The sequence below is a fragment of the Cryptomeria japonica genome, chromosome 10 (genome assembly GCF_030272615.1).
Source record: "Cryptomeria japonica chromosome 10, Sugi_1.0, whole genome shotgun sequence".
Classification (NCBI taxonomy): domain Eukaryota; kingdom Viridiplantae; phylum Streptophyta; class Pinopsida; order Cupressales; family Cupressaceae; genus Cryptomeria; species Cryptomeria japonica.
The window spans coordinates 217242376-217386554 of record NC_081414.1 but is presented as its reverse complement, the minus strand read 5'-3'; positions in this window follow the sequence as shown (position 1 = coordinate 217386554).

Sequence of the window (144179 nt, the reverse complement as noted above, 5' to 3'; positions counted from 1 at the left end):
TCCACCATCCCAAATTCATCTTCCCCTCACTAATACATTTGGCCTAAAATTTCGATGGAGGTTTTCGACGGAGAAGGTATATTGTGATCAAATTTGAATTTTTTTTGAAAAATTTGCCCGCATTCGTCGGAACTCCGATGATAATTCAACATCTGGTTTCGACAAAGAAGGGATTGGTAATGAAATTTGTTTTTTTTTATAAAAAGTGCTCACGTTCGTCGAAATTCCGACGACCACGGGCATTACTTAAAAAAAAAAAAAGACCAATACATTTCAAACATTATTCCCGCCTCTTCCCTTTCTCACATTGCCGCCCCCAATAGTGTAATAATGGGTGGGTTTGGCTTAAACATACATTTCCAGCATACTCCCCGCCTGTAACAATATGGGAGCTTTTGGACATGTAGACATCCATCAAACCATAACAGAAGGGATTATTAACATCAAAGCTGCTTTGGAAATTTTTATGTTGCAGTTGGAAATGCTCTGATAAACATAATGTGCGGATGGAAATAATAGCCATCTTGTCCAGGTTCAACCGAAAGTAAACGTCGATTGGATCCTCTTTCATTTTATTTATTTCTTGCCCTCAACTGGGTAATTCCATGCATTTGATTTCCATCCATTTGATTTTCTATTGTCGAACAGAGCCCTACAATTCTATGGGGCCACAGTTGGAGGAGCAACGATAGGAACCATCAATGAGGCACGTGAACAGTTTGACCGATTAATGCCTCCAAGCAATGTCAGCTCATGGAATAGGGTTTGCAAAAATGGGAGCAATTTCGGCTCATGTAATAGGGTGTGCAATTAGCAGGTGTAAATCTCTGTCAACATCCCCCGGCCTGTGCGAAAATGGGAGCTTTGAAATAGGGTGTGGATGTCCATCACAAGATAAACAATAGAGGAATTGTATTAGTTGGTGTAGCTACAATTGCCTTGACAATCATGTATGCAAAATGTGTGAGATGAGATAAGGCACGCCGATTGTTTGACAGAATGCCTCAGAGAAATTTCTCCCACTGAACACCTGATTACAAGATATGAACATAATGGGTTTGTGGGAAAGGCTTTAGAGACTTTCAATTAAATGCGATTGTCAGGTATAAAGCTTTGCTAGTATCCTCCTAGCCTATGCCAAATTGGAAGTTTTGGAACAAGGTATGAACACCTATCATAGGATAAATAATAGAGGAATTTTGTCACATGTTGTAGCTGCGATTGCTAGGGTACATATTTTAAAGATGTTTTATATCATATATAATTGTAGTTAAAATTCAATGTGCCAACTATTGAAGAATATCTGAGATTAAGAAGGTTTATCATAAATGATGAAATGCTTAGGTTGAAATTGATGAAATTTTTATTTTGTCAATGTTTATTATGTGTGAGATTTGTCATGTTATTAAATTGTAATCATCTATGTTCAAGCTAAAGTTATCATTCTAAAGGTAGATAATTTTTATTCATTTAAGTATGTTTATAATGATTTCTTATATCATTTCTCTTGTCATCATATGGAAACTCTTCATTTTTAGTGTGATTTTTCCTTCCACTACCATTCCATTCTATTCCCTCTTACTTCTCACCCTCTTTAGACATCCTCTATTCTTCCCATGTTTCTCATACCACATCCAAACCTTCAATACACTAATGAAGTAGTTTGATCAGCTTAAGAAAAGAATGGATACTATGCTTGTAGCTCTAATTCTATTATATTAAATATGTGTTTCTTATGGACATAGAGATTGAATTTAATAATTAAATCAAAATAATATATGGAAAAGAACCAATAAAAAATTAATAAACAAATAAAATAAGGAGCAAATGAAACCCTCTTCAACACCTCTTGATGCTCTTAAGCGCAAAAATCCAACTTCTAACTCTTGTTATCTACCAATAATGTAAGAGAAATAGGATTTTCCCTCCATATATATGAAATCAAGGAAGCTTTCATCTTTATACTCCAAAAATGAATAAGAGAGCAACTTTCAAGAATCCTAATGCCATCGTATTTGAAGACGGTACTTTCACACTGGTTGCAAAGAAAAATCAAAATATTTTTTAGTTGAGGTATTAGAAATAGTTAATTAATCTTGGTCTAGTAAAATAGTATTGTAATAATCTATTACATATTAAAGCATCTTTCTACATTTATGTAGTATGCATGGAACATTGTTGAATTCACATAATGTGATGGTTTTTAACTCTTCTATCTTATTATTGGTAATAATTAGTGATGTGGTATTTTGGTGCAATTTATATTTTCATTCTTTGGGTGGTATATAGTGTAATAATCACCATGAAAATCAAGCATCATTATTAGAAGGGATCTCTTAAGAATAAATCAACTCACGGATACAAGATTGATTTAAACCTTCACTTCTAATGAAATAGTTGCCTCAAGGTTCCTTAAGTTAGTTTTGGGTAATAGTAATTTTGTTAATCATGTCCCCTACATTAGAAGGCTTGCATATGTGAGGCTTTCATATTGGTTGGCAATATTTATCCCCATTGTAGCTTAGAGTGTAGAGATTATATGTTTTTTATATCCTACACATTTAAAGATATGAATATATTGAAATTTAAGGAAGAAGTGGTGATAAATATGGAAGAAAATTATTAGTGACATCTGATGTTAAGAGCCATTCAAATCCTTAGGGATTTTTAACTATAAACAATGAATAATTGAAACTAGTGCATTGTAAGTTTCTATTTCTTCATATTTTTTAGATGTCAATGGTAGGTGTTGACTATTTTCATGGTGATTCATAATAAGTGGTAAGTAGATGTCTCTAGCATCTCCACAATTCTATTACTTTTTAGATATAAGATCCATAGAGCTTGGCATAGGAAGGATTTATTTCATGAAATAGGTTCCATTACTTGATCCCATAGTTGGTAGTGTCTTGACAAATGTAATGTAGAACCCTAATGCAATAGAGGTTGAATACCTAGTGGATTGTAATGTAGTATAGTGAATTCAAGATTTTGGAATTATTGAGTTTTTATTTATCCCTTGCTATTTATGATTTTTTTGGTTATGGTTGTGGTGTTTGTAGGGAGACATTTACAAATTTATATCTATTTTTACTATTTTATGGTTTATGGGTTTGTAATGGTAATTTAATGTTCTTTCATATTTTTGTATAGATACTTTACAATAGCCTATTATGGTGATTTGTTCTATTATGGATGTAATCTTTATATTATATTCAATTCATGGGAAATGTTCCTAATATAATCCGTAATTAATTAATCTAGAGAAAGATAACACTAAAGAAAGAAATCTAATCATTGCCTTTCTTTTTAATTAAAACATTGAGATAAAAGACCAATTAGAGAGAATTAAGACATAATATTATATCATGCAATGTAGGATACATTAATGATAGCAAATAACAACTAAATTAGTTAGAGATCTTGAATAAACATTCTAATTAGAAGGCCCTTATCTTCAAATCCATCACTATATGAAGAAACTAATAAAGGATTTATGATCAAGTAAAATTCTATTTTCTATCACACTTTATGATAGTTTAAAAAAAAAAATAAAAAAAATTCATCATTGTAACATATCGATTGTGTGACTTAACTAGTTCCAATTCAAAAAGGTCACACTAGAATGTTTTGAATTAGTCTAAAGACTAGGTAATTGGGACAGGGTCCAAACCCTTATGTAACAACCAACTAATTATTATTTTGTCATTGATGTCAAGAAATTGATTTTCTAATTCAGTATGATGTTGCCATATCTTAAGAAATATGATATGAAGATTATAAAGAAGTCGGTAAAGACACAGGAAAGAATATGATGAATAAAGGGATAAGTTATTCAATGGGCAACTCTACCGAGTCAGACAATGATGAGATCTTGATGTTTTAGATTGTTTTAACATCATACATATGTTGTAAAATGTAAAGATTAATACTACACTATGTTATCAGCCAAAGAACCTAGTCGGTAAACCCTAAGGTTATTGCAGTCGGTTAATGAAGACAGAATGTCTACCAAGTAAAGTTTAGTATTCACCGAGTTGTAACCGAGCTATAACAGAATGCATTAAATGGTTACATGTGATATTTAATGAAAGAAGCTGATGAGCTGGAGCGGATCAATGATTGGCAAGCCGTGGAAGAAGTTTGTTAACAAATCTAAGGCAATGGAAAGTCGGCAAGAAGATCTACAGCTCAGATTGAACCGCATTACCCTAACACAAGTTCCAAGATGATTGTGCAAGTTCCGAGGCAGGGAAAAATGTTTTTCAGATCGTAAGATACAATGAACCTGGACAAGATTGAAGATCTGATGGCTATGATTGATCATGGGAAATGTGATCAAGGAGATTAAGCGGTTAGATGATTGTTTATAAATAGGAAACTGTTGATAAACAATGTATGCGGGCAAGTGTATGCACAGGGATGCTACATAATGATCACCGAGCACAGAAGCTTGAAAACCTGTTGGAATAACAGAGTATTGATGCCCAACAGATAGACCAGAATAGTTCTATGTCTAGATTGTGTTGAACAAATAAGAATCTGCTTTAGCATTTTAGATGTAAAGTTGCAGATAGATTGTATTACTGTTAGCTTATGAAAGTAACAGGAAATCTCTTAACCGAGTGGACTTAATAGTCTTATAAGTAAAACCTCTACATTCTAAATGAGTGTTTGAAATCCTTTGACAAGGTTACTTCTAACAAAGTGAAGATCCTAACAGATTTGAGGGAAATCCTTTAACCGAGTCACATCTAGCAATGTGTTTTGTAATCTTTAACAGGATTGGCTTTTAACCGAGCATACTCTAGAAGAGTATATTTCTTAGTGGGTCCGAAATCCCACAGTGGTTTTTCCCTATTTGGGTTTCCACATTAAATCTGGTGTTATGAGGTTTATATTGCTCATATGGTTTTGAGTTTGCATGTTTGACAATTTTTATTCTATGACTGATATATGTTATCGAGGTTGACTCTGATGTTTACATTAATGATTAAGTTTGTATGATTCACTCCCCCCTCTCATCTTGTTGGCTATCAGATCTGTACTTATATTAAGTATCAAAACTATCACAAAGAATCTCTCATATAAGGAGAGGGATCACCAAGATTTAAAAATAAATTAGGTTTAGCAGGCACCTAGAATCCATGAAACAATACAATCACCTAGCCATTCCCAAAAAACATTAAGCACAATGGAATGTATAGTTAAGGAAGGAACTAGAACATGAATTACCAATGCATTTTGAAAGGCACCCCTAAACCTATTAGTAGCATAAACCCCTACAAACACAACAATTGGGTACATAGGAGCAAGGCAAACCCCACAACCCACCTCACTAGGACCAGGATCACCATAATTGGTAGATGCCACCATAATAGTATCTTCAAAACTAGCCTCTAACAAGATAATTGCAGCTACACCAACTAAAAAAATTCCTCTACTATCTATCTTGTGATGGATATCCACAACCTATTCCAAAGCTCCCTTTTTCGCACTGGCTGGAGGAGCATTTAGTTGAAAGCATCTAAACCTTTCCATTAAAATCATTTTGTGCATACCCTGCAATCATACCATTCCATAAACCGACATTTCTTGGAGGCATTCAGTCAAACAATTCACATACCTCATTGATGCTTCCACATTTTGCATAAATGTCTATCAGAGCATTTTCGACTAATAAAAAATCCTAGAGAATTTGTGATTATACGATTACACTCAATAAGAACCCTCCCTTTACCTTGGAACACATTCTCATTCCTTCTCTTCCAAAGAAACCAAAGAATTTCAATAGACAATAAAATCCAAAAATAGTTAGACTTTTTACTTAGATTGCAGACATACCTGAGAATAATTTCAAACCATGAGAAATTATCAACAATATTCCCGCCTAAAATGTTATAACGATTGAAAATCATGAATTTTCTCCTAATTAATATCTTCCAAGGTTCATTCCCTTCTAAAGCCTTGACAATCCATTTGATTTCTAAGGCAATACCTTGTTGCCTGAGGTCTTTGATCCCCAATCCACCTAAGTCCTTACTCAAGCAACACCATTTCCATTTAACAACATGCATCCTTTTCTTACCTCTTCCATCTAAGCACAAAATTGCACTGACGATAATCTTGTGGGTCTGACGGTTTGGCCGTCGGTGCATGAAAGCATTGCATGAGTTCTACTTTTAAAAATTACATAAAACATTTTTAATTTATTTGATTGAGTCTTATTTGAAAGAAACATTATCAATGATGCTTCCTTTCTCCAAGAATTGGATCTAGGATCTTTCTGTCAAATAATATGTAACATCCAATGACTAAATATTTTCTTTACAAATGCTTATTTTATTTAATCATCTCAGCGTGAATTATAATTTATATCTTGTGGAAGTAGAAGATAGAAGCTAAAGAGTCGTGTGCAAGTAAATTTCGTAAAAGAAAGCAAGCAGGCATTATCTTGAATGGCATGGAAACAAACTCATCAGCTGCCTAGAAGAGAGAAATTGGAGAAAAGTAGAGGAAAGTGTTAAAGGGTGATAAATACATAGAGAGTATGCAATACAAACAAACAATGTCTAGAGTGTGTGATGTGACGTCTCTAATTTATGTCCGGAGGGACTAACTAGTTTTGGAGTTCCTGGGAAACCTATTGGGCCACACTTGGAGGAAATAAATGTGTTCATGCAAGGGCCACTTTTTTTCTATTATGAGAATGATGATTTTTCACCGAAGGATATTTGGAAGAAAATATCCAAAAAATTCTGTAGTGTGGAACCAGGGTTGGTGGAATCGAAGTACTTTTCAGCTTCCAGAAGACCAAGAGGTTATGTGCACAATCTCCCAATAGAAGGGCGATTTCAAGCATTACCTCTCCCCCCCATGACTATTCAGGAAGCACTTCCTCAGACAAAGGACTATTGGCCTCCATGGGATCAAAGAAAAAAATTGAATTGCATAGACTCTAGACGATGTGGTGGTGTCCTTCATGAAGAACTTTGTACTATAATTGAAAATTGACGAGGGAAACTACAAGATAGTGAACATAAATACATTCTTGAAAAGTGCAAAGAATGGAACTTGGTTTGGGTGGGGCCAGGTTAGGTGGCTCATTTAGAGCTTGACGAGAAAGAAATTATATTAGGATTTGAAAAAGATCACACTAATGGAACTTCTTGTGCGACTGATCAATTGCACTATTTCGGTAATGCATTCCAAATAGATACAGTTGCATACCATTTATCTATCTTGAAAACATTTTATCCTGATGGCATTAAAGTTCTTTCTCTATTTTCTAGTATTGGTGGAGAAGAGGTTGCTTTGCAACGACCTAGGATACATTTAAGTTGTGATGTATCTGCGGAAATATGTGAAAAGAATAGGCTTATCCTTAATAGTTGGTGGACAAAAACCCAATAGACAGGTAGGTTGATTCAGAGGGAAGATGTTCAAGATTCAAATACAGAAGTATTGGAGTTTTTTATTAGAGTTTTTGAAGCCGTCTTGAACTAGAGTTGCCATTGTTGCATTTGAACTCTAGTAAAAAACTCCAATACTTCTGTATTCAAATCTTGGACATCTTCCCTCTGAATCAACCTACCTGTCTGTTGGGTTTTTGTCCATCAACTATTAAGGACAAGCCTGTTCTTTTCACATATTTCCATAGATACAACACAACTTAAATGTATCCCAAGTCGATGCAAAGCAACCTCTACTCCACCAATACCAAAAAATAGAGAAAGAACTTTAATGCCATCAGGATAAAATGCTTTCAAGATAGATAAATGGTATGCAACTGTATCTATTTGGAATGCATTACCAAATAGTGCAATCGATCAGTTACGCAAGAAGTTCCACGAGTGTGATCTTTTTCAAATCCTAATATAATTTCTATCTCATCAACCTATAGAGGAGCCACCTGACCTAGCCCCACCCAAACCAAGTTCCATTCTTTGCAATTTTCAAGAATGTATTTCTGTTCACTATCTTGTAGTTTCCCTCATCAATTTTCAATTATAGTACAAAGTTCTTCACGAAGGACACCACCACATCATCTAGAGTCTATGCAATTCAATTTTTTTCTTTGATCCCATGGAGGGGAATAGTCCTTTGTCTGAGGAAGTGCTTCCTGAATAGTCATGGGGGGAGAGGTAATGCTTGAAATCGCCCTTCTACTAGGAGATTGTGTACATAACCTCTTGGTCTTCTGGAAGCTGAAAAGTACTTTGAGTCCACCAACTCTGGTTCCACACTATATAAATTTTTGGATACTGTCTTCCAAATATCCTTCAGTGTAAAAGCATCATTCTCATAATGTAAAAGCATCATTCTCATAATAGAAAAAAACTAGCCCTTGCATGAACACATTGATTTCCTCCAAGCGTGGCACAATAGGTTTCCCAGGAACTCCAAAACTAGTTAGTCCCTCTAGATATAAATTACAGACGTCACATCACACACTCTAGACATTGTTTGTTTGTATTGCATACTCTCTATGTATTTATCACCCTTTAACACTTTCCTCTGCTTTTCTCCAATTGCTCTCTTCTAGGCAGCTGATGAGCTTGTTTCCATGTCATTCAAGATAATGCCTGCTTGCTTTCTTTTATGAAATTTACTTGCACACAACTCTTCAGCTTGTATCTTCTGCTTCCGCACAGATATAAATTATAATTCACGCTCAGATTATTAAATAAAATAAGCATTTGTAAAGAAATGATTTAGTCATTGACTGTTACAAATTATTTGACGGAAAGATCCTAGATAATTCTTGGAGAAAGGAAACATCATTGATAATCTTTTTTTCAAATAAGACTAAATCAAATAAATTAAAAATATTTTATGTAATTTTTAAAAGTAGAACTCATTCAATGCTTTCATGCATCGATGACCAAGCTGTCAGACCCACAACATCTGATAGCGTCAGAATTCCAATGACAACTAAATAAACCACTGACAAGGATGATGTATGTCCGACATTGTATTATCCCAGGTATTTTTTTAATTTATTTTAAGGCCAACAATAGTCATCAACAAGAAGATAACCCATCAAGGTTAGAAATTATAAACCGAAACATGCTAGAAAAGCAACCCTTCTACTTTCTAATCACCAAGTGCCCAATGTGGGAAGGTGAGAGCATATGGTGTTGAGGGGATCATTAGCTCAATTAATTGAAAATAATACAATGCTTGGGCGGTAAGCCATCCCCTTCCGCTTATCCAGCGGGAAAGCAAGAAAACTTGGCGGTGAACTAGTCAAGTGATATACGCAAAGATACAAATCACTCAACTGCAATATTTCAGCAGGAGGATTGAAATTAAATAACAATCTCAAATCAACCGCTTATGCACCGGGAGGACCATTACACTCAGACATCACTCGACCACTTATGTAGTGGGAGGACTGAAATTACAATTTGCTTGATAATAGGCGGCAAGCTAACCTCTTCCACTTTTCAGCGGGATGAGAATTACAAAACAGAATTGGTTAGTAGTAATACTACTTAACCTTACAAAAATAGATGATATGAGAAGAGAGTAATGCTGAATATCCAATTAAGAACATGAAATTTTGCTAATATCAAATCTACAGGCTGGAATTGCAAAACCAATAGCCTATGGATTCACTAAAATGCTCATAACTCTCTCATTACTCACCCAATTCACCCAAAATTTGTTCTAAACAATTTCTATACCCGCTACAATGAAAAAAAACCCAAGGAAAGCCATCAAAACACCCATATTTATTTTGCACACTTCCCAATGCATTCACAAAACCCAACGCCTAACCTCGAAAGTTCGATTTTCAATATAAAAATCCACACTCAAAATAAGATGCTAAAAACTTACAATATGCATCGCCAATGGTAGGAAGGAAGGATGAGCCGGTACCCAGAATGATGGAATCGCCTGGCCAAGTGGTGTGAGCAAAATACACTTTCAGCAGTCCCATGACCAACAACTAGAAAACACTCCAATCTCAAATAAAACACTCCACAATCTACAACTCACTCACCAACAGCACTGGGAATACATGGACACAGCTAGGTACTACTTGCAAGTACGAAACTAAGACTTAGCTAGGAAGCCACACTTTGAAGCTTAGATTTTCAATCGCCAATTCGACAGCATAACGATGCAAATTCTTTTGATACCAAATGAGAGGCCAAGCACTCGTATTTATAGATTTTTCCCTCTGAAATTCAATTTTATTTCATGTCATAGCCTCCCCTAGACATGGCGTTAATTTTCCCAAACTCCCTAGGCAAAGTTCGAACTTTTTCCTTGGTGACAACTTTGTGAAATAAAATAATATAAACATGAAATATTTCATCTTTCTCAACGCCACCTTTTTAATGCCACTGACTTAGGAAAATAACAATATTGCTAGCAGATAGATATTTTTCCTAAGTTGCCCCATAACATAATTAATCAATAATAAAAATAATTAAATATCAAACCTTAGGATAAGGAATTAATATTTAATTAAATAAATTATAACTCCAATACTGGTTAATACCAAAATCAAGGATGAAGCTGTGCGATGAAGACCACTGAACTGTGCTGAGTCGGGACCCTGTCTGAGACTGCTAAAAAAAGAAATGCTCAACTCAACCACTTACTAAAAATAGTAAGTCAAGAAATACTGCTCCAAAAAACATAATCTTCGCACCCAGAGAAAGAGCTTGGAAAGCTCAACAAAACTGCATTAACCAAATAGCCAAACCCTAACTTACTAAATATAGTAAGTTCTGACTTCACCAAAGAATCAAATGCATGTTATGCCACCCTGAAGTTCATGGAAAACCCAGAAGGAAACCATAAGCAGAACTGAAGAATTCCCTCCTGACAAACCCTAAAAAGCTCGTGTAGAACTCCACAAAAGTTGGAAACCCTAATTCTCCTTTCCAAATAGCCTACAAGTCTCCAGAATAGGCCAATAGACCATAGAATGTACATCAATAAGAAGGGGACATTATAGACGTCACTTCCTTGTTGGACAGTCGTCGATGCATGGTAGTGGGGGTGTGTCGGAATTCCTATCGTAATCCGTCGACATTTTTTGGCCGGAGGAGCAAACATAGCAGCCATTGGAAGAGTTCATGGTGTAGTCGGAATTCCGACATTCAATGGCATCGTCGGGAAGCCCGACGATGAGTTTTCAATGACTACATTTGTCGGCAAACCAACGAAAAGTAGTCAGACTTCCGACGATGGGCCATTGGAAATTAGCCCTGAATGTACTAGTGCCTTCATCTATTTTGGGTCCTCATGCCCCAAAATCCACATTTGATCCTCCATCTAATTCAAAAACCCCTCCTCTCTAACTCCACCACCCCTCAAGGTGTGTGCCAATGTTGATCTTCCCAACATCCCCATCCATTTATCCACAAGCATTCCAATATCCCATCCATTATCCAACATCCACTTTACATAATATCATTCCTTTAATTCAAGCTTTGCATAAGTCCTTATCCCCCTCCATCTTCCATACATTTCATCTCCCCATCTATTTCTACCAACATCTATGAGCATATCTCCAATTATCTTGGTTCAATATAGAAAAATATTTAAGGGATACTATCTATGGAACAAGATAATTGAGTCCTTCCTCCATCTCCCTATCACCTATCCACTACCCTCCAAATCCACTTATCCATATCCTTATCCTCATTCTTATCTATCCAAACCATTTCAAAAAATCCAAAAAAAAAAGTCCATCCAATGGTGAAAACCACTTCTTGTGATGCCTTGGGTAAGTACCATGATGAAACATGGTAAACAAGCATCATGCGTAATTCCCACATCCTCTTGCACTCTACACTTGGGGGCAAGCTTCATCCCAGTCATCCACCCATCCATATCTTCCATATTCCTTCTCTTCTGTTCATATCATTTCTATATCCATTCTCCTTTCCTATCTTTGATCTTGACTATCCTATCCATATCCCCCATCTCATATCCCACATCCTATCCAAATCCATCCTCCATTCCTACCTTTTGTCTTGATCATGCTAGAGGAACAATAATTTTTATGCATTCTTTGGAAAATACAAGCCTAAATTCCTCCTCCATCCATATCCATTGCACACTATCCTTCCATCCTTAATTGTACTACCTTTAGTGGAGCATTTTCCTCCTCTGCAAAATAGTTCTTGAATCCCCATTCCACCTATATTTCATCCTTTACTCCTCCATATCCTAGTACTATCCATCTACTTAATCCCTCCATCTCCTATTCCAACAATCTATTCCTCCATTCCATCCTTTTACCAAGCCTTGGTCCTCCCTTGTCATTGATTTCAATCCGTTATCCTATATCCACAATCCAATCCTATTGTACTCAATCATATTACCCATCTCATCCAATCCAATCCAATCAAATCCAACCCAATCCAATCAAATAATATTGCCCATCCCATCCAATCCTATTCAATAATTAACCCCCCTTTCGTATTATCCAATCCATTTATGATCCCCATCACACTGAGTTTTTCCCATCAATCTGAGCTTATATTGACTTGCATGTTATCCAAACACCCATCCATACTATGCTAATCAAATCCAAGTGATAATCCTCCCATCTGCAAACCCTACACAACCAACTTATATGTTGCCTTCCATCAATCTATCCACACCCTGCCCATCGGGATGCATCCTTCCCATGTCTGGCAGTTTATCCAAATCCATCACTTTCACATCGAGATGTATCCTTCCCATGTTCGATAGTCTATCCAAATCCATGTCCTACTCTTGGCAAGAGATATCAGTTGGTCATGTGCATGTTGTTTGCATGATTGATCTTTTTGCTTTGATTTTTATCTCGTGTCCCAAGACTATACCTATTTAGTGATGCCTTGATCATCCTATATCTCAGTATGTCTTGGTTGGTGTATAATGGGGCATATTTTTTGTGGTATGGTGTGTTTGATGGTTTCTCTTGTGCAATCCTATAGACTTGCATCTACACCATCATCAATGTTTGCAAACCTGTTTGCATTTAGATACCTATTGTCTGAGAGTCTAGTCTATCCATCAGATATTCACAACATCCCGACTTCTATAGTTAGTGGTGTAGATAGTCTGTTGCAAAATCAAAACTAGATTTTCTCTCCACATATACACAACAAGAAATCCCATCCAATTACTTCATTTCATTAATTCATCTCATTTTCATCCATTTATGTTGAATACTCCAATTCATTCATTCCCCCTTCATTATCTTTATCCTTTTTACATTCTTTCATTCTCAATCCTCTAGTCCTCTAATCCATTTCGAGAGCACACCCATGTTCTTAGAACCCACATGTCCTCTCAAGGGGGCATACCACTACCTCTTTGTCATCCTTCCTCATCTCGGTTATGACTAGGGCATCATGCTACTAGTCCTTATCCTTTCCATTTACTATATTTTATTCTTCTTTTATATAACATCACTTCATGACACTATATCAAAGAGGGGCAAAATGTAGACACCTCAAATTAGTTAAATTGACATTTAATTAATTTAAGCATTTCGACATAATTAATTCAATTAATTGTGTTAGTCCTCTTCCTCTTAAAATTAATTAAATCTTATTTAATTAATTTTATCATTATAACCTTATAATTAATTTATCAATAAATTAATTATTTCCCATTCTTCTAAAAATGATTTCAAATGATATTTCTTGTAAACCCTTCTTAGTTAATTAATTTTAATTAACTAAGCTAATCATGTGATTCCTACAAATCACTTCTTCTTCTAATCCTCACTTAGCCTAATTAATTCTTCCAGAAGCATCATTATCATTATTCCTCAATTTTAAATTCCACAACTCATTATCTCTCCTCATGTCACATCCTCCTAACTTTCCCACTTTCCCTCTAATCACTCATTAAGCCACCTAATCAATCTCCTTAATCATTTGCACATCCCTAATCACCTTGATTAGGGATGAGTCAACACTTTTCCATAATGACTACCCAGTTTGATCCTTTCAAAGAAATTCAAATTCTTTGAATCTCCCCATGCCATCTCTTCCCAAGGAATTTTTAATTCCTTTTCTCATTTAGTCTTCCCACACATCCTCTTATTTTGGAATATTTAATTCCTCCTCTCTTCCCCCAAGGAATTTTATATTCTTTTTCTCTTCCCAATGAACTTGGGAGCTCTTCCCCATATACCTTGAGAGGTGTGGAGACAACAAATTCTTTTATGGCACATCTCTTGGTTCCCACACCTTGTCCTCTCAATCCTCTCCCACTCTTTCTTTAAATACCATCCCTTCATTCTAAAATCAATCTTGGCCTCCTCAAATCTATAAATTGGAGTTTGATTTCCTCACAAATAATCCACCTCCATTGCATTCTTATGCTGTCCATTTGATCCCATATTCACTTCCATCATATTCTCATGCTGCTCATTTGAGTCTTGCAATCCATCAATCACAACCTCATAATGCCAAAATATTGCCTCACCTAAGCCATATCCATCATCATAATTCAAATCCAATCCATATAAGGACTAATCCAATCAAGTGAGGAAGGGGTGCATTCTTCACTTCACCGAAGGTCTAATCCAAGGAGAAAGAGATCATCTTCATGAAGGTATAATGGTTTTTTATATATTTAGTTATGTGTTTTATGTTCATTTTGATTGAATCTAACCATTAACGCTCTTGTGGATTTTCTCATCTCCAACTAGATATAGTTGGAAAAACCCTCAAATGGAATAGAACTCAAAGAAGAATATATTTTCATGTCTTATGTTATTATATCTAAGGTTGATTTAAGGATTGCATCGCCTCACAAGATTCATTGGAACATACAAACATATACATGTATCCCCTTCACACATGCTCCACTTTCAACTTTGAGAAAACCCTTTCAACCTCCAACTCAATCCATTTCAAGAGTAATGATATATGTTTCTTCAAAGATCCAACTATTGCATGTGTGAAACATTTCCTTATAAATCCCTCTCAACCTTCCATGAATATTGAGATTCCAAAAGGCATTCATATAACCTACTTAAAATTTAAACTCTTTGAATTTAGCCTCTACCTTTTATCATAATTATTTCATATTTTGTGTTGGATTTGTTTGGGAGAATGCATAGTTCACCTCAAAAAACATTGAGTTTATTCCTTATATTGTAGCCTTTGAGAATGTTTTAGACCACCCCTCACACTTTTCTGAATAACTTTGCCAAATGTTATACATTCTATTGCACTTAATTTTGTGATGAATTTGTTCTCCCTAAACCAATTATTGACTAACTAGCTTCATATTAACCTCATTAGATTTATAAATCAAAATGTGAGTTGGAATATCTAATTTATAAAAAAGGTCAAAACCTTACCATTCACTAATCTTTAAAAAAATTATATTCAAATATAGGTGAAATGCCCTTAATCTCGTGGCAATGATCAATTAAGAATTGGAATATTGTTTCATATGTTCAATCAAGATTATACTTTTTTTCATTATAGAGGGGTGTGAGCTGCTCTTAAGGTAAATGTGTATAACATTGCCCTTGAAATTTTGGTGCTTTGAATATAGGTAGATCTAGTTGTTAATAAAACACCATATCTATAAATTCCTTTTTTATGTGAATAGATGTGTTGGTTTATATTAATTATAGCATATACACATTGATGAGGTCCATTTTATGATCTTTTATTTCAGAGTTTTTATGTTGTTTTAAGACTTTGTTTTGTATTTTAAATACATGAGCCTTGTGGCTAATACCTTTATCAAGTCATACTACCGAAGAAACCTGTTATGTCTTAAGACCTTTATAATACCATGGATGCCATATGAATGCAATTTTTAAATTTTTTTTTTGTCTATAAATGGTGCTGAGTGTTGTATTTTAAATAATTATGAATGTGTTAGGATCTTTTCATGTTAACTTTGGTGGATTTAGTTGATTGAAGATATCTGAAGTTGTTAGGATGGAGTAAATGCAGTTATTGAGATGTGATAGAGCTTTAAAGGGGTCAAGGACAACAAAGCAGAGAGGATTCAAAACTATTACAAGATAGTTACCCTTTCATTTACTCACCATGTTTGTTGGTAGAGCAGATATAGGAGAATGTTGTTGTTGAAGCAGTGCAGCAGTAGAGTCCTACTTTGTTTTGATCTTGTTGTTCCGAGATTTTATGCTTTCAATTAAAACCCTCCTCCTATTTTTTAGGAGTGGGACGTTTGTTTTAGTTAATAAGTTGTAGCCTTTGTTTTCTATAAATTTTTCTAGCCTTTCTTAAAAAGGTGGTTTGAGAAAATTGTGTACTTTCTACTTTTGTTGTTCAAGCATTTGAAATAAAGACCGAGTTTAGTTCTATCTGTTACCAACATGAATGGATGATGTTATTATGAATGTGTAGTATTTGAGATTATAGTTAACAATTAAGGAGACTCATCCTGGTCTTTTTTGGGAGTTAGAGAAGTTTGTGTTGCATTTTTATAGTAGCAAAATATTTTATTTTCACAAGTAGTAGGATTAGATAGGAACAAATTAGATCACTGTATTAACCTTCAACAAACATAGTGGAATTGAGTTAAAAATTGCATACATAGGAGGATGAGAAGGGATAGTTATGGAATATTCCTTCAAAATGAACCTAATCCTAAAGATCACCCAAATGACCAAGAATTTGACCTTTTTTATGTATATGAAATAAACCCTTTTGTTGACCTTTTTTAGGATTTGGGACATATTGAACCATGTCCTCAAGAGAAACCACTTGAAAATCCTTGGCCTCTTGTTGTACACCAAGCAAATATGGCTTCCCAATCTAATAATGCTCAACCCACTTTTGAGTTTCCTATACTTGATCAGAATTAGCTTCCTAATCTCAAGAATATTCCACCTACAACCCTTCCCAAATTCTATGGTTTGGTGACAAAATACCTAGGCACCATTCTGTTTGATTTTTATATCCTATGTAGGAGCTATGATTACACAACTGATTCTCATAAGCTCAAGTTGTTCTTTATTACATTGAAGGAATCTGCTCTAAGATGGTTTATGAGTCTAGGTGTTGATACCATGACCAGTTGGGATGTGATGAAGGAGAAATTCCTTGAGAAGTATAAGGACTATTGTAGAGACAATGGTATGTGTGGAGATGATATTTTTAGGATGTCATAGAAGGAATATGAGAGTTTGGAAAACTATGTTGAAAGATTCTTGTTCAACTTCAAGAAATCTAAGCATAATGCATTGAGTGAAGAATCTTAGAAGTTGATCTTTTTAAAAGGAATTAATGATGAATGCATGGATGCATTGGACCTTATGGGAGGAGGAGATATTACCCAAGATGATTGGGGTGATATAAAGAAGCTTTGTCAAAATTATTCTAGCGTTGCTCTCAAGAAGACTAGAGGTTACACACCTGGCATAAAGAAGTCAACTTCGAGAGTTTCAAGAATGGAAATAACACATTTTATCAAAGATTTTAAACAATACATCATCAATAACATGGTGACAATTAGATACATTTCAAGGCAAGCAGAAACATGATGAGGTAGAGGCAATGTTGGTAGAGTTTTGCCCCATTACAAACAAAAGAAAAGAGATTGTAGATGTAAGAAGATAGCCAGTATAGAAAGCAAACAAGTGCAGCTAGAATTTCAAACAATTAAATATGATGAGGGATAGATCTTATACATCGTACAAAGGAGGACATGGCCTCCAAGACAAGGTATGTCTTCAGACCCTCTATCTTTTAGTGGTCCTTATAAAAACCCTTATGCACCTAATAGTCAATGGCAATCCTCATACCCTCCAAAATTTGGTAATTATGGACTAGAACCTTGGAATTTTCAACAAAATCCTTGGACAAATTATCAAAACCCTAATCCACCTCCTTAGTGGCAACCACCAGTAGAAAATTGGCAACAACCACCACAATGGAGAGCAAGACAATAATGGTCCAATCAGATAACTGGTTACCTACAACCACAAGCACCACCTAATAAATGAGCTATTATGCATCCTAAAAATGCAAATGCAAATACCAATGCACCCAAGCCCACTCAATTACCAGCTTAGCCTACACCCAATGCCAATAACAAACCATAGCAGCAATAGGTGTATTCCACAAACTATCCAATATCTTTCATATGTTGTGAACATAAGTGATATACACTTGCGTTCAAGAACAACCTTTCCATCACCTACTCCTATTATAATTGAGCTACCTATGGAAGAAGGAGAGAAGAAAAATACCAATCTACCCTCACATGACCCCCTTCTTCAAGAAAATCAGTCAAGGACTCCTAAGCCAATCCAAGAAAAAGATCCACTACCACAATTTCCTCAAAGTTTGGTAACCATAGAGACTAAGATAGAACTAGCCTTTGATTTTGTGATGGTGAAAAATGGGATCAGGTAGTTTAGGACCGAACCCCACTTTCCTCCATACATTGGAATATGAAAGAGCTTAAGGAAGTAATTCACTTTGACTAACTCTTATGAAGGAGAGTCAAGGAATACTCTTAGGGTTTCTATTCCTTTGTTTCTATGAAAGGGAAGTGAGATAAATGTGCAATAATGATGAGCTAAGCTAGGGAGATGAATGAAAGTAATGATATAAACTGAAATAATAGTTTAATGTAGAACTAAACCTAAGAAATAAACTATAGAACTGGAAATGAAATTTAGGTGTGAACCTGGTATCAAAAATTGAGCCGGAATGAGCCAGACCAATGCTTTGGGCACCTTGGTCCCTGTTACCAAATTGCACAATACTTCTGGAAACTGCAAATTGAGATCCTGGGCTGCAAAACTGCCACATAAAACCTGCAAACTCAAAGGACCAAGGTGTTGGGCATGATGGTCCTAGACCAGGGAACTATAAGATGCCTTGGTATCAACAAACTAAGATCTATCTCTAGCTCTGGATCTCCACCTGTTAATTCTGTCTTCTCGAAAGTCTGCTGCTCCGTTGGAATTCTGCAAATGTGCCTGCAAACTGGAAAATGGTGTATGGGTGGCTATATAGGGTTTTGCCTTAGTAAAACCCCTTGTTTTGATGATTTCAACCTCCATAAATATCCAATAATATATTGAAAATGTGTGTGCAAAAACCTTATGTGTGTATAAGATCCTAAATGTGCTAAAATGTAAGAATTAGAGTTCTATCCTACAATATGAGCATAAAACCCTAAATGAACATAATATAAATGAAAATGCTTCAAATCAAAAATGTAATAATGGATCTAAAGCAATAATGTAGCTCTAAAAATAAGTGTTGTGAAACTCATATAAAGATATGAAAATAACATGAAACTATACCAAACCCTAAGGGAGAGGTACAAGCCAATCAATAGTTGGTGATCTCCTATTATTCTTCAATATATTCAAAGCTTCAATTGATGATGAAAATGGTTGATGAAGACTTGATGAATGTTTTATTTTATAATTGAATACTTCATATAACCCATACTTTTACTTCATAAGAGGCTCCTTCAATTGCTAGTAGATGGATCCCTCAAATGAGGAAAGGAAAGGCTATATGTATGAAACCCTAACTTTTTTTGATCATAGGTCGACCTAGAAATGATATAATTTTGAACGAAGTTGGATTTAAACATTATAATACCACCGAAACATGATCCCCAAATTTGGGGAGAAAAAGTTGGGACCATGGTAAATCACCATGGTCCAATCAATTTTTTTCCAAATTTTTAGGGACGTCATGTATCGTGATTATAAAGTCAACCCCAGGTGGATGTGACATTTCAAGGTGTTTAGATATGTGAAATCGAGCCTTGAGGGTCAAAATAGGACATAATTAGGGCTTTTGATGAATTAATTAATTGAAAGAGTAAAATAAAAAGGGGCATACTTAGGATTAAGGGCCCAATTTTATGATGTGTAGAGGGATGAAAGAGGACTTTAGATTTAATTAAATTAATTAATTAAATTCTTAAAGGAAAATTACAATGCAAGATGCAACACACTAAGGTAGGTGCTAACCTAAGCATAGAATTGTACCACCCAATTAAGGGTGTACAATTTACGATGATACATTTAGCCCCCACTTTAGTGGTCATATGACACTACATGCATATGCAAGCTAAAGTACACAAAAGTAAACATTTCATGAAAAAGGATATATCCATAAGGTGTCGAATGAAGCCCCCAATGGTATTTGCAATACACTGTTAGGAATCACAGCCTACAGAACTACATTGTTGGATAAAATCACAAAATCACCTTATTGCTTACTAAGGAAATGATGAAATTCATGGGTACTTATATGACCTCCTTGTTTCGGCTTGCTAATTAATGAGTTGAAACAGGGTATCATGTTTACCACATCGAATTGTGAAGAAAAATTGATGACAAATGCTCACAACAAGGTTTGATACAAAATCAAAACTAATGGAGAATCATTTGGTAAGAAGGAGAATTAAGCCACAATTCTAACACAACCAAGATTGTAATAATTGGAGCTCTCTAACACAAAATGAAATATTAAGTGAAAAAGGAGGAGATCATTTTCCAAAGACATCCACCTTTGAGAATAGAGGGAAGCTTTGATAAAGATAACATCTTTAGTAAGAGGAGAAGGAAAAGAAGAATACACACTTTCTCCAATACTTAGGAAAAAGTGGATTCTTAGTGAAGTATTACATACTTTTACTAAGTAGAGATTATTCATAAAAGATGTATTATTTCAAACAAAGAATAGTTCCTAACAAGGAACACACATATTGTACACAATAAATGACATCAAATAAAAATTGCAACTCAACAAAGGAAAGGTGAATCTTTGGAGAAAACAATAGAAGATTGAAATATCATCCTTGCCCCCCCCAAAGTATAACGGCAAGGACACCAAATAGAGACCATTTATAAAAGAAACACTCTTCTAAAAGAAGAGAAGAGATCCTCATCAGGGATATGCACGACCACAACATAAAAGGGTTCATTATAAAAGATACCACTCAATAAAGAAGAGAATTTGATGAATGATTATAGACTTCCCCACCAAGGAAGAGGTCCCAATTAAAGATATGTACTCATGATCCTTGTTAGGGATACTTGTTCCAATATGAGAGAGGGAATTCCCAATAGGGATATACACCTCTAAAATCGATAAGAGATCCTTATAGAAGACACAACTTCACAAAGGGGAAAGTTTTAATCCGAAGGAGAGATGTTTGAAATAATTCTTGCACCCATAGAGACAAGAGATGTGACAAACATAGGCTATTATGTTGCTTCCAAAGTATGATTGCACGTGAAATTGTACTATCATGAATGACAATGAGCCCCCAATAGGTAACCTACTAATGTCACATAGTAATGAGAAACAGAATAGCCACTAATGTTATTTAAATATATGACAGATTGGATGAATAATTTGAATACGACATGTTGAATACTCTACCATCAATGAGAGAAAAAACATGTATAAGATGATAAATATTGAAATGTTTTGATGAAGAAAGTAGTTTGTAGAGGAAAAATAGGCCTCTAAGTCATGTTCCTCTTGCACACAAATTTCATCATACATAAAAGAAACCTTAGGAGAGGGAGAAGTATAATTTATTAGAGCATTATTTCTATATGAGAGGGTATGAATAGAAGGTAAAGCCTCATAAGTGGGATTGTCAATCTCTTAAGAAGATTCATAAAGAGACTTGTCAATCACCATAATTTCCTTACGAGTGGGATGAGTGTTGAGAGATGTAGAGGATGATCTAATTGAGGTGAAGTCATCATCACTACTAAGTATAGAATTTACATTGAGAGATGGTCTTTTAGATGATATGGTAGGATTTGAAGGATTATATCCAAGTCCAAATGAAGCATCACGTATGTTATTTTATAAAGGAACTTTAATCCCTTGTTCATTTGTGCCACAACCATTGCAACTATGTCCACTCTTAGCTAAGATGTGAAAAATAGGACTATAAAGGGATGCCAAATATGAAAGATATGGTGAGGCCTCATAGGTCTCAATGCCATAATTAGATGAATTAGAAGAAAATTGTGAAGAATTGTTTGAATTAGAAGGCACCACAAAATTGTTAATTAGTTGCTTAGACAAGGTTGATTTTTAGGTTCATCCATATATTTATCCTTTTTTTTATCTTAGGTTCTCTTTGGGGGGGGGGGAGATAAATTCTCCTACAAAGGCAGGCATAAAATCTAAGGACCCCAAATCATCCTCCAAGAGAACTTGTTTTGGTGAAAGAGTATCTTTAGGAGGAGATGGTGATTCAGTGTGAGTGGAAGAAGAATCAGAAGTACTCAAAGAAGTGGGAGTGCTTGAAGAACTAGGAGAACTTGGAGAGGAATTAGAAGTGGTTGAAGAAGATTTAGAAGAAGAAGTTTATAAACAAGCTTGTAAATTGGTATAAATGTACAAAGTATACATCTTATTGTTATAAATGAACTTGACGCTACAATGAAGAGTAGAAGGTACAACTTGCATACAATGAATCCAAGGTCGTCCTAATACAAGATTATAAGTAAGCTTATTGGGTATGACATGAATAGGTATAGGTAAGATAACAGGTCCCACCTTAATAGGTAGGGTTATAATACCTAAAGATTGTTTAGAAATATTATCAAAGCCACAAATAGTAAGATAATTAGGTTGAATAAGAGAACGATCCACTTTAAATTTATACAATAAATCAATGCTGCAAATATTAAGGCCAGAGCCATTCTCAACAAGGGTTCTTCTTATAGCATTATTATTGATAAGGACAACAATCGTAAGAGGATCATATTGGTGTTGAATCTCATGGGAGGGTAACTCATCTTGCATGAGAGGGTAACTCATCTTGCATGAACACAATTTGAGCTTTAGATTATTTCATAGGATCAATCGAAGAATCCATATAATTAGATGTCACTGTAAGTGGGACATTTAAGTTCTTTAGAGCATCTTGTAGCATTCCATGTGATGTGTTGATGAAATCTGAATCAAATCCCAAAGAGATATCTTGGCGAGAGTAGATTTAAGTTGTTCAATAAGATCATACTCCTTACCAATAGTTTGTGAGATGTGAGGTGCTAGTGGAAGAAAAGGTTGAGAAGTAGGAAGTGAAGAAGGGATAACTTGAGGAGGATTAGGTTGCCTATTGTTCCTCATATTATATGTGTGGGCAACTAAATTGTAACTCTCTTGGGTAATCTATTTAGCATACTCATAAAGACTCTTAGTGGGATATCCTCCTTGCATAATAATAACTAGTTTGTTAGGACTGCAAAAGGCATCATTACTATAACCACCTTGAACCACAAAGAGAGGCTTGTTAAGAGGTGCAAAATTTTGAGCAGGACTAGCACCTTGAACTGTGAAAAGGGGTTTATTAGGTGTTTCATAACCATTCATAGTTATCATATTGATCAAAGATGGTTTGGGAACATGTGAGGAAGGTTTATTAGAGTTGAAATCATCAAGTGGTCTGTAAAGAGGATTATCAACTTTAAACATTTCTTCATAAATATGATTTTATTTAGATTGAATAAAAGGGACATCCTCATAGAGGGGATTGTTAATAATATTGAACCCTTGTAACCTATTAACATTCTCTTGTTCCCAAGTATCCTTACAAGGTGTATGAAATTTAGGAGAAGGATCAACATCATTTGTATGATAAAGATTATTAAAAGAAGTGTTGATAGTCTCTTCTTACACAAAAATGTTATCATGAATAGGATCAATGTTAAGAGAGGGATTACCACTAGTAATTAATGTTGAACATCCCTAAAAGGAAGAGTATTTAAAGAAGGTGTAATGTTAGTAGGAAAGATAGGCATCATATCATCCTCTATGACCAAAGGATATACATGGGAGAGGTACTCTCTAGGAGAAGGATCAACATTACTCTTCAAGGATTCATCCTTGGGAGGGAGATCTTTGCAAGAAATATTAACAATCTCTTCTTGAACTAGGGTATCCTCATGAGTAGAGCCAAGTAAGGGAGAGGGAAATGCTTCATATTTAGAGGGAAGATTATTGAAATGAATAGAAGGCGAGTTTTTATTAAGGGAATTGTAAATCATATCACCCTCTTTTACAATAATATCATCTTCTTTAACCAAGGAACCCTCATAGGAGAAGGAAAAATTAAAAGAATAATCAACACCATCATCTAATGGTTCATCCCAAATAGGAAGATCATTGAGAGAAGTGTTAGAAATGTCTCATTGCGCTATGATGTTCAATGAGTTTTAGAAATTGAGTATGAACTAGAAGAAATGGTAGATAATTGCCTAGCATGTTCATCATGTTCACTGTAGACATTATTGCCCTTGAATATGCTACCCCTATATACCTTGTAACATCATACCTATTACATACATTTTTGCCGCATGCAATTAAGGTGCCAATTATTAATGAGGCATCTATGATTGAAATAAAAAATAGATATAGGTCTCACCAGGGAACCATTTGATCATCAATAAGAAGGTTACCTTGGATCAACAACAGTCCTTAATTGCACTATTGCGGTCACATAAAGATGCCTTTTATTGGGACTATACATATATGAAGGGTTTGGATCTATAACTTTGTACACATAGGATCTACATCAAGGAAGATAACAAACCAATTAGGAAACTCCAAAGGAGAGTCAACCCTGTAGTAAGGGAAATAGTGAAAGCCGAACTACAAAAATTGTTGGATGCACGTTTTATCTACCCCATTTTAGACAGTAAGTGGGTATCTCCCTTGGTCATTGTTCCTAAAAATGGAGGGAAATGGAGAGTTTTTTTAGCCTATAGGGAACTAAATTCAACAACTAAGAAGACCCACTTCCCATTACCCTTCATCGACCAAGTCTTAGATTCTCTGGTAGGGAAGAAATACTTTGCATTGGGTATAATTGTAGGATTTTTCCAAGATCAAGGGCACAATGAAAAGCATAAAAAGAGAGACAATAGAATGATAAGAAAAAACTGTATTCTCATCAATATGCAAATGATCAACTGGATTAACCAATACAATGAATATAGGCCTGCTTATATAGGCAAGGCCATATGGATGTACGAGCACACAATTATGACATGTGGCTCAATGAGAAACAAGGGTAGGTAAGAAATACTAGGGGTAGGTAGGAGAAATAATATAATATTCCACAAGAGGTGGATGACCCACCGAATGTGGAGTGTAACAGCAAAATAAGACCACAAAAGGTGGAATTTCTCCTACAAGCTCTATCCCTATGTGCACACTTCCCTAAGTGTCTCAAATCCAAACTACGAAGAGATGCATTATCCTAATTTAACTTAAGTAAAGTGTAATAATATCCAAAATGAATATTTATTTACACCAACACCCCCCCTTAAGTGCAACTTAGGGGAATGAAGACCCAAGTCAACAATGGAAGATGGGTCCCGACTACTAGGCCATGATAGGTACCCATGTACAATATGAAAATGCAAGAAAAACTATGCAATGCAATCTCTCACAAACTGAGAAAGGGAGAAAACCCAGTGGGAAAAAACTCCCCCCCAAAAGAGAGATGAAAGTACAAAAGACTGTCAAAGAAGGACAAAACCTCAAAGAGGAAAAAGTCCCCCCCATAAGAGAGGAAGGAGAAGTCAGTTGACCCCCCCTAATGACACATCCTGCACCCCCAAGAGAGCTCGCAACTGCTAGAACTTGCTCTCGGTGAAAGGTTTGGTGAATATGTCAGCAACCTGCTCCGCTATAGAACAATACTGCAAATCAATGACTTGCTCCTGAATGAGCTCTCAGATATAGTGCATATGAATCTTGATGTGTTTGGTCCGCTGGTGCTGGACTGGGTTCTCCGAGATTGCAATAACACTCTGATTGTCGTAATGTAGAACTATCAAGCGTGGAGTGGTGAATCCAAACTCTATGAGAATCTACTGAAGCCAAATGGTCTCAGTCGCTGCATTAACAACGCCTTGATACTCAGCCTTAGTCGAAGAGAGAGAAATAGCATGTTGCTTCTTGCTCTACCAACAAATGGGGCCTGAACCAAGGTGAAAACTATAACCGGAAGTAGAATTTCGATCATCAAGATCACCAGCCCAATCGGAGTCTGTGTAACCAACCAAGCGAAGTCCTATGCCTGCTGCATAGTGAATCCCATAGTGATGTGTACCTTGGATGTAATGAAGGATGTGTTTGGCAGCTTTCCAATGAAGCTCATGTGGTTCCTGCATAAAGCGAGAAACCATGCCAATTGCAAATGAAATATTAGGGTGTGTATGGGTCAAGTATATGAGACTACCCACAAGATGACAATACAAAGTGGCATCAACTGGTGGAGAAGAACACTGAGCCTCAAGCTTGACTCTTGAAAGAAAGGGAGTCGGGGCAGGCTTACAATTAGTCATATGAAAGCATGCAAGTAGATCAAGAGCATACTTGGGCTGCGATAGTGTAATCCCGGAAGGTGACTGTGAAATCTCTATCCCGAGAAAGTAGTGTAGAAGACCCAAGTCAGTCATAGCAAATCTGTCATGCAAAGCAGATTTGACCCTGCTAATGATGGATATAGTACTCCCTATAATGATCAAGTCATCAACATAGAGCACAAGTATCAAGTGAGAGTCATCCTATCACAAAATGTAGACATTTGGATCAGAATGACACCTGGTGAACCCTGCGGAGAGAAGAAAGGAATCCATCTTGGTGTACCAAGCCTTGTGGGCTTGCTTAAGACCATAGAGAGATTTCCTTAGTCTGCAAACCAAGGAAGTATCCTGGATGAAACCCTATGGCTGCTCCATATAAATCTCCTCATCAAGATCACCATGAAGAAAAGCACTCTTCAAATCCATCTGATGTACAACCCAACCATGAGCTGCAGTAATAGCAAGTGTCAAACGAATGGAGTTCATCTTGGCTACGGGTGCAAAGGTCTTAGTATAGTCAACACTTGCAACCTGAGAGAAGCCTTTCATAATAAGCCGAGCCTTATACTTATCCACACTACCATCCACTGCAAACTTGGTCCAATAGATCCACTTACATCAAACCATCTTTCTCCCCTTAGGGAGATGGACTAAATCCCATGTGTTGTTCCTCATCAAGGAACTATACTCTTCCTCCATAGCTTGGTCCCACTCAGGAACCCCAGATGCTTCCCGAAATGTCTGTGGATCAGAAGAGGTAGCAATGAATGCATATGAAAGATCTTGATGTTGTGATCGAGTTCTCCGTGTATCTAAAGGATCCCCAACAAGAGAACCCACAGACTCAAGTGTCTGTCCAGCCCAACAAGGTCTAGGTGGAGGTGGAGAATGAGGCTCCTCAACTGCAAGTGGACCCTGTGGAGGTGTAACCCTGTGAGTCGGAGTTGAAGGAGTCTCATCATCTGAATTACTAACATCAATATCCACAATGGAGGAAGGTGGAGGAGGTAGAGAGGCTAAGCTAGGAGAGCTTTCCTCAAAGTGAACACTCCTCTCAATGAATACCTCATGTGTCTCTGGATCCATCAATCTATATGCCTTAACACCCTCAGGATATCCAACAAATATGCAAGGTTGACTCTGTGGTTCCAATGCCTTGCATTTTTGTGGAGGTATGCGAGCCCATGCTGGACATTTAAAGACTTTGAAATGTCTCACAATCAGTTTCCTACCTGCCCAAGCTTCAAAAGGAGTAATACCTTGCAAAGCTTTGTGAGGAACCCAATTCTAGATGTGTGTGGCACAACTGATAGCCTCTGCCCAAAAGGCAGGATCAAGAGAACGTGCATGTATCATACAGCTAGCCATTTCTTTGAGAGTTCTATTCTTGCGTTCTGCAACCCCGTTCTGCTGTGGAGTGTATGCAATAGAATGATGAAGATCAATCCCCTCAAATGTACAAAAATCCTCAAGTCTTTTGTTCACATATTCCCTTCCATTATCTGTGCGAAGAATCTTGACCACCTTTCCTGATTGCTTCTCTACACGAGTCTTGAAGTCCTAAAATCTGTCAAATACTTCACTCTTATGAATGAGAAAGTAGACCCAAGTGAAGCAGGAGTAGTCATCAATGAAGGTGAGAACATAACGGGCCTTACTAAATGAAGGTGCTGGAAATGGACCTGCTACATCGCTGTGAACAAGTTGAAGAACTTCCAAAGCTCTCCAAGTTTTCCCTTTATCAAACTTCTCTTCGGGATGCTTGCCCATGGAACAACCTGAAAATACACCCTTTGAAAAATTGATTCGAGGTAGACCTGTGACCATGTCTTTAGTGCTGAGCTACTGAAGATAGTGGTAGTTGAGGTGACCAAACCACTCATGCCATAGCTTACTTTCTAAATTTGAATGAGTAAGAAAGACCCTAGAAGGTGAACTTGGCACAAAGTGGGAGAATGAATAAAGCCTTGAGTTGTCATTGACTTGTCCCATTGCTACCAAGGCATCATCATCAAGTTCCTTTACCACAACTGAATCTGGTGTAAACTCAACCTTTTTCCCATTTCCATAGTAAGTGATTTGGTAGATAGAGAGAAGGTTGGTAGACAAGTTAGGAACATAGAGAACATTCTCAAATGTTCCATCATCCATGTCAATTGAACCTTTCCCTTCAACCTCTACTTGTGTATCATCACCCATGTAAATGTGAGGTACCTTTGATGGCTCCAATGAAGAAAACTGCTCCTTTGTAGAACCGATGTGATATGAGGCACCCGAGTCAAGTATCCATTGCTATGAAGAACCCGTTGTAGCCACAAATGCTTGCCCTTTTCCCTTAGAATGTGAGGAAGAGGAAGGAGATGAATCCTTCTTTGTGTAGGCAGATGGCAAGTTGATGTTGTTTTTCTTAAGAAGATTAGTTAACTCATCAACTTGTTTTGTGTGGCATTGATGCTCATCATGACCATACTTCTTGCAATATGCACAAATTGGTTTATCCTTCTTAGGTGGTGTCCCCTTCTTGGAAGAGGATGAAAAATAGCCTTGTGATGGAGAGGATGATTGCCCTTTTTCCTATTGTGGCTTAGACTTAGAGTGCTTCTTCTTTTTGTTGGAATCTTTGCCTTGACTTCCTTGATTCCCTTGATTAGCCACCAAAGCCTTGGACTTTGAAGACTTGAGAAGGCCCATGTTCAACAACTTAGATTGTTCCAATATCAACATTTCTGTGAATGCATTAAATGAAGGCATAACATAGGAACTCCCCACTGTCAAATGATGAGTTTGGAAGTTAGACACAAATGCTGCATATTCTAGTGCAAGCTTGTCCAACAAGTTGAATATCAACTGAGCATCCTTTTTGTCAATTCCACAATCCTTAAGCTTTGCTCTTAGCTCATTTGCTTTGGTGACATAATCTTGGATTGTATCAAAACTCTTGGGATCCAAGTTGGTGAGTTCATTGTCAATCTTATATCCACTGATTTCATCAACTTGACCATACAATTTCTGAAACATATCCCAAGCATCTTTGATTGTACTACACTTTTCAATATGAAAGATGAGGTCATCTGATACATACTTGCACAAAGTTCCAAGAGCCATGCAATTCTTAGTGAGCCATTCTAATTGAGAATTAGGATCAGCCTTAGGATCAGGTGGTGCTGCTATTGTTCCATCTATGTAATGAGTGAGACCCTTTTCCATTAATTTACTCCATACTTTAATTTTCCATGATGCATAATTATGTGGAGTTAAAGGTGGAAATTTATGAGGACTCATTGCTACAAAAATGAAAGAGCACAAAGAGAGGCACAATCACACAAGACACCCCCCCAAATTCACTCAATCAAAGAACCCCCCCCAAAAGTGATGATTTGGCACTTTATACTTAGTGCGTATACAATGGGCCACTTGCAAAAAATGGCAAAGTGGGCTTTTGATTTCAATTTTACAACTACCTCAATAAGGCCAAAATAGACTCAAACTAATAATGCAAGAGATCTAAACTAAGATCCAAGCACTTTACAAGTCCCTAATAGGCCAAATAAGACCAATATCTGAAAGTACATCTTCCACTCAAAATATCTGAAATCTGATCATAGATTATGAAAGTAGACAAAAAAATATGCACTTTAAAAAAAAAATGACACCTGAAAAGGAGGTTGTACGAGCTCAAATGAGGCCTTTGAAGTTGCAGAATTGAGGATTGGACAAGTACAGCTGAGAGAATCTGAAAATTCTGAAAAACCTATGCACCAAAATCAGAAAATAACCACACCACTACAAAGAGCACGAAATTTTAGCCCATTTCAAAAAAAAAAGCACCAAAAAAGGAGCAAAAATGAGCAAGATATGGCCTTTCAAAGTTGAACTGCAAAATTGAAAAGCTCAATGAAGAGGGGGTCAAAAATTTCAAAAATCTACTGATGAGGCGCTGACATCAAAAAATTATGGGCTTAAATTTGATGCCCGTATGACCGTCACAAATATGTCATCTCCCCATGCGTGGCATCCGTACTGTATAGACAGGTTGATGTGGCAAAAAATAGGTGACGTGGCGGTCTGAATCTGCTTTGCGTGGCGGGTGACATGGCTACTGATGTGGCAGATGCCACTAACTAGGTGAGGTGGCCTGGTTACTAGACTATGATGGGGCAGGGTGTCGAGGTCCGCGTGGGAGTCGGCGGCCGGTGCCAGAGGAGCCGCCGGTGCCGGATGTGCCGCCGATGCCGGTGACGGAGGCCAGTCATCGTGGGGAGCCACCGGTGCCTAGAGGAGAACCTGTAGCAGTGGCAGGAGGCTCCAGAGCTATAGATGGTGGTGGCTAAGGAGAGTATGGGGCCGTAGTGGCGGTACAGTCGATGGTGGCGGACCTGCAGACAACGCAGGGTACAAAGAGCATGGGGGGGTCAAAATAGGTCGACTTTATAGTTGAAATTCATGGAAATGACCTCCCAGATTCAACCGTGATGTCCAAATCACTGTACGACGCCCCCAAAAAATGAAGATCTCCAAATCCAAAAATTGAAGCCTCCAAAATGTCTCCAAAAGACTAATCAATGAAGCCCTATAGGCTCTGATACCATGTAGGATTTTGCCAAGATCAAGGGCACAATGAAAAGCATAAAAAGAGAGACAATAGAATGATAAGAACAAACTGTATTCTCATCAATATGCAAATGATCAACTGGATTAACCAATACAATGAATATAGGCCTGCTTATATAGGCAAGGCCATATGGATGTACGAGCACACAATTATGACATGTGGCTCAATGAGAAACAAGGGTAGGTAAGAAATACTAGCGGTAGGTAGGAGAAATAATATAATATTCCACAAGAGGTGGATGACCCACCGAATGTGGAGTGTAACAACAAAATAAGACCACAAAAGGTGGAATTTCTCCTACAAGCTCTATCCCTATGTGCACACTTCCCTAAGTGTCTCAAATCCAAACTACGAAGAGATGCATTATCCTAAGTTAACTTAAGTAAAGTGTAATAATATCCAAAATGAATATTTATTTACACCAACAATAATCAGATCAAGACAGCCCTAGAGGATCACGAGAAAACCGCATTCACTTTCCCATGGGGGACTTATGCATATTTCGTCTTTCCATTTGGCCTATGTAATGCACCAAAAACTTTTAAAAGGGAAATGATTCATATTTTTTAGACATCTCTCATAACTTCATGGAAATCTATATGGATGACTTTACTATTGTGAGATTTTTCCAAGACCAAGGGCACAATGAAAAGCACAAAAAAGAGACAAAAGTATGAGAAGAACAAACTGTATTCTCATCAATATGCAAAAATCAACTAGATTAACCAATACAATGAATATGGGTCTGCTTATATAGGCAAGGCCATATGGATATGTGAGCACACAATCATGATATGTGGCTCAATGAGAAACAAGGGTAGGTAAGAAAAAGTAGGGGTAGGTAGGAGAAATAATATAATATTCTATAAGAGGTGGAGGACGCACTGAATGTGGAGTGTAACAACAAGATAAGACCACAAAAGGTGGAATTTCTCGTACAAGCTACATCCCTATGTGCACACTTCCCTAAGTGTCTCATATCCAAACTATGATGAGTTGCATTATCCTAAGTTAACTTAAGTAAAGTGTAATAATATTTATGATGAATAATTATTTACACCAACACCCCCCCTTAAGTGCAACTTAGGGGAATGAAGACTCAAGTCAACAATGCAAGATGGGTCCCAGCTACTAGGCCATGATAGGTACCCATGTACAATATACAAATGCAAGCAAAACTATGCAATGCAATCTCTCACAAACGGAGAAAGGGAGAAAACCCAGTGGGAAAAAACTCCCCCCCAAAAGAGAGATGAATGTACAAAAGACTCTCAAAGAAGAAGGACAAAACCTCAAAGAGGAAAAAGTCCCCCCCATAAGAGAGGAAGGAGAAGAAAGCTGACCCCCCCTAGTGAGACATCTCACACCCCCAAGAGAGCTCGCAACTGCTAGAACTTACTCTCAGTGAAAGGTTTGGTGAATATGTCTGCAACCTGCTCCGCTGTAGGACAATACTGCAAATCAATGACCTGCTCCCGAATCAACTCTCGGATGTAGTGCATATGGATCTCAATTTGTTTGGTCTACTGATGCTGGACCGGATTCTTTGAGATTGTAATAGCACTCTAATTGTCACAATGTAGGACTGTTGGTCGTGGAGTGGTGAACCCAAACTCTATGAGAATCTACTAAAGCCAAATGGTCTCACTCGCTGCGTTAACAACCCCTCGATACTCAGCCTCAGTCGAAGAGAGAGAAATAGCTTGCTACTTCTTGCTTTGCCAACAAATGGGGCCCGAACCAAGGTGGAAGCTGTAACTTGAAGTAGACTTATGATCATCAAGATCACCAGCCCAATAGGAGTCTGTGTAACCAACCAAGCGAAGTCATGTGCCTACTGCATAGTGAATCCCATAATGATGTGTACCCTGGATGTAATGAAGGATACATTTGGCAGCTTTCCAATGAAGCTCATGTGGTTCCTGCATGAAGCGAGAAACCATGCCAACTGCAAATGAAATATTAGGGCATGTTTGAGTCAAGTAGATGAGACTACCCACAAGCTGACAATACAATGTGGCATCAACTAGTGGAGAAGAGCACCTAGCCTCAAGCTTGACTCCTGAAAGAAAGGGAGTCGGTGCAAGCTTACAATCAGCCATATGAAAGCATGCAACTAGATCAAGAGCATACTTGGGCTGCAATAGTGTAATCCCGGAAGGTGGCTGTGAAATCTCTATCCTGAGAAAGTAGTGCAAAAGACCCAAGTCAGTCATAGCAAATTTGTCATGCAAAGTAGATTTGACCCTACTAATGATGGATGTGGTGCTCCCTATAATGATCAAATCATCAACATAGAGCACAAGTATCAAGTGTGAGTCATCTTGTCACAAAATGTAGACATTCAGATTAGAATGACACCTAGTGAACCTTGCTAAGAGAAGAAAGGAATCCATCTTGGCGTACCAAGCCCTGGGGGCCTGCTTAAGGCCATAGAGAGATTTCCTTAGTCTGCAAACCAAGGAAGAATCCTAGATGAAACCCTGTGGCTACTCCATATAAATCTCCTCATCAAGATCCCCATGAAGAAAAGCACTCTTCACATCCATCTGATGTACAACCTAACCATGAGTTGCGGCAATAGCTAGTATCAAGCGAATGGATTTCATCTTGGCTACAGGTACAAAGGTCTCAGTATAGTCAACACTTGGAACCTGAGAGAAACCTTTTGCAACAAGCTGAGCCTTATACTTATCCACACTACCATCTGCTAAAAACTTGGTCCGATAGATCCACTTACATCGAACCATCTTTCTCCCCTTAGAGAGAGGGACTAACTCCCATGTGTTGTTCCTCATCAAGGAACTATACTCTTCTTCCATAGCTTGGTCCCACTTAGGAACCCCTAATGCTTCCCAAAATTTCCGTGGATCGGAAGCAGTAGAAATCTATGCATGTAGAAGGTCCTGATGTTGTGATCAAGTCCTCCATGCATCTAAAGGATCCCCAACAAGATAAACTACTGACTCAAGTGTCTGTCAAGCCCAATGAGGTCTAGGTGGAGGTGGAGAATGAGGCTCCTCAATGACAAGTGGACCCTGCGAGTCGGAGTTGAAGGAGTCTCATCATCTGAATCACTGGCATCACTATCCACAAAGGAGGAAGGTGGAGGAGGTAGAGAGGCTAAGCTAGGAGAGCTTTCCTCAAAATTAACACTTTGCTCAATGAACACCTATGTATCTCAGGATCCATCAATCAATATGCCTTAACACCCTCAGGATATCCAACAAAAGGCCTACTCTCAGGTTCCAATGCCTTGTGTTTCTGCAGAGGAATGCGAGCCCATGCTGGACACCCAAAGACTCTGAAATGTCTCACAATCAGTTTCCTACCAACCCAAGCCTCAAAAGGAGTAATACCTGTCAAAGCTTTGTGAGGAACCTGATTTTGGATGTGTGTGGCACAACTGAAAGCCTTTGCCCAAAAGGAGTGATCAAGAGAACGTGCATGTATCATACATCTAGCCATTTCTTTGAGAGTTCTATTCTTGTGCTCTTCAATTCCATTCTGCCATGGAGTGTAAGCAACAAAATGTTGAAGATCAATCCTCTGAAATGTACAAAAATCCTCAAGTCTTTTGTTCACATATTCCCTTCCTTTATCTGTGTGAAGAATCTTGACCACTTTCCCTGATTGCTTCTCCACATGAGCCTTGAAGTCTTGAAATTTGTCAAATACTTCACTCTTATGAATAAGAAAGTAGACCCAAATGAAGCGGGAGTAGTCATCAATGAAGGTGAGGACATAGCAGGCCTTATTGATGGAAATGGACCTGCTACATCATTGTGAACAAGTTGAAGAACTTCCAAAGCTCTCTAAGCTTTCCCCTTATCAAAATTCTCCTCAGGATTCTTGCCCATGGAACATCTTGAACATACACCCTTTGAAAAAATGATCTGAGGTAGACCTGTGACCATGTCTTTAGTGCTGATCTGCTGAAGACAGCGATAGTTGAGGTGACCAAACAACTCATGCCATAGCTTACTTTCTAAATTTGAATGAGTAAGCAAGGCCCTATAAGGAGAAGTTGACACAAAGTGAGAGAATTAATAAATCCTTGAGTTATCATTGACTTGTCCCATTGCTATCAAGGCATCATTATCAAGTTCCTTTACCACAACTGAATTAGGTGTAAACTCAACCTTTTTCCCATTCCCATAGTGAGTGATTTGGTAGATAGAGAGAAGATTGGTGGACAAGTTAGGAACATAAAGAACATTCTCAAATGTTCCATCATCCATGTCAATTGAACCTTTCCCTTCAACCTCAACATGTGTATCATCACCCATGTAAATGTGAGGTACCTTTGATGGCTCCAATGAAGAAAACTTCTCCTTTGTAGAACCCATGTGATAAGAGGCAACCAAGTCAAGTATCCATTGCTGTGAAGAACCTGTTGTAGCCACAGATGCTTGCCCTTTTCCCTTAAACTGTAAGGAAGAGGAAGGAGATGAATCCTTCTTGTTGTAGGTGGATGGCAAGTTGATGTTGTTTTTCTTAAGAAGATTTTTCAACTCATCAACTTGCTTGGCGTGGCATCGATTCTCATCATGACTATACTTCTTGCAATAAGCACAAGTTGGTTTATCCTTCTTAGGTGGAGTCCCCTTCTTGGAAGAGGATGGAAAATCACCTTGTGATGGAGAGGATGATTGTCCTTTTTCCTGTTGTGGCTTTGAATTAGATTGCTTCTTCTTCTTGTTGGAATCTTTGCCTTGACTCCCTTGACTCCCTTGATTAGCCACCAAAGCCTTGGACTTTGAAGACTTGAGAAGCCCCATGTTCAACAACTTAGATTGTTCCAATATCAACATTTCTATGAAAGCATCAAATGAAGGCATAGTGTAGGAACTCCCCACTGTCAAACGATGAGTTTGGAAGCTAGAAACAAATGCTGCATATTCAGATGCAAGCTTGCCCAACAAGTTGAATATCAACTGAGCATCCTTTTTGTCAATTCCACAATCCTTAAGCTTAGCTCTTAGCTCATTTGCTTTGGTGACATAATCTTGGATTGTATCAAAACTCTTGGGATCCAAGTTGGTGAGCTCATTGTCAATCTTGTAACCTCTGATTTCATCAACTTGACCATACAACTTTTGAAACATTTCCAAAGCCTCTTTGACTGTAGAACACTTCTCAATGTGAAAAATGAGGGGATTCTGATACATACTTATGCAAAGTTCCAAGAGCCATGCAATTTTTAGTAAGCCATTCTAACTGAGCATTAGGATCAACCTTCAGATCAGGTGGTGTTGCTATTGTTCCATCTATGTAATGTGTGAGTCCTTTTTCCATTAATTTGCTCCATGTTTTAATTTTTCAAGATGCATAATTATGTGGAGTTAAAGGTGGAAATTTATGAGGACTCATAGCAACAAAAATGAAAGAGCACAAGGAAAGAGAGGGACAATCACACAAGACACCCCCCCCAAATTCACTCAATCAAAGAACCCCCCCCCCAAAAAAAAAAATAAAAAAAATAAAATGATGATTTGACACTTTATAGTTAGTGCGTGTACAATGGGCCACTTGCAAAAAATGACAAAGTGGACTTCTGATTTCAACTTTACAACTGCCTCAATGAGGTCAAAGGAGACTCAAACTGATAATGAAAGAGATCTAAACTAAGATCCAAGCAAATTACAAGTACCAAGTAGGCCATGGAAGACCAATATCTAAAAGTACAATATCCACTCAAAATATTTGAAAAAACTGATCATAGATTATGAAAGTAGACAAAAGCATATGCACTTAAAAAAAATAACACCTGAAAAGGAGGTCGTATGAGCTCAAATGAAGCCTTTGAAGTTGCAAAATCGAGGATTGGACAGGTACAGCTGAGAGAATATGAAAATTCTGAAAAATTGTGAACCAAAATAAGAAAATAACTACACCACTGCGGAGAGCACAAAAAAAAAAGCCCAAATAAAAAAAAATTTCACCCAAAAAGGAGCAAAATTGAGCAAGTTATGAGCCTCCAAAGTTGACCCAAAAAACCAAATTGCTCAACAGAGAGGGGTCTAAAATTTTCAAAAAGATGCTGACACAAGCTGATGTTAGCCAATCATTGTGTTAAATTGGACGGTCGTATATGACCGTCGTACCCTCGGCTGACTGCATGGACAAGGCTGATGTGGCATAGTTTGATTGGGTGGATGATGTGGCAGAAAGTTTTCCATGGGCTAGTGGTGGGCGTGGTACGTCGGGGAAAAATGCTGATTGGGCCCCATGGTGGGTGGTGGGTTGTGGGGTTCCTGGAGCTGGTGGCCGGTGCCAGAGCCGGTTGCCGGTGAGAGGCAGCTGCGGCGAGGTCGGTGGTGGGATTTGCAGGGGCTGTCGGGGCCAGAGCCATTGGGAGGGGGCGGTGGTGGCCGGAGGTGCTGGGGTTGCCAGGGCTGGAGGATGGTGGGAGGCAGCTACGGTGGGAGACAACATGGTGTTGGGGAGATCGCTGGGGAGCAGGGTCAGGGAAGCGGTCAACGCCGTTGAGGATGCCGTCGGGAAGAGGATGCCACTGCAGAGTAAGCCTACAAGTGGTACGGCCCTGCGTGCTGTGTAGGGTATGAATTTTGCAAAAATCTCCTTTGCCCCCCCTTTTTTTTTTTTTTTCAAAAAATACTTTTTTTTTTGCAAAAAAAATCCGAAAAAATCCGTACCGTATCGCTTGAATTGGGCAAAATTTTTCTCCACACCCAAAATCCAACTTTTGCCAAAATAGGTCGAGTTTATACTCGATTTTTATGGAAACGGCCTCTCAGACGCAATGGTGAGGTCGAAAATTCTCTAGGATGTCTACAAAACACGCAGTACCTCACATCCGAAAATAGAATCCTTCCAAAAATGTCTCCCAAAACCAATCAATGAAGCCCAAATGGCTCTGATAACATGTGAGATTTTGCCAAGACCAAGGGCACAATGAAAAGCACAAAAGAGAGACAAAAGTATGACAAGAACAAATTGTATTCTCATCAATATGCAAAAATCAACTAGATTAACCAATACAATGAATATGGGCTTGCTTATATAGGCAAGGCCATATGGATATGTGAGCACAAAATCCTAACATGTGACTCAATGAGAAACAAGGGTAGGTAAGAAAAAGTGGGGGTAGGTAGGAGAAATAATATAATATTCCACAAGAGGTGGAGGACCCACCAAATGTGGAGTGTAACATCAAGATAAAACCACAAAAGGTGGAATTTCTCCTACAAGCTACATCCCTATGTGCACACTTCTCTAAGTGTCTCATATCCAAACTACGATGAGATGCATTATCCTAAGTTAAGTAAAGTGTAATAATATCCATGATGAATAATTATTTACACCAACAACTACTTATGGGGATACCTTTCAAGAAGCATTGGATAATTTGAATAAGGTTCTACAAAGATGCAAAGGTCACAACCTCTCATTGAATAGTGAGAAATGATTGATCATGATGCAAGAGGGAGTATTCCTAGGACACTATGTCTCTACTAAAGGTATTTAGGTAGATCCTGCTAAAATTGAAGTAATCCAAAATCTACCAACTCCTACTAAGTAGAATGATGTCAAAAGTTTTCTAGGCCATGCTAGTTATTATAAGAGATTTTGTTGGATATTGTTGATCATTGCTATTGCTAGGATATGTTGTAGTCATTGATGTCAACATATTCCTGTTACTTGCTCTGATGATTGCTGATTGGGAAGATCTCATGGTCTGGTTTGCAGTGTTGTTTTACTGATCACTGTTTTGCAGAGCTTGGTATTTCCTCCGGTATATTCTGGTGTGATCATATCTTGTGCTGAGATTTTGGGATATTGTTTGGGATGGTCTTGTTTATCTTCTTTCTAGATGGTTCATGATTTGGTGCTCCACTAGTTATCTTTCTTTGTGACAGTTGCTAATTAGTTGTATTCCAGAGTTTCAAATGTTGATCAATGAAGATTTGATAAGTGGTGTTGGTACAATTGTTATTGATGATTCTAATGTGCTTGCTGGTGTTTCCTAGTCATATCCTATTTGTTCTATTGATCCACTTTGATCGTTGTGCGAGTTTTTGATGGTTTCTATGAACTGACGATGATTTTTGTCTTATGCGATATTTCTAGTGGTGTAGCTTGTTGTGGCTGATCTTGCTGAGATTTTCCGTGGAGTTGAGAATTTGGGAATTTGAATTAGGTCCATGTTATGTCATGTAAATCATTATATTGGTCTGGTGGTCGATCTTTGTATTATGTGATGTAATTTTTTAATTGAGGGTTGAGAGTTTGGCCGACCTTGTTGTCAAGGTTGATGAATTGTATATATGGGTGATATATTTATGTAATTTAGGGTGTCAATGTTGTGTCTGCATTATTAGAGAGTGGTATATGTGCGAAAAAGTGATTTATCCTTTGGTGTTGTGATTGTGTGGAGACTGGTGTTGCTGAGAAAACAACTATGCTTAATTGAAATTGTAATTAGGCATTTGGAGATGCTATTCCTTCAATTCATTTGCTCTGGCTTGTAGTTTGAATCTTGTTGTAAGTCAGTGAGACTTTTCTGAGGGTTGTAGCCTTCCAGGCCATTACCTTTTGAGCAGTGAGCTCTAGGTAATGTGTCTGAATGCATGTGCATTCCCCATTGTAATATTTCACATACTACTGTAGAGTACCATCTTACTGTGGGTAGGTTCCCACCGTGGTTTTCCCCATAACCAGGTTTTCCATGTCAAAATCTTGGTGTTGTGTATTGTGTTGTTAATTTGCTTATCTTTATTATTGTTGCAGTTTATCAGATCTATTTTTGTGATTAAGTTGGTTTTTCCAGTGAAGACTGATTCACCCCCCTCCTCTCAGTCTTCCTCCTCTTTGCTGCTAACAATTGGTATTAGAGATAGCTCCTCTAGAAGAAGCTTAACCACTTGAGGAGATCCGAGATGATAGCTCAAGGTGTTATCTTTAAGAAGGACAGTCCGAGGTTTGATGGAAGTAGCTATTTTATATGGAAGAACTAGATGGAAGTGTACCTAAAATGTCTTGGTGAGGATTATTGGAAGATTACAAAGAATGCCTATTTTGTTTCTCTGAATAAACCGACTACTCCTAATGAGATCAAGGAAGCTGAACATAACATTAGAGTGAAGGAAGAATTGCTTAGTGCCCTGACTGATTCTGAAATGATAAATGTAATGGGACTTTAGATCGCACATGAGATCTAGGAGAAGATTGAAATCCTATATGAAGGTGATAAACAAGTGAAAGTTGATAAGTTACAGAGTTTGAAAGGAAAGTATGACATGTTGAAGATGGGAGATAATGAGAACATACACTCTTTCATGGCTAAGGTGAATGACCTTGTCCTAGGTATCAGATGTGCCGGTGGAACCATTGAGGAAGATGAAATTCTTGTTAAAGTGTTGAGATTTTTGCCTCCTACCTATAAACATAAGGTTGATGCTATTGATGAGATCCAGAGTGTGACTACAGTGACAAGAGATATGCTAGTTGGAAAGATTTCTGCATTTGAGCTGAGCGAATTTGGAGAATCACATGGAAAGTCTAAGACAACATTTAGAGCATCAACATTTGTATCCAATAAGTAGAAGTATGATCCTGACGAGTGCATAATATCTAGATATGAAAGAGAGAGAAGAGAGATGGAAGAACAAGAAAAAGAGTTGGATGAGCTTGAAGCATTGATTTCCGGGAGATTGCCCAAAGGAGCCAGTAAGTATGATGGAAATCTGCCTTTGAAATGTTTCTCTTGTAATAAGATAGGAAATTTTGCTTCTAGATACCCGGAGATAATGGCTAAGTATGACATGCATGATAAGTTTGATAAGCATGAGAAGTATGATAAGCCCTACAAGCCTAACCGAAAGTATAGAAATCAGAAGAACTACTATTATGCTGTTGATGAAGGTATTACAGATGAAGAACCAAAAGGAGATAAAGTTGTGTTTATTTCCATTAAGGAAGATAGACCTATACATGTTGATTCCACAAGCTTCTCTATTGAGGAGAAAGCTTTAGTTGCTAAAGCTGAAGAGAAAGATGAATGGGTGATTGACAGTGGTTGTTCACATCATATGACTGGTGATAAAAGAAAATTTGTGAATATGGAAAGGTATGATGGTGGAATAGTAAGATTTGGAGATGACAAAGCATGTGTGATCCGTAGAAGAGGCTCTATTTCTTTTGATGGTAAGCATAAAACTGATGATGTCTTGTATGTTGAAGATTTGAAGCATAATCTTTTGAGTGTTGGACAGATGGTTGATAAAGGTTATGATCTACAATTAAAGAATGGAAAATGCAAGATCCTAAATGCCTCCGGTATAGAGATTGCATTTGGAACTAAGACTGAAAGTAATATTTTTCATTTGAATGCTGATGAGAAAAGTTGTTTGATTGCTCAGATTGATGAAAGCTGGTTGTGGCATAGGAGAATGTGTCATGTGAATTTTGATTCAATGATTAAGATAAGTTCTACACAAGCTGTTAGAGATCTACCTAAGATTGTTAATCCTTCTAATATGGTATGTAAGGAATGTCAGTTGAGTAAGAAAACAAAGATTTTTTTCAAGAGCAAGCAGTATACATTTCATAGATTGCTAGATCTTATGCATATTGACCTATGTGGACCTACAAATGTTAGAAGTGTGTAGGGTGATAGATACTTTATGCTACTAATTGATGATTATTCCAAGATGATGTGGGTTGTATTTTTGAAGGAAAAATTAGAAGCATTGGAAAAATTCAAGATAATCAAAGATAAGGTGGAGACTGAGTTTGGTTTTAAGGTAAATTGTCTGAGATTTGATAGAGGTGGATAATTTTGTTCAAGTGAGTTCCTCATTCTATGAGAAGCATGAAATCAGAAGACAATTATTTACTCCTAGAACCCCTCAGCAAAATGGAGTTGTCAAAAGGAAGAAAAAAATAGTCTTGGATGTTGCAAGGACTATGCTGATTGAAGGGAATGTTTTGAAGGTCTACTAGAGAGAATCTATTAGCACTGCTATTTACACATTCAATAGAGTTCACATCATAGGTGATACCGGTAAGACCCCTTATGAGTTATGGTTTGGTCATGTTCCTACTGTGATATATTTTAGAGTATTTGGTAGCAAATGTTATATCAAAAGAGATGAGGATATAGGAAAGTTTGATGCTAGAAGTGATGAAGGTATTTTCTTGGGAAATTCTACAAAGAGAAAAGCCTACCGATGCTACAATAAGAGACTGAGAAAGATAGTGGAAAGTGAAAATGTGAAGGTGGATGAGAACCTTGGGAAAGAGATCAAAACATGTGGTTATGATGATGGACAACATGTTGTTTTTGCCCCTATTTAGACTGAAGAACTTAAGCAAAATAATCTGGTAGAGACAATTAACTTGGATGTTGCTGTTGTTGGTGAAGAAGTGCAGGAACTTGATAATTAGAACAATCAAAAGACTCAGAGGTATGTAAGATTGAACCATTCTAAAAAATTAGATTATTGGTGATAAGAATAAAGGTGTAATGACTAGAAGAAGATTAGCTGTCGAAGAAGTGTGCTTGATTTCTAAAGTTGAACCTAAAGTTGTTGCTGAAGCTTGTAAAGATGAAAATTGGATGAGAGATATGGAAGAAGAATTGGATCATATTGAAAAGAATAACACATGGGAACTTGTGCCTAGACCTAAGGATAATAATGTTATTGGTACTAAATGGGTATTAAGGAACAAATTGAATTAAGCTTGTGAAGTTGTCAGAAATAAAGCTAGACTAGTTTGCAAAGGGTATTCACAAAAAGAAGGAATTTATTATGAGACTTTTTCTCTGGTGGCTAGACTTGAAGTTGTTAGGTTGTTGCTTGCATATGCTGCTTATAAATATTTTAAGGTATATCAGATGGATGTCAAATCTACCTTTTTGAATGGTGAGCTAGAGGAAGAATTCTACATTGAGCAACCTATTTTCATTATCAGATGATGGAGACATGGTATGTAAACTAAAGAAAACCCTTTATGGACTGAAACAAGCTCCTAGAGCCTGATATGCTAGACTAGATAAGTATTTATTAAAATTAGGATTTAGTAAAGGCGTTGCTGACAATAATCTATACTTTAAGATAGAGAATGATAATATCTTGATTGTTGAAGTCTTTGTTGATGATATTATCTTTGGAGGTGATGATTACTTGTGTATGAAGTTTGCTGGTGATATGCAAAAATAATTTGAGATGTCTATGATTAATGAGATGAAATTTTTCTCAGGTTTCCAGATTTCACAGACTGGAAAAGGAATATTTATATCTCAAACTAAGTATGTGAAGGAATTGTTGAAGAAGTTTGGGTGAGATGAATCCAAACCGGTTGGAAATCCTATGGTGATTGGTTGTAAATTCTCTAAGAATGATGAATATCCAAAAGCTAATTAAAGTTTGTATAGATCTATGGTTGGTGGACTGCTATATCTTACTCAGACTAGGCCAGACATTATGCATGGTGTGTGCATGGTTGTTAGATATCAAGCTAATCTGAAAGAGTGTCATGTCACTGTTGTTAAAAGGACATTCAAATACCTAAAAGGAATTGTAGATTATGGTCTGTGGTGCTGGTGCCCAAAACTACAGATTGGAAAACCCAAAGACTTGCCAAATCCTCAAGCAATCCAATCAGCCTTGGCCAATGAACATGGATAGTCAAAGACTAAATCCCTCTGCACTTTAGGCTCCACTAAACCTAGGCGGGTGTACCTCACATTCTCAAGCACAAAAGATATTATTTAAAGTGGATTTAAGCCTTTTAGCAAATTACAAACTGGCAAATTGTTGTTTGCAATTATGCTTTATTATGCGCTTTAACTGAATGCTTTGAAAATAAATGATTGTGAATGTATATTGAAAATGAGATTTATTTCAGGACCTAAAAGACATATGCATAGATCAGTTCATATAGGATTTGGGAAGAATGTTTTTCTGTCAAGGACCTTGAATGTATACAGATCAAAACTTTGAAAAATCAATAACAGACCAGTGCCTCTATCCAGGGATATATATGACACTTTGTGGACAAAATATCTTATCAACTCAAGAGACAATTTCTCATCAACTATGAAGGTTCAGTGTGTGTTACACAAACAATAAGAACTCAATCTTTCACCTAATGCAATAGCATGTGATTCACATCATAGCAAATCTATAAACAAATTTATCAAGATGACAAAGATAACTCATCAACACAAAAGTGTACACAATATTTGGAAAAAGAGATAGTGAACCTTGGATATTAATCTTCAGAAAATAATTGCATACATAAGCTGCACTTGTAAATACTTCATTACAGATTGCTTGCACAAAATGACACTTCTTCTTCCTATAGACTTCTCTAATACAAAATGATATTCAATCCTTACAACATTATGTTGTTCTTATGACTCCCCCCTCATATCTACATTTTTTAACCACTTATATATGTGGTTGAATGGGCACCATACCCTTTTTGGGGTGAAAAGACACAATTTTACATTAAAATTAACAAAACCCTTTGAAATTAATATGGAAACTAGTTAGTCAATAACCTTACTTTAAGCTATATTTCGGGTTTTTGTTTGGTCGGATACCTCAAACTTCAGATACAAATCTGAATTTTTTTTTGGTGGTAGGAAACAGCCACTTCTAAAATGGGTCTTCATCAGATTTTATATTTGCATACATTTTCATTCTAAGTCGACATCTTTTTTCATGCAGGTTAAAATAACAGGCTTTTCAGCCTTCTTACGGTCTTCTGTATGGTCTATAGCCAAAAACACATTCTACAACTCTAATATTTTTACTGGAGCTTGGACACTTGATTTTATGAAATGGGTATTTCTTATATTTTCATCTTTCATTCAATTTAAATTCTTTGTTCATATCATCATTTTTACAGATAAAAAACACTAGTCTTTCATGGGGTCCATTGGAATTAATTTATTCATATCCTCCTTTACTCTAGTTGTTCAAATAATTAATAATCCATTATGTGTCATTTTCATGAAGTGACCACCATTTTTAATAGTAGGGTGCTTGAAATTATTTGAAAATTTGAAGCCCCAACATGTGGTATCCAAGGAATGATGATGTCATGCTATGTGCCTACATTGATGTAGATTAGGCTGGTGATGTTGATGATTAGAAGAGCACTATCGATAGAGAATTATTTTTGGGAAAAAAATTGGTTTCATGGGCTAGTGAGAAACAAGATTCAGTGTCCTTATCTACTGCTCAAGCTGAGTACATTGTTGTTGCTAGTAATTGCACACAGGTAGTCTGGATGAAGCAAATGTTGAAGGATATTAGAGTTATTTATGTTGAGCCTACTGTCATATACTGTGATAATTCTAACGCTACTAACATGTCAAAGAATCCAGTACAACATTCAAATACTAAGCATGTGTCAATCAAATATCATTACTTGAGAGATCAAATCAGCGAAGAGAAGGTAAAGTTGGAGTGTATCTACAAAGGAACAAATAGATGACATTTTCACTAAGCCTTTGCTAGCAGATACATTTGTCTTTTTGAGAGACAAGTTAGGGGTATCTACCCCTCATGATAAGAACTAGATGCATTGAGTTGCATCAATCTAGTGGACTGCAAAGCTATATCTTTTTATCCAGATTCGTTAGTTGGTGTTGCTCCTTTGGTGGAGTAGTCTGTTGTCATGGAGCTATGTTTTAGGGGGAGAGGTTCCTGAAATTCATGTTTTTTTATTTTGGGAGAAATGTTTGGTTTTTTTTTTTGAGATCTTTGGCATTGATGTTAAAGGGGGAGAGAGATCATGTGAAAAAATGCTTTATCTATCTTGATATTAGGGAGAGTTTGCTGGAGTTTGCTAGAGATATCTTCTTTCTTTGCATTGACAGTTTTTCACGATCATATGTTGCCAACAATGCCAAAGGGGGATATTTTTGGATATTGTTGGTTATTGCTGCTGCCAGGATATGTTATTGTCATTGATGTCAACATATTCATGTGATTCTCCAGTGATTGCTGATTGGGAAGATCTTATGATTCGGTTTGCAGTATTGTTTTGCTAATCACTGTTTTGCAGGGCTCGGTATTTCCTCCAATATATTCTGGTGTGATCAGATCTTGTGCTGAGATTTTGTGATATTTTTTGGGATGGTCTTGTTTATCTTGATTTTAGATGGTTCATGATTTGGTGCTCTGCTAGTTATCTTTCTTCGTGACAATTGTTGATTAGTTGTATTCCCGAGTTTCAGATGTTGATCGATGAAGATTTGATAAGTGGTGTTGGTACAACTATTATTGATGATTCTAATTTTCTTGCTGGTGTTTCCTAGTTGTGTCCTATTTGTTTTGATGATCCACATTGATCATTGTGCAAGTTTTTGATGGTTTCTATGAACCGGTGATGATTTTCATGTTATGCGGTGTTTCTAGTGGTGTAGCGTGTTGCAGTTGATCTTGGCAAGATTTCCGGTGGAGTTGAGCATTTGGGAATTTGAATTAGGTCCATGCTATGCCATGTAAATCATTATATTGGTCTGGTGGTTGATCTTTGTATCATGTGATGTAATTTTATAATTGAGGGTTGAGGGTTTGGCTGACCTTGTTGTCAAGGTTGATGAATTGTATATATGGGTGATATATTCATGTAATTTAGGGTGTCGATGTTGTGTCTGCATTATCAGAGAGTGGTATATGTGTGAACAAGTGATTTATCCTTTGGTATTGCTGAGCAGACAACTGTGCTTAATTGGAACTGTAATAAGTAATTTGCAGATGATATTCCTTCAGTTCCTTTCATCCGGATTGTAGTCCCAATTATTAGGTCCCGGAGACAATTGAGAGGGGGGGGGGGGGGTGAATCAGTTGTCTAATAAATTCAACCAAAATTAACTTAACCAAAACTTAATGCTTAATTTCAGTAAACCAAACTTTATGCCAGTAAACAATTTTATTAGTTAATTGTAGTACCGGTAAAGATTAATGCATGAAATAGAAAGACAACAACATCCACAACACATAACACAAATATTTGTACGTGGAAACCTTGTAAGGGGAAAAACCATGGCAGGAAGCCTTACCCATAATCAAATGATACTACTACAGATAGTATGTGTGTACAATATGGATTCTGCACATGCATAAAGGCCAGCTGCCTAGAGCTCATTGCTCAATCACAAAATGAGAGTCACACTGACTACAATTGGATGGTTAAATCCAATGATAATGTACTGCATAAAATAGCATCTTCATATAATGGATTCAGTACCGGTTAAGTTCTAATTGCCTTCACAAAAACCTTCCTTCAACCTTGAAATGATGTCTACATGTATAGCTCTACTTATTTTCGCATATACCTTATTACAATTCTTTTTCCAATCGCATATCAATCTCACAAATGAAATCTTACATTTATACCATAACCTAAGACCAATTGAATAGGTCGGCTCACTAAAAGATATTACAATAAAATCAATTACAAACAAATCAATATCTGATGCATGATGTTGGCTCAATGCATTTACAATAATAATAAATCATCTCCATAACGTGTTGTGCTGATCTGGAATAGATATGCCTGCCGGTGCATAACCTGGACCTATTTGTCGGTAACAACAAATATGCAAACCTGAATAAACCAATAACCAAATCGCCAAAACCAAGTGATCAAATACTATCTTCGACATAACCAAGTAGTCTCCAAGTCATTCCAAGTGCCGGTGAACAATATAATCTGCCAGTGAACCAAATATCGGTGACTCTGCATAAGTCTCTGACTTGCTGGTGAACATAATCAAAGATCTCCAAGTGCTGATAAGTGTTGACAAGTGATGATAGGTGTTGACATCAATGACAAAACCATATCAACATATCCAAAATACCAACAATCTCCCCCTTTGGCATTGATGACAACACAAGATGGAAAAACCATCAAAGTGTCAAAATAGAAATGCCAAAAACCAGAAACCAACAATCTCCCAAAGAGATCATTAACCAGAAATCAAAATACATAATTTCTCATCCCTAGGAATAATTTCTCCCAAAAGATATCTCTCCCCAAAGTGTTTTTCAAATGTTTTTCCATAATATCTCTCTCCCTTTGACATCAAATGCCAAAGCATTACAAAAACCAGTTTCAAATACAAAATACCAACTTATTATACCAACTACTCCCCCTAAGAAGTAGCTCTCCTCATCAAAGTCATAATAAAAGATTTCTCTGTTAATTCTGTCAGTTGATGACAAACATCAACTGTTTAAGTCTCTACCGGTGGGGGTAGGACTCCAAGTTGCTCTCTGAGATATTCAAAAGTTTCCTTAGGCAAAGGCTTTGCAAAAATATCTGCAATCTGCTCTTTAGTATTCACATAAATCAATTTCACTTCTTTTGCTTCAACTTTCTCTTTTAGAAAATTGAATTTGATAGAAACATGTTTAGTCTTAGAGTGAAATAACTGGTTCTTTGATATATCAATTGCTGCCATATTATCACAGTAAATAGTTATAGGTTCCTTGCATTTTACCTTTATGTCCTTCGACATTTGTTTGATCCATAATACTGTTAGGCACAATATGGAAAGCTAATGTACTAAGAGGGGAGGGGTGAATCAGTACTTCAAAACTTTTCTTCAACAATAACTTTACTATTAAGCATAAATTGAATAGTGTAGTAACATAATATAATGCTAAAACAAATAAATAACAATCATACATGATTCACTCCATAACACATATATTTTGGTTACGCAAAAACTCTTGGTTAGAGAGAAAAACTGCGGTGGGGATGACACCCACAACTTCACTACTGCAATAATAAAGGTTGCTCGGTTAGAGCTACATGTTTAGCTATTTCTGATAGCTTACCCTGTTAGGAGTATCAAGATCTGTTAGATCTACCTTGCTAAAGGATTTTACAACACTTATTCTAAATGCTGCACCTGGTTAGAGGCTTTACAATTTATAGACTTAGTTAGAGTCTTTTACCTTGTTAGAGGTTTTTCTTACAACTCAAAATATTACAATCAAATCTTTACAAATTATCTACAACTTTACATCTGAAATGTTATAGCAGATTCTATGTGCTCAAAATGATATTACCTTGCTTATAGCATACCTCAGTAATCCATATATTAACTCAGTAAACCCTTCTGTTTACTCTGTTCCTTGACAGTTCTCTGAAATCCTTCTCGGTGACCTCTGTGTTTCTCTGTCAACTGTAATAGTCATAACACTCTGTGATATCTCATGATTTTCCTTTTTGTATATGTCTTGCTTCACACACACATGCACCTATATCTAATCCTGAATTCATGCTGTATAAATAGATCTCTTATGTCGGTGATCTGGTCCATGTTTTGCTCTTACAAACATGATTTCTTGAATGAATAACCATGCAAAATATTTCATTGGTTAGATGACCTCAAAATCATACACAATCTTTAAGTGCAATTTCCAATGTGATAACGGTTACTTGTTCCTCGATCTTTGTAACACGTTTCCCATATATGTCCAGGTTCAGTGAATCTGGTAACATGTTTCACTCGGTGTGTGTTCACTCGGTATATCATTCTTGCTGCTCGGTAGACATAGAGTGTTACTCGGTAGAGTGTTCGGTGTATACTACGCTCTGAAACTACTTTCTTCTATAACCAACTGCACTGTGCTTACTGACTGAAAGATTCGGTAGTAGTAACCGACTAGAATATATAGAATAACTTTGAACATAAGACTAATGACAATCTTAGTAAGTAGTAACAAATACCTGTGTACAATTTGTTGCTTCTGCAACACATTTTGATTATGCTGTTGATAGACTTGTACAACTCTGTTTCTTGCTCAACCATGAAATTAGTCTGCTACTAAGAAAAAATGCTTCGCCGGTGGTGCTTTTTTTGTCATCCACATCTCCTACCCAATTAGCATCTGTGTATGCACATATGTCAAAATTTTCATCTCTAGGATACCATAAACCAAGATTTGTAGTGCCTTGTAGGTACCGGAAAATCCTTTTGTTGTTGATTCATGATTTTATTTAGGATTACTCTGAAATCTTGAAACAATACATACTGCATTCATAATGTTAGGTCTTGTTTGTGTCAAATACAATAAACCTCCTATCATAGACTTGTATCTAGTCGGATTAACAGGTGTTGATTCATCCCTCAAAGATAATTTATCAGTTGTAGTCATAGGTGTGCTTATCGGTTTACAGTTTTCCATGCAAAATTTCTTTAGTAATTCCTTCAAGTACTTAGATTGACATAGGAATATACCTTTATCAGTATGTGAAATCTGTAATCCTAAAAAGAATTTTATCTCTCCAATCATAGACATTTCAAATTCTTGCTGCATTTTCTTAGAAAAGTCTTTACACAACCCATCATCTCCTCCAAAGATTATATCATAAACAAAAACTTCAATAACCAAGATGTCATCATTAGTCAATTTGTAGTATAGATCACTGTTAGCATTACCTTTAGTGTATCCAAGCTTTAAGAGATATTTGTCCAATCTAGCATACCAAGCTCTAGGAGCTTTTTTTAGACCATATAAAACTTTCCTTAACCTGCAAACCATGTCTTTGTTATCTGTCAAATAAAATCCATCAGGATGTTCAATATAAACTTCTTCTTCAAGATCTCCATTCAGAAATGCACATTTAACATCCATTTGATATACTTTATAGTTCTTGTGTATTGCAAAAGCCAATAAAAGTCTGATTGCCTCAATTCTAGCTACCAGTGCAAAGGTTTCATTGTAATCAATTCCTTCTTTCTATGAATATCCCTTACACACTAATCTTTATTTGTTTCTAATTACCTTACCATCTTCATTAAGTTTATTTCTGAAAACCCATTTAGTTCCAATTACATTTTTATCTTTAGGCCGGGGAACTAATGACCAAGTGTTATTCCTTTCAATTTGTTCCAATTCATCTTCCATATCTTTAATCCAATATTTATCTTCACATGCCTCATTAATTGATGTAGGTTCAATTTGAGAAATAAGACATACCTCTTCATTTGCCAATCTTCCTCTAGTCATAACTCCTTGAAATTTGTTTCCAATTATTTGATCTTCAGAATGATTTAATCTTACATACCGGGGTGTTTTTACTTGCTGCTGTTCTTCAGTGATTGTTGAATCCTCAGATGATGTCGATGTAACTGGATCACCATTCTGTACTGGTGTATTCATAGTAGGTTCATTTGTGATTATCTCTATTGCCGGTTCAGAGTTTGTGTACCTTGAATTTCCTCTAAACTGTTCATCAATCTTCACATTTGCACTCTCAACAATTTTCTACAATCTCTTATTAAAACATCTATATGCCTTGCTCTTAGATGAATAACCAAGAAATATTCCTTCATCACTTCTAGGATCAAATTTGCCAATATACTCATCTCTTCTAATATAGAATTTACTTCCAAATATTCTAAAATATTTAAGAGTAGGAGTATTACTAAACCATAGTTCTTGAGGGGTCTTACCGGTTTCATCTCTGATGTGAACTCTGTTGAATGTATAAACTATTGTATTGATCGCTTCTCTCCAGTATATATGAGGTAGATTTGCTTATGATATCATACTTCTGGCTACATCCAAGATAGTTCTATTTTTCCTTTCCATAACTCCATTCTACTGGGGTGTCCAGGGTGCTGATAACTGTCTTCTGATCCCATTCACTTCACATAATGTATTAAATTCCTTAGATGTGAATTCACCTCCTTGATCTGATCTCAAACATTTGATTTTCTTTCCGGTTTCATTTTCTACCATCACCTCGAATAGTTTGAATTTCCCAAATGCTTCAGATTTTTCCCTGAGAAAAGTAACCCAACACATTCTAGAATAGTCATTAATGATTAGCATAAAATACCTATATCCTTGTATACTTCTAGTTCTTGCTGGACCACATAAATCAGTATGAATTAATTCACTTCTCTGGAATACTCTTGAAAGTTGCTCTAACTTTCTTTCCAAATTGACATTCCTTACATACCGGATTGTGAGGTTTAACAATCTTAGGTAAATCTCTTACTGCCTTAGTTGTACTAATTTTCATAATGCAATCAAAATTTACATGACAAAGTCTCTTATGCCATAACCAACTTTCATCAATATGTGCAATCAAACATGCTTTCTCATTGTTGTTCAAATGAAAGATATTACCTCTAGTCTGATTACTGGTGGCAATTTCCAAACCAGTTCTGTTTAAGATTTTGCATTTACCATTCTTGAATTGTAACTGAAATCCTTTCTCAACTAATTGACCAACACTCAAAATATTATGCTTCAAACCTTCAACATAGTAAACATTATCAGTATTGTGCTTACCATCAAAGGATATAATGCCTTTTCCTTTGATCAAACAAGCTTTATCATCTCCAAATATTACTAAACCTCCATTGTAATCCTGAAAGGTTAAGAATTTGCTCTTATCACCAGTCATATGATGTGAACATCCTAAATCAATAATCCATTCATCCTTATCTTCAATTTTAGCTGGAAGGGCCTGCTCTACCGGTTGAATAGTAGGTGCCGGTTGATCTTCTGTTATAGCAACAAAAGCCCACCCATTGTCTGTTGGATCCTCATCAGAATCATCAGTAACTCCTTCATCAGCATAATAACAAGATTTGTCTCTATTCTTCTTAAACTTGTATTTTTGATAATCAAGGTTAGGCTTATATGTTCTTTTAGCTTCTTCTCTTAATCTTGCATGTCTATGAGGACATCTAGAAGCCATATGACCAATCTTATTATAGTTAAAACATTTAAAGGGTGCTTTACCTTCATACTTACTTCCAATTGGACCTTTAGGCATTTTCCTTGCAAATAGTTCTTCAAGTTCTTCAAGTTCTTCATTTTCTCTCCTACTTTCTTCAAGTTCTCTTGCATAAAAGGATTTCCAATAAGATTTCTTAGATGATGCTGTAGTTGATGATGATGCCTTGAAAGCTAGATTTGCCTTAATAGTAGTAACATTGTTCTTAATTCATTTATAGCAGTAATTTTCATTTTATATGCCGGTGGCAAAGCTCTTAAAACTTTAGAAACAATCTCATCTTCACTTAAGGTTCCTCCACAACATTGTATACCCAAAATAATTTCATTTACTCTTTCCATAACCTCCTCATCTATACTCATCATCTGAGACCCGACCAAAATTTTGCCATTTTTCCAGTTCTTGATAAAATATTTGGTAACTGTAGGATCTTTCCCACTTAGCCTTTCCATAAACACACACAGATTCCCCTCCTATAGGATATCCCACACTTCCCTATTCTTCCTCCATTCTGAGCAAGAGGTAGGTTCGAATCTTTTCTTATTTCCTCCAATTTTTCCAACGCTATCCCTGAAATTCCTTCTCTCAGCTCCAAATCCTCTTCTCTGGTTTCTGTGGAAGCCCTGAAAAAATGCCCAGAATCCATGCCAGACAATTATGAAAAGACACATAAATGCACATTACCTCTGTAATAACCCTGCTTCAAAATAAGTGGAAGAGGCATTTAGAAATTATAGTTGAATGTACCACGTTGCCTCGTCTGGATACGGTCCAGATCAAGTAGGGACTTCACTTCACGTGTGAGCTCACTCTCACCATAACTAGTAATGATGTCTTCCATTTGGCAAGCCAGGTTGGCTACCCAATCAGCACATGAATTTGCTTCCCTATACACATGTGTAAAAACACACATTTCAAATTCCTCACTAATTTTCTTAGTCGCTTTGATAGCGTTGCTAATTGACCAAGAAGGCAGGAACTTATTATTCAAACAATTGATTATATTCAATGAATCTCCTTCACACCATACTCTAGTGCAGTTGGCCTCCTTAGCAAGGACCATCCCATGGTAAGATGCCATTGCCTTAGCTACATGGTTTTTCTGATTTCCTAAAGGAATGCTTTTTATAATTTTGCATTTTCCCCATTCGTTCGTAAGGACCACCTCACATCCTGCAATACCCGGATTACCCTTTGAAGCACCATCAAAATTAATTTTCATCCAACCGTTGGGCAGACTAACCCAAATCACACCTTCTCTAGGATTGATCTGAAAGTGATCTTGACCTTTTAATCTCCACTTCTTGAAGATTGTTTGATCATCCTTGTCTTGAGGATTAGCAATACCTCCTATGATTTTCATATTTTCCACTATATTTCTTTTAATTTTCTCAAACACAATTTGAGCCTTAGACACCTTCTCTTTGAAAACTCTATCTTTTCTCTCTTTCAAAAAACCCTAGCACATATGGGGTAAAGCTAATTTCCACAACAAAATAGTAGACTTGTTCCATGAAGGATGATGCCAAGAGTTGAAAACCTCTTGAATAGACTCTGGGAAGCCCCAACTGATTTTAAAGTGATCCAAACATCTTCCCCAAACATCAGCAGAGAAAGTGCAGTGAAAGAGCAGATGGTTGATGGTCTCCTCGTTTTGCTTGCACATAATACAAACACTAGGTATACTCATACCTCTTTTTCTGATGTTCTCAATTGTTAGAATTTTATTTTGGAGGGCTGTCCAGAAAAAAATATTAATCTTAGGGATATGGCCCTTCACCCAGGCCTTAGCCCAACATGGGCTCTCCATTTTAGAAAACTGTTGATAATAAAGAGAAACCACAGTGAATGTACCATTTGTTGTGAGTTTCCAAATTAATTGATCTTCATCTTCCACCACCACCATAGAGTTCATTATTTTGTTCAGACTTCCCAAGGACTGGTCCACCTGAGATAAATCCTTCCACTGTCCATCTTGCCAGTAATCACCCACCATAGATCCAAATCTTTCCTTGCACTGGTTCTAAAATCTGCTCCACTCAAGATTTTCAGTCAAAGGGGACTCAAGCAACCAAGGGTCTTCCCAGAATTGGATAAGATTCCCTTTCCCCATCTTCCATTTTGCACCTCTGACAATTAAATCTCTTGTTCTAGATACATTCTTCCAGATATTGGAACCAATTGGAATATTTTCCGCTTTGAGGAAGCTTATAAGAGTTGGACATTACCTTTTATACTTGTTGTCCCATATCAGTTTCCATTCTCCTTAGTTTTTATACCCTTTCCAAATCTACTTGGCCATAAGGTATTCGTTCATGTCTCTTATTCTTCTAAGACCTAGACCTCCCTTTCTTATAGGCTTGCAGACCTTGTCCCATGCAATCAGATTCATTCTCTTCTTCTCCTCAACCCCTGTCCACAAAAAAGTTTTTTGGATCTTTTCAATAGCCTCCACATACTTGGCAAGAATTCTGAAAAGGCTAATGGCATAAAGAGGAATACTTTGAAGAGTTGATTTCAGCAACTGAACCTTACCAGCTTGGCTGAGAAGAGAGCCATTCTAGCCAGCTAGCTTCTTGTGGAATTTATCCACCAAAGCTCCCCAAAAAGTGTCAGGTGGATCATGACATAAGGGAAGCCCCAAGTAGACAACAAGGAGACTCCCCAATTGACAACCCAGGATATTGCTTATTTTAATCTTCCTTCTCTCCGGGTTGTTGATGAAGTAAACAAAACTTTTAGACCAATTAATAAGTTGCCCAGTAGTTGAACCATAACTATCCAAAGCTTTCTTTAAACTTCTAGAGTCCTGCACGGTTGCCCTTCCCATTATTATAGAATCATCCACAAACTACTGATGGGAACAAACTTGATCCGCTGAAGATGGATTCAAACCACAAAACTCCCCCTTCTCAACCAACTTCCCTATACATCTCCCTAGACATTTCACCATGATAATAAAGATAACTGGGGAAAGAGGATCTCCTTGTCTGAGTCCCCTTGAGGACTTGAAGAAAGGGGAAGGAGATCCATTAATTAAAATAGAGAAAGAAGCTGAAGAGACTAATTTCCTAATAAGATTAATACTTCTAGAGCAGAAGCCAAAAGCAAAGAGAACTTCCATCATAAAATCCCAATCCACTCTATCATAGGCTTTAGATAGGTCAAGGTTCAGAATAAAGCCTTCTTTTTTAGAATTAGACAAAGAATGGATATTTTCATGGACTAAGATTATCGAGTCCAAGATTTGTCTACCAAGGACAAAACCACTTTGCTGAGGAGAAATGATAGAGGGAAACAACTTCAGGATTCTAGAGGTTAGAACCTTGGAGATGATCTTGTAAAGAGAGTTGCATAGACTTATAGGTCTGAAGAGATCCATGGAGTCGACTCCCATATTTTTGGGGGATAAGAGCAATAAAAGTGCCATTTATCTCTTTCAAAATTCTTCTAGCCCCAAAAAACTCTTTCCCAGCTCTGGATACATCTTCTCCAATAATATGCCAATACATTTGAAAAAAGAACATGGGAAAACCATCTGGGCCTGGCACCTTGTTGCCTTTGAAGGAGTTGATAGCTTTCAGAATCTCATCATTGGAAGGGATAGCAATCAGGTAAGAATTCTAATCATCCCCTAGGATTGTAGGGATACAATCCAAAAGGTTCTTTTGGGCCTGCATATCCAAATTCTGGTCCTTAGCAAGAAGGGTGGAGAAAAAATCCATAGCAACCCTGCTCTTAGGTTCTTCCTCATTAATACTTCTGCCATTCACTTTAATCTGTGATATTCTATTGATGGCCTTATGGTTTAGGGTGGACATATGGAAGTATTTAGTATTTATGTCCCCTTCCTTCAACCATACATTTCTTGACCTTTGTTTCCAAAAGGTTTCTTCTTTAGCTATTATGTCATGATATCTCATAAGGATAACATCTTCAGCATCTCTTGAAGTATTAGTATAACCATTATTCTGTATCTCATCCTGAATATCCTTTAGCTCTGAGAGAATTGTGGCTTTTAAAGCAAAGATATTCCCAAAGCATTCCTTATTCCATCTCTTAACATTTTCTTTTACAAACTTCAACTTTTTGACCACTCTGTACATAGCATTCCCTTCAATACTGACCTGCCACCATTCCTTTATCTTGTTTTCCATATCCGGGTGTTTAGTCCACATTCTCTCAAATCTATAAGGGAAGTGTCTCCTTCTATTCTTGGTCTTCGTCGTAAAGGATATAGGATAGTGATCCGATCCTGCCCTTATGTGAGCAAATAAAGAACAAAAATGAAGATTAAACCAATCTAGGGAGATAAGAGCTCTATCAAGTCTAACCTGAATTGAATCCTCGCCACTCTGTCTATTAGTCCAAGTAAATTTAACTCCTTGCAACTCCAAGTCATGGAGAGCATTATTGTTGATAAAGTCCATCAAGTCCAATCTACTGTCTAGATTAGTTTGGCTCCCTCCCTTTTTTTCATTTTCCTTCAAAGGGGTATTGAAGTCCCCCATAATCACCCAACTATCTTCAACAAACCTACTTCTTAACAAGGTTAGTTTTCTCCAAAAATCTCTTCTTTTTGTCTTAGTGTTAGGAGCATACAAATTAGTTAAGACCCATGAAGTGCTATTTTTCAGATGCTTAAATCTGATACATGCCAGGTTGTTGTCTTGAATCAACACTTCTCCTTCTACATTGTTTTTGTTCCAGAAAGTAATAATACCTCCCGAGGCACCTTCTGAACTACCTCCACTAACACCTCCATTATTGAACATCTTCAAACTTTCTACCTTGTCTTTTGACATCTTGGTTTCTTGAATCAAAAAAATATCTGGGTTTTTGTCTCTAATCATACTTGTAACTAAATCATGTTTGTGAGGATTGTTTAATCCTCGGATATTCCAAGAGATGATCTTCATGGTTTTTTAGAAATACCTGCCTCAAAGATAGTTCTTTGAGTCCCATCTGCAATATTCTTGCTTGTTTCCATTGTCCTCCCACATCCCCAAGCCTACTTCTGGTATTTCTGGTTGTTGTGCTATTATTGGTATTGTTGTTATTTTTTTTTTGCTTGATCTTTCTTTTATCCTTCGCTATTTCTTCTTCCTCCTTCTTTGATTCACTCTTTCCTAATGCCTTTTTGATGTCTTCCTCATCTCCCCATTATGGATTTTTTTCCTTCGGAAAAGTCAGCTTTACCTTAACTGGAGAGGCTAAAGATATCTCCGATATCCCTTGATCCAAAATATTATCAGGTTGAGCATCTTGAATCTAGTCTGTTTCTTTATCTAATTCCTATGAATTAGATACTAAGTTAACATTGTCTCCTTCCTCTTTATTGTCTTTGGATTGATTATCTCCATTATTCTCATAATTATCTGAGTTTAGCTTTGTCTTATCCTCTTTTGTTTCCTCATTTTGGCTGCTAACTTGAGATTTTCTTTCTCCATGATTTGAATCCTTGCCACTCTACTCCTTCTCCTGATGATCTATTTTTTCATTATCTCCTTTCTTCGATTCATTTCCCAAATCTCTGATGATCTCTTCCTCCGTCCTTCCAGTCTGGGACTATTTTTCCCGATCTTGATTATTAGAATCCAAAGCTTTCAAAGAGTTGTCTACTTTTTTCCAAACTTTAGCTTGGGGTTGAGATTTGACCACATTACTTGGACATTTTTTAGCCCAATGTCCAACTTTTTTACAATGAAAGAAAGCAAAAGGGATTGTTTCATAAACAATATTCTGCGTCCATTTCCTGAGTTTAGATTCTATCTTTATCTCCTCTGGCATGTCCGTTTCAGGCCTGACTCCTACACATATCCTGACATAAATAAGCCTTCTTCTAGATTCCGTGACAGGATCAATAACTATAAGCTCCCCGAAGGCATTGGCAATTCCTGCAAGCACATCTTCCTCCCAATATTCCATTGGGAGCCCAGGTAGCTTTATCCAGACAGAAACCTAGACCAAATTTTTTTTTTCTCTTCCCGCATAAGGGTACCACTTCTGAATGTATATGATATATTTTTCTATCGCCCAGGAACCAATGCTGAGAATGTTTCTTCAATCCTCCTCACAAGAGAAGGAGAAGGATAGACACCCTTTGTTCATTGTGACCACATCTACCTGGCCTTTCAAGTTCCACTTTCTTTTAACGAAACCATGAACGACCTCAATATTTGGTCTCGTTTCAAAAAATTCACCAATCAAAGTATTTTTCATTCTAGCAATATTATGGTCTATGATTTGATCAGGAACAAAAATGGCAAACTTACCCTGAGACACATTCGAGGTATTTTTGACCAGAGGCAGGGACGACTTACCTTTGGGTTTGACCCCAAACAATCAATTTATTTCGATGACTTATTGAGTTTTGCCGATGCCTGGACCGTTGCACATACAACATCCTCATCGGTGTGGATGCCCTCATAGTCGTCGGATGTTCGATGACTAAACCATGATGGGGCCATCTGGATTCAGACGCTCGAACCATCGCACATACATCATCCTCGTTGGTGCGGATTCTCTCATTGTTGTAGAAATTCCGACAGATACATAGTGATGGGGCCATTTGAATTTAGACACCCAAACCATTGCACATACAACATCCTCATTGGTGTGGATGCCCTAGTTGTCATTGGAATTCTGAGAACTTATAGAGTTTTACCAACGGCTAAGTAGTGAGGGGGCCCTCAGAATTCCAATTTCTTCTAACGCCTTAGCCATTAGAACATTACCTGCAAGGTGTTGGAATTCCAATGACGTATCAAATTTTACCGATGGCTAAGCACAGTCATGGCCATCGTCGGAAGAGTCTTCGACTCCGTCAAAATTTCGACGGTCTTGAGCATCATCGGAATGTCCGACTACAAGTTTTCGACGACGTTGCTCATCGACAGTCCGATGAATTGTAGTTGGAATACTTGACGAACTGCCATTGGAATTTGAGGCCAAATGTACTAGTGGAAGGAGAAGAGTAGAGAAGATCCTATGCATCAGTCATAACTGTTAGAGTGCTATGTATGGTGAGCATTTCAGTTTTGCATGATGAGTTTTTGGTATTGCCATTTTGGTGTTGCCATCAATGCCAAAGGGGATATTGTTGGTATAATTGATGAAGACAATAATAAGAAGGTTATTGGCATATGGAGATGATGATGAGATGAGAAGATGACCGATAAAGTTATTGTTGGTAAAGTTGATGGAGATTGTTGGCTAGATGATAATGATATATTTGTAAGTTTTTTGATGACTTTATTTGTGTTGTCACTGATGGAAAACATGTTTTTTGAGTCATCTAGGTCATCTAGGCCTATTGGTAAAGCTTGACTGGTAGAAGAATGTGTTAGACAAAAAAAATGCTAAGTTGTAGTATACTGGTAAGCAGGAACAGTGCAACGATCAAGACACTGGTATGGTCGATCGATGAAGAGTTAGATGTTGCGGTATGAAATATATGTTTATGACATTGGCTTGAGTTTGTAATTGCAACCGCATCAACAAATTCAATATATTGAGTGAGTTATAATTTACTGTCATGAACTCTGTGAAGAAGAATGTATACCGGTAACAAATCATTAATGAGTAATGATTTATGGTTTGGTGGTGGATCTTATCATATTCATAACTTAGTGATGGCGTGTTAGAAACCATGTGTAATGATAAGATGGTGTTTGAGCACGTACAAGGATCAAATTTTTTGGGAAACAACAAAGTGCTTAGCAAAATGTGACAAGGGTTTGATTGCTTATCAAATCGATGTGTGGTGATCATTCAACGGTGTAAATTGTCTTGAAATTTGTTTTAATGATTTGTAATGTGTTTTAGTGGACTGATTTGTTGCGCTTGATGTAAATTCAATGTATTTTGAATTTTGCTAGGGTTTTGTAACCGACCTAGTTGAAAAGAGTATTTAGGTCGAGTTTGAGAATAGATTTTGCGTCGGTGGTTTTGAGAAGAAGAGTATGCCGAACCAGATTGAAGAGTCTGCATGTGAGAAGCAAAATTGAACTGAAAAGGATCTATACTATCAAGCAAGGAAGTTTCGTGATCAGATCATTTGCCCTATTATTCCCTAGTAGTTAAAATAGTTTGAAATCCATTAACCGGGTAGATCCTAACAGGTCTTATTTGTAAATCCCTTGACCGAGTGGCTCATTAACTTGAGTTCTAAATCCTCTAGCAAGGTTACTCCTAACAGGGTAGAGCTCCTAACAAGGCTGATATTGTAAACCCCTTCAACGGGTGACTCCTAATAGGGTCTTCTATTAACCAGGCATATTGTAAAGCTCCTAACCAGGCTAGGCCTTTAACCGGGCGCATTCCAAAAGAGTGCAAATATTTTGTGGGTGCTAATTCCCACCGTGATTTTTCCCATTTGGGTTTCCACATGAAAGATCTCTGTGTTCATGTGTGGATTTTGATATCATTACTTTATTTGCATGTTGATGAAAACTTATGTGAGTGGTTGAGAAATCAGTTTAATGGATTGTTTGAGTAGTTACCGGTATTGGTTTTTGAAGTGTTTTTAAAGTATTGCAGATTTGTTTCACTATTGATTCACCCCCACTCTCAGTAGTTACCAGATCCTCATAATAATAGTCATTCTCATCCATAACACTTACCCTTCTCAGGGACACATGTCTCATTCTCATTCCTCTCCATCTCTCATTCAATCCTATTTAAACCCCTCATTTTCCTTCCAAATACATCCACTTTTATTTTCATACCCTCATAATGTAGAAATGCTTACTTACCTTTTGCACATTCACATCCATTTAGCAACCATCTTTGCATTTCATTTTAGCTTAATCCATCTTGCATTCACTATCACGGAGCATAATCAAGTATCTACCATATAGAAAGTGTGATGCTAAAAATGTGGTTAGTATAAGAGGCATACACATATAATGAGACAATATAATATAATTGAAAAGCTTAATTGAAAACTAGATCAAAGATGCAAACCATAAGCCTTCCTCAAAATGTCCCATTTTCCTCTATTCTTGAGGACCTTGAAGGTGTTGGATTGATGGGCTCTCAATGGAGCAATGACCTCCAAAGTGACAACTCAAGAGTTGAGTAGCTATTTGATCATGATTGACTATGGAGATGATATGAAATGCATGATTTAAGAAACTAGATTAATATGCTATGATAAATCCAAAAGCTAATTACTAGATAATTGAAATGCAAATTGCCTATAGTAATGATGCCTGAATTGTTATGAGATGGGATCTGCATATAGTAACAATGCATAAGATGAAATGAGATTGAATCCTTATTGCTCCAAAATGAGGGGTATTTATAGGAATTCCAAGGCCAAAGCCGAGGTGGCAGGAATCGACGGTCCAGATTTGATCTGAAGATATCAAGGGCCAAGATTGAAGAAGTTGGAGAAGAGGTTGGAGGAAGGGACACTTGTCATCTCTGTGGTGACAAGTGTCAATGAGCCTTTCTCATGAGAGGGCAAGTGTCCAAGGAAGGAGACATGTGGCAAAAGTGCCATGTGTCTCAAGGAGAGAATATCCACACCATGAGAGGTTAGGATAAGGAGGTTAGAATGTGCAATATAGGATAGGTTTAGTTAGACCCAAGATTAGATAGAATGGGTTAAGTTAGGGGATGGTTAGGTTGGGTGGTTAAAGTTAGGAGCCATGTGCTCATTTGAATTTAGAAATTCAAATAATTGGAAAATGACAATTAATCTCAACAAACTCGAGTTTGTTAATCTTAATTAGGGATTAGAAGAATTGATTAATATGGAGAGACATTAATTAATTTAGAATTAATTAATCAAAGGGGGATGTGAGATGAACTATATAAATAAATCATTTAGATTTATTTATTAGTAGATGAATAGAGAAATTAATTAAATTGCTTGTGAATTCAATTAATTAGGAAGGGGAATTAATCAAATATCTACGTATTTAATTAACTATCTTTAGACCATTTTTAGGTGTATACAGAAAGCATACATCAAATCAGGGGACTATCAAATTGAAGGAGGAATATAGAGTTTGCAATTTAATTGCTTTTATGTTGTTTATCTATTTTTCTTCCTTCTTAGCGTCCCAATATTGAGTGTGGTTGAAATATGTGTTTGTTGATTGTTTAGTTCATCTTTTTTGTCTCTTTAGTTTACATTCACAAATTTTTGCATACAATCAAGAAGTCATGTGTACACTAATATAAATTTAGCTGACTATTTCTTAAATTACTGTTGTAACAAATCACTAGACATGATTCATCTATCATGTTCACCTTCCAAATTATCCAAAGAATATCATATGACCACATAAATATACAAGTATCCTTATGTAATCTAGGCCACCATATTCCTACAAATATTTGTCTAGTTACCCAGCCTACATAATATCTTCTAGCAACTCCTTCATGGTATTTGTAAAGCGGAAAAATCGAACCCTAGTTGTTCTCCCCCCCCCTAACTCCAAGGAGAGAGAAGGGAGGTCACTAGGGTTGATGGTTTTCACTTAGGAGAGACTTTACATTCAAAAGAGGGGTTGAAACCCACAAGATCCAATCCCACACAATGCAAGACTGGATTCTAAATGAGTTTCAAGGGTTAAGACATCAAGGATACCCTCTTTTGTAAAGAATGTAGATAGAATGATTGAACTAGGAATGCATGTAAAGTAAGAAATATTTACTTATAAATAGAGATAGGGATACGGGATGAAGCTGCGGACCTGGAATTAGCAGTAAAATGTCGAGACGGTGCTGCCCTGCAAATTTGAGTGAAAGTTGACAGGACGATGGCGCCCAGAGTGCACACGGTCCTCCGAAAAATCCGCGAAATGAAGGGGGATCTGTTCATCTCTGCACAAGGATTCCAGATCTTCAATTATAGCCGCATACCTGTAACCTACACACAAAAAAGAGAGGACGATTGGGGGGTTAGGGATTAGGGGTTTGCCTTTAGGTCAAACCCCGGTTTTGGAATTAACCAAGAAATGAGAATGCTCTAAATGTAAATGTTTGTAATGTAAACAAATACTGATACCTTGTTGTAAGAATGTTTGTATTCTTACATGCGAAGGTGTAATGTATGTGGTATGTTGTATGTTGTATGTGATCTCCTCTTCAATGGTTGAATCCTTGTCTTGAATGCAACACTTAGCCTTGAATGGAGACTTAGAATGCTCAATTGCTTGAAGGAATACTTGAATGCTTGAATGTTTGAATGTTTGAATATCGCTTCCGCCTTTTGCTCTTGCTTATTTCCTTCCCCTCTTTCTAGGAGAGGAAAAGTAGTTTATATACTTGTCAATTAGGGTTGAGAGACTGATTTTTCTGACCTTAGGCCGACCTAGAAACAATATTTTCCAATTTGCAAACTTCAAGATCCAATGCCCAACAAGAGACCGGGCCCAAAATAGGACTAGGGACTAGGGCGCTGGGCGCCATGGTCCTGGGGGACTAGGGCGCTGGGTGCCCTAGTCCTGAAGGACCAGGGCACTGGGCGCCATGGTCCCACCTCCTGGGACAGCAGGGTGCAAGGAGGGATCATGCCAAGGTTCAAAAAGATGCAGTTTTTGGTGTCACAAACAGGTTTCGGGGTCTCCATTCAGGTTCAATGTTGCGCCACCATCGTGAAGACCCAAATGTAGTTGAAATTGCAAGTGTCGCAATTTTAGGATGCTACATCTAGCCCCCACTTTAGCAGGAGTATAAGCATATGCCCATACTTCCGGTAAAGTACAAGGAAACAACATTTGAAAGACTTTCACCACGTCAAGGAGGCAAGATACACCAAGCCCCCAGTGGACTAAGGACCTTACGACTTTGATTGACAAAGTAAAAGGGAAGATCATGAGGGAGAACCATGATTGTCAGTAGTAAGGTTCCCTCACTATGAGTCATGCAAGAAAAATATAAAAAATTTTCAAGGCAAAGCTAAGTTCGCCAAGAAATTTTCAAGTATCTCGAAGAGATATGAACGGGGTGTATGCCCCCCTACGTTAAAGCAATCGTACATGCCTCATCGGGGGTGATTGCTTTAAGGTAGTGATACATATAAGAAATGAGAAGGGAAAGGAGCACGTTATCACAAGGATTTAGCCCCCAAGTGTGAAATAAGCCCAAGGATAATAGACACAAAACACAAATCATGAGGTGACTTCGCTTTCCTTGGGGTCAGTATGCTGTATGATAATTCATGTATATCACATGTATGTATGCATAATTGTTCTTCATTCCCCAATCAAGGAAGGTCACCTAGAAGAAGGGAACACATGTGTCTTTTGAGTCAACATGAGAGAGACCAAAAGAGATCTCAATGCTTTGCATCGTCCTCAAGTAGACAACACTAAGGACAACAAATAGAAGAATGAGAATAACACATAGAAGAGGTAACAAAAGAGATCAAGAGAGGAGGAGAGAATATGCTATGCTAATGAAACTAGTCTAGCACGTCATCTACCCCCCAATCTTGCTGATTAATATTTCGGGAAGGCAAGAAACACGCTAGAGGAGGAACATCCAACACAGCAGATGGAGCTATCACAAGATCCAAACAAGGGCTATGTTCATGTTCCAAGCCACGTTGTTCTTGTCTAGGAGCTAGGATAAGTGCTTTAGAAAATTCGTTAGACAAATGGTTATCAACATCAACATATTCATATTCACTATCAGAATGAATAGGAGTAGTATTTTCATCATGAATAATATTTTCATCATGAATAAAATTTTCATCTATATCATCATCACGATTTATAAAAATAGCATCTTTAACTCGCACAGGATCAAGACCATCATGCACCTTATGTTTAGGAGATTTTGGCTCAATTTTTGGCTGAGGAGAAAACAGAATAATACTGGTTGAAGGTGTTTTTGGAGATTGCAAGGTTTGAGAAGCAGCTACCTGAGCTCTAAGATGACGCTTTCGTCGGCGTTCACGTGCAGAACGATTCCGTCTAGTCTTAGTAGGAAGTTGAGAAGATTGAGGAGGAGGAATGTTCTCATCCTTATCACTTGGGTGTGTAGGTTGTGGTCTCTTAGGTTGAATAATAGGAGAAGAGGAAGGTCTCTTCTCTCCATAAGAGGAAGGAGGAGGAACTGCTCCATATAAAGGAGGAATATTTGGTTTAGGAAGGAGACCAAGTCCATCATGACGAGGAGGTATAGGTCTACTTTTAGGAAGTTTATTAGTCATAGGCATAGTCACATTCATAGGGATAGGTTGGGAATCTTCTTGAGGAAAGACATTAGTTTTATCTTTCAAAGGAAGAACTTCCTTCTCAAGAATGATAGGAATATCAAGTTTGGGTGTTCTAGGTTCACTTAGAGATAGGATCATATCTTTTTTCCACTTTTGATAAGATTTGAAAAGATGATCACTCCGCGGTGGAAGAGATTGGAATTGTTTAGGCCAAAAATAATCAATAGGAACACTAGAAGTTCTTTCAACTGGTTTAAAGAGACTATGATTATAGTAACAACTTCACCATTATGGGGAAATTTCAAACACTTGTGGATAGGAGAAGCAATAGCTTTCATGGAAGATAACCAAGGATAGCCTAGCTTCACACGAAATTGTTCGGACGATGGAATAATAGCAAAGTCCACATCAAGGGGTTTGTTATGGACCTCAATAGGTAATGTAATAGAACTAATTGCAGGAGAAGAAAATGCATCAAATAATTTCACAACCACATTTGTTTCGTCATAGATCACTTGATTCAATTGCAAAGTAAAAAGAAATTCTTCAGTAATGATATTAACCATACAAGAAGGATCAATAAACACTCCACGACAAGGTGTATTCTTGACTTTTGCAACTATATATAAAGGACTATCAGGTGCCCTGACAGTTTCACTAGAATCAAATGTGATAGAAGGTTCTTTAGGGATTTTCTGCTATTCCACAAAGTTAATCACATTTAGAGACATAGACCCAAGACTATCAGGTGAGAAAGAGGAATCATTAGTCTCAACCACATTAGAGGTATGAGAAGGTAATGGATCAGTAAAAATCTAAAGATTTTGGTTAGGAGGAGCTACAAATGTGTTGCCTTTATCATTCACACCAGAAACAGAGATAGTATTATTATCAATCAAATCTTGAATTTTACCCTTTAAAGAAAAACATTTTTCAGTATCATGCCCAGGATGACGATGAAATTGACAAAAAGATTTGTTATCAAAATAGGGTGAGTTAATCTTTGCAGGATCTATTTGCTTTATAGGAGGAAGGGTAAGCACATTTTGTTCCAATAACTTATTCATAATACTATGCAATGATTCATTCAAAGGAGTAAACTTTCTTTCTTTCTTGAAAAACTTAGAAATAGGAGGCACACTTGATGCTGCATTCACATTGTTGTTGATGATGTTTTCATTGAATTTAATAGACTCTTTGTTTGGTTTAAACTTCCCAAATGGTTGTTGACTACTATCACCCTTATCACTCGGAGCCATAGGATTTGCTTGTTCCATTTGACTCACCGTCAGTTGATAATTGTGAAGAGTTGCGCACAACTGTTGGAAAGAAGTAAACTTAGAAAACAGAAGTTTTTCTCTAATATCTTTTTGTAAATTAGAAATAAAGATTCTTTGAATATCATTGTCAGGTACTGGAAAGGAAATTTGAGCATACAAATGCTTATATCTACCAATGAAATCAGTCACTTTTTCTTTAACACCTTGTTTACAATGCATTAAATCAATCAAAGTAACTTTAGGACTTATATTGTTTTGAAATTGTTGAATGAAAGCATTTGCAAGTTGTTTGAAAGAAGTAATAGAATAAGAAGGCAACGAGCAATACCATTGTAGGGCTTTATCTCTTAATGTTCTAGTAAACAGTTTTGCAAGCAACCTTTGGTCATAAGCAAAATCGGTACATATTGTTTGAAAGGTCTTAACATGTGTTAGAGGATCACCCTTACCATTATAAAGCTCCAAATGCGGAATTTCAACATGTTTAGGGGGGATAGCTCGAACAATGTCAAGAGAAAGTGGGCTCGCAACATCAAATGTGGGCACACTAAACTTAGATTGATTCATAGAAGCAATTTGTTGCTGTAAAGAAGAGACAGTTTGTGCAAGATTGTTAATGGTCGCTTTAGTCGAAGAGTTCATATTAGACATGTTAGATTGTGATGGAGGTATTATGTTATTGAAAGAAGGTATTGATTGAGAATAAGGTGGTGGGACACTATGATAGTTAGTCATAGGAGATGATTGGAAAGGAGGAACACTACAAGGAGGAATGGAATGGTTAAATGAATTGCCCCCTTGCGTCATGTTCATTTGTGGAGATGTAATAGGAACACTTATTGAAGGAATGAATGAAGAAGTTGGATTGAATGAAGGAAGAGGGTTGATTGAAGAAGAAGGATTGCCCCCATGACTGGTGATCATAGGTGGAATGTCTTGTATTGAAGTAGTCATTATGTTTGATGTAAAAGTAGGTATACTAGCAATAGGATTTGTCAAAGGAATACATGATTAACTTGAGTAGGAGGTTGTGTATAACCCAAAGTTTCAGCACAACTCTTCATAGGCATCACATTTGAATCCACAATGTGTGCAATACCACGCAAAATATCAATTCCATTCTTATCACTTTGAACCATACATTTTAGACCCTCAATTAATGAAAGAGCTTCACTATCAGGGTATTCTTGAGACATCCATTGTTGAAAATCATCAAATTGGTTATCCAATTTTGAAAGTTGTTCTACAGAAACCTCATGGAGAGCTTCTTCATCATTAAGAGGATTAGAGGAATTACCCATGTCCTCGTTAAAAAGGCCATTCAAATTAGGTTCCATCTCCTCAGTAATTAAACCTTGGAAAGACTTAATTCTAAGGCTTCGTCTAACAGGAATAGTGTAAGTAGGGCTTATTGTTGTAAAACTCATGCACTAAAGAGAGAGAGAAGATTTTGAATTTTATAGGTAGCAAATTTCAATAAAATCAGCCAATCTCCTAGATTTAAGCTGTTAAATACAATCAGGACAATCTCCCGAAATTTCAAAAAAAATGTCAGGGACCGTGGCGAACGGAGTACACACGGTCCTCGCAACTTTTTTCAAAATTTTTAGGGATGAAAGTTATGATGATTTTAAAGCTAATCTGAAAAAATAGAGTGATTTTAAGATCTGTAGATAGGCCAAATTAAAGATGCAATCTCAAAATTGAACCCTACCAAGATTGTTGAAAAATGCAAAATTTGAATTTTGAAAAAGAGAGGGAAACTGAAATTTTGAATTTTATGATTTTAGAGGGAATACTGAAAGCAATGCAGGCTTTGAAATTTAAAAGTTGACTCAATTTCATGCAAAATTTAAATTTGAAAGTGGAAATCAAAGTTGTCGCAATTAAACACTTAATTTCAAAAGTCACAAATTGTAAAAATTTGAATAAAGCACTGAAATTTCGAATGAATGCTAACACACTTTTCAGATTTAGGATAGTAAGGAACACAATTTTGATATGAATTTTAATTTCAACAATTTTTGAATGATTAGAAGCCTTTATCCAAGCAATCACTAGACCAACTTTGACTTTAATTTTGAAAGTGTTAGAATTGATAAAATCAGCCAAAATTCTGGATTTTAGCAGAAAAATACAGTAAGATCTAGCTCCCGAAATTTCAGAAAAAATGTCGGGGACGATGGTGCTCGGGGTGCACACGGTCCTCGCAACTCTTTTCCAAATTTTTAGAGATGAAAGATATTGTGATTTTGTTGCGGAATCCAAAGTTACAGCCGATTTGGAGGTGTTTTGATCAGTGAAATCATCAGTCAAAGGCTGAATCAAGAGGGTTATAAAAATTAGGGTTTTGACACTTAACAACTTAATTTTCAGAATTAAAGCACAAATATGAATTGACAATTTGCAATAGAAGGGTAGATCTGAAAGAAGCATTAACAATTAAACATTTCACAAGCTTAATTACTAAAAAGAAAATTTTAGGGTTTTTATGCAATTAACCTCTAAAATTTGCAAAAGATCAAACATGGAAATGTAATTAAGGAAGAAAATTTTTCAGATCTAACCACAAATAATAAGAATTAGGATGTTCACGTCGGGTTCACCAAAATGTAAAGTGGAAAAATTGAACCCTAGTTGTTCTCCCCCCCCTAACTCCAAGGAGAGAGAAGGGAGGTCACTAGTGTTGATGGTTTTCACTTAGGAGAGACTTTACATTCAAAAGAGGGGTTGAAACCCACAAGATCCAATCCCACACAATGCAAGACTGGATTCTAAATGAGTTTCAAGGGTTAAGACATCAAGGATACCCTCTTTTGTAAAGAATGTAGATAGAACGATTGAACTAGGAATGCATGTAAAGTAAGAAAGATTCACTTATAAACAGAGATAGGGATACGGGATGAAGCTGCGGACCTGGAATTAGTAGTAAAATGTCGAGATGGTGCTGCCCTGCAAATTTGAGCGAAATTTGACAGGACGATGGCGCCCGGAGTGCACACGGTCCTCCGAAAAATCCGCGAAACAAAGGGGGATCTGTTCGTCTCTGCACAAGGATTCCAGATCTTCAATTACAGCCGCGTACCTGCAACCTAAACATAGAAAAGAGAGGACGATTGGGGGGTTAGGGATTAGGGGTTTGCCTTTAGGTCAAACCTCGATTTTGGAATTAACCAAGAAATGAGAATGCTCTAAATGTAAATGTTTGTAATGTAAACAAATACTGATACCTTGTTGTAAGAATGTTTGTATTCTTACATGCGAAGGTGTAATGTATGTGGTATGTTGTATGTTTTATGTGATCTCCTCTTCAATGGTTGAATCCTTGTCTTGAATGCAACACTTAGCCTTGAATGGAGACTTAGAATGCTCAATTGCTTGAAGGAATACTTGAATGCTTGAATGTTTGAATGTTTGAATATCACTTCCGCCTTTTGCTCTTGCTTATTTCCTTCCCCTCTTTCTAGGAGAGGAAAAGTAGTTTATATACTTGTCAATTAGGGTTGAGAGACTGATTTTTCTGACCTTAGGCCGACCTAGAAACAATATTTTCCAATTTGCAAACTTCAAGACCCGATGCCCAACAAGAGACCGGGCCCAAAATAGGACCAGGGACCAGGGCGCTGGGCGCCATGGTCCTGGGGGACCAGGGCGCTGGGTGCCCTAGTCCTGAAGGACCAGGGCACTGGGCGCCATGGTCCCACCTCCCGGGACAACAGGGTGCAAGGAGGGATCATGCCAAGGTGCAAAAAGATGCAGTTTTTGGTGTCGCAAACAGGTTTCGGGGTCTCCATTCAGGTTCAACGTTGCGCCGCCATCGTGAAGACCCAAATACAGTCAAAATTGCAAGTGTCACAATTTTAGGACGCTGCAGTATTATAATATGATATCTTCCTTGTCATGATAAAAATAATATCTATGCAAAATATAATTAGGCCTCATCTTATATAGATGTCCATTAGTAAACATAAATAGGTTGTGTAGACAATAATTTTTTTTTCTTCAACTAGACTTCAACTAATAGGTGTACATCTAGATTTTAAGAAACTTGAAACTTCTTTTAGACCTTCTAGTATAGCCTAGACATTAATAGGTAGATTGTCCACTGGTGTTATATTTAATATAGTTCATGGGATGAGGCCATCTATGATATTTTCTTTTCTTAGTAACTCAATGCTGAAAATCTCCTAAAACATGATTACCCATTAGTAGACATTTACATGTAATATTAGTTTGCTAATTGGGTACTTTTGACTTGTAAATCAATCAAGACACTCTTAATCAATTCAATAATTTTATGTTTTCTTAAATGATGTATCTACTCAAGGAAATTAGAAAACAAGCAAAAGAGTGTGGTAACACTCATTAATCTATAAGAAAGACATCCCACTGGCAATCCCCTTAGCAATTATAATAACAACTCTAATATATTTTATTGTATCCTCCATAATGTCTATTTGTTAAGTACATTGATATAATGAGAGGGGGTGAATCAATATATGCCAATTTCAACTTGATTAAACATAAATTATCATTAATAACTTCTCCAAGAATGAACCTCAAATCATTAAAGTAGCATTTAATAATTTTTCTTTAATGATAAAGTATCTTATCAACACAAACACACACACACAGAGATTTACACAATTGAACACCAGATTTATGAGGAAACCCAAAAGGGAAAAATTATGGTGAGAATAGCTACTTGGATCTACTATCCAAATCCAGCCTCACAAAAATAATAGAGAACTTACAATATGAAGTAGGCATAAACCTACCAGAGATACCAATCCCTAATTACATTTGCAAGCTCCAACCTTTAAGAGACACCAATACTCTAATCCAAGATATGAGTACCAACTCAACATGTGAGACAACAATCTTACCAAAATACAAGATACATGATCTATTAATTTTAAAGGTTGAACAATTAGCTTCTTTATGATATAATCAACATCAAAACACTCTAACATAGTGCATATGATCTTCAAATGAAATCACACACAATGATTGAGATGCTGCTCACAAAATCACTCACATACTCACACATCAATTATACCTTTGAATATTCACATTAAAGAACCACTCCAGGAATAAACCTATATATATATATATATATATATATATATATATATATATATATATATATATATATATATATATATATATATATATATATATATATATAAGGAATTTCAACAACAAATCGTAAGTATGCAAAGACCAACAAATAATTACATGATTCGTGACATATGTCCCTATTTGTTTAATATAAGCATACTAATGCTTCTTTTTCCTCTGCATTTTGTGGTACTAAGTTTGATAAGTACAAAGGAAAAGGAGATCCCAAGGCACACGTTAGAAAGTTTTGTATGGCTTGCATAGAGTCAACAAGAGAAGACTCTTACTTAATGAGATTATTTCCACAAAGTCTAGGTGGACAAGTCATGGAATGGTTTTCACAATTACCCCCTGGGATCAAGTCATGGGGCAAATTGGCAAAAGCCTTTATACAACATTTCTCGTACAACATTGAATGTGAAGTATCAGTGACCACTTTATGCAACACAAAGCGAAAAAATGGAGAATCTTTTGTATCATTTTTACAACGATGGAGAAGTTTGGCCAGTCTATCTTTAGTCATCAAATTAGCAAAGAAATACACAACCTCATCTTGGATTTTAGTTTCTTTCATCAGAATGTTATTGTAAATGTCTTTAATTTCGAAAATCTTGTTGCAATACTTTCTTATTTTAGCAGAGGAGTGGAAATGCTTTGTATTCTTATTTTCATGTTTTAGCCATAGCCCTCTATATTTATGCCACCAATATATTTCCTCTCTTGACAATATCTCTTAAAATTCCATTTGTAAAGACATTTGCTATCATATAATGTTGGAGTGATACAGTGCTAAATAATTTGATCATCAATGGATGACAAATTTTGTTGCATGTCAGCCTTGGAAACAAATATGTTTTCGAAGTTATTTTTATTCCATTGAGAAATTTGGGTCTTCATGTAACTCAATTTCTTGCAAAGTTGAAACATTATTGAGCCTAGAATAAAGGGGGCATTTGACCACAAATATTTTAGAAGTAGTAAGAATGTTAGATCTCTTAGCCACATCTGTTCAAATTTGAAATGGGGTTTGGAAGGAGATTTAACTGATGAAATTGGTAAAAGGAATTGAATCGAGTAATGATCTGACCTGTGAGAGGAATAGTATTTGTTGCACTCAAATCAAAATGTAGAATCCATGAAGGATTAACACATAACTTATCAAGTTTTCCTAATATTTGAAGATAGTTCCTTCACCTATTTGTCCAATTAATGTTACCATTTAGGGGGACACAATCATATAACCCATTTTTATTGACAAATCATTAAAGTTTTGAATAGTTTTGGTAGGTGGGATTATACCCTCACCCACTAACATTTTTTCATCTTGAAGTGTTACAAAAGCTAAGGAGAAAGAATCACACAATAGCTTTTTCCCAAATGTAAATGAGAGGCCATATACATTAAAAATCATGAATGAATGATGGAAATGTTGTACTTGAATTACCATCCATTTAGAATTTGAAAGTAGTAGGTCTACCTTTAGTTTAAGGGGATTCCACAAAATTGTTAAACCCCTAGAAGCTCATACTGAAGGAACCATACAAGCATGCCAAGATTTCCATCCTTTGAATAATTGTTGGCCTTGAGTTTTAAACAGTTTGGTTTCTTGTAGTAATATCAATTCAGCCTCACACAAATTAATTTGTGATTTTATGAGGCGTCTCTTGTTAGGGTCATTTAATCCCCTAACATTCCAAGTTATTATCATCATTCTACCTTTGGAGGGTGACTGAGCCTCCTTAACTTTAAGTTGTTGTCCAAAATTGTTGCTAGTGTTGCATCTTTATATTTTCTAGCTTTGAATTTTCCATCCAAGGTGGTTTGTATACCTACTCTAATCTCTATCTTGGTCAATCTTCTCTTAAGGGGTCTATCTCTTTCTCTTTTCAATGGGGAGATGAAAGTAGGAGAAAGAATTGACATATTTTTCTATTGAATAGTCAAATTTGTATCAAAATCAAAATGAATTGTGTCCACCATGTTTTGCATTTTCCTAAATATCAAAATCTTCAGATTGCAAGATATTTGTTGTAGTTGACTCATCATGAGGGTCCTCCACTATAAACTCATCTACTAATTCTATTATTATTTTTGAAGCTATTTTAATGAAAATATTTTCAACCATATCTTCAAAATCTTCATGTTTTACCAAATGGTTGAAGTCCCTAGGAAGAAACTAAGAATAATGAAACCTTGAATGTGGAGAATTTTCTATTTTGGAATTATATGAGGTATGAAAATAACCCGAGTCTATAGATCTGCTAATAAATTTCCTTACCACTTTAGTGTCAAAGTCATATTCCCTGGGATCTTTTTTCTCTAGGAGATGATGAGGGTAATCTATGCGTGAACTGTACCCTTGAATTCTTGGCAAAAATTTGGCCTAATACCAAGGGAAGTATCCTTAGGAACCTCTGGAATTCTTGGAACTATTTTAGGGATAACTTCAAATTCTTGCAAATATAGATTTAATTTTGGGGAGTCCCTATCTTGATACTCCATAGGGAATTCTTTGAGAAGCTCCATATTTTTGAAGGGACTTTGAAGGGATGCAACATTTTCTAAAGCATATTTAGGAGTCTTTATTGCTACAAAAGGATTATGTTTTTTCTTCTGCCACCTTGGGAAGAGAAAGATGTGATAATCTTATGGTAAATGTTTATGATCTAGGGAAAAGTTTAACAAGGAATGCTCATTTAAGGCCTGATCCAGTTGGGAGAAAGAATTTGAGGGGTTCCTTGACTAGATTATCATATACTCGTTGCACTGAGTATTTTGAATTAAAAAATCTGTATCTAAAGAGGGGGGTTTCATTAACCTCACCTGTCAGGAGATTGGTAATGCACCCTGAAATAGACCATCCTCCATTTGAACTAGAAGATTCCAATAAAAGTTTGGAGTTGTTTCTTCCTCCTCTTGAATAAAAATTAAAGTATAGGTTGATGGGGAGTGTTAATCCCATGTTGGAAGAAGACTTGGTGATCTTGTTGATTTTTTTGATTCATATTTTGAGGAAAGCATATGAGATGATAAAGAATGCAACTCAAGATGAAAGGGGGAGAAAGAAACTAGGGGAAAGAGGCACATATGATATTTTTGTCCTTTTCCATTGATGTGAAAGGGGGAGAAAAAAACCTAGAATTCTATGTTTGCCAAGAGGATTAATGTGTTAAGTTTAAGTTTATCATTTTTCCACAATCCATCATGATTCTTCTTGTTGTTTCTAGATTTGATTATGTGTGATTTTTTCATAAATATTTTAGATCATACTCTACGATCTATCATCAATATATTAGAGAGCTCAAGGAGTATAAGGATTAATGTGTTCAAATGTTCAGGAGCTTCTTATAAAATTAGGTATACATCACATGTGGAGTCTCTAAATGATTTGGTTTGTTTGCAATCGATGAAAAAGGGAGATAATTTTTAACGTTGTGTTGTCATTGATGTCAAAGGAGTCCACAAACCAGTGATAATTAAATGTAATTGCTTCTAACATGACATGACTAATAATTTGAGTTCTGAATTAGCAAGCTATGTTTGATAGCTCTCATAATATTATCATTATGCTCCGGTTTGACTTGTTCCTAACTATCTATCACATATGGTGTTGTCTAGGAGTATCTATGATATGCATTTGAATTTAGTTGCTTAGGGAAAAAATGTGCATTCAGTTGCCTCCAATGGTCTTGGGTTGGAGCACATTTTGGTGCAATTGAGTATCATGGCTTGTGGTTTGTAAGATAAGTAATAATACATATGATATGTTCATATTCCAAAGTTTCAATGGTTGAGCTTCAACAAATAAAAAGTTAATAGTGACAAAGTGCTCACTATGTTTGTTGGCCAACCTTGTTGATAGTCCAATGTGATGCACGAGAGGATTAAACATGAACTAGCCAACAATAGTGTGTTAATGTACATTGGGGCTAGCCGAGCATGTGTTAAGTAACAATAGAATGTCCTTTCTTATAGAGTAAAATGTGGGATTTTGGGCCAAGCTTATGGAACTAGATGATTTAGAGGGAGAGAATGACATGCTAGGACGTATACCACAACTTATCTCTACAAAGGATAATCTTCAGATTTTCAAGCCTTTTAGCATGGAGAAAATCCAAAATATAGTCTTTTATCTTCAAGCAGATAAAGCTTTGGGCCCAGATGGTTTCATAGCTATGTTTTTTTTTTAAATGTTGGAATTTTATGGGCCTAGACATTTGGTTCACTTTAGAAGAGTCCCCAAAAAATGGTAATATGTTAAAGCAATTCAAGACTACTTTCATAGATTTAATCCCTAAAGGTTCCAACCCTCCATCGTTTGCTAAATATATACCTATTTCACTTTGCAACATAATTTACAAAATCTTCATGAAAGATATCTCTCTTAGACTTGCCTCTATTACCCCTAGAATTATTTTAGAAGAACAAGGTGGTTTTGTTTCAGGTAGGGAGATACCAAAAAGAGCTTTCATAGCCCATGAGGTTTTACATTCTATTCACACAAACAACTTATCTTCAATGATCATTAAATTAGATATGTTGAAGGCTTATGATTGAGTCCATGAGGGTTTTCTTCATAAATTTATTGATGGTTTTGGTTTTTGGAAAAAATGTTGCAAATGGATTCTATCATGTATCCCAAGAGCTAGTTTTTCAGTACTAGTAAATGGTTATTCATGTGGTTTCTTTACTTCCTCACAAGGTGTCCATCAAGGTGATCCTCTATCATCTTTTCTTTCATTATTCTAGTAGAGGGTTTAAGTTGACTCATTAAACATCATCATGCATCTTTGTCATGTAAAGGAATCTCAATCCCAAATTCCTAAGTGACAACAACTCATATATTATTTGTGGATGATACTCTACTATTTAGGTTAGCAACCATGTTGGATTCCAAGGCCATCAAGTCCTGTCTTGACAAATACTGTTCAACATCAGGAGAAAAATTTCATCCAAACAAGTCTAAGGTATTCTTCTTGAACACTCACCCATTAGCTGCAAGTGAATTACAAATTGTTTTGGGCTTCAAGAAAAATTTTCTACCCTGCAAATATCTTGGAATTCCATTCTTTTTTGGGGAAAATAAGACATCTTATTAGCCTTCATTATTCTCCCCCATTTAGAACAAGTTAACCTCTTGGAAAAGTAAGTGGATCTATTTTGCTGGTCTAGTTTTGATGATTAAATATATTCTTTCCACCATCCCAAATTATATCATGTCATTCTTTCAAGTGCCTAAGGGAATTACAACAACATTGGAGCAAAAATTAAGGTCTTTCCTTTGGAGAGGTAATTTGGAAAGTAAGAACAAAATCCCCTTGATTTCTTGGGATAAAATTTGTAGATCAAAACTATTAGGGGGCATAGGGGTACACAATTTGGAAGTTAGAAATATGACACTTGGAAAAAAATTAGTTTGGAATTTATATACTTAACCCTCCTCAAAATGGACCAAAATTATTCAAGAAAAATACTTAGACTCACATGACCCTAAAATAATTTTCACTGTAGGATACCTCCCTTTGGGCTCCAAATTGTGGAATTTTATTTCAAAATGTAGGGCAATGATTCCACCACATCTTTCTTGGGTTATTTAGCATGGCATAAAGGAATTATTTTGGGAATACGTTTGGGTAGGAAAACCCCCTCTTACAAACGATCATTTTTTAGATCAAGATCAAGTAGTATTAAAATATCTGTAGTGTCATAAATTGTACGCACTTGCTAGGGTGGTACAATTTCACACCTAGTTTAGCACCCGCCTTGGCGCATCTTGCATTTTGCATTGCATTTCCCCTTTATCACTTAATTAATTAAATTAATTAGGTCTAGGGTTCTATTTTATCATCTCCCATATCATAAAGTTGGGCCCTTTTCATTAAAGTGTGCCCCTTTCATTTTATTCCTCTAATGCATCATTTAATCAAAAACCCTAATTAGGTCCTATTTTGAACTTGGGGGCTTGATTTCGGGGGTCAAAACATCTCAAAATCAGCTGTAACTTCGAGATTCTCTCTAAAATCATCATATCCGACGGCCCTGAAAATTTGGTGAAAAGTTGTCGGGACCATGGCGCCCGACGTGCACATGGTCCCAGACATTTTTCTCGAAATTTTAGGAGCACGATCCAATCATAAAATAAATTTTAACCCCAAGAAATTGGCGGGAGATTCAATCTCTAGGTCGGCCAAAAGTTGAAATTAAGACCTAGGGTTTCATATATAAGAGCTCTCCTTCTTCATTTGAAAGGATCCGAATTTTTGGTTTCAAGGACCTTCTAGGCAGCGAAAGAGCAGATCTTTGAAGACTTCAACAACATTCAACATCCATCCATCAAGCATCTATCAATTTCATTCATCCATTTAGGGCTTTGAAGGCGTTGAAGAACAATAAGGGATCACCGACTGAAGATTGGCTTGTACCCCTCCCTTGGGGTTGGGTATGATTTCATGTTGTTTTCATGTCTTTGCATAAGCTTCATCATATCATTTGTATTCATGCTTTAGATCACTTTGCATCTTGATTTGGAGCATTTACATTATCATGTACAAGCAATTAGGGTTTACTTTCTAGGTTGCTCTAGTTTGCTTACTTGCATTTTAGGATCTTGCACACACACAAGGTCTGCACACACTACTTTTACAATACAACTTGGCTATTCATGGAGGTGGAAACCACCAAAGCGGGGGTTTGACTAAGGCAAAACCCTATATAGCCGTCCACCATACCTTTTCAGATATAAGTGTAGGTTTCGGGATTCGGACGACGCTGCAAGTTGCAGATCCGACGGAAGCAGACTGAGACGGAATAACACACCAAATTTCAGAGAAAAAGACCAGGACAGGGGCGTGGGGCGCCCTGGTCCTACTAGGACAAGGGCGCTGGGCGCCTTGGTCCCTAGGACAGGGGCACTGGGTGCCCTGGTCCCTCTGTCAGACAGCAAGTTTCAACATTTTTGACAGCTTTTCAGGTTGCAAAACAACAGTTTTAGGAGCAGTTTCCGGGGTAGTATCAGGACAGTGGCGCCCACGCCCCCGTCCCGAACATTTTCACTCAGATTTTAACTCTGGGTACACATTTCCATTCTTGTCTTGTCCTTGTGTTTATAGCTTTTCATCACTTAATCTCAATCTTGCAATCTTGTTACTAGTTCATACTTACACTTTAGGGTTAATAGTTGAACTTGCATCATTCTATCTATCGTTTGCAACAAAGGAATAGAAATCCTAATAGGTAGCCCGTGGCTCTCTCTTCCACAAAAAGAAGTAGCCAATTGTGTGATACCTCTAGGCTCTTTTGTATTCCACAAGTGTGTGATTGAAAGTGAGATTAGGGCATGTTTGCTTAGTGTCACTTTTTCCCCCACACATTTTGGTGATCCCGACATGAAACTTGTTATTGCTTTTTTTTCTTGCATTGCATTTGTTAGATCTAGATCTAGATTTAGTGTGTGTCATTTAAGTTTCATTTTCAATAAAAAAAAAAAAAAAAAAAAAAGAAAAAAAAAAGGGAAGAAAAAAAAAAGAGAGTGTGTTTTGTTTCTTTGCATTGTGTGTTTAAGTTTTATGCAATTCTTTATTTCAAAATGTTAGATTTTTATTTGCAAGATGTTCATATTTGTGATGATTATGAGTTAGATGAAGCTTTAGATGATTTTTTGAAACCTAAAGATACCAAACCTTCATTTTACCAAAAACTCATAAACATTGTTACTATGCCATTTCGTTGTGATGAGAAAGATAAGTCGAATGATTCCTCTCAAGGGTACATTCCTATCAACTCTTCCACTAAATCTAGTAACATGATTGTTTTCAATGATCCCCTCTATGAAGAGATATCTCCTTTTGAATCAAAAGATAAACCTTTTAATAGATATGATCATGCTTTGTTGGATGATGCCCTTGATGACTTCGTGGCTCCTAAAAAACACTCCCTTCATTAGGATCCTTTTGTGCAAGAAGATGACATTATCCCTACATTTCCTAGTGATGGCATTCCCTTTTCCAACAAAATTCCCACTAGAGATGATGAATTAATGATAAATGCTTACCCTTCTCCTAAAGTTTGTCTTACCCATAAGCATCCCTTAGAGAAAGAAGATGAAATAAAAAGCAATTTCTTTAATTCTCTCTCCCCTAAAGATCATATTGAACATATTTTGAGGAAAGAGGATGAGTTTAACACATCTATTGATGCTCTCCCTCCTAAGGGTGAGGAATTAATAAACAATGTTATCTCCTCTCCCGAAATTGACAATACTTCAAACACTCCTTTCAACAACCTCGCTATTTGGGATGAACCATTAGAAGAAGGTGTAGACTATTCTCTTCCCCATGAGAGAACCCTAGCCAAAGGGGATGAAATCAAGATTTAAAACTCCCTTGATAGTTTCTCACCTTCCTTGAATCTCAATTATTCTCCCTCTAAAAATAAAGCATCTCCCTCTCCTCAACTTGGTTCTACTCATAAGGAAACCCTAGTTCAAAGCAAGATGGTTAACATCTCTTTCAAAGATCTCCCTCTCAAAAGTGAGACTTTAGAGAGTAATGTTGATCCTTCTCCTAGAGAGTTTATTCCCCATGTAGATCCTTTGATGATAGAGGATGATATGACCTTTCCTAGTATTACTCTTCCTACTAGAATATCAATGCCTACCCCTTGTCTCTCTCCTAAAATTGATTTAATCTGTGATAAGATTTTAGTGCAAGAGAAGACTATCAATAATTCTTCCAACACTTTTGTTAATTCCTCTAAACCATCCTCAATCAATTTGATACATGTGAATGAAACACCTAACAAACCTCTCTTCACTGTCCAAGGTGCTTGTCCTTCTCAAAATTCTCAACCTTTAAATAAACCTATCTTAGTGGTCCAAGGTGGTTATGCTAATGATTCTTCTTGCACTCCTAAGAAACCTATTATTACTGTGCAAGGAGGTTATTCTACTAAGAGCCCTTATGAGTATGCTAAGCAACTGACTAGAGAGAGTTATCATGCGGTTGCCCATACCTATAACACAAGAAACAATAGGCAACCTAATCCTCCTCCAGTTATCCCAACTTCACTTCCTCCTTCCCAACCTATTCTCCCTCAAGCTCCTCGTATTTCACAAATTTTTAGTAAGGACTATGATCTCATAGAACAACTTAAAACAACCCCTGCTAAGATATCCCTTTGGGATTTGATCCAAACTTCTTCTGCTCATCATGGAATGTTACAAGATGCCTTGAAAGATTTGAATGTTCCTCCACCTAATACATCTAGTAATATAGTATCTTTGGTTAACTCTGTGATGAATCCTAAAGCTCAAATTGTGTTTACTCAAGATGAGTTGCCTACTAGTGAAATTCAACATCAATATGATCCCTTGATGATTGTGGTTATCATAAATGACACTGCTATAAGATGAACACTGGTAGATAATGGTTCTGGCCTTAATGTGTGTAGCATTAATCTTTTGCATAAGATGAATGTGGATACATCCCTTATCGAGCCTAACTCTCGTCCCATTCGAGGCTTTGATAATTTGGCTAAGTCTTCATTAGGTATTATCACCTTACCCATCATAGTGGGACCTTTTACTTTGCCTACTCCTATCCATGTTATGTCGAGAAATCTAACATACAACTTGTTATTAGGGAGACCTTGGATTCACAGTATGCAAGCTGTCCCCTCTACATTGCATAGACAAGTTAAATTTATTTATAATAATAAGACATATACCTTGATAGGTGATACTAATTTTCAAGCTTGTTTGCAAACATCTACTTCCAAAGGGAGTTCTTCTAAGCCTTCCTCTTCTAGTGATGACTCGTTAAACAAGATACCTATGGATGAATCATCACCCTCTGATAATCAAAATTCTTTAGATGAGTCTGAAGTTCCTGAAGAAGATTCTTCTCAACTTGAATCTACACATGAAAAGGCTTTTGATCCTGAGAAGGTTCTCGCAGAAGATGATTGGGGATCTCTTGATTTTAATCCCACCTTTGTAGGTGAGTATAGGATTCCTCCTAGAGAGCTTAAAGTTAAAAAGACAGAAGAAACTAGAGATCAATCAATCTTACCTGAACCTATGAGAAATAATTTTGTGGCCGCTTCTCAAACTTCTTCTCCTCACACCTCTAATTCTGAAGAATTTGATTCTTTGTCTTATGAAAAACCACCTTTTCTTTCTGAAATGGCTAATCGTTATGGTCGTGGTTTCCATATTTTGGCTAAGAGTGGCTATAGTGGAAATGGTTGTGGCGCAAATGAACAAGGAATTAAAGTTCCTTTAGAACATAACATGCATGAATATTCATTTGGACTTGGATATAATCTTTCTAAGCCCACCAAAGCATCTAAAAGACCATCTCTCAATGTGAATGCTATATTTAGTAGTGATGATAATCTCACTTCAACTAAATCATCTTCTACTTATATCAACTCTCATTCCCCTCATAAGGAAATCTTGGCGATGAACAAATCTCTTTATGACTCCCCTCAAATTTCTAAATCCACTTATGAATCTTTATCTCCTATTCATAATAAAGTCCTTTCCTCCAGGGATAAGGCTCTAATAAATTACACTCATCCCTCTTCTAAGATGTCTTGTGACTTTTCTTCTTCAATTTTTATCATTTTACACATGTTTTTGATCTCACTTATAGTTGAGCATTCAGCATGTCATATTCAAATACCTCATTCAATCTATCATGTCTTTAAATAACATTAATGGCTATTATGTTGCTCATCATTATGTGACATTGGTAGCTCATTTACTGGGGGCTCATTGTCATTCATGATGGTACAATTTCAAGTGTAATCATATTTTTGAAGCAACATAATAGCCTAATTTTTCTATGTTATCTCTTGTTCCTATGGGTTAATAGTGTGGAAATATTGATCATCTTTTCTTTAGAATCCTCTTTTCCTAGATATGAGAGAAGATGTGTATTCTCTTCCTTATCCTACCCACTTCTTGTGAGGAGCATTTTACATACACTAATGTCTTGCTTGCATGAACTCATGTGAGTATGTAGTACATTTTTCTTATGTCTAAATCTCTCCCTAGAAGATTGTGCAAGTCCTTCTCATTGTCCTTATCCTTGGGAAGCAATGATCTTTCCTTATTTTTATCTAAGGATCCACTTTTTCCTATTTCGTGGATGGTGTGAACTTTATTACTTGATGTTATTCCTTGTATGCATTTGTTGTTGTTTGTTCAAGGATTCTCTCTTACAAGAGGTGTAAGTCCTTGACTACAACCTCTTTTGCACTTGGTAAAATACATCCATAATGAATTCACTCTCCCAATTGGGTTAAAAAGAGCGTCATCCTTCATTAAGAATCACTTTCACCTCGCAAAAGAAGGAAGTATTGCATTCTTATTCTCTTCTTTGTCTTATTCTAGAAGATGTTATATTTGTCTAAGACAATTCCTCTCGGGGATAGGTGTCTTTTGTACAAAGATCTCTTCTCCTCTAAGGATCTCCTTTACACATACTACAAGATATCCCTTTTCAACTATCTTATCCTTGCTTAAAAAGTGCAAAACTCTCTTGCTTGGATCTATGACATTGTTGCATTTTTGGGATATCTTCTTTTAAGGTAGGTATCCTTGTTCTACTTTGCTTATGACATAAACATTACACTTTTTGAGCAATGGGTCATTCTCGGAACCAGAGCACAGACTCTTAGAGCGAGATGTCTCCATTTTTCTTTTATGCAAGGTGATTATTCTCGGAACCAGAGCACAGACTCTTAGAGCGAGATGTCACGCTTTTTGTACTATACATATACAGGTTATAGCATACTCGGGCATAGACTCCTATGAGGTGCTTCTAACCTCCTGTACACACACATGCACGAGGTTGAGTGGAACTAGCGGCATAAGGCTAGACTTTCTCACTCTCCTCCCTTACATGGATCACCTAGACAGACTCTAGGGGCTAGTTTTCCATGTCCTTTTCCCATGGATCACCTAGACAAGATCTAGGGGCGAGAAGTCCATGTTTTCTATTTCACTATTCTTCTCATGGATCACCAATGTGTGTATTCATGCTTTTTTCCTTTCATTTCTTCTCTTTGCATTTTGTTTCCATTTACATTCTTCATCTTGTGTTAGAGAACTCTCAAATCCTCACACTCTTTGTTGTGTTGGAATTGAGATTTAGTCCTCTTTCTTACCAAATGATTCTCCATTAGTTTTTGATCTCATATCGAATCTTCTTGTGAGCATTTGTCATCAATATTCTTTAACAATTTGAAGTGGTAAACATGATACCCTGTTTCAACTCACTAAAATTAGCAAGCCGAAACAGGGGGGGGCATATAGCTACCCTCGAATTTTCATCACCTTCCTTAGTAAGCATTAGGTGATTTTGTGATCTAACATGTGGTTTTGTAGGTTGTGGTTCCTAACTGAGTACTACAGATGCCGCTGGGGGCTTCGTCTGACAACTTATGGATATATCCTTTTTCAAATAATGTTTACTTTTTTGTACTTTAGCTTGCATATGCACGTAGTGTTCATATGACCGCTAAAGTGGGGGCTAAATGTAGCGTCATAAATTGTATGCACTTGCTAGGGTGGTACAATTTCACACCTAGTTTAGCACCCGCCTTGGCGCATCTTGCATTTTGCATTGCATTTCCCCTTTAGCACTTAATTAATTAAATTAATTAGGTCTAGGGTTCTATTTTATCATCTCCCATATCATAAAGTTGGGCCCTTTTCATTAAAGTGTGCCCCTTTCATTTTACTCCTCTAATGCATCATTTAATCAAAAACCCTAATTAGGTCCTATTTTGAACTTGGGGGCTTGATTTCGGGGGTCAAAACATCTCGAAATCAGCTGTAACTTCGAGATTCTCTCTAAAATCATCATATCCGACGGCCCTGAAAATTTGGTGAAAAGTTGTCGGGACCATGGCGCCCGACGTGCACATGGTCCCGGACATTTTTCCCAAAATTTTAGGAGCACGATCCAATCATAAAATAAAGTTTAACCCCAAGAAATTGGCGGGAGATTCAATCTCTAGGTCGGCCAAAAGTTGAAATTAAGACCTAGGGTTTCATATATAAGAGCTCTCCTTCTTCATTTGAAAGGATCTGAATTTTTGGTTTCAAGGACCTTCTAGGCAGCGAAAGAGCAGATCTTTGAAGACTTCAACAACATTCAACATCCATCCATCAAGCATCTATCAATTTCATTGATCCATTTAGGGCTTTGAAGGCGTTGAAGAACAATAAGGGATCACCGACTGAAGATTGGCTTGTACCCCTTCCTTGATTTGGGTATGATTTCATGTTGTTTTCATGTCTTTGCATAAGCTTCATCATATCATTTGTATTCATGCTTTAGATCACTTTGCATCTTGATTTGGAGCATTTACATTATCATGTACAAGCAATTAGGGTTTACTTTCTAGGTTGCTCTAGTTTGCTTACTTGCATTTTAGGATCTTGCACACACACAAGGTCTGCACACACTACTTTTACAATACAACTTGGCTATTCGTGGAGGTGGAAATCACCAAAGTGGGGGTTTGACTAAGGCAAAACCCTATATAACCGCCCACTATACCTTTTCAGATATAAGTGCAGGTTTCGGGATTTAGACGACGCCGCAAGTTGCAGATCCGACGGAAGCAGACTGAGACGGAACAACACACCAAATTTCAGAGAAAAAGACCAAGACAGGGGCGTGGGGCACCCTGGTCCTGCCAGGACAGGAGCGTGGGTGCCCTGGTCCTGCCAGGACAGGGGCGCTGGGCGCCCTGGTCCCTCTGTCAGACAACAAGTTTCAGCATTTTTGACAACTTTTCAGGTTGCAAAACAACAGTTTCAGGAGCGGTTTCAGGGGCAGAATCAGGACAGTGGCGCCCACGCCCCCGTCCTGAACATTTTCACTCAGATTTTAACTCTGGGTACGCATTTGCATTCTTGTCTTGTCCTTGTGTTTACAGCTTTTCATCACTTAATCTCAATCTTGCAATCTTGTTACTAGTTCATACTTACACTTTAGGGTTAATAGTTGAACTTGCATCATTCTATCTATCGTTTGCAACAAAGGAATAGAAATCCTAATAGGTAGCCCGTGGCTCTCTCTTCCACAAAAAGAAGTAGCCAATTGTGTGATACCTCTAGGCTCTTTCGTATTCCACAAGTGTGTGATTGAAAGTGAGATTAGGGCATGTTTGCTTAGTGTCACTTTTTCCCCCACACAATATCAGTGGGGTATAAAGATTAGAGATTACATGATACATTGTCATGAAAACAACTCCATTAACTTCAAATGGAAGGACTTCTCCAATCTTCCTTTCCCTCTAGATCAAAAGGAACTTCTTTTTAATTTTTCATAGGAGAGAGATGTCCACCTTGATCCAAAACAGGATTATTTAATATGGGCTACATCATTTACAAGATCATACATGATGAAAAGGGGCCATGAATACAAAATTTTAGAAAGAAATTCAAGCTCATCAAGAGCTTTCCAATTTTGTTGGAACCAATCTGTTTTGGGAAAAGTTGGAGTGTTCACTTGGATTGCTCTCAATTAGAGGATTCTAACTAGTAATCGCCTTTCTCATTTAGGTATAACTTATAATTTTAATTGTGTATTATGTAATTTCATAGTTGAAACATTGGATTATCTTCTTGTTCAGTGCCCATACTCTCAACAATGTTGGGCCTAGTTAAATAAAAAACTCAATTGGACATCTCCACTCTCAAATTCCTTAAAAGATGTTCTAGATAACCAGTCTCTCTTGCATCAGAAATTATTCTTTGCAGACATATGGATTGTTTCTCCCCCTATTCTAATTTGGAGCCTATGGTGGGAATGAAATAAGATAATCTTTAGGTATCATTTTCAGCTCGTTGAAAAAATTATTAGAATTGAATCTTCAATTTCTAAAAATGTCAAAGCTTCAACTTCAAGGTGTAAGAGTCTCACCTTAGTTTTCACATCACGGAATTAAAATATTTTATCAGAATGGAAGGATATATCACTTCCTTTCAAGGGTATCCTTTTGCATAATTCACCTCCAAAGGTTGATAGAAAATCTATAACATGGACATTAACCCCCTCAGGCTTCTCAAAACTAAATTTTGATGGAGCTACAAAAGGGAACCCTAGAATCTCAAGTGTGGGTTGTGTGATTAGATCTCATTCATGAAGGAACTAATAACATTGTATAAGCTAAGGCATTTTTACCGAGCCTCAAATTGACCAAAAAAATCAAAATCTCTCATATAGTCATTGAAGGAGACTCACTAATCACAATTAATGCACTAAGCCTAAGAAAAATTTCCAATTGGAAATTGAAGTATATTTTTACTAAGTCTTGGGAAATTATTAATCACTTTCAAAGCTACCAGATATCTCATTGTTTCAGAGAGGGAAATAAGTCGGTAGATTTCCTTGCCAATATTGGCTTTACTCTTCTGAGAGGGGAAAAATCATTCATGCGTGAAGAGATCTTAAAATTTATCAGTAGTTGAATTTCATGGTGAGTTGTGATATTTCTTGTTTTTCTCCTCACTTTCATCTTGGATCAATTTTTACTTTGTTTCATTACGCTATTCAAAGGTTTGTGGAGCTATCATATTCTTTGCCACATATTTTACCTAGTTTCTCTTTACACATAACTAGCTAGGTTTGCCAACTCACCTTAGGGAGGATTTATTATTCACCATCTCGTCATTTCTCCCTACTACAAAATTTCAAGTTTGTTGCTCAACAAAGTATACCCTTTATTTTAAGGTGACTTCACATCCATCCTCTCCTTGCCAACACCATATATTTAGGGATTCCTCTCAAAGTTACCAACCTCCAAATTGGGCAACATTTTGATTGCACGTGCTTTTTTTATCTTTTCAAAGTTTTTTAAGGAAAATTAAATTTATTAAGATTTTATTCCCATCATCACCTCATTACATAAGTGGACACATCATTCTATTGCTAGGCTCTCACACACTTTATGGGCATTTTCATTCACCTCTTTCCTTTAGATGGATTTCATTCCTTTTTTTGGCTTCATTAACATTGGCTCTTGGTTCTCTATGGGTTCTCACTCTCCAATCCATGGAAAGGGCTAATCCTATTTTAAAGGTGGTTCAATCACAATTTACCATCTTCCCCAAGAAAACTGTAGGTTTCTTACCCAATTTAACCCAAGTAATCTATGCTCTTTATTCCATTTAAGATGTGAATTAGTTGAGAAGTCTATCTGAATGGTATCGGGGGAGGGTTTTTTGCCTAATAATGACTTGAATATATTTGTATATGATGTGGGTTTCCGTTTTCTCTCCAATTGCTAGCATATTTTGGAAAAAGATTCTCTAACACTGGCCATGATTCATGACAAATTCATGAATAAACATGTCATTCCCACTAGCTTTCTTCAATCATATCTTTCCATATTCACTTGCCTCTTAGGATCAAACTTGGTGGGTGGCATTTTCTTAGCAAAATTGGTTCAAACTTCCTGAACCCACAAATGTATCTTTCAAGCATTATCACTTTGTCTACAAAATGACTATTCCCTGTCCCTAAAGAATGCATTTTTTCTCATGAAGATGAAGTGGAAGATGTTCTTATTGTCTAGACATTTTCTATGTACCATGTGCTAAAAGTCTTATTGAAGCATTCTTTAACAAAACTAATCAACATTGATCTAAACAAATCAAACATCTCTTTGGTTCGCAGTGAATTCATTAGTGAGGCAAACACAAATTCCTCTGTTGAGCCCAGTGATGAACCCCTCTCTTCACTTCCAACATTTGTGGATGGAAGCAATGATATGGAAAATGATGAAATTCTAGGTTGAGTCCTTGAATTTGTCTCTTATTTTGTGAGTGGATTTTTGAGTTGGTGGTTGATATTACTCATACAAGGGATTTTATATAAATTTTTCTCTTTTGTGGATGCCTTGATGTCAAGCCCCTTTCTCTCTTCCAAGCAAGCATTCAACTAGTTTGGGCTATGTGTGATTACCATGGTTCCTTTTCTCCCCTCAGTAAATGTGGTTGCGATCAAATTATAGTAAATGACCTCCTTTAGATTTTGTGAACATGGTCTTCTATGTAAATTTGATGTATATCACATTAGTAGAATGTACTATTTTGTAATTGCAAATGACTTTCGATGGTCATTATAGTTTGTATATGCAATTTCCTTTAACGTGTCATAGTTGATACACATATGTTTGGCATATGTTCATGGCTCAAAATGTGCCATCATGCTATTAGTTCAGAGATCATATTGTTAGAGACATTTTACATCTTGTTTCATGTCTTTGACCTCTTGACTTGGGTGCCTTTTTGTCTAAAGTTTTTGTTAGTACTAGTTTGTAATCATTCCATATTGTATCCCTTTATAATTATCTATTAATAAACGAGGCTTGCTTCTTTATCCAAAAAAAGAAAGGAATATACATATTAAAATATTAATATAAATAACATTAAAATTAATCTTTAAAAAATTAATAAATAAAAGTCTATTTTTATGTCATTAGATTTATGGTACATTAATTAGTCTGTTTGTTGTTTGGTCATATGCAACAAGTTTGAATATCACAATATTCTTATGTGTGTTTCAAGTGAGTCTTTGATAGATTTTCATTTTAAAATATATGGATGAAGTACCCCATTAATTTCCTTACCAATTGACATTATCCTAAAGATTGAATTATATCCTAAATGTCACAACCCTCCTTTATCACCTTTGGATTTAAAATACAAACTCTATTATATTTCTTTTGGATAAACTATTGAATGAATATTATAAAGGGATAAAAATAATAAAACACACACACACATGGAAAATATACTTTTTTTCTTAATTGTTTATTTAATTTTCCTCACCCAAATTATGGCACATGTTGTAGGAAAAATAAGAAGCTTCTTGAGGCTTCTCCACCACATTGCATGTAACTCTTCCCACTAAGTCTAATCAATTTGCATGAAGGCCAAAATTGGGAAAGAATCTTTGTTTTTAATTAAAAATTTAGGTAGTGGAATAAAGGGATTTTTCTTATAAAAGATATACAAGTTTTCAAAAAAGGGAGTTGGTTATTCCATAAAGAAATTCTTCTCTCAAGTAATCTTTTTCTTTGGTAGTCATATTTCATTTTGAAAATAGCTAAGATTTTCTTTGGAGGAATTCTTTCAAGTTTGAAGATCAAGGGAGGCTGATTGAAGGATTCATAGGGGATTCTTCGTTTGCAAGTATCCAGGTTTTTCTTCTTATTTAGTTTTATTTTGAATCATGCATTTTTACTTTTGCTATGAATTAAATTAGATCAATCTTGGTTTAATACATTGCTGAAATTAGTTTGAAATCTGTTTTTCAATTCCTTACTGTAAATTGGATTTTGTTGTGGATTAGTTTGAAAAATTAAAATATTGTCTTTCAATAGACTGGATTTTTGTTAGTTTGAAGAATTAAAATCTTGTTTCTTATCTAATTGCTGTTTATTAGATTAATCTTATTTTAGATGCACACTGTGAATTAAATTTAAAGAATAAAATCTTACTTTTTTTTCTTGCTATGGATGAATCAAATCTTCCTGTAGGAATAAGTTAGCTTCCTTGCAAATCTCAGTATACTTGTTATTTTGGTTGTCTCTGTAAATTTTAGATTGAAAAAATGGATTGTAAATACACCTTATGAGCTTGCATTTACAAGCATAATCATCTATCTTTCATCTATACATGGCTGGAAACAATTTATTTTCTTTGGATTATTTATCTCTGTGAGGAAGCAAAATATAAGTTTATCTCTGTAAATTTCAGATTGAAAATTAGATTAAAATACATTCCCCAGCATAAGCATCTATCTTTTTATTTTCCTGGATTGTTTTATCTTTGTGAATAACTCTCTGGGTTATTCACTCCTGTGAATGAACTCTTATTGTTTAAAAAAAATCTACTCTCTATGTCTAATTAAATTAAATTAAACAGTTATTTGATTTCCTATATTATTCATGTTTTATTTTCATAAGTCAATACTCCTTTGTTATATAAATTATACATACATACATACATACATACATACATACATACAATATATATACATATATATACATATATATATATATATATATATATACATATATATATATATATACATATATATATATATATGTACATATATATATATATATATACATATATATATATATACATACATATACATATATATATACATATACATATACATATGTATATATATATATTTATATACATATATATGTATATACATATATATATATATAAATATATATATATACATATGTATATGTATCTATATATATATATGTATACATATACATATATATATATATATACATATATGTATATATATATATATACATATATATATATATAGATATACATATATATATATATATACATATATATATAGACATAAAATTCGTTTCGAATAAAAGAAAAAAAAAGAGAAGGCGAAATGCATATTAACACTGATGATTAATGGCGGTCAAAGCTAATAACTCTGCATGGTGTAACGGACGGTCATTGTAACTGTCGGGGAGGGACAGCGGTACCCCCCACTACCCTATGATCACTGTTATGGCAGTGATCAGTAGGGGAGTGGGGGGGCCTGTGGAGTCCCCTCAACCCCTATGGGCCTGCGCATGCAGGACCGCAGGGGGTGATGGGACCCGTGGTCCCCATCCCCTATTTCAGCCCATTTACTATTTAAACAATGCGTTTTTTTAATATATCATTACACTTGGAAATTGCGATGGGTTTTTTTATAATTTTAATTAAAATTTAAGTTAATTTTATTTTTATATAATTCTTTTTTTAAAAATATATAATCATTTTAATTAAAGTTAATCTTCATAATTGCGTATTTAAATTTTAAAGTTAATAAATTAGTAAGAGATTGGAATCATAAAATTATTATTGTCTCAATCCCCTTAGGGATTTATTGGATTATTTGATCAATGACTTTTGACTCACTTAAAAACAAATAAGTCTTATTATTTGATTTGATCCAAAATTTCAAAAAAGTATAAGCTACTCACTCATGTGGAATTAGTAACTCTATAATTAATTAAGTCCCACGACAGGAATAAACATTTCTTCATTTTGAATGTAAATGACGCTACTCTTGCATTGCATTTATATTATTTCGCATTCATTATCTTCATGCAATTGCACGTAAGTTCACAATTATCATTATCATGCCAATACATGTATTAATTCGTTTAGTTGTAGAATAATGATATTTGTCTTTTTCAAATAGTATTTAAAGTTTAAGTTATGTACATCCATTTCATAATTATATTTCAAGCATGATGTTTCATAAGCTCTTAGTTTAGAAACTAAACAAAGGAAGTTGGAAAACCAAAACTAGCAGCGTTCGGTATATATGATGCCTCTGGGTCACGCTTACGGGTAATGCCGTCGTGTTGAACTACTACACTTAACGCCTAATAAAGCTGCATCAACGACGTTTGTGGCATCGTCCCTATAAATCGTCGGGGAGTAATAAGGGACACTTGGAAGTTAAAATCCAAGGGGCGGGTAATCCCCCTTGGATCGATAATCTAATAAGATAACTTTTAAATGATTTCACATCCGTTGAGATAAACCATAGTAAACCCCTTTTAGGGATGGTCAAGTTAAATGCTCTCATGAAATTGATTTCTTTTTTTTTATCTTGAAGGGATATTGGTGATTTGCAATTTGGTTAAGGGTGACGCTCATGATAAGAATTAGGATCTAGTTATTTTAGGCCACAAGCAATAGGCCATCTTGAGCCTTCGCTTAAGCGCTACCATCGTGGGTAGCAACCGCAGAGAAACTGTCTGGGACATTGACCCTAGAAAGGGTTGCGTACCCACAAATCAGTTTACATCAAACCATAGAATAGAAAATAGAACTACATACTTTACGCCTTGATCCCATGCCGAAGCGGGTATGTAGGCAGTCTTGGGACGGAGTTGTCCCTCGTACTCAGGCGTTCGTGGGTGGGGTCTGGGCTTGGTTGAGTAAGAATCCTATTTGTAAGATAATATAATTAAATTGGAAAAAGAAATTCAATGCATACTCGGAAGGAATCCCGTATGGATTCGCTTGACTTCCCGAGGCTTTAAGCCAAATTCCGAGGTGGAATTCAAGCTTGTATTATTTAATTACTCCTAAGGACGGCAACCTCGGTGCACTTCTGTTAGAAGAGTGTAGTACTTAGTGAGTGGCTCATGACCCGAATGGTCCCGATGAGTCTAAGTCTCTGGCCAGAGCATCTCCTATCCCGTTTGGATAGATGCCTACCCCGTATGGGTAGATGCCTATCCTGTATTGGATAGATGGAACCTTATGTCCCGTATGGACAATTGCCTAACCCGTATGGTTAGATGCTCATCTCGGATGGATGAATGCCTAATCCTAATGGATGGATGCCCAGAGTATGCAATTGAATAAAACATAATGATTGAATTAAACACACACAAAAAAGAGAATACTCAATTTTGTTGAATCAATTATGGTGGGTTATTACACTAAATAACAAAAAAAAAGAACAAGGAGTTGATTGTGATTGTGAATCACAACTTGCAAGCATGACCGTTGTGCAACCTTAAGATTTTTTCCTTTCCATTTTTTATAAATCAAAATGATTATTCACCTTTTATAATTCTTTTAAAATTAAAGACATGATGTTTCCACAATCTATTATTTTTGAATTAAAACTATGTAACACTTTTTTCACCAATATTCTCCTCTTATTAATCATGATTCACAAATCCAAAACAGATATGCAAAAACTTCTTTAAAAATATGAATAAACATGTTAAAATGCTAATATAAATAACATTATAATTTATCTTTAAAAAATAACCAATAAAAAGTCTACTTTTATGTTATTGGACTTATGGTGCATTAATATGTCAATTATTTGTTTGGTGATATGTAACAAGTTTGAATCTCATAATATGCTTATGTGTGTTTCAAGTGATTTTGCTGGATTTTCATTTTGAAATACATGAATATAGTCCCCCATTAATTGCTTCACCACTTGAGATAATCAATTCTCAAAATACACCTAAACAAAATATTTTATTTATTTATAATTTTCTTATTTCTTTAATTCACGAAACATAAGTACAAATTTTTGGTTAATGATATATAAACCTTTACTTAACCTTTTTTAATTTACATTTTAACAAAATATTCACTTTATTTAGCAAATAAATGTATTATTTTAATTATATTTTTAATTAATTTATTTTTTGATTGGTAATTGGCTGAAGCCTGAATAGCTTTTGATTGGAGCTATGAACCAGTGGGGACACAGTAGGGGGCCCCATCCCCATTACATATCTTTGAATTCCACTTCAAATGTCCCTATTGGGAATTGAACTTGGGTCTCCATAGTGAGAACCCTGTGTTTTAACCAGTTAAGCTCAACCCCTTGGACTTTAAAAATATTTAAGTATACATGTAAAGTCAATATAATTCGATGTACTACTTTTAATAGTATTTATATTAATAACAAAGTGTGTTTGGTACAAATGTATTAACAAATAAATATTGGATTGTAATAATATAAACATGTTGACAAAAAAAATTCAACTTAAACATTATAAACATCTATATGTTAATATAACATTTAATATTGCATATTAATAAATAAAATATAAATATAAATGATATAGTTTAAGTATAATAATTTAATAAAACACTTATAAAAATTGAATCAAAACTAAACTAAAAAAATATCATTTGAATTGTATTTAAAAAAAATATATTTTATTTAACAATCACATTTTTTCTTAGCACGTAACAAATGTTTTTACATTTAAATAATCACTTAAATTCTATATCTATCAAGAATAAGTCATATACAACTTTGAAATTGATTTCTTAATTTTTATTATTTTTTATATCAAAACAAGAATTTAATGTTGTTGAAATGTTGGACAAGCTATAGGTTTATATGCTTTTTGTTTGTTGTCTTGTGTTTTATTATTGTCTCATTATTTATTTCATTATTTATTTTTATTGTTTTGTTGTCATTATATTAATTATAACAGTTATAATTTCTTCAAAACCTACTTTTCTTTGTTAGTCAAAATATACAATACAATCAAATCTCTAAATTACATTCGATACAAATCAACAAATCATTAAAATAGAATTTTAGAACTCCTTCGAAATCTACTTTTCCTTTTTAATAAAAAAAAATACAATTTAAAACTATAGATTACACAAATTAACAAAATATTAAAATAAAAGAATGTATTTTAAAATGTCTAAATTACATTCGATACAAATCAACAAATCATTAAAATAGAATTTTAGAACTCCTTCGAAATCTACTTTTCCTTTTTAATAAAAAAAAATACAATTTAAAACTATAGATTACACAAATTAACAAAATATTAAAATAAAAGAATGTATTTTAAAATGATAGCATTTTTGTTGTATGTGGGCAAAATTTGTAATGTTGTTTGTTCGACTCATTTTCGTGCATTACAAGGCAAAAAAATAAATAAAAATGTACGTAACTTCCATGCAATTGCATGACCATCTTAAGCGTGCTTTGTTTTCCAATTTTAGTCTTGAAAACCAACGACATTGCTAAAGTCTTAAATCAACACCCACTATATATTGAATTCATAGTCTTCTAATACCATTCAAAGCCTTTATTTAATTCCATAAAACAAGGAAGATTACAATGTTAGATTTGATACCTGAGACTATCCATTTGTCTATACCTTGATCTAGATGCCAATACCTTTCAAAACAAAAATCTTTGACTTGACTTAAAAACGTTTTTCCTATCTTCTAGATATGCAATCACGACTATCATTTTAAGCTTATATAATTTATATAGATATTTAAGCTTTTTCAATCTTCTAGATTCTATGTTATATGCAATCAAGACTCTTCTGTTAATATATAGATTTTCCAATCTTCTAGATTAATCTAGACTAGATCATAATATATATTATATTATATTAAGATTTTAAGATTTATCTAATATAGAAAAAACAATTTTAATATGATAGTCATATATATCTAATGTATACATAAAGATCTTATATTATCACTTAAGATGTTCTATTATCTAATATATTCATAAATATAATAAATTGTTTTTGATAAAAAAGCAGCCAAAACTAGGGGGCTGACTCAGAGTACATAGAAAACCTCAAAGAGAGCATTAACAACACAAACACAGTAGCCAAATGGCAGAGCATCAACCAATCCCTATCTTAACTATCAAAAACATATTCCACCTACTACTATAGAAAATCACAAGATTGATGGCAATCTTGTCCATATAAAGTCTAAAACTAACATTAAACCAACTAACCCTAGTAGTAAGCATATTGTTCATACGACAGTACCTGGAAAAAATAAAAGGAGTCTTAATAAGACACACAGGGTTGATGATGAAATTAAACAAAACCAGGATCCAACAGATCCAACAACGAAACCATAAGCAAAAATGGAAAAAAAAACACCCATTATCATTTTTTCCAGTCACCGTGTGTTGGGAAAGCAGCAAACCGGTCCAATCATCTGCAAGGAACTAAATATAATAAATTGTTGAAATAGGGTAGAACTATACAATATTCCTTATAATAAAAGCTACACCATATTATATCTTAAAAAGATCGAGAACCCAATATAATATTCATTACATAATGTTACAATGATATTCACCTTCTTTATATAAAGTTGGTCATAATAATATAATGGAGAGGTAAAACACTATATGTAAGCCTACTCATCATCTAATAATTAATTATAGTTGAATTGTTAGCATGGCCCAATATAACTAACTTAAGAGATATGTGCCACATGTAAACATCTTCATCCACCTAGATACATTATAATATCATAGTCTTATATATGTAACATGTCATCCCTTCTTGACATGTTTCATCGCCAAGAAATTGTTCTACAAGTCATTATAAATATAATGCCATATGATGAGTTAAAAACTTGCTTAGAATATGATGCCCTTGAATCCTTGTAATGTTTCACTTTATCTATTCAATCCTTACCCTAGTCCCTCCTTTCTTCCATTAATAGTTCACAATAAAATGAAGATTTTTTATATGTTCATAGAAGAATATAATATGTTTTTTCTAATCTCTTAATTGAATGATTGAAACAGATCAAATCGATTGGCTATAATAGAATATGGTATGAGGATTTCAACTAAAATATGACTAGCTTGGAAAGTTTTAGAATTTTTTTTTTATTATGTTTGTTAAATGTCATGTCTTGTATCTTTATATCTATAAGACAAAGGTAGGTTAAGTTTTTTTCTATTTGACGAAATGATATTATGACATAAATGTCTAAATCAATCCCATGATTATGGGCTATATGTTCAACATAACTAAATCCATTATAAACCATGGGATGTAAAATCATAACATAAAAAAAATGTAAGACTATATATATATATATATATACACACTAATTAAAAAAGGAGTTATAGTATTTTATTTTGTCATCTCATGGACTGTGAGGAGGGCCCATTCAAGGGAAGTCTTGTGATTTCTAGGATTATCTTCCATACAATATTGTGTTTCTTTTTATTTTCTACTATTTATATTAAAATCACACTTCGTAAAATATAGGAGTGTGATCTACGAATTTCTAGATTCATTTTTGTGTAAAGAAATTAATGATTTATAGTTCCAAATAATTTTTGTTTATAATCTTTAAGTAATTTGTGATAATGTTTATCTACATATATGCTTATTTGGTTTCAATGAACTATAGACTTATTCTTTTTTATAAAGTACTTCCTATTATGGGGTAGATAATTGCTGTCAATTTATAGAATTGATTTTGTTCATGTAGCATAATTTCTATATAAAAAAAAATCCTATAGCAACTTTATGACAAAACCTCAAATAGATTTTAGTTTTATCATTTATTTGGATAAATTAAAATTTCATTTTACTTAGTTTGCTACCTCCAGCCCTTCAGTAGACAACCACTATACTTTTCATAAGGTTATGCCCCAAATTGACACAGGAATAAACTAACTTGTGGCAAACTAAAATACCAACCACTATTTAAACATATAATTGAAACTCTGACCTTCAATTCGAACCCAACATTTTGGTGTTATTATTACGGAAAAGTGTTGAAGGTCTAATTGTTGGAGTTGAGAAAATACAACACCACAGGAGCCCAAATGATCTCTGCAAGTTGAAAAACCTGTTACAAGGAGAAGCAAGGAAGCAAATCACAGAAGAAAGAAATACACAGAAAATATGCTCAAAAAGAGAGAGCTCAATATTCACAAAATGTGTAATGTAAAAAACCTTCTTCTTCTTACAAAGAAAAGAATGAACTTAACCTTTAATAGGTCAAGAAACCCTAAAAGGGAAAACCTAGGTTTGCACATAATAATTAATAAAAGAATTAAGTATTATGCACCTAAAGTTAGCTTAAGTGTAAAAGAGATAAATGAAGCTTAAATAATTAAACAAATATTGTTTAATTATACTCTAACACCCCCCCTTAAGCTAGACTTAGGGAGAAGCTAAAAACTAGAACAACTACTGAAAGCAAGAAAGATGGGTCTCGACAACAAGGCCTGATTAGGTACCCAAATACAATGAAATCTCTATGATCTGGAGAAAATAGAGAAACCCACCTGGGAAAAAACTCTACTCCAAAAAGAGATGGAAAAGAACACCACTAAAGCATGAAGAACCTGCAAACTCTGTCGAAGAATAACTGCTGATCTGAAGAACCTCCATTGAAATAGAACATGACTAGGTAGAGAAGATTGTAATCTGCATGAGTGCCCTCATATGACACTACTCGAACCAGAAGGCAAACAAGGCAAACAACTGAAATCGAAGATACAAATGGCATGAAAATACCAAAGCCTGAAGCGCTGATCAATCGAACCATAGAAGCATTAGAACCAACAGGATAAACCTCCCCATAATGCTGAAGAGGTAGAGGGACAAGAACACTGAAAAGAACAACCAAGAAGAACTGCATGATGAAGAATGAGGAACATCAAAGGTGTTGAGAAAAGTACATGGTGTCATGGAAGGAACACTCACTTGACACACATCATGAGGTGAATGTCATGGAAGGAACAATCACTGGACAAAGGAAGATGGCAAACAACAAGCAAACATCAACCCCCTCATGGCACTTTATCAATAGTGCATGTACAATAAGGCACAAGATGTGCAAGATCCCAAGTATACAATGCATGATGACACTTTATCTCAGTGCGTTTGCATAATTACAATGCTACAATGATAAGAATACTGGAAATAGAAATGAGAACCAAAATAGAGACATCCTACCTAGAGAAGAGATCCCAAGACTTGAAACAACCAAGATATCCACTAGAGTGTTGAAAAGAAAAAAACTAAATAAAATATGCATGGAGCATAATATGGAAATAAAACTCATATGGCTAGAAAGTACACAGCACACGCTTTCCAAAAATATAAACTTTTCAAAAAACGGAGGTCGGATGCTCATTTTATGGCTCCCGGAGTGCAAAAATAAGACCCCACTTTGACTAGAAACAAACATACTCAAACATCAAAATTGGAAAAAAATACCAATATGACGAGGTCCGGCTCGGAACCAGCTTTTTGATGCCTATTCGTTTTCAAAAAAATGACTCTGTATGCCCAAGATATGACCAAAAAGCCAAACCCCCCTTCAAAACAAGAGGAAGGGGTAGTCTGGTGGCTTTGGCAAGCAGAGGTGGCCAGTGGGTGGCGCTTCGGTGGTGGCCAGATGACTGGGTAGTGGTGGTCGGGGCGACAAGAGCTAGGTGGCAGCGGTGGGAGCTGGCAGGGCAAGGAGGTGGCCAGAGTGGCGGGGCCATAGGGAGGCCGGCGGTGGGGAGCAGGGTTTGGTGGGAGCGGTGGGGCCGATAGGGTCTGGCGGGGCTGCTGCAGGCTACTGGCGGAGCCACTGGTCGGGGTGGCAGATGGCTGACGGGGGGGGCGGTCCGTTAGGGAGCTGTTGGGAGGTCGACGACAGGGGTCGAAGCTGGAGGGCGATGCGGGGGCCGGAGCTGGAGATGGTGAGGGCCGGAAGCCAAGGACGATGGGGCCCAAGGCCTGATAGATCTGCAGTAGCAGCAGGGGGCTGGATTGACAGGTCCGGTCACCGTACGACGGCCAGACTATCAGGTCTGGACCCTACGTAAAACAAAGTCCGAGAAACTTCAAAAAAACTTTTTCATAACCCCAAAAAAATTTTTAACAAAATTTTTTTTTTCACCCTGCATGCCGTAAAAAGGCCTTTTTAAATTTTTTTTTTTCTTGAACTGCGTGTCAGGTCGTATGACCTAGATCTGGAGAAAAAATATTCCTAGAGGCCCAGGAACCAAAACAGGTCAAATTTTATATGACCATAAGGGTTTTCGAGCCTTCTAAGCACGATGGTGAGGTCTGTTTAGGCTCAAAGTGCTAAAAAAAAAGGCCTATCCCTAGGTGCATAAAAAAGTTTTCTGAAACCCCAGATCTGCTTCCAATGCAAAAATTCTCAAAACAAGAATAGATAGCTATAGATCTGAAGCTCTGATACCATGTTGGAGTTGAGAAAATACAACAACACAAGAGCTCAAATGATCTTTGCAAGCTGAAAAACCTGTTACAAGGAGAAGCAAGGAAGCAAATCATAGAAGAAAGAAATATACTAAAAATATGCTCAAAAAGAGAGAGCTCAATATTCACAAAATGTGTAATGTAAAAAACCTTATTCTTCTTACAAAGAAAAGAATGAACTTAACCTTTAATAGGTCAAGAAACCCTAAAAGGGAAAACCCAGGTTTGCACATAATAATTAATAAAAAAATTAATTATTATGCACCAAAATTTAGCTTAAGTGTAAAAGAGATAAAGGGAACTTAAATAATTAAACAAATATTGTTTAATTAATCAAGTAAATACCCGAATACTCTAACGCTAATAGCATAGTAAAGTGAGTTAAGACCAGTTCAACAAGAGGAACGTGTATACAATTGTCTGTTGGAATCAATGAACACTGAGAGGGCAGGGATGAATCAGTGTTCTGGTGTTTTTGAATTTGTTAATCTGATTCTTAATCAACCATATGCACAAATAAGAAACTGAAATGCAGAAACACAAAGCAAACAAGCACATAACCATAACACCAATATTTTTACATGGAAACTCGGAAAGGGAAATCCACGATGGGATTTGAGCACACAATATTCTTATACTATGGCTAGTAGTAAAATTTTTTTATATGAGTTGGAATGCACATGTATTCAGGCACACTGCCTAGAGATCACTGCTCAATTACAAAAGGGCTACAACCCGAAGGAAGGCTCATTGCCTTACAAAATTATAAAAAATGATTACAATGAGTAATGAGCTGAATAAAAGCATCTGACCATTCCAAATAACAATTCCAGTTAGGCACAAAGTGATCTGCTACACTAATATGATAAACTGCTCCATTTTGCCCTGTTACTGATTACTAGATCAACAAAACTCAAGGTGCATAAGTGAAACTACACTTAGTCGCTCCCAAAATCATGTCACACACCATATCTATATCTAAGTGCATTAACCAAGTCAATCTTATATATCCGCACTAGCAAATTTGATCTCTCACAAGTCGGCTTCACAAAATATCAAAATATGAAACGTGTAGCTTCAAGTTGGTTCACATCTTCACAAAACAATATTCTAGATCCAAAGAATATGATCACATGCTACCCATAAGTCGGTCCAATTACCTCTAACTTACCAACAACCACCAAAATCACTTCAAGAAATCCGGTCCACACGATACATCACCAATAATGAAGATAACCCTATTTTACTGCTCTACCAGACACCAAACCTTCTATCATGCTGAAGAATCAACACCGGAGGATAGTATTGCATGATAATCTGCTTCTCATACCGAATCAACTTAACTAAGATGACTGGAACCAATAACACATCACTGAAAATGAGAACTGTTCACCAAAACTCCTAAGCAATATCACATCAATAGGCTGAGTTGCCATCAATGACAACTCCTACGCAAAATCATCCATCATAAATTACCAATCTTCACCGGAACATCACCAGAATAGTGTCTTATGCCAACAATATCCCCCTTTGGCATTGATGGCAACACTGTGAAAAATGCTAAGTGTTTCAAAGCTCCCAAAACTGCAAACAATCCGACAATCTAAAATCTGTACACTCAACTGACTCCAACTGACTCCCCCTAAGAATAAGCATCATTTTTCACTGCTCTTTCCAAATCTCTCCCCCCCTTTGACATCAATGGAAAAGGGTAGGAATCCACCAAAACTTATGTACAAATGAATGCAATAATTTACATGAATTTAAAAATGTCTACATAAGTGACCTTCAAGGATTGCAGATACCCATTCCATCCTCTCAAAAAATAGTCTAAAACATTAATCAGAGTACTGAACATGTATGCATGAACTTCAACACTTTTGAGATCAAATGGCACTTGTTTACCTACGACACTGACTGCATCCTACTGAGCTCCAAGTAAGGTGTCCATCCGGGGAGTAATCAGACTTCTCAGTTCACCCACTCTGCTCATCACTTGCTCTTTTTCTTTATTCAATCCCTTAATTATGTTAATAAAATCCATTATTTGGGCTTCAAGGGAACTAGGAAAAACTGAATGAGGGGCAAATGGATGACCAATACTTGCAAGATTCCCTTCACAATCTCTTATTTGCTTATCAATATCTGCAGTAAACTTAGGCAAAAATAGACATAATTTAAATATTTTTCCTCCTTCATCTAATGCATCTTCTGCACTCTTCACCACAGCATTCAAAACTTCTCTATCAACTTCAATTATCTTCAAATATGTTTGAAGCCTCATCTCATTGAATTTATTCAAAACCTTTATATCTATCGCTTTCTCTAATGATGCAAAATCAGATTCTACTTTATTTAACATATCCTTAAGCTTTCCGGAGGGTGAGTCATTTGAAATATGCTTAAGGTCAGGCAAAATGTTTTCCAAAACTACAGAGGCCAAAGATATCACCTCTTTCTCTTCCGAAGTGGACTTGAGTAAGTCCTCACTGTCCTTGATTTGCACAAGAGTGGCCAAATTTAATGCTTGAAGAGGGGATAAGGTGCTTAGATCTACCAGACTATGAGAAAGATCATCTTCAACTGAAATATTCTTTCCCTTATTAGGGACATTAGCTTTGGTCATGGTTGTCGAAGGCTCAATAGTTCTCTTCACCCTTCTCCTTCACCGATTCTGCATTTTTATCCTTTTCATCCTCTTCACCTTTCTCATCAACTTTTCCATCATCTATAGTCTTTCCCACTTCACCTAACTCCTCAACTATCATCTCTGCAATTATTTCTATCTCAAGAAGATCCTGAGTAGCATCATCAAAGTTATCCACAACTTGATTATCAAAGGCATCAACTAAAGCTTCCTGTTAAACCTGATCAATTTGTACGGTTGGCTGATCCTGAGTAACTTTTGTCTACACATGAATCTCTGGAGGAGAAGTGTCTTTGCTTGAATGTTCTTTTGGCTTGGAGTCCTTCTCCAGAATAACTTGATAGCCATTTTCTTTCAAAATTTTTGTCAAAATACCTTCAGTGTCTTTTACTACTTCATCTACCCTTCTGATCGTTATTTGATTCACTCTATGCTTGCTTCAGAAGTTTTCCTTTGCAAGTCCCAAAATCTTAGGTATTTCTTCTCTAGTTATTTCTGGACATAGCTTTACTAATGTAAATTATTTCAACCTTTCATCTTCTATACCAGCAGCGTGTCTCCAAGCATCCAAGATGTCATACAAGCTCTTGGGGATCATAGATGATAATTCTATTAAGACCATACCAAATTTATCCATATACTCTACAATTTATTCTTCTACTATCTGCTAATCTTTATCCTCAAAATTCTCATAATATACAAAAACATTTTTCAAATTACCATCCTTCAAAATATTATCAATTAACTCTTGCAAAGTCAGAGGAGGTACTATTTCATATGGAATTTCAATCTTACCAGATTTAAGAGCTTATTCTATCTCTGATTTCTTCTTCTTGCCTCCCCTAGCTTTTCCGGATGGCTCTGTTTGAGGCTTAGCTTTCTTGGCAGGAGGAGCATCACCGGATGTAGGCTTTCAGACTACCCTTGCATAGGTAGCAGTTTTCTTTACTTTCCTTACCTCTTCTTTCGACCATGTTTCCTCTTTTGCTGTAGTATATTGCCTTGTAGGCTTCTTCTTCTTCCTTTTCTCTGCTCCACTGTTAGATGCTACTGGTTTAGGATTAGGTGGAGTTATTGGCTTCTGCACATTGTAGGTATGTGCAGATTTGCTAGGCTTGGCCTTGGGATGCTTGGGAGGAACCGGTTTAGCTTGTGGCTTCACCACATATTCCTCCTTTAGAATGTTATTCTCCCTTGCTTTTTGCACTGCTTCTCTGGTAATACCCATTTGTTATGCAAGTTCCTCAACCTCCTTTCTCACCTTCTTATTCCTTCCGATCTCAATGAATTTCTTATGCAAGTCAAGGTCCTTTTTCTGAAAAGTTCCAAATCTTTCTTCCTTCTGATCTACCAGTTGACTTAGTAAGTGTTGAGCATATGCTTCAAGTGTGATAGCATCAACCTTATACCCCATGGGCATGATCCAGGCTATTCTTGGCTCAACAATCTCTATGTGTCATTGATCTTTATCAACCATAAAACAAATTGTCTTCTCATATTTCTCAACTATCTCCTTAGGAATTATGCCTCTAGCTTTCATAGAGGCTTGGAAGATCTTGAAATAGCCCCATAAAGTAGATATTCTCATTGTAGCATCACCTATACCCAACAACCTTTCCTTAATTTGCATCGCCACCGGTTTGTCATAAGCCCATTGGACTTTTCCAATACCGGGGATCTCATTCAAGAAATAGAGAGCCAAGTATACAATTAAGGAGCCAAACTTGAAATTATGTTTCTTGTCTTGTTTTATTTTCTTCAAGTTACTCAATAATTCACTCAGAAGTACAGAACAAAGATCATGCCTTTTATTCTCCTTTAACATCTAATATGCAGTGAATATTGTAGTACCGTTCTTCCTACTAGATTGATATACCTTGTATCCCACCACTATTCAGGCGAATCTCACATCATTCTCAACTATATTGCCGATTGTCAAGGACTGGTTGTCATATTGGGAACCAGTAACAACTGCCACAATGGTATTATGCACTTTCCTTAGGCTCGGGATTTCACTGGTTGCACTCAAGCATGTGACTACCTGAATGACCTTCTTTGTGATCTTATGAGATCTGTCTAGCCATATGAATTCCTCATGAACCCTGGTGAGAATGTACTAGACCCATTCCGCTTCATCGAATACTAGAAAATGAACAAACTAAGTGAAGCCCTTATCGTGAAGAATCTAGTATTCCAACTTTAGATTGTCAAGACTATCTGCCATATGCTTATTGTAGAGTGTAAGCATGTTTGCATTTCCAAGTTCTTCAATTTCGCAGTGATTGTATGCCCTTATATCTTCATTATGAAGAACATTGTATGACACTGAAGAAAATGCTCCTTCTGGATCATCTTCAATTGATTTGAAAGGATGTCTCTTGAAAATGAGCCTTGCCCTCTCAGAAATCTCAACAACCAAAGGGGTAGCAATTCTGGATGCAGATGCCATGATGATTCAAGGGTTTTAAATGAAAGATCGTGAATAGATAAATAACTCTCGATTCACAACTGGGCATAGGAAATCACTGAATGATCGCTTCAAGCTTGGTTACGCTGTCAGATCTCTTTCACTCTTCTGCTTTGCACTTTTCTTTTGATCGCATTGTGAAAAGTAAACCTTTGAAATGCTCTTTTAACCTCTGAAAACATTATTTCCAGTTGTAATAAACGCTCAACCTTAAAGCTTTTGGTTACACTATTTTTCATCATTTCTTTCACCGGATTGCCAAACTGCTACAAAATCTTCCGAATATCAACTGCATGCTTGATCTTAATCTTTTGCAACCTTCTGAAACTGGTTATAGATCACCAAAGAGGGGGTTATATTGATTTACATGAAAAACTCCCCCTAAGGCCAAAAAGCCCTAGTTGCCGAGTGAGGTTCCATCACTGGATTGAAGTATGATGCCATTCTGCACATTTTGATCTTCTTTCTTTACCCAAATTTTCTTATGTTGATCTCTAATTTCATCTACCTTTGCTTTTCCTTTCTCATCATATTTGTTCTTGTTCACCAGTGCATTCTTGCTTCTGCAATGTCTTGCAATATGACCTACTTTGTTACATGCATGACAAACAACATTTCTTTGCATAGGTCTAAAGGTCATCTGATTTGGTCTCATCCTACATTAGTTAGATATATGTCCAAACATCCCACATGCAAAACATCTTTTATTCTAAAAACTGATCATCATTCTACACATATTTGACTTATGTCCAAAATTGTTGCATTTGAAACATTGACTGGTAAAGGTAGGACCATTATCCATCATATTATTCATCATCCCATTATTCATCCTACTTTTGCATTGGTTTTCCATATGACCAAATTTTTAAACATATACCATTGAATTTATAGGCATTAGGTTGTCTTACTAGAGGTTTCTTGTTCTTTTGCTGATGATTGCTTTGACTAGAACTAGAGGATTTCCCTTTCTCAAATCCAAGTCCTCGCATGTCTTTTCCATGTCTCTGACTATCCAGCATCTCATCCAACCGGGCTGAACTAGCTTTGAACTTCTCTTTGTACTCATTAGCAGTAGTCAGCTCATCTCTCAGAACTATGATTTGTCTATCAAGTTCTTGTCCATCATTCTTTGTTTGTACCAATTCAAGCTTCAACTGATCATTCTCATATGTTAGTGTGCTACATTCATTAGATTTGTACTTCAAGGATTGAGTCAAGATTTCTTCATTCTTCTTCCGATCTTCAATCTCCTTATTCAACTTCATAACTATAGATTGCATCTCATTCTTCAAGATTGCATTCCCCCTGGCCAGCTTCTCACATTCATCTGTCTTATCTTGTAGAATTTGATTGTCAACACTTTGTTCTTCTTTTTCCTTCTGCTTGTCCATCAACTCCTTTCTCTTTTCCCATGAAGTGTTTATTTGATCCTTCAGGGTTTCAATGAAGTCTTTAGCTACATTTAGATTTCTTTTCAAGCTACTCTTTTCCTTGATTACTGCATCAAGATTTTCAAGTGCCATAACAAGTTGTCTTTGCAAACCAGAGTCCATTGATTCAATCTTCCGGATCTTCCTCAAGCTATCAGGCTTCTTCCAAGGCACAAAGCTATGATACTAATTGTTGGAATCAATGAACACTGAGAGGGGGGGTGTGAATTAGTGTTCCAGTATTTTTGAATTTGTTAATCTGATTCTTAATCAACCAGATGCACAAATAAGAAACTAAAATGCATAAACATAAAACAAACAAGCACATAACCATAACACCAATATTTTTATGTGGAAACCCAGAAAGGGAAAAACTATGGTGGGATTTGAACCCATAATATTATTATACTATGGCCACTACTAAAACAATATTACATGAGTTGGAATGCACATGCATTTAGGCACACTGTCTAGAGCTCACTGCTCAATTACAAAAGGGCTACAACTCAGAGGAAGGCTCATTGCCTTACAAAATTATACAAAATGATTACAATGAGTAATGAATTAAATAAAAGCATCTGACCATGTACCAAATAACAGTTCCAGTTAGGCATAAAGTGATCTATTGCACTAATCTGATAAACTTCTCTGTTCTGCCATGTTACTGATTATCAAATCAACAAAACTCAAGGTGCGCACATGAAACCATGCTCAGTCGCTACCAAAATCATGTCACACACCATATCTATATCTAAGTGCATTAACCAAGTCAATCTTATATATCCGGACTAGCAAATTTGATCTCTAACAAGTCAACTTCACAAAATATCAAAATATGAAATGTGTAGCTTCAAGTCGACTTAAATCTTCACAAAACAATATTCTAGATCCAAAGGATATGATCACACACTTCCCATAAGTCGGTCCAACTACCTCTAACTTACCAACAACCACCAAAATCACTTCAAGAAATCCAGTCCACATGATACATCACCAATAATGAAGATAACCCTGTTTTACTACTCTACTAGATACCAGACCTTCTATCATGCTGAAAAATCAACGTCGGAGGATAGTATTGCATGATAATATGCTTCTCACACTGAATCAACTTAACTTAAATGACTGGAACCAAAAACACATCACCGGAAATGAGAACTGTTCACCAAAACTGTACACAGAGTATCACTAACAGACTTGCACCAAAAATCCATTTTGGATATCCCAAACTCCATGTCGGATAAGATCAATAGGCCAAGTTTCTATCAATGACAACTCCTAGGCAATATCATGCATTAGAAATCACTAATCTTCACCAGAGCATCATTGGACTAGTGTCTTATGCCAACATTGTAGACCTTGCTAAGTAACTAAATCATATAGATACATGAATTGAGTTAGAGATGAGAAAGGTAAATTTATCAAATAAATTGATCTGAGTACAACAAGAAACACACATGGGAGATTAAACCATAACTTGTGAATAGAAAAGCCAAAAAGAAGTTAGAGGAACTTGACTTAGAATTTTTTTTTACTAAGTCAACCATTATAGAATTTGTAAACGAACAAATTGAATTAAGAGATTTAGATAAACCCGAATCATCATAGAAATCTCTTAATCCAATATATCCTGCAAAATAATTTAGATCGTTATATGCTTTAAGGTGTGGTGATAGGAAAGAAGTTAAGAGACAATATGAATTGCATCCCTCAACTTTTACTATTCATTGGACATTGTGAGAAAATATGGTTGATGCACAATGAAACATTCATGAAGATCAAGCCATAGCCAATAATGATCCCATAACATTTGAATTTCCTATTACCAATCTTGAGGAAGAAGCCCCTATGAAAAATATACTTCGTTTGGCTTTCTCATTTTTTTGAGGTTTTTTTGTTGAAGATCCTCACATGTTCGTATTTGAATTTGTTGTATTGTTTCACAACTATGATTACTAAAGTGATTCTCAAAAGCTTAAAGTATTTCTAGATACACTAAAGGATTTTACCTTAAGATGATTTATGGATCTTGAAAAACACTAATTTCACAAATGAGATAATATGAAAGAACAATTTTTAATAAAATATCAAGATCATTGTAAAAAAAAGGTTTTTTCAAGAAGAGATTTTTTTTAATATCTCAATGAGAAGAAGAAACACTAGAAGGGTTTTTAGAATGAATTTTATTCAGTCCTTAAAGAACGAGACTATCTAAAGAGGCTATTAAATTTGTTTTTCTAAGAGGGATTTATTTGTTTGTTTTTTTTTGTTTTTTTAAAAATAATGTCTGGTAAAATTTTTAATGTGACCGGCGACGCTGGCATAACATGCCCTCCGGCTCCACGTGAAACACTTTTGACCCAAAGCTATGAACCGGTGAGGCCACAATCGGGGAACCTCATCCCCACACTTCACTTGTTCAAACCCGCGAGCACAATGACCCATCGAAGACACAAGGCCTGCGAGCACAATGGCCTAGTAGGGGTTTGAACCTTGGTGGCCGCTTCACCAACGAAGTGTTTTAATCATGACACTACATGTCTGAAGAAAATCTAAGAGGGATTTGTTATGAATATATTGATTCGTTGAATGTTTTATGTAGTGGAGCTATTTTCAAACTTAAATTTAATTAAATTTGTAGGAATTATTCAAGATTTCATTGATCTATATGAAGTTATTCTAGTAAATAAGTTCCTCAAGGTGGAATGTCAAGTATTACTGATTAATATTTAGCTACATTAACTGATGATCTAAAATGGATCTTTCAAGTCGTATGAGAAATAAATACACTTTATACAATCATATATGAAACAAAAAGATGCTAAAAAAGTAGTTTTTATTTTCTATCCTACTTATCATAAGAAGCATTATAGTGAAGAATTCCCTTATATTAGAACTAATATTTCATCTCTAGAGGATGTCAGAAGAACTATCACCTTACAAAAATTACTTGTAGATTTGGTAGATTTAGAATACAATGAGGAACATATATATTATATGGATAAAAAAAGATCATGACAAAAATAAGTTATGTTACCAATTATGCTTAACGATATGTTACGATTCGATGGGACCTTGTAGAAAACCTTCTTTTCCATATCATGTTTTACCAAGATGGTATAGAGGTTGTAATGACCTTCTTGTTTTCATTAGGATGCATGCATGGTATTTTTCCAAGTTCCTTATGAGGACTTTATCTATTCTCTGATGATGATATTTTATGTGATATATGTGAGATGGTATTATGCATGATTTTAGTATGCTTCAATTTAATGATGTGTGACATATTGTTAAATCTGGATTAAATGTGACTTCAAACTTATGCCGTATTAAAACATTAATTTTATGTTAAAATTAAATGATAATTTTATTTAGATTAGTTAAATGCGATGAAATTATATATGTTGTTGAATCCTCATAGGATGAATTTGTTACGCTTTGACTATTATGAACATGCATGTAAGTACACTTGATATTTGTGGAGCACGGGGGCTTCACTTAGTTAACCTGGGTTATAGCATGTGCATTCATGACATACTAAAGAACCCCCGTATGTTAAAAAAATATTGCCTTAAACTTCTTTTTTGTCACCCCCTCCCAATACACAACCCGAATTAAAACCCCCCCCTTTTTTAATAGCTCGATTTGAAAACCCCCCTATTTTCACCTAATAGGAAATACATTGTTTTAGCTTTTTGGGATATTAAACCCCCCAATATGAATGCACATGATATAATATTGCTTAGCTAGTGAAGCCTCCATGTTGTGGAGTGATTAGAGTTCTAGAGTATTTCTTCACTTGGCTCCACAGGTCTAAGTTATAACCCAATGGTAGTTATATCAAAGATGTTACATTGGTCATAACTATTTACCCTATCCCATGTACTCGGTTTGATTATGATTTCCCTTTCTTTTGTTCAGTAACTACCCTAGATATCATGGTTGGCAACATTATGAAATGTCTAATCCCTATGTGAATGACTAGTAAAGAGTGCTTCTATGATAATTTATATTTTGTTTGTGAATTAACATAAAAAATTGAGCTTTTATGGTTAAATGGTAAATTTTTGTAATCTAATGCAAATATAAGCTTATAGAGAATTTGATGAAAAATATGAATGTTGTATGTAAAATAATATATTAGAATGCCTATTTTGGGTCCAAGGGTGAAATTAGGTGAAAAGTAATTATTTTATTTATTTTTAATTCAAAATTAGTAAAAAAAAATTGGGGTTAAAAGCAAATTAGAGTTCATTTTGACTCTTAGTTTATTTATGAAGAAAAATGGTGTGAGAAAAATCCTCTTTCTTTGAAAATTTATTTTGTCAATTGGGGGGGAATTTGTGCATGGAATTGAGTGAAATCAAATAATTAAGATAAGAATCTGGAGGGGATCATATTGTTGCATGGATTCAAGCATTTATGTTGTGTGGGTGAAGAAATTCAATTTGGGATTTTTAGCAAAATTTGAGGTAAGTTCCTCATTTCTCCTCCATTTTGCTTCATTCTTGATTCTATATGTTTGGAAAGTGCTTAATTTAGTAGGAAAATAATTTCCATCATTTTTAGAATTGAAATAAGTGATTCATCTAATTCTTTGTAGAACAATTTGAGAATTTTCCAAAATTTAGGGTTATCATGCCTAATTTTTCTTAGAATGATGCAAATGTGATTTTTATGTTTAAATTGGGATGTTGGGAACTTTTAATCCAGAAGGGTATTCTTGAGATTTTGATTTTTTAACTTAAAAATTTTGATTAATTTTAAAGGTATTTTTAATGGAGTTTGAGGTAATTTGTTGGTTTTTGTAAATTTGAGAAAAAAGGAAAAATGTGAATTCGATGAAATTTATAATGGATTATTATGTGGAGGTATTGATATACTTTAGAAAATATAAAATTGCATTCATTTGGACCATTTCTTATGTGATTATCATGAATTGAGAATTTCGTAAGTTGGATGTGAAAACTTGAGAGATTGCATTGTTTGTTTTGATTCCACATTCATTCGTGAATTTGATGAGCCCAGGGTTTAGGTATTGGATATTGGGTAATGGGTGGGGCATAAATTTATAAGCAATAGATAAGAACACAACCACACAAAATAATACTAGATTTATGTGGAAAACTAGAAGAGAAAATCCACAATGAGAAAGGTTGCTTGGAACTACTATCCAAATCCATCTTCACAAAAATTTTAAATAACTTAAATTATTTAATAGGAACCAACTTATAGGAATTTCACCCTTAGATGTAGACACCAATCCCCAAATACATTCACTAACACCAACACACAAGAGATACCAATCTCCTTATATAATATTTGAGCACCAACTTAGAATATGCATCAAGATGTACAAAAGATATATTATGCATACCTTCAAGGTTGAACCCTCAACATCTCTTTGATTTGATCAACTTCATAACACTTCCACAATATGCATGAAATCATCAATTGATTATGCAATTCAACTTGAATTGAGTAGATACTTTGGACAATATTTGTTGGTTATCAAATCTACTCACATACACATCACACTATTTAAATGAATCTAATCAATGCTATTTATGCATTCCAATAAAAAATTCCACTTCATGTTAACCTAGACCATATTTAATATTATCCACAAGTTGGCCACAGTCAAACTCCTCAATAAAATGTGTAGTTGGCTAGGTCATAAAGCCCACATATTACTCCAAGAGTGGGAAAAAGCTATGAATTACTAGACACACACTCTAATAGTACTAATGGACATCCACACACTTCATCTAGCTAATGCACAATGCAATAATTCTGCTAGAATGATTGGGAACATTGAGATTGACTGTGAACAAATTGTAGAGGATATATTGTTGATCTTAAATTTATTTATTTTTAAACTCCACCTCTAAAACTTGAATATATTTGTCTTCATGTATAGCCTTAATTATCCTTCAAATTGATATTCATGAAATATTATTGTGGTAGAATGCGATACAAAACATTATGCTTGTGTACATATAATTTCTAAGCAACAGATCTATAAAATATACCAGATCTATATCAACAATGGAAACACTATTGAGATGATACTAATGACATACCATAGAAGATGTATCCAACATAGATTCTCTTTTCATCTAGAAAAAACATGCTTTGACAAGAAATGGTTGTAATTAAAATTATTGTGTAACCTTCTGAACACTTGAAATCGAGTGGAACATAATAATAATTCACGTACATCCATGATAAACTCCTTTAGATGTTTTGCATGTTATGTCTGAGGTAATTAAAATTACAACCACCTTTCAAATACCTTGACATTAGTAAAAACATTGATTGTACCTTTTACATAAACATTGGATACACCTTTTACATCAATGACAACATAATGTTCAACAAAAATATATTAATGAAATTAAAGTGTAAATTTCTCTAGGATTCTCTTAAGCTTTATTTTATAGTTCTAGATCAATTTCTGTAATTTGGGTATATTTTAAAATCTATGAGTTTGATTTGGTAAATTATATACAATTGATATCCAATTCATTTTAATTGTTTTTATTTATATTGGGACTAAAGGTTTGACAATGTCTATGAATAAATTGGAGAAATTCCTTGTCTCCATAATCAATCCGCTTAAATGGATGGATTTAAGACATTCATAAATATGTGACTATCAACAAGGAAACATGCAAGTGATTGTAATGCCAATTACTAAGCATGAGGGTCTCTAGGTCATTTTCTAGTGTGCCTCTAAAACATGACTCATGTTGGTTCATAATGGAACAAAGATGAAGAAAATAGATAAAAACACAAATCATAATATAAATGAGATACACAATTACCTTGTTTCTTTTACCCTTCCATTTTGATTGAGCTAAAGTAGAGATGCCCTTCTCTACTTGGTTTTCTCCTTTTGATGTTGTAGTTGGAAGAAATTGGTTGCCCATTAGACCAACAACATGATGTATGGATGATATTCGGATCGATTAAATAGAAAAATTAGGGGATGAAGAAGGTAAATGGATATTAAAATAAAATTAATATGAGAAAATATGCTCAAGTAAGGTGAGATGCTTCTAATTTATAGAATTTCTAAGAGGGAAATCAAGGACCAAGATGAATTGGTTAATGGATGGCTAGGATTGATTGAGGACGTGGGTTTTAATAAAAAGTTCTAGTCATGTAAAAAGTTTCCTATGAGATGGTAAGGGGTAGGTTAGGATGTTATTAGGAAAAATCCTTATGTGAATTGTTGAGATTTGGAAATGTATTATGAAGTGGATGGATGATATGTAAAGTAAGTTTGACTTTTGTGTGAAGTGTCCCGGTTCAATAAATCTAGATAAGGTCTTAGTTAGCCATTTGACTCTTAGTAATCAAATAAATAATACTAATTTAATTAAATTAAATATTAGAGAAGAGTGATGTGGGGGGATAAAATAATTAAAAATAAATAATAAATATTTATTTAATTAATGACTAGGATAAGATGGGATAAAAATGAAATATAAATTAATTAATTAAATAATAGGTATTTGGTTAGTTAATGGTTAAGATAGGATAAAGTCAAGTGTGGTCGTCTATGGATAACTTTAGATGTCTACATGTTTCCTTTCTTTGAGATGATGTTGTAACTAAGGGAAGTAACATCATTTCAAAGAAGAATAAAGCATAATACTTAGAAAGGGATAAGTACTAGTATTGTGATGTTGTAGTTGTTGAAATGATGAGAGCTAGGTATATCCCCTTGAGAGGAGAGGCAAGTTCAAATAAAGTAGGTGTGCTCTCAAAACAGACATGAGCAATAGAGGACAAATGATACAAGGAAATGGAAGAAGTTAGGGGTGATAAAGATATGGATGGAGAGGGAGGATGGATTATCAACATGCTACAATGGTATAGGAAACCTAGATTTGATATTGTAATTGACATTATGTAAAAATGTATAAGGAACCACAATAATAATGTGCCAAGTATGTGATTAAAAGGTAAAATGCAAACATGTGCCTTATTACACCATGATATACAAATACCTTGATAAATTAAAGCAATTATTAAAAAAAAAGAAAAAAGCATACACAACAAACCAAAAAAAAAAAAGGACTATGCTCCAAGTCAATCTAAAAGTGATTGGTGGATTGATTGATGATTATGATAATGATGAGGATAACAAAGTTAATGATAAGAATAAGTCATACCCCAAGGATTGTGTTGTTAATAAAAATACTAGTATTAGGAATAATACCCTATGATCATTATTTGATAGTAGATCAATATATTTAAGTTGATTTGGAGAAAAATGATGAATTTGGATGATGGGTTAGATTGCAAGATTGGATTACATGGATTAGGATTGATTGCATTGGAAGGATAGCTTTGGGGTTGGATGAAAGATATGATAGTTATGTTATAGGAATGGATAGGAACCAATGACAAGGGAGAATAAAAATATGGTAAAATATGGAAGGATAGGGTGATTTATTAGGTGGAGATAACTAGATTGATTGGATGGATAGTGATGGGTTATATGACAATAGGAGGAGGGAGATCTAAGGACTATAATACAAAGGACAAGATGCTTCACAATAGAGGTAGTACAATTAAGAATGGATGATGGTGGAAGAAGATGTATGAGATGGAAGGATAAATAATAATGAATATGGATGGTAGAGGAAGTATGTGTTGTATTGTCCAAAGTATGCATGGATATTTTTCCCCTAGTATTCATCAAGATAAAATATGAAAACTATAATATGAATGAAATTTATATGGATAGAACGGATGGAAAAAGGATGTTATCATGTGGATATGATAAAAATGTGCATAGATATTTTTCTACTAGCATTATCAAAATCCAAGGTGGGAAAGGGAGGATGGAGTTGGATAGGATGATGGATATATGATGGAGGATATGGATAAGAAATGGTAGGTAGGATAGAATTGAATTTTTTTCTCTAGGATCCTTATCAAGATCAAAGATAGAAAAGAAGTGGATTTGGATAGGATGAGGGATATGGTTAGGATAATGAAGATCAAATGTGGGAAATGAGGATGAAGTTGAATAGTATGAGTGAATAGAATAGTGAGGATGAAGCTTGCCTTGAAGTGTAGAGTGCAAGAGGATGAGAGACATTACACATGATACCTTTTTTTCAATTTTTCATCATGTTACTTTCCTAAGGTGCCACAAAAAGTTGCCTTCACCATTGTACAAATGAATCCTCTTTACTTTTTTTCATTTTTTCATTTCTTTTTGTTGTTGGAATAGTATGGATGGAGAGGATGAGGATAAGGATGAATGAATAAGTAGATTTGAAAGATAATGGATGGGTGATAGGGATACGGAGGAAGGAATCAATCATCTAGTTTCACGGATGGTACCCCTTGAAGATGTGCTACAATGGACCACAAAAATAGGAGGTATGCTAAAAAATATTGGTATTATGATGGTTAGGGGGATAAAATTGATAGGAAGATGGAGAGGAATAAGGATATATGCAAAGGATTGGATGAGAGGGATGAAATCATAGAAAATGGATATTGGATAATGGATGGGGGTTGGAATACCTGTGTAGATGAGTGGATGCACATGTTGGAAAAATGATGTAGGAGCATCCCTGGTTTATAGCAATCTTGCATCAACCAAAAACATTTTCCTTTTTGTTTAGATTTATGTTTGCAGTTTCAACATTTCTTTCTGTGTGTATCGGTTTTGGCTCACCGGATCCTATGGAGTTGGATTCTACTTGAAGACTTGATCATCTTTCTTATTTACAAACCATATCTTATTATAATTTTTTGAAAAGATATCACTATCGGTTTTCGTGACAGTTTCCTGTTACCAGTTGACAGTTTCTTGTTACCGGTTGCTTGGACCTATTTTGGTGACCTATCGGAACCCCTGCCAAAGCTTGCGGAGCCTTGAGTGTTGATTCCAATGTTCCGTGGCATGTGGCCAAACTTTTCCCATGATCTACATTTCATCCTTTGAATTTTCTGGAGAAATCTCTTGGCGGAGGCCGACCTTATTGGTTTTACACATTAGGTCTTGTTCTTCAGGTTTTGATCCCTTTTTGGGCCGACCAGATCCCCTTGGATCATATAAATAATTTTAATCGAGCTTTATAATGGAACAATCAAAGAATCAAGTAGCTAGACTGAGCATAGAAGATAGATCTTTAGATTTAAGGTCTTGTTTGTGACCTATTCTATACTTTGAGCATGTTCTAGTTGGCCTATGAGCCGGTTATGCTGTAACCCAGTTGTTACTGGTTAGTTGTAATCAATTTTCATATTATAATACAATCTCTTCTAAATTTTCCTCTATCATATCTTTGTGTTTCTGTTGTGTTACTGTTGCTGGCAAGTCCAGATTGATCTCTTTGAGGTCCCTCCTAGTTGGTGACTGCTTCAAGTGGTATCATAGCGAGTTTTGTTCCGTAGGTTGTGTGTCATGAGATTTTTGTTGTAGGGTGGCAGATTGTGGATCCGACCTGTAGCTATAGAGGACTGGTGTGAATGATGACACAAAGAGGAGCTAGGAATGGTGGAACACGTGGGAATGCAGACCCTATTGTGATGGAAATGTTGCAAGGGATTGCAACCCAGTTGGAAGTCGTGGAGACATCCCAAAGAAGAGGCTGACACATTGAAGATGCAAGTGAAGATGAAGGAGAAGAAGCCCCGACAAAACAAGTAGACCCACTGGTGGTTGATCCAGATGAGGAAAGGTTTTTGAGGGTTTTGAGTAGGGCAAATAGTAAACCCTATTTTACCCCACCATAATATGATGGGAAGTTGGATTCAGATGAATTGATGGATTGGATCTCAGAGATGGAGAAGTATTTTGATTTTGAATACACTGCAGAAGAAAGGAAGGTAAAATATGCCTATACCCGGTTGAAAGGTTGTGAATCTCTTTGGTGGGAACATTTGCAAGTTGATAGATAAAGAAGAGGTAAAGAGAAGATCAAGACATGGGATCAGATGATTGCTAAGTTGAAATCAAAATTTATGCCAGCTGATTATCAAGTAAATTTGTTCCAGAAGTTGCAAAATTTGAGACAAAAGGAATCTAGTGTGAAGGAATACACCGAAGCACTCTACAAGTTGAATATTATATATAGACATGTTGATGATGAAGTTGAACAAGTTGCAATATATTTGAATGGATTGCGGGTGTCTATACAAGATGAACTTAGTTTGATAAAATTAGATAGTGTTGAGGAGGCTTACCAGTATGCCCTAAAGATAGAAGAGAAGCTAAACAAAAGACATGAGTAGAGGCAGAGAGGCAGAGGTAGAAGGTTTATCGGAGGAAGAGGATATACCACAGGTAGAGGAACCTGTATAGATCAGAATAAAGACAAGTGAACAAAGAAGATAATTCATACTAGAAAGATGATAGAAATTTCCACTGGAAGAGAGAACTAGATGGCTATTGGAATGAGAATTTTGGAAGACCAGACAAGAGAACATTAAGAGGAACTTTCTATAAGTGTGGAGGAGAAGGACATCATGCTTTCAAGTGTAAGAAGATGGAGAATACTGGAAGAGAAGCAGTGGTGGATGAAAATCCCACCGGATCAGACAATAAATCAAAAGATGGAGAATTGTTGGTGATGAGGATAGCTTTGTGTCATATCGGGAGAGATGAAGAGCCCTTGCAGAGGAAGAATTTGTTCAAGACCAAATGTAAGGTATCCGGTAAGTGTTGTAAAGTTGTTATTTATAGTGGTAGTTCAAATAATCTTGTTTCAGAAGAGATGGTGAATAAGTTGAATTTGGAGAGATTGAAACACCCTAAACCTTATCAAATAGCATGGATTCAGGATGAATATAAGTTGTTAGTAAGTGAGAAATGTTTGGTGAAATTAAAAATTGGGAATTACCATGATGAAGTCTTGTGTGATATTATGTCAATGGATATTTATCATCTTTTGTTGGGTAGACCTTGGCAGTTTGATAGATAGGCAGTACATGATGGGAGGAAGAATACTTACACTATTGTGGCCAATGGGATGAAGCAAACCTTGTTTCCTTTGGAGGAACCTTTGAAGAATGAAGTCTGTACAAATGCTAGAATCTATTTCATAGATGGAAGAAAATTCTTGGATGGATTGAGACATGAGAATGTGTGTTTTGCCTTAATTCCTAAGAAGACTGATAATTTGAAGCATGAAGAGGAACAACTAGAAGAGATAAAAGATTTGTTGACAAAATATGAAGACATCATTTTGTGCCTGATGGATTGCCACCTATGAGAAGTATCAATCATTGCATGGACTTGGTTCCCGGAGCTAGTTTGTCACAACCCTCCTTTATCACCTTTTTGATTTAAATACAAAACTCTATTATATTCCTTGGATAAATTATTGAATGAATATTGTAAGGGAATAAAAATAATAAACCACACACACATGGAAAATACATATATATTTTTAATTTGTTATTTAATTTCCCTCACCCAAATTAAGGCACATGTTGTAGGAGGAATAAGAAGCTTCTAGAGGCTTCTCCACCTCCTTGCATGTAACTCCTCCCACTAAGCCTAATCAATTGGCATGGAGGCCAAATTGGGAGAGAATCTCTTTTTTTCAATTAAAAATTAGGTAGTGGGAATTTGAAATTTCTTTTATAAAATAGGTACAAGTTTCAAAATGAGTGTTAGCTATTCCATAAGAAATTCTGCAAATTCTCCTTTGTAGTCCATTTTTCATTGCAGCCAAGATTTTATTGGGAGGATTTCTCTTCAATTTGGAGGATCAAGGAAGACTCTACACCATTTTGCAAGCACCCAAGTTCCTTCAAGCTTAGTTTTGTGCATCTTATTCTTATTGTAGATTAGATTAGATTAAATTATTTTATGAAAATGAAATTCATTTGTGAAATTAGTTTTCAGATTTTGATAAGAATTAGATTAAAATGTTTGATAAAAAGTAGATTAAATTGTTTGATTCATTGTTTAAATTCTTGATATGAAAATTAGTTTCAGATTTTGGAGTAGATTAAAATGTGTGATAAAAAGTAAAATAAATTGTTGATTCATTGTTTCAGATTTTTGATAAAATTTAGTTTCAGATTTTGGAGTAGAATAAAATGTTTGATAAAAAGTAGAATAAATTGTTGATTCATTGTTTTAGATTTTTGAAAGAAAAAAAAAATTAGTTTCAGATTCTTGATAATAAAAAAAAAAGGGGGGTAGATTAAATCGTTGATAAGAATTAGATTCACTGTTTTCAAATTTTTTTTTTTTTTTTAGATCCAGATTAAATTGTTTTTCTCCTCCTTTTAAATTTTGGATTTATTCTTGTTAAGTAGAACCATCTTTATTTTTTTCTCTAGGATCATCTCTCTGGTTATTGTTATCTGAATCTCATCCTCTAAAGAGATTTCGTTGTGAATATCTCCTCTGTATCTGGTTAAATAAATTCTCTGTAGAAAAGAAAAGAAATTATTTGAAAAAAGGATAAACTTCACTACAAATTTTCTCTCTGTAGTTATTTAATGATTATTCTTATTATCTCTGTGAATATCTTCTCTATGATCATTCTAAACTCCCTCCTTGTGATTATTTTTTTTGAAAACTCTCTGTGGATTGAACAAGAGCTCACTGTAAATACCAGTTGAATAAATCCTCCTGAAATAAATCCTGGAAATAAACAACTTTCCTGAGAAGTCTGGGAATAACTCCCTCCCTGTGATGGCTGGATAAATCTCTCTCCCTCTCTCTCTGTGAATGAAAAAAATAAATAAATAAAAGCCTGTTTTCTATAAAGAGACAAAACCAAGAAAAAAAAACTTAATTATTTTCCCTATTCATACCTTCTTAAATAAATTATCTTTTGTAAAGAAATTTGAAACCATTTATATATATATATATATATATATACATATATATATATATACATACATATATATATACATATATATATACATACATATATATATACATATATATATACATATATATATATACATATATATATACATATATATATATATATATATATATATATATATATATATAAAACCAATGTTAATTTACAAATATTAATGTCATATCATCAATTATCGCATTTACTACCGCATTCGGCACAGACCCCGAAAATAACCGCACGTACGCAGAACGACGTTACCAAAATCTGGCAGGGTTAGTGGTACCCCCCACTACCCTGCGGTCACTGCAAGTGGCCGCAGGGGAGTGGAGGGGACCACGTGGCCCCGTCAACCCCTACGGGCCTGCACATGCAGGACCGCAGGGAGTGACGGGACCCGTGGTCCCCACCCCCGGTTCTATATATATATAAATAAAACAAGGTTCGCCCATAGGAATTTTCGATGGAAGGTTTAAATGTTTGATTTAAAATTTAAGTTATTTGTGTATCGTTTTAAATTAAATTTAAATTAATTTTTTTTTTTTTTTTATATATTTGTTTAGTTAGATTTAATTTCCTTAAAATTAACAAGAGTTTGAATTCAATGTATTATTTCAATTCCATAGAGAAATGAATGGATTACTTGAACCATGATTTTGGAGATAAGTAAAGTCTCATTATTATTCAATTTGGCCACTCATGAGAAATTTGTAACCTTATAACTAATTAGTCTTGCGATAAGAGAAAACATCTCTGCATTTTGTATGTAAATGACGTTACTTTTGCATTGCATTATTATTTCGTATTCCTTATTTTTATGCAATTACTCGTAAATTTACAATTATCATTACCATGACAATACACGTGTTAATTCATTTAATAATGATATTTCTTTTTTTTTCAAATAGTATTTAAGGTTTAAATTATGTACATCCACTTCATAATTATATTTCAAGCATGATGTTAGTTTAGAAAACTAAACAAATGGAGTTGGAAAACTAAAACTAGCAGCGTTCGGTATATACGGTGCCTCTGGGTCACGCTTACGGGTAATGCCGTCGTGTTGAACTACTACACTTAACGCCTAATAAAGCTGCATTAACGACGTCTGTGGCATCGTCCCTATAAATCGTCGGGGAGTAATAAGGGACATATGGAAGTTAAAAAAAAATCCAAGGGGCGGGTAATCCCTCTTGGATCGATAATTTAATAAGATAACTTTTAAACGAATTTCACATCCGTTGAGATAAACCATAGTAAACCCCTCTTAGGGATGGTCAAGTTAAAAGCTCTCGTGAAATTTACTTTCTTTATTATTTATTCATCTCGAAGGGATATTGGTGATTTGCAATTGGGTGACGCTCATGATAAGTACTAGGATCTAGTTATTTTGTTTAGGCCACAAGCAATAGGCCATCTTGAGCCTTCGCTTAAGTGCTACCATCGTGGGTAGCAACCGCAGAGAAACTGTCTGGGACACTGACCCTAGAAAGGGTTGCGTACCCACAAAATCAGTTTACATCAAACCTTAGATTAGAAAATAGAACTACATACTTTACGCCTTGATCCCGTGCCGAAGTGGGTATGTAGGCAATCTTGGGACGGAGTTGTCCCTCGTACTCAGGCGTTCGTGGGTGGGGTCTAGGCTTGGTTGAGTAAGAATCCTAATTGAAAGATAAGATAATCTAATTTAATTCAATGCATACTCGGAAGGAATCCCGTATGGATTCGATTGACTTCCCGAGGCTTTAAGCCAAATTCCGAGTCGGAATTCAAGCTTGTATTATTTTTAATTACTCCTAAGGATGGCGACCTCGGTACATTCTTGTTAGAAGAGTGTAGTACTTAGTGAGTGGCTTAGGACTCGAATGGTCCCGATGAGTCTAAGTCTCTGGCTAGAGCATCTCCTATCCCGTTTGGGTGGATGCCTACCCCGTATGGGTAGATGCCTATCCCGTATTGGATAGATGGAATTTACGTCCCGTATGGACAATTGCCTAACCCGTATGGTTAGAAGCTCATCCCGAATGGATGAATGCCTAATCCTAATTGGATGGATGCCCAGAGTATGCAATTGAATAAAACATAATAAAGGAAAAAAAAATATATACTCAAATTTTGTTGAATCAATTTTGGTGGGTTATTACATGAAATAAGAAATGAAGATGGGTCATTACATAGTTTTCCTAACAAAGATGCACACCAGATGACACCGACAGAGAATGAAGAACCGAATAGACAAGTGTAGGATTGTTGAAGAAAGGTTTGATTAGGGAAAGTCTGAGCCCTTGTGCAGTACCAATAGTATTAGCACCTAAGAAGAATGGAGAGTGGAGAATGTGTACTGATTCCAGACCAATAAACAAGATTGCAGTGAAATACCGGTTTCCTTTGCCTAGGATGGATGACATAATGAATTTTTTGATTGGAGCCAAATACTTTATAAAGATAGATTTGAAGAGTGGATATCATTAGATCAGGATCAAAGAAGGAGATGAGTGGAAGACAATATTTAAGACAAATGAAGGACTATATGAATGGTTGGTGATGCCTTTTGGGTTAAATAATGCACCAAGTACTTTCATGAAGCTGACGAATGAGATATTGAAGAAATTATTGGGTAAGTTTGTTATTGTATATTTGGATGACATTCTAATTTTTAATAAGACAAAAGAGGAACATTTGTTGCATTTGAGACAAGTTTTGCAGAGGTTGAGAGAAGAAAACTTGTTGATAATATTAAGAAGTGTACTTTCATGAAGGATGAGTTAGTCTATCTGGGATTTGTGATATATGAGGATGGTTTGAAGATGGACCCTAAGAAAGTAAAAGCAATTGTTGAGTGGCCTACACTAGAAAGCATTGGAGAGGTAAGATCATTTTATGGATTGGCTAGTTTTTACCGGAAGTTCATCAAAACTTTCAGTTTAATTTGTAACCCTATGACAGAGACCATGAGGGGAGATTAGAAGGAATTCAAGTGGACCACCAGAGCAAACAAAAATTTTGAATTGTTGAAGATAAAAAGTGACTCAACAACCTGTGTTAGCTTTACCGATTTCAATAAAGTATTTCAAGTGGATTGTGATGCATGTGGAACAACAATAGGAATAGTCTTGAGTCAAGAAGGGAGAGCAGTAGCTTACTTCAGTGAGAAATTGAATGATTCTTGAAGGAGATATTTAGTGTATGATCATGTGTTTTATGCCACAGTTCAAACCTTGAAGAAGTGGAGACATTAGCTATTGCCTAAGGAGTTTGTGTTGTATACAGATCATCAAGCTTTGTAGTTTTTGAACAGTCAGAGTAAGTTGAATTAGAGACATATGAGATGGGTGGAATTACTACAGAGTTACACCTTTGTTTTGAAGCATAAAAGTGGGAAATATAAAAAAGTTTTTGATGCATTGAGTAGGAGAAGGAATTTGCTGACATAGATGAGAGTGACAATATTAGGATTTGAGGAATTGAAGACCTTGTATGATGATGACCCAGATTTTGTAGAACCTTGGAGAGCATGTAGAGAACCGGTTATGGTAGATAGAAGCAAGTGGTTGGATTACTTCATTCAAGATGGGATGTTATTCAGAGGAGTTCAGTTGTGCATACCTAAAATATCTATGAGGGAGAATCTGACAAAGGAGAAACACAATGGAGGATTACCTAGACATTTTAGTATTGACAAAACAATAGCTTTGGTGAGTGAGAAATAATTTTGGCCCCAAATTCATAAGGATGTTAAGAAATATGTGCAAAGTTGTAGAGTTTGTCAAGTTGCAAAGGGTAGTAGTCAGAATGTGGGATTGTATAAACCTTTGACAGTACCAGTAAGACCTTGGGAGGATATATGCATGGATTTCATACTTGGATTACCTAAAATACCGAGAGGGAATGATTGTATATTTGTGGTAGTGGATAGATTCTCAAAAATGGCTTATTTCATACCTTGTAAGAAGACATCATATGCATTACATGTAGAAGACCCATTTTTCAAGGAAGTAGTGAGATTGCATGGATTACCTAAGAGCATAGTTTCAGATAAAGACACTAAGTTTGTTGGCTATTTTTGGAGAACACTTTGGAAGAAGATGAAGACATATTTGAAGTTTAGTTCTACTTTTCATCCACAAACTGATAGACAGACATAAGTGGTTAACCAGAGCTTGGGAAATTTGTTGAGATTTTTAGTTGGAGATAAAACCAGAAGTTGGGATTTGATCCTTGCACAAGTAGATTTTGCCTACAAAAATTTAGTAAACATGAGTACTGGAAGAACACCTTTTGAGATTGTTACTGGAGTGCATCCTAGAGGTATATCAGAATTGAGAGATATTAGTAGTGAAGACTAGAGAAGTTCAGAAGCAGAAGATTTTGTAGATCACATGGCAGCCTTGCATATTTAGGTTAAGCAACATTTGGAGGACATGAACAACAAATACAAGGAGAAGATAGATGAGAAGAGGAGACATAAAGAATTTGAAGTTGGCGATGAAGTTATGGTATATCCGAGAAAAGAGAGATTCCCGGTTGGAAATTATAATAATTTACAGATGAAAAAGTTTGGACCTTGCAGGATTTTGAGGAAGTTCAGTTCTAGGAATGCATATGAAGTGGAGTTACCAGATAGTCTGAGTATTTCACTTGTGTTTAACATTGCAGATCTTCATGAGTATCATGAACTAGAATTCAGTGAGGACAGTATTGTAGACTCTGAGAAATAGTTGTCCCAGAATTAACCAGATAAGATTGATGACATTTTGGACAGTAGGATTGGGCGTAGTACCCAAAGCAGTTAGCGTAAGGAGTATCTTGTGAAGTGGAAGGACATACCTGTTGAAAATTCATCTTGGATTTCTCAGGTAGAGGTAGACTGCCTTGGTTTTCCTCTGACCCCGGCAAAGTGAGAGATTCACTTTTTCAATAACACTGGATGTTTGATGCAAGAGCATCCCCGGTTCATAGCAATCTTGCATCAACCAAAAACATTTTCCTTTCTGTTTGCAGTTTCAACATTTCTTTCTGTGTGTACCATTTTTGACTCACAGGATCCTGTGGAGTTGGATTCTATTTGAAGACTTGATCATCTTTCTTATTTCCAGATCGCATCGCATTTGGATCATTTTCTAGTAAGATATCGCTATCAGTTTCCTTGATAGTTTCCTATTACCGGTTGACATTTTCTTGTTATCGGTTGTCTGGACCTATTCTGGTGATCTACTAGAACCCCTTATGAAGCTTGTGGAGCCTTGAGCATTGATTCTAATGTTCATTGGCATGTGGCTGACCCTTTCCCATGATCTACACTTCATCCTTTGGATTTTCTAGAGGAATCTCTTGGCGGAGGCCAACCATGTTGGTTTTACATGTTAGGTCTTGTTCTTCGAGTTTTGATCCCTTTTTGGGTCCACCGGATCCCCTTGGATCATATAAATCATTATAATTGAGCTTTAGAATGGAACAATCGAAGAATCAAGTAGCTAGATTGAGCATAGAAGATAGATCTTAAGATCAAAGGTCTCAGTTGTGACCTATTCTGTACTTTGAGCATGTTCTAGTAGGCATGTGAGCCAGTTATGTTGTAACCTAGTTGTTATCGGTTGGTTGTAATCAATTTTCATGTTATAATACAACTTTTTATGCATTGGTTCCATCATATCTTTGTGTTTCCATTGTGTTACTCTTGTTGTCCAGTCTATATCAATCTCTTTGAGGTCCCTCCTAACTGGTGACTGCTTCAAAAAATCAACATTGGCACACACTTTGAAGGGTGGTGATGTTGTGGAGGAGTAGATTTTTTTGGAATCAATAAACATAAAGAGGGGGGGGGGGTGAATCAGTGTTTTATAATTTGTAAACTTATTAAGTTGATTCTTAAACCACCAAATGAACAAGAAAGAAAGTGAAATGTAGAAACATTTAAAGCAATTAACCATGCAACCATAAAACCAATATTTTTACGTGGAAACCCGGAAAAGGAAAAACCATGGTGGGATTGAGTACCCACAATATTATTATACTATGGCTAGAAGTATGATAATATTACATAAGGGGAATGCACTTTCATTTAGGAACACTGCTCAATTACAAAAGGGCTACAACCTGGAGGAAGGCTCACTTCTTTACAAGCGATTACAAAATGATTACGATGAAGAATGAAATGAAGTATAGCATCTAATTATGCCAAAATACAATTTCAGTTAGGCTCAAAATGACTCTTGCAACTGATCTATCATTTTGCTCTATTATTTTTCTTTGTCACATACCGAAGCAACAAAATCTTCACCAAACTTACAAATTTGCTCACACAAAATTCCTTCGCTCTTAACACACTTCAAGATGATTAACCAAGTTGATCTTATATATCCACACCAACAAAAAGAATCAATAAAATATCTCCTACCAATAATATATTTGTCAACATAATGGAACTTAAGCATGTTAGGTCCCGGGGACAACTGAGAGGGGGGGGGTGAATCAGTTGTCTAATAATATTAAACCAAAAACAACTAAATCAAATTACGACTTAATACCAGTGAGATAGTCTATTATACCAGTGGATAGATTTAATAGATAAATGCAATACCGGTAAGGATTAATGCATGAAACTAAAAGACAAAGTCATCCATAACACATAACACCAATATTTGTACGTGGAAACCCTGTAAGGGGAAAAACTAGGGTGGGAAACCTTACCCACAATCAAATGATACTACTGTAGATAGTAAGTGTACATAAACAGGGTCTGCACATGTAGAAAGGCCAAGCGCTTAGAGCTCACTTCTCAAACACAAATGGGAGTCACACTCACTACAATTGGATGGTTAAATCCAATAAGAATGTACTGCTCAAAATAGCATCTTCATATACTGGATTCAGTACTGATGTAGTTCTAATATGCTTTCACAAAAACCTAGCTTCACCTTCAAATGATGTCTGCATGTATAGCTCTACTTAATCTCGCATATACCTTCACACAAATCCTTTTTCACATTCCTCTATCGATCTTACAATTAAGACCTTACATTTATACCATAACCTAAGACCAATTTTGGTAGGTCGACTCTACAAGATATTACAATAAAATTATTTTACAAACAATACTATATCTGATGCAATAACCGATTGAACATGTCGGCTTAATGCATTTACAACAACAATTAATCATCTCCATAGCATGCCATGGTGATCTGGAAAGGATAAACCTGCCTGTGTAACCCTGGACCTATTTGCTGGTAATAGAAAATATGAAAATATGAATATACCAATAACCAATTCTCCATGATAAGATGTCCACACGATGTCTTCGATATTACCAAGTGTCTTCCATGCCATTCCAAGTGCCGATGATCATTATATCCTACCTATGTACCATATATCGTTGACTGTGCAAAAGTCACTTGCTTGCTGGTGAATGATGCTAGATCTCCAAAGTTCTAGAGTTTTAGTAGGTGTTGACATCAATGACAAAACCATACCAAAATACCAACAATGCAAGTCCTTACTGGCTTTGGCTTGAGCGAGAGTTGCCAATTTTAGTGCTTAAATGGGAGATAGGGAACTTAGGTCAATTGACCCTTGAGCAAAATCATCTGAGTCGGTAGCAATTTGTTTCCCTTTATCAGAACCAATGTCTCTTGCCACTGTTGTCGGAGCCTGATTTTCCTTCTCCTCTCCTTTCTCCTTTTCAACAACCTCTTCACTCACATCCTTCTCACCTTTCTCACCATCATCCTTATCCTTATCCACATTCACTATCTCCTTAGGTGCTTTCTCTAACACAACTTCCATAACTAGAGGTTCTTGTTCAACTTCACCGGAGATATCATTAGTACCATCAACATTATCAATTATGGTCTGATCATTAGATTGACCTCCCAGAATGATTTCCTCAGATGTTTGATCCTTTTTCTTGTCAGGGATAGTGATATGTACTTCCAGAACAGATGTATCTTGAGATGGTTCTTCTGGATTCACATCAACTCTTTGATCTATCAAAAACCATCTCAAAATTGTTTCAGTCTCCTTTGTCACCTCATCTCTCTTCCCTAGCATAGCTTATTCACCTTCTTCTTGCTTCAGAATCTATCCTTGGCAAGCTTCAATAATCTAATAACTTCATCTCTAGAAGTGACTGAGGATACATTTACTACCACATATTCCTTAATTCTCTCATCTTCTAAACTTGTTGTATGCCTTCTCGCATCCAAAATGTCATGCAGTCTTTTAGGGATCATAGATGCAAGTTCTATTAATGTTTTATTATAAACATTGATATATTCAACAACAAATTCTTTAATTTCCCTCTGATCTTTATCATCAAAATTTTCATAATATGTAGACACATTTTTCAAATTTCCATCCTTAATAATTTCATCAATTAATTCCTTCAACATCAATGGGGGCACAATTTCAAATTTACCTTCAATTTTACCATATTTCAAAGTGACATCTATCTCAAACTTTTGCTTCTTGCTTGCTCTGGACTTTCTGGATGACTCAGATTCTATTCTAGGCTTCTTTGATTGCTGAACTCCACTAGATTGTGGCTTCTTCACCACTCTAGCATAGGTGGTTGTCTTCTTTATCTCTTTCACTGCATGATCAAATTTTGTTTATATATCCTCGGTAGTGGCAACAACATACACTCTTTGGGGTTTCTCCTTTTCCTCTTCTCTGCCCCATCGGTTGATGTTGTTGATTGTGATTTGGATGGAGGAATGGGCTTCTGCACACTAGAAGTAGGTGTAGATTGAGACTATTTTGGCTTGGCCTGCTTTGAAGGTGTGGGACCTGGTTTTGATTTCTTAGGATTTTCCATATCTTCCTCCTTCAGTATATTTTGTTCTCTATCCCTTTGCACAACCTCATTGGATATGCCCATTTGTTCTGCTGGCTCCTCAATCTCCTTCTTAATTTTTATCTTTCTTGTCGGTTTGGTAAAATTCTTGTGCAAATCAAGATCTTTTTCCTTTCAGGTACCTAACATTTCTTCCTTATCATTCATCGGTTGACTCAACAAATATTGATAATATGCATCAAGTGTGGTGGCATCCACCTCATATCCCATGGGCATGATCCAGACAGTTCTCGACTCAACTGCCTCCATGTAACATTGGTCCATATAAACCATGAAGCAAATGGTTTTCTCATACTTCTCAACAATCTCTTTAGGAATCATTTCCGTACTTTGCATTGTAGCTTGAAATGATTTAAAATATCCCCATAAAGAATATTTTTGTGCAATAGTATCACCTAAACCTTGCAATCCTTCCTTGATTTGAACAACCGCTGGTTTATCATAAGCCCACTGAATCTTTCCAATGACAAGAATTTCATTTAGAGAATAAATTTCTAAGAAAAGAATCAAGGAACTAAATTTGAAAACATGCTTCTTGTCTTGCTTAATCTTCTTCAGATTTCTTAACAACTCACTGAGAAGAATTGCACAAAGATCATACCTTTTGCCTTCCTTTAGCATCTCATAGGCTGCAAATATGGTAGTGCCGAATATAGAGTTCTGCCTGCTGGATTGATATACATTATATCCAATCACCATTGAGGAAAATCTAACATCATGCTCTATGATATCAATAATAGTCATTGATCGATTATCATGTTGAGATCCAGTAAGCTTTGTCACCATTGTATTGTGAACTTTCCTTAATCTAGGGATCTCACCGGTTCCATTTAAACATGTAACTACTTCAATGGCTTACTTGGTGATCTTGTGAGGTCGGTCTAGCCACATGAACTCATCATGGATTCAACTCATAATTTATCAGACCCATTCAGGTTCATCGAACACTAGGAAATGAATGAATTGGATGAAACCCTTGTTGTGCAATGACTTGAATTTAGGCTTCAAATTTACCATACCATCCATCATATGCTTAGTATAAAGTGAGAGCATATCTGCATTCCCAAGTTCTTCAATATTGCAGTGGATGTATGCCCTAATGTCTTCGTTATGAAGTACACCATATAGGACAGAAGAAAATGCACCTTCCGGATCATCTTCAATAGATTTAAATGGGCCCCTTTTGAATACAGGCCTAGCTCTTTCAGTAATCTCAACCACCAATGGAGTCACAACACCAAATGCAGATGCAAATGCCATTTCAAAACAAGGGTATGAACAAATATCTTTGAGAATGAATAAATACCTTTTCAATCACAATTGAATGCTCAAAATTGCTAACTGATAGTTACAGGATTGGATTTCACTGCTAAATCTACTGCTCTTATCTTTTCTCTCATTCGCATTGTGAAGAATGAGTTATTGAAATGCCTTTTTATCCACTGAAAACCTTATTTTAATTTATAATAAATGCACAACCCTAGAGGCTTCCAGATACTTTTTTTTTCATGAATTCACTTACCAGAATCCCAAACTACGATGAAATCTTCTGGATATCATCTACAAAGCTCTTCTCCATCATCTACAACTATCCTCAACTAGCTATAGATCTCCAAAAGGGGATTTCTAAAGATTTGCATGAAAATATTCCCCCTTAAGGCATTAGGCCTTAGTTGCTGGATGAGGTTCCTACACCGGAATTAGGCGTGGAGCCATTTTGCATATTTTAATCTTCCTTTTTAACCCACATCTTCTTATGCTGATCTTTGATCTCTTCCACTTTGGATTTGCCCTTCTCAATTGATTTGTTCTTATCTACCAGAGCATTCTTTCTTATATTCTTGCTTTTGCAATATCTTTATTGCATGCATGACAAACAACACTTCTTTGCATAGGCCTGAAGTTCATCTCATTTGGTCTCATCATGTATTATTAGAAATATGCCCAAACATTCCACAATTATAACATCTCTTATTCTGAAAATTATTTATCACTGTTCTACACATGTTTGACTTATGACCAAAGTTGTTGCATATGAAACATTGATCGATAAAGATAAGACCATTGTTCATCACTTTATTCATCATCCCATTATTCATCCTATTTCTACATTGACTTGTCATATGACCGAATTTACCATAAAAAAACATTTACCATTGAATTTATAAGCATTAGGTTGTCTTACCAGAGGTTTCTTGTTCTTTTGCTAATGATTTATTTGACCAGAACCAGAGGATTCTCCTTTCTCAAATCCAAGTCCTCACATATCTTTCCCATGTCTCTGAATTTCTAGCATCTCATCCAACTGGGCTGAATTGGCTTTGAATTTTTCTTTGTACTCATTAGCAGTGGTCAGCTCATCTCTCAGAATTACGATCTTCCTTTCGAGTTCATGTCCATCATTCTTGCATTGTACCAATTCAAGCTTGAACTAATCATTCTGATATGTCAATCTGCAACATTCATTAGATCTATCCTTCAGTGACTGGGTGAAGGTTTCTTCATTCTTCTTTTGGTCTTCAATCTCCTTTGTCAGCTTCATTACAATGGATTGCATCTCATTCTTCAGGACTACATTCTCCCTAGCCAACTTCTCACACTCATCTGCCTTGTCTTGTAGAGTTTGATTGTTTATGCTTTGTTCTTCTTTCTCCTTCAATTTATCCATCAATTCCTTTCTCTTCTCTCTTGATGTGCTTACTTTATCTTTTAGGGTTTCAATGAAATCTTTAGCTACATTCAGGTTTCTTTTTTAGGGAACTATGTTTCTTGCTGCATCAAGATCTTCAAGTGCCACACTAAGTTGTCTCTACAAACTAGATTCCATTGATTCAATCTTCTGGATCTTCCTCATGTTGTTAGGCTTCCTTGGAGGAACTAGGCTTTGGTACCAATTGTTGGAATCAATGAACACTAAGAGGGGGGGTGAATTAGTATTTTGTAATTTGCAAACTTATCAAGTTGATTCTTAAACCACCAGATGCATAAGAAAGAAAGTGATATGTAGAAACATAAATCAATTAACCATGCAACCATAAAACCAATATTTTTATGTGGAAACCTGGAAAGGGAAAAAACATGGTGGGATTGAGTACCCACAATATTATTATACTACGGTCAGAAGTATGATAATATTACATAAGGGGAATGTACTTACATTCAGGCACACTACTCAATTTCAAAAGAGATACAACCTAAAGGAAGGCTCATTGCCTTACAAGCTATGAAAAAATGATTATGATGATTAATGAAATGAAGTATAGCATCTAAATATGCCAAAATACAATTTCAGTTAGGATTAGATTGATTCCTGCAACTGGTCTATCATTCTGCTCTGTCACATACCAGAGCAACAAAATCCTCACCAAAATTACAAATTCACTCACACAAACTTCCTTTGCTCTTAAAACACTTAAAGATGATTAACCAAGTCGATCTTATATATTCGCACCAACAAAAAGAATCAATAACCATGTTGGCTTCCAAAAATTGCATAACATGCAACATGAGACATGTTCCATCGAGTCGGCTCAATCTGATCACAAATCCAAATGCAGACAAAAACAAGATGATAATATGGTTCCCATAAGTTGGCCCAATCACCTCGAACACAAAACTAATTACCAAAATCATCCCAACAAATACGCAACACACGTTGCACAAAGATAGCTCTATTCTAACTGAATTACCAGATATCAGAGCTCTAAACTTGCACACAATTCAACACCAGATATCAGGATCATGAGATAATATGCCTTGAACCTCAAACCAACTGCCTTGATCACCACAACCAAGAATACATCACCAAAATAAAGATGTGCACCGTGATCTTATGCTCTATCGGTTACTGTGTTCCACCTTCTAGACTTATGCCTTATAAACAAAAAGATTTCTGGTAAACCAAATATATGCACACCGGATGTGATCTGCAAATTGAGTTGCCATCAATGACAACCCCTAAACATATATCATGCACCAATCATCACCAGAATAATGTCTCTTGCCAACAGATTTTGAATTATATGAAGAGGTGGATTTTGGGACACTGGGACCCAAAATAGATGAAGGAGATGATAGAGAAATTAGGATAGTGGATTTTGGGACATGAGGGCTCAAAATAGATTCAAAAGATAGAGGATTTGTAGATCAAGGATTGGAGGACTTAATAATGGAGGAGCCTATTGGATTGGGAAGTTTGGATGTCAATTTAGTTTATAATTTGATATGCTAATTATTAGTTGCTTTGGTATCCACATTGTTGTTTATTTTAATTTTTATATGGGTGTTTTTTGCCTCTTGTATTTAGATTTTTTTATTATTTTATTTAGCATTCCTTTTTGAGAGGATATGTTGATCTTTGGATTTATGTGAATTCTTGAATTTATGGATTTGTATTTGGCATCCAAATTTCCTCCAAGAGCAATAGGATAGGTGCATGAAAATGAATGATATGGAGGTTTTATGGATGGATTGTTGTAGGTAGGATGTTGGTGTTGGCATTTGCATGAAGATTGCTTTAATGAAATGTTATGTTGTCATTGATGTCAGTTAAACTGGTAATGTTATCATGATAATGTTGTTTTGTAACTGGTAGGAAGAGCTAGTGAAAGGAAACTGTAACCAGTAGGTAAGTTTGTGGAGTGGAATGCTATTGCTAAGTATTGGAGAGCTGAACCAGTAAACCCTACCTATTGTTTTGATAAACCCTAACCGATTAAGTCTGGTGAATTGGTTATATTGGTTTATGATCTGATAATGAGTGATAATGATTATGACACATATGCATATTGTATGAAGAGAGTTTCAAAGAGTTTTTGGCATGTTGAGTTAATGTTTTTGTCATGGGAATGAGAAGTATACTACATGTAATGCAAAGTGTGTGATGAGTTACTAAGCTCTATGAAGTGGTGATCAAGAAGTGGTCGAGGCTTTCTTGAATTATGTGTAGAGATTGTTATGTAATCCAACGGTCATACTCGAACCAACTTGTTTGTAATCTCTATGTGAGGATTAGGGTTTTTGTTGTGTTACCAACCTAATTGATTTGTTTATAAGGTCGATGAGTTTTTTTAGTTGAATAGTTGGCAAAGTTGAATTGAGTATGTGGTTGCCAAACCAGATGATGTATCTATAGTTTGAGTAAAGGTAGATAGGAGCATGAAAAGGATCTGAACAAGCAAGTGAAGTGATATTCAAACAGATCTGCAAATTCTTGTTGTTTTCTAACAATTACAGTAGTTAAATCCCCTAACTGGGTAATCTCTAACAAGCTTGGTGTTATTCAAATCCTCTAACAAGGTGATCCATTAGCTTGGATTCTAAATCCTTTACAAAGGTTACTCCTCACAAGGTATTTCTTCTAACAAGGCATTATAGTCAATCCCTTAACCGAGTGGTCCCTAACAGGATCTGTTCTTAACGGGACTTTTTGTAAAGCTTTAACAGGCTTGGCTCCTAACAGGGCAAACTTTAGAAGAGTTCAGATAGTTATCTCATGAGTCTCATCTCATTGTGATTTTTCCCATTTGGGTTTCCATGTCAAAAATATTGTGTCAAGTGGTGAATGTTTTTGTGGTTATGTTTTCTATGGTTGATTTGCTTAACTACTTAATCCACTTTGATATGTCATGATAACCAATAACAATATGAAATGAAGTTTTACTTATGTCATTAAAAGTATTTGGATGATTGTGAGTTTCAAGTTGTTTATTGTTAATCTATTATAATAGTCAACTAGTTTAGCTTGACAGTTTTATCTGGACAGTGATATTGTATTGATAGTTCTAAGTCTACTTCGAGAGATTGATTTTGAGATTGGTGAAGTTTATCAATTTTTCTATCTACTGATTCACCCCCCTCTCAGTAGTTGACCGGATGCTTGTTCTTTCAACATACCATCAATTGGTATCAAATCATCTTAGGTCCTCTGAGGTCTAAGACTAACAACTTGGGGTAAAGATCTTGTAGAACATGATGAAGAAGGAAAGTCCAAAGTTTAATAGAGAGAACTATAGGATATGGAGTGATAGAATGAAAATTTATATCAAGAGTCTTGGAAATCAATACTGGGAATATGTTAATACTCAATATGTTGCACCTAGTGGGATTATGGCTGATGATCAGAAGAAAGAGCAACAAGAAATCAATCAAGCACTGGAGGCTATTATCAGTTCTTTGTCTAATGTGGAGTATGTAGATGTTCATGGTTTGGAGATTTCATATAAGGTATGGAAGAAAATTGAAGAGATTTATAGCGGTGATGAACATGTAAATATTGCCAAGGAAGAGAGTCTAAGAGGGAAGTTTGATGACATGCAGATGGTTGAAGGTGAGAATATCCAACAGTATGGTCAAAGGATAAAAGAGATAGTTGGTGAGATCAAGAGTGCTGGTGGTAAAATAGATTATGCCATAGTAGTTAGTAAGGTGTTGAGAACCCTGCTACTGGTCTACGCTATCTGAGTTGCAGCCATTCAGGAGCTAAAATCTATTGACAAAACCAAGGTAATCCTTGACTCCATCATTGCTAAGCTTACTGCTTTTGAATTAAATAATTATGATGGTAGTATTTAGAAATCTGAATCAACATTTAGAGCTTCTGTTTCTAACCCATCTATGAGGAAAAGTAGAGATGTTAGTCACTGTCATGAATCTAGATCTAGTAGAGAAATTGATGATGAAGACAATTTAGTTGAGCTTGAAGCATTGTTGGCCAAGCAGTTGCCCAGAGGTACTGGCAAATATAGAGGTAAATTACCTTTGAAATGTTTTGCATGCAACAAGATTGGACACATAGCTGCTAACTATCCTAATGGTGATAATGAGTACAAGCGAGAGAAATTCATGAAGTACAAGGGAAAAGGCAAAAGAGATTTTCTTATTGCAGTTGATGGTGGTATCACTGATGAGGAATCTGATGGTGATGCTAATGAAGACATTGTGTTTGTAGCCATTAAAGAAGAAATATCTAATCAGAAGGCTTTAGTTTCACGAATGGATAATTTTGATGATTGGATCATTGATAGTGGTTGTTCACATCACATGATTGGTGACCGGAGCAAATTTATTTCTTTGAAGGAATTTGATGGCAGAGTTGTAAGATTTGGTAATGACTCACCCTACATGGTTAAAAGGTAAGGGAACTATTTCTCTTAATGGAAAGAGTAATGCAGATGATGTCTATTGGGTTTAAGGTCTAAAGAAAAATCTTTTGAGTGTTTCTCAACTCAATGACAGAGGATATCTATCGGAGTTTAAAAATGGTACGTGTAAAATGTATGGGAGCAAAGGTGAACTAATTGCAACCGGCAAGCAGACTAAAGGTAACCTATTTCACCTGAATCCTGAAGTCAACAATTGTTTGATTGCTAAATAGATGAAAGTTGGCTTTGGCATAGGAGATTTTGTCATTTGAATTTTGATAACATTGTTAAAGTGAGTAAGTCAAAGACAATGAGAGGTTTGGCTCAGTTGGACAAACCGGTTAATGCTCTATGTAAGGAATGTCAGTTGGGAAAGATGACATCCTCAAATTTCAAGAGCAAATCCTATTCAGTGCAACATCTGTTAGATTTGGTTCAGACAAACCTCTGTGGACCAATAAGGACTAAAAGTATTCAAGGTGATAGATTTTTCATTATCTTCACTGATAAATGCTCAAGGATGATGTGGGTCACATTCTTGAAGGATAAAACAGAGACATTTGGTAAGTTCAAGGCATTCAGGCCCATAGCTGAAAAGGAGAGTGGTAAGAAGATAAAGTGTCTAAGGACTGATCAAGGCAGAGAATTCACTTATGAGGAATTCACTAGATATTGTGAAGAAAATGGTATCAAATGACAACTTTCTGCACCAAGGACACCACAAACAAAATGGTATTGCAAAGAGAAACAATTGGCCAATTGTTGAAGCTATTAGGACGATGTTGATACAAGGAGGTGTAATGAAAACGTTTTGGAGAGAAGTTGTCAGCACAATTGTCTACACTATGAACAAGATTTTGGTAAAAAGAGGTAAGGACAAGACCCCTTATGAATACTGGTATGGTAGATCACCTAGTGTTGGTTATTTCAAGATATTTGGTAGCAAATATTTTATTAAGAGAGGTGACTATATTAGCAAGTTTGAGGCTAAAAGTGATGAAGGTATATTTCTTGGTTATTCCACAAAGAGTAAGGCCTACAAATGTTATAACAACCAGACACATAAAATCATTGAGAGTGTTGATGTTCAAGTGGATGAGTATCCCGAAGTCTCAGGGGAAACTAGTGTGGAGAAAAAGGATGAAGATCCTTGCATTTTGTTTTTGGAACCAGAACCTGTAAAACCTGAAATCGATAAAGAGAATGTTGTTGTACCAGTTCAACCAGAATAGGTAGATTCAAAAGAAGATGATGTTGATAATTAAGAAAATGAACCTGAAGATAATGATCATGTTATTCCAAGGTATGTGAGACTCAATCACAATCCTGAACATATTATTGGAGATAAGGATGCTAGAGTGCTAGCCAGAAGAAGAATTAGAGAAAATTCTTGCATGATCTCCACTATTGAGCCTAGAACTGCTAAGGAAGCATTTGGAGATGATCATTGGATTAAAGCTATGGAGGAGGAACTTGAACAAATTGAGAAGAACAACACATGGACCCTAGTACCCTGACTGGTAAATAAAAATGTGATAGGTACTAAGTAGGTTTTTAGGAAGAAGTTAATGAAGATGGTGTTGTAGTTCACAATAAAGCTAGATTGGTTTGCAAAGGTTATTCACAAGAAGAAGGAGAAGATTATGGTGAGAGTTTTGCACCAATGGCTAGACTGGAAGGTGTCAAAACTTTACTTGCATTTCTAGCACACAAGGGATTCAAAGTATACCAGATGGATGTAAAGTCAACAGTTTTTAATAGAATACTGGAAGAGGAAGTATACATTGAGCAGCTAGATGGTTGTGCTTTGATTGATGAGAAAGATATGGTATGTAAGTTGCATAAGTAATTATATCGAATAAAGCAAGCACCAAGAGCATGGTATGAAAGGCTTCATTCACGCCTGATGAAGATAGGTTTTCCGAGAACCAGTGAAGATAGCAACATATATCTCAAATCTAGAGGAGATAAGATACTGGTTAGTGAAGTGTTTTTGGATGATATCATATTTGGAGGAAATGATGACATGAGTAATGACTTTGCAAATGAAATGAAAAGTGAGTTTGAAATGCCTCTAGTGGGAGAGATAAAAATTTTCATAGGTTTGCAAATACAACAAATGAAGAGTGGTATTTTTATTACATAGTCTAAGTATGTGAAGGAAGTATTAAAGACATTTGGTATGAGTGAATGTAAACCAATTGAGACACCAATGGTTATAGGTTGTAAGTTGTCTAAGGAAGATGAGGCCACATTTGTTGATGAGGAGTATAGGGCAATGATTGCAAAATTGCACTATGTTGTTCATAACAGACCAGATATAGCTCATGCAGTTGGTCTAGTTGCTAGATTTCAGAAGAATCCAAAGGAAACACATTTGATAGCAACCAAGATAATTTTCAAATATTTGAAAGGTATTGTTGACTATGGATTATGGTATCCATATGAAGGAAACTTTGATTTGAAGGTGTACATAGATGCAAAGTGGGCAGGTAATGTTGATGACCGGAAAATCACAACCGATGGAGTATTCTTTCTTGGAGGAAGACTTGTTTCATGGAGTAGCAAAAAATAGAGTTGTATTTCATTGTCTACTACTGAAGCTGAGTATGTTGCAGCTTATATGAATTGTACCCAGGCTATCAGGATGAGGCACATTTTGGAAGGTTTCAAGATGAAGTTTACTAAACCTATAAAGATCTTATGTGACAATACTAGTGCAATTAATATTTCAAAGAACCCTATCTTGCATGCACAAACCAAGCATATTGAATTGAAGTATCATTTCTTGAGGGAAAAAGTGCAGAGTAAAGATGTGATCTTGGAGCATGTTTCTACCAAGGAGCAACTTCCAGACATCTTTACTAAACCTCTGCCTAATACTACTTTTGAGTATCTTAGAAGTCAGCTAGGGGTTGTACCCCTTCATCAGGTAAATTGAGCATGATGTAGAGTACATCCGTCTCGGAGCTACTTGCAGAATTTTCCAGCAGGATTGATGTAGAAGTGGAGTTATTCCACAGGGGGAGCATCAAGTTGCAGATTGTTGATGTTGAACATTGAGTTTGACATTGCATGTTTTATTTTCAATTTGGCATTGTTTTCAAAGGGGGAGAAGAACTATGTGATTATGTAGAGAAGAACCAGTGACAAGTTGAAGACAAGGAGAGTACATGGTAAAATGTAAATCAAGATTCCTATTCACAATCATAGCAATCAATGGTATTGATATTTGTATTGCCATCAATGCCAAAGGGGGAGATTGTTGGCATTTGCATGAATATTGCATTAATAAAATGTTAAGTTGTCATTGATGTCAATTAAACTGGTAATGTTATTGTGATAATGTTGTTTTGTAACCGGTAGGAAGAGCTAGTGAAAGGAAAGTGTAACCGGTAGATAAGTTTGTGGAGCGAACCAATATTGCTAAGTATTGGAGAGTTGAACCGGTAAACCCTACTGTTGTTTTGATAAACCCTAACTGATTAAGTCTGGTGAATTGGTTATATTGGTTTATGATCTGGTAATGAGTGGTAATGATTATGACACGTATGCATATTTTATGAAGAGAGTTTCAAAGAGTTTTTGGTGCATTGAGTTAATGTTTTAGTCTTGGGAATGAGAAAGTATACTACATGTTATGCAAAGCACATGATGAGTTACTAAGCTCGATGAAGCGGTGATCAAGGAGCAGTCGAGGCTTTCTTGAATAATATGTAGAGATTGTTATGTAATCCAATGGTCATACTTGAACCGACTTGTTTGTAATCTCTATGTGAGGATTAGGTTTTTGTTGTGTTACTGACCTAATTGATTTGTTTATAAGGTTGATGAGTTGTTTTAGTTGAAGAGTTGGCAAATTTGAATTGAGTGTGTGGTTGTCAAATGAGATGATGTATTTGTAGTTTGATTAAAGGAAGATAGGAGCATGAAAATGATTTGAACAAGCAAGTGAAGTGCTATTCAAATAGATCAACAAACTCCTATTGTTTTCTAACAATTACAATAGTTAAATCCCCTAACCAGGTAAGCTCTAACACGCTTGGTGTTATTCAAATTCTCTAACAAGGTGATCCATTAGCTTGGATTCTAAATCCTTTACAAAGGTTACTCCTCACAAGGTATTGCTTCTAACAAGGCATTATAGTCAATCCCTTAACCAAGTGGTCCCTAACAGGATCTATTCTTAATAGGAATTTTTGTAAAGCTTTAACAGGCTTGGCTCCTAACAGGGCGAACTTCAGAAGAGTTGAGATAGTTATCTTGTGAGTCTCATCTCACTGTGGTTTTTCCTATTTGGGTTTCCACATCAAAAATATTGTGTCAAGTGGTGAATGTTTTTGTGGTTATGTTTTCTATGGTTGATTTTCTTAACTACTTAATCCGCTTTGATATGTCATGATAACTGGCATCAATATGAAATGAAGTTTTACTTATGTTAGTAAAAGTATTTGGATGATTATGAGTTTCAAGTTGTTTATTGTTAATCTGTTGTAATAGTCAATTGATTTAGCTTGACAATTTTATCTTGATAGTGATATTGTATTGATAGTTCTAAGTTTACTTTGAGAGATTCATTTTGAGATTGGTGAAGTTTATCAGTTTTTTTATCTACTAATTCACCCCCCCTCTTAGTAATTGACCGGATCCTTATTCTTTCATCATAACATCAGTTGGAAGGGCTTCAAGGATGTGTGCATTTATTTATATTAATTTGTGAGAGGATATAAGGATTTTAAGATGAAGGGAATGTGGATAATGGATGAAGGGATTTAAGGACCCCACATAGATAGAAGGGATGAAGGTTTTTTATTTTGGAACATAGAGACCCAAAATAGATGGAATGGATGAAGGATCAACATTTGGAATATAAGAGCCCAATATAGATTTGGAGAATCAAGAATGTGGATATTTAGATTTAGATTTATGGATTTGGGATTTGGGGTGAATATAAGGAGAACTGTCATCTTGATCTTGGTAGCCAAGGCTATGATAATTTGAATTTTATATGATTTGGATAGGCTCTATGATTAAATCCTCATGGAGTTGTAGACTTTTGCATATATTTTTTCCAATGGGATAATTTTTTCTTTTCAAATAATATGGGAATCCCTCTTGGGGAGGATTTGGTGTGGAAGGAATTATATACTCATGGAGGAAACTAGATGGAGTAAAATTGAAGGATCCTATTTCATAGGCATGTGATTCATTGATAACTTAGATAGGGGTGATGTTATCTTGTGGATTATTAGAATCATGGGAGGGATTAAGAGGGATATTGGGATGTTGAGATGGACTAGGATCATTAAATGGTGATGAAGGAATTCTTTGATATTGACTATTTAAGAAGTCATGAGGGGGAGGAGGGGGGATTTTGTGATCTTGATTAAGAAGAGGATCACAACATGATTTAGAGTCATGAGTGGATTTTAAGAGAAGATGTCATGTGATGGAAGGGGATTGTTAGATAGAGTGGAAGGGATGGGATCATAGGATAGTGGATGCTTTGAAATTGACTTTGATGTAATATATGGTAGCATGTTTTGGAGTAAGGGATCAACATGGTTCATTTCATGTGGATAGTGTGATGAGGAAGGAGGGTTGAATAGACTTTTTAAATTGGGTAGATGGATGGATAGGGGATTCATGAAGTTTAAGGGATTAGGTTTTTACTTGATTTACAAGATATGAAAGTTGGTGCATAACATGTGAGATTGTATAAATTTTATTTTATTTGTAGAGTTAGTATTCTATGCAAATATTCCTTGGAAATATCCAAGAGTGAAAACTATATATGTTTTATTTATAGATAGAGTATTAGAATTATGGATTTGGATACTAGAATAATAGCTTGGATGGTTGGAGGTAATGGTGGTGTTATCAAGGTTATAGGTGGAGGTATGAATGTTGGATGGGGAGTGTATGTAGGTGATGAATAAGAGGGAGATATAGATGGGTCCTAGCATGGATTTATATTGTTAAAGGTAGGATAAATGTGACCAAGAGGTATGTGTGGAGCTATAGTAAGTGGTTGAAACATGGAGAAGGTTTTCTATTGATAATAACTTCAAGGTAGTCCACAAGTCTATTTATCACCATAGGGATCATATTCATGTTGGTTAAAATGACTAACCTCATCATCATCAATGTAATTGGGGTTTACCTTTACTAAAATTCATTGTCTTATCATGGTAGGATATGGATTCATGATGTTGGATGAGATTGAGATGGGAAAAATAGATGAAAGTGAATTATAAGGGATTAGATGGGGTTGAAAATATATGGTTTTGGATGAAAATTGGGAGATAGGTTGGACTTAGATGAATGTTTGTTTTCTTGTCTAAGGGAAGAAATTGAAAACACACTACACAAACAAAATGGATAGGATGGTTTGGATTGATAGGTATGCACTAGTTTCACACAAGAAGACACACCAAGAACATGCACAAGTCCTAAAATTATTCTAGTAGGAGAGTTGAATTAGTGTGATCTTACATGATAAAATACCTTAAGATAGTTCAAAGAAACCATCTTTCCAGTGTCAATAGGTAGAGATATAGTGGCACAAGGGCTCACATTTTTACTTTCTTTAGAGGAGCTCAACACCATGCCCAAAGAGATTTTATCTATACTCGGGGAGGTACATGGTGATGATAGTCTATTTTATGATCAACTATATCTTTGCACATGTATTTTCCTATGATCAACTAATTTTTTTAGTGCTTCTTCTTTTTAAAAAATGTATATGATGTTGATCAGTTACTTCTGATCTTGTATTGTAATTTTTTTTCCTTCTTTTTCCAATAAAAAAAAACTTTAGGCTTGATGCTAAAAATTGCACCACTAAGCAATGGTTGAAATTTCTTTAGCTAGGATGAACAAGATCACTAG